The 128,124-nt window shown below is 37.8% G+C and overlaps 8 protein-coding genes and 2 pseudogenes across 14 annotated transcripts; 5 read left to right on the forward strand and 5 right to left on the reverse strand.

Moving 5' to 3' along the window:
• The first annotated feature begins 25,031 nt into the window (after nt 1-25,031).
• Nucleotides 25,032-28,533, forward strand: LOC143529854 (protein GIGAS CELL1-like). 3 transcript variants are annotated; one of them, XR_013134733.1, is made up of 5 exons: nt 25,032-25,186; nt 25,284-25,665; nt 27,029-27,217; nt 27,379-27,530; nt 27,642-28,533. XR_013134733.1 is itself a non-coding variant. In XM_077025558.1 (5 exons), exons 2-4 carry the CDS (start codon nt 25,291-25,293, stop codon nt 27,472-27,474), a joined length of 660 nt encoding a protein of 219 aa, XP_076881673.1. In that variant the 5' UTR covers nt 25,032-25,186; nt 25,284-25,290; the 3' UTR covers nt 27,475-27,517; nt 27,642-28,533. The 3 variants fall into 3 exon arrangements, 1 of the variants encoding a protein (XP_076881673.1); XR_013134732.1 differs by having other exon boundaries at nt 27,379-27,525; nt 27,642-28,532; XM_077025558.1 differs by having other exon boundaries at nt 27,379-27,517.
• Nucleotides 28,534-30,998: 2,465 nt separating this feature from the next.
• LOC143529855 (nucleolar protein 56-like) lies at nt 30,999-34,162 on the reverse strand (annotated as a pseudogene). Its single transcript, XR_013134735.1, has 8 exons — nt 33,918-34,162; nt 32,802-33,016; nt 32,563-32,720; nt 32,299-32,486; nt 31,957-32,211; nt 31,726-31,874; nt 31,506-31,640; nt 30,999-31,411 (listed from the first exon to the last, which is right to left on the reverse strand). The product of XR_013134735.1 is annotated as a nucleolar protein 56-like (transcript).
• A 2,124-nt stretch (nt 34,163-36,286) lies between these two features.
• LOC143529856 (argininosuccinate synthase, chloroplastic-like) lies at nt 36,287-39,995 on the reverse strand. Its single transcript, XM_077025559.1, has 9 exons — nt 39,935-39,995; nt 39,669-39,782; nt 38,759-38,900; nt 38,623-38,671; nt 38,362-38,544; nt 38,212-38,286; nt 37,931-38,116; nt 37,080-37,168; nt 36,287-36,997 (listed from the first exon to the last, which is right to left on the reverse strand). The coding sequence occupies exons 1-9, from the start codon at nt 39,993-39,995 to the stop codon at nt 36,439-36,441; spliced, it is 1,458 nt and encodes a 485-aa protein (XP_076881674.1). The 3' UTR covers nt 36,287-36,438.
• Nucleotides 39,996-43,229: 3,234 nt separating this feature from the next.
• Nucleotides 43,230-58,530, reverse strand: LOC143529857 (uncharacterized; annotated as a pseudogene). Its single transcript, XR_013134736.1, has 25 exons — nt 58,426-58,530; nt 58,125-58,271; nt 57,709-58,041; nt 57,480-57,625; nt 57,275-57,396; nt 57,105-57,196; nt 56,782-57,010; nt 56,645-56,696; nt 56,216-56,364; nt 56,057-56,127; nt 55,815-55,986; nt 55,614-55,685; nt 55,148-55,246; nt 54,970-55,059; nt 54,765-54,840; nt 54,574-54,667; nt 54,428-54,497; nt 54,121-54,300; nt 53,912-54,034; nt 53,725-53,808; nt 53,435-53,619; nt 45,047-45,185; nt 44,903-44,962; nt 43,826-43,930; nt 43,230-43,671 (listed from the first exon to the last, which is right to left on the reverse strand). The product of XR_013134736.1 is annotated as an uncharacterized LOC143529857 (transcript).
• An 18-nt stretch (nt 58,531-58,548) lies between these two features.
• LOC143529858 (uncharacterized) lies at nt 58,549-60,607 on the reverse strand. The gene is made up of 3 exons (XM_077025560.1): nt 60,441-60,607; nt 60,118-60,274; nt 58,549-58,766 (listed from the first exon to the last, which is right to left on the reverse strand). The coding sequence occupies exons 1-3, from the start codon at nt 60,531-60,533 to the stop codon at nt 58,633-58,635; spliced, it is 384 nt and encodes a 127-aa protein (XP_076881675.1). The 5' UTR covers nt 60,534-60,607; the 3' UTR covers nt 58,549-58,632.
• A 20,600-nt stretch (nt 60,608-81,207) lies between these two features.
• Nucleotides 81,208-84,948, forward strand: LOC143529859 (SNF1-related protein kinase regulatory subunit gamma-1-like). The gene is made up of 6 exons (XM_077025561.1): nt 81,208-81,400; nt 82,915-83,087; nt 83,192-83,293; nt 83,381-83,656; nt 84,341-84,501; nt 84,604-84,948. The coding sequence occupies exons 1-6, from the start codon at nt 81,223-81,225 to the stop codon at nt 84,899-84,901; spliced, it is 1,188 nt and encodes a 395-aa protein (XP_076881676.1). The 5' UTR covers nt 81,208-81,222; the 3' UTR covers nt 84,902-84,948.
• Nucleotides 84,949-85,250: 302 nt separating this feature from the next.
• On the reverse strand, nt 85,251-87,589 carry LOC143529860 (exocyst complex component EXO70A1-like). The gene is made up of 2 exons (XM_077025562.1): nt 85,634-87,589; nt 85,251-85,564 (listed from the first exon to the last, which is right to left on the reverse strand). The coding sequence occupies exon 1, from the start codon at nt 87,569-87,571 to the stop codon at nt 85,658-85,660; it is 1,914 nt and encodes a 637-aa protein (XP_076881677.1). The 5' UTR covers nt 87,572-87,589; the 3' UTR covers nt 85,251-85,564; nt 85,634-85,657.
• A 5,022-nt stretch (nt 87,590-92,611) lies between these two features.
• On the forward strand, nt 92,612-97,972 carry LOC143529838 (ubiquitin-like modifier-activating enzyme 5). 3 transcript variants are annotated; one of them, XM_077025542.1, is made up of 14 exons: nt 92,612-92,754; nt 93,812-93,880; nt 93,980-94,093; nt 94,194-94,322; nt 94,530-94,598; nt 96,013-96,165; nt 96,254-96,290; nt 96,353-96,435; nt 96,537-96,611; nt 96,707-96,781; nt 97,256-97,342; nt 97,428-97,540; nt 97,621-97,667; nt 97,793-97,972. In XM_077025542.1, exons 1-14 carry the CDS (start codon nt 92,665-92,667, stop codon nt 97,930-97,932), a joined length of 1,281 nt encoding a protein of 426 aa, XP_076881657.1. In that variant the 5' UTR covers nt 92,612-92,664; the 3' UTR covers nt 97,933-97,972. The 3 variants fall into 3 exon arrangements, with proteins under 3 accessions (XP_076881657.1, XP_076881656.1, XP_076881655.1); XM_077025541.1 differs by having other exon boundaries at nt 97,790-97,947; XM_077025540.1 differs by having other exon boundaries at nt 97,621-97,666; nt 97,780-97,947.
• Nucleotides 97,973-105,685: 7,713 nt separating this feature from the next.
• Nucleotides 105,686-106,135, forward strand: LOC143529826 (uncharacterized). The gene has a single exon (XM_077025528.1). The coding sequence runs from the start codon at nt 105,686-105,688 to the stop codon at nt 106,133-106,135; it is 450 nt and encodes a 149-aa protein (XP_076881643.1).
• Nucleotides 106,136-119,246: 13,111 nt separating this feature from the next.
• LOC143529827 (zinc finger BED domain-containing protein DAYSLEEPER-like) lies at nt 119,247-120,012 on the forward strand. Its single transcript, XM_077025530.1, has 2 exons — nt 119,247-119,820; nt 119,888-120,012. Exons 1-2 carry the CDS (start codon nt 119,247-119,249, stop codon nt 120,010-120,012), a joined length of 699 nt encoding a protein of 232 aa, XP_076881645.1.
• The last annotated feature ends 8,112 nt before the right edge of the window (nt 120,013-128,124 follow it).

The raw sequence follows: 128,124 nt of genomic DNA on the forward strand, positions 1-128,124 counted from the left end.
TTTTAACCATTTAAAACATCTCCATTCATTTTATAAAACTCATTTTTATAAAATGTACATACATTTATATAATTATTTAACTAATTAAATAATTAATTTATATAAACAAATTATCCAGATAATTTATTTAAATCCTCAAGTGTGTTTGTTTAGAAAACCAATTTCCAAACACGTAGTGTTCGGTATTCGTTTAAATGATCAAATCATTAAAAGAATACGTTTGGTGTTGTCTTGCTTATTATTGGGTATGACCCGACTTGGATCAAACACAGTTAGCCACATTAGTATAATTATGTGTCTCGGGCATACGTAATTCCAACATGTAGAGCCGGCAACGTTGGTGGCTCAACCTCAGGCGCAGCAAGGTGCCGAGGCTACGCCGAAGGTTGTTTTGAAGTCCCCTGTTTTACCCTCGAAAGGGGGAAAATGGACTTCATGGCGAAGTTTAACTCGCGGACTGCGGTGCGCCAAGGTATTTATTGTGCTTTGATTGTCTGATTTTTTCCTTTAGTTCAAGTCATCAATCATTTCTCCTTGTTGGTTTTTTAATAGGAATTATAGCTGGCACACAAGCTGCTGGTGGCACTGCTAGCGCTGGCGCCGTTAGTTCTGCTCCTGCTCCAACAAGTACTGAATCTCCTCTCATTGGGATCACTAAGGAGCAGGAGACTATTTTACGCGCTGATCTAACAGCGTCAAGACCTCCCTCACCTCCTCCTGCGCGCAGCCCTCGTGAGACTATTTTTGATTTTTCAAAGTCGCGGGAGAAGAGACCTGTTATAGAGGATGATGAGGAGGTTAATTTTGAAGATTCTGATGGTGGCCGCGTAAGCCCTATAGCGCCACGAGATTTCGTGGCGCAGCCTTTTTCTCATGGGGCGGGCAGGAGCTCGCCAGCTGGCGCTAACCTTTCTGCCGGTTCTCCGCATGTATAAGTTTATTTTGTTCCGCTGTGCAGACTTCCAAATTAGTGTTTAGATAACCAAAACCTTTCTTTGCGTTGCTTTGTGTTTGTAGGGAGCCGATCACATATACCGCCCGAGCTGAAATATCACTGAAGAGAGCTCATTCCAATCCATGGGCGTATGTGAAGACTTTTGGGCTCACTCTGTTCCTCCAGCTGAAAGGAGGTTTCAAGAGGACCGCGCTCGCGTGGACTTGCTTAATGACCACCTTTTTGCTGGGTCTGCGTTCTTTGCTGCCTCCCAAGAGCTTCGCAATGATTATATAAAGGTACGTGATGCCCTTGCGGAGGCCAAGCAAAAGGCTAAGATTTCTGCTTGGAATCTTTCTGATGCCCGAGAGAGGGCTGAGAAACTCCAAGCAGAACTTAGCGAGAACCGGGCAAGTGCCAACGCTGCTTTTGTGAAGCGCGGGCTTGAGCTGCAAGCTGCGCGGGAGAAGCTGCAAGCGGCAGAGGCAGACGCGGCCAAGTACGCGCGTCGAGCGCGTGACCTGGAGTTGGAAGCAGAGGCGCGTGACCAAACTATTGCGCAGGTTAATACTGACAAATCTTTATTGGAGAGTGAGGTTGCGCGCCTGAAGAAAGAGCTCGATGCTGCGCGAGCGGAAAAGAATGAAGCCTTGGCGGCAGCGGCGTCTGACAAAGAAGAGCTAAAACAAGCCAAGGAAACTGTTGAGTTGTTAAACTCTCAGATCCCTGCTCTTGAGACGTCTGTTTCTTCCCTCGCGCAGGACCGTCAATGGATGATTTCACAGGGTGTGACTCGTCGCGCTTATGCGATGAAATACTCAGACTAGTTTCAGACCCTTGTGATGGATTGTAATGCGGCGTCGCGCTTGGTGGGTCGAGCTGAAGGGTTTAAGGATGGTTATGAATATGGCATGCTAAAGAAGAATCCATCCGACTACCCTTAACAGCTCGACGTTGTCTGCGCTGACATGGCTGAGGTGGGGGAGAAGTACCTGAATACTCCAATTCCCATCCTTGAGCAGGTATTTTAACCTTAATGAGTTTACTTGACTTATTTTCATAATCTTTTGTACTCATACTGTTCCTTGTGACTTGCAGATAGCCGCGCTTGCTGACCAGCCCGATCTTGACGCTTTAAAGAAATTACTTGATGAATGTGAAGGGACTGGTGGCAATGATGATGGCGCGGGCAACGCTACCTCTGCCAGCGGCTCTGGCGTGGCCAAAGGACCTACTCCTGACGCTACCATAATAGAAGACGATTATATTCAAGACGAACAGCTTGATTATGGTAAGTTTGGAGATGACGAGGAGCGGGCTGCGCCAGATACTGAGGGAGGAAGTAATGATGAGGACGATGAAGAGGCTGATATTGATATAGAGACTTGAAAAGCCCTTCTTGTTTTTTTTTTTTTTGTATTTGTAGTTTTTACCTCATCATTTGTAAATTTGTAAACTTCTATGTTTGTGGATTGAAATTTTGTTTTTCCCTTATTCGCATCTTGCGCATTCCCAATTCGTCTCTTTATATTGCATGTTTGTGCTCGTTGGATATAAGGTATGCTTACATATTGAAACTTGGACAAGGCTGTAAAGAAATTATTTTATTTAATCCTTAACAGTTGTCATATTTCAAGTTATTTTGCAATATTCTTAATATGCTGACACGTGCCTTAGCATTTCATTGTTCCTCTTTTGCGCGGCGTTATCGTGCATTTATTATAGGGAATTATGAATGAGTTTTTTAGTCTTTACGTGTCAGTATGTGTTACGCTGCTTATATCCATTATAATCCCATGCGCTGTGACAACTGCCCAAATCCGACCCGACCCAGGTACCCGTTTTCGGATCCGATTTTAAGATTTAAAATTTGATTATAATCTTTATAAATTTATATATATATATATATATATATATATATATATATATATATTACTAATAATAATAATTCCTTTCCGCCGTCCCGCCCCTTTTTCTCTCTTGTCGCCGTCCCGCCCCTCTGCTTAACCCTTAAGCCTTGAACCCTTTTTTTTTCTCTTAACCCTTTTGCTTGTCCTTTGGTTCTTCCCGCCTAAGGATGCCTGCGCAGCTCCACGCGCCAGACTCCTTACAGGGAAGCCTGCGTGAAGACCAGCTGTTCCTGCGATACGCGAGACGAACTCTTCCCACGGCGCGCAAAGGATTGTAGTTCTTCCCGCGGCGCGCAAAGGATTGTAGTTCTTCCCGCGGCGCGCTAAGGATTGTAGCTCTTCCCGCGGCGCGCAAAGGATTGAAGTTCTTCCCGCGGCGCGCTAAGGATTTAAGTTCTTCCCGCGGCGCGATAAGGATTTAAGTTCTTCCCGCAGCGCGCTAAGGATTGTTCTGTCTGCCTTCGCCCTCGCGCACTCAAGCCTTCTCGCGCTAGACACTTAAGTCTTTTCTCCAGTTTAAGCCAGCCTGTATGCTTTTGAAATATCTTATCTTCTGTGCTATACCTGCCAAGGTATGGGCACAGTAGGCCAGATCTGACATCTGTCCGAAAGGTCACTTTCGGCGCAGCTTGCTTACCAACCCTCTTGGTTGTCAGAAAAAGTAACTGGCATAATCTTTTAAAATCTTCTTTTGCATGTCTTGTACAGTACTTTGTCTGACCCCTCCCATGCTATAAACAGTAACCTGTCAGCCTTTCCCATCCCCTGCAGCTGCCACCATATCTTTTGCTTGTGATATCTTTTGCTTTTAATATCTTTTGCTTTGATTTGATAAGATCTTTTTTTCCCATTTCAAGGGATGTATTCCCTAGGGTTTTCCTATAAATAAAACTGATTTCTTGGATAATTAACACTACACTCAAACACTTAAACTCTCCCCTCTTTGCAATCCGTCTTCTCTTCTTTTTGCCCAGAAATCTCGGTAAATATATATTTTGTTTAAGTAACTTGCATATATTCAAGACATAAAAACCAATCGTTAAACCAATAACCTCTTATTTATAGGTTAACTTTCGCTTGTTTCAAAGTTGGTTCTTACGTTATCTTTCAACACACCTTTTACAAGTGAGTAATCTCTTACCTAATCCCCTTTTATCTTTAACATTTTGGGATGTTCATGTGCTCGTACAACTTGAGTCTTAAACTTGTTTATGAAATTATGTGCGCAAAACCCATGTGTTATGGACGTTTACTAGTGTTGTATATTTGTATGTGTGGATCATTAACCGCTTTGATCGGCCTATTCCGAAGTTTTCATGGATCCATTAGATGAACACGGGAGACCTATTGTTACGATTTTCTTGGTTTGTTTGCACATACACGAATGATTATTTGTTTTTGCTCGATTTGGAGCACGCTATGAACTATGAGCTATGATCTATTTAGGCTTGATCACAATCTGTTTACACACTATGTTGAACACCAGTTATACACATGTTGCGCGCAGTGCTTTGTTATTATCTATTTATATCTATTAATCTTGATTTCTCACCGACACGCAAGTGTTGACGTTTTATTTTAACACATGTTCAGGTTTGCTGTAGCTGCTTTTGGAAACTCGAGGACACGTAGGATGTTTTCTTTTACTTTGGACCTAGTTTAAAATATAACAAGACAAATTTATGTATTTGAATATTACGAGTTATGATATGTGATATATGTTACTCTAAGGTATGGTGTGTTCTGCGCGTGCGCAATGAAATGTATTTATTAAATATTGACACCCAAATAGTGTCACGAGTAATGAAACAATTGGTAGCGCCCCGATGTATAATCCGCCATCGGTCGGGGTGTTACAGATTGGTATCAGAGCTCCGTGACTCTAGGATTAGGTGGTTAGACGTAACGACCTAGAATACTTAAGAGTCCCTTCTCGCGCATGAGAAAGATCTCATGATCGCGCGCTAATTGTTAATTACTCGATATTTATAAAATATGCTTGCGCATACGCAGCACATGATTTCATGTTTTATCCGCGATCTTTCGATTGTTATTGTTAAAATTTTAATTCGTTTCTTTACTTACATATTCGTTTGTTGTTGGGACTTAACATTGAAAATCCGAAAAGTCATGGTGATACATGAATAGTTGATTTTCAATCCCCATTAACTTTATGTTCTAAAATGGAAGATTTGAAAAGTCATGGTGATACATGAATTGTCAACCTCCAATACTTAGTTACTCGTATATTTTAAATTGAAGATTTGAAAAGTCATGGTGATACATGAATTGTCAACCTCCAATACTCATTTACTCGTATATTTTAAATTGAAGATTTGAAAAGTCATGGTGATGCATGAATTGTCGATTTTCAATTCGAATTCATTACCTGTATTAAGGTTGCATTTAGATTCATATTTTACTTCAAAATTTGATAGCATTTAACTCCGCGAAACAAGCTTTACAATGATATACTTTGCGCTAAAACGATTTCCCATACCAAGATATTAACAAAAAACTAAAACTTTTATAGAATGCCTCCGATATCAGCTCGCCGTCATCAAAGGAGAGAAGCCTCGCGCAGACGTATGCAGCGTCGTTCCCAGGAAATGGCCGCCGCAATAGCCCAAGCCTTAAATCAAAACAATACCAACCCCTCCGGATATAATATTAAGTCCTTTAATGCGGGTAACCTTCCGAAATTCACAGGGCTCGAAGGAGCCACCGTAATGCTCCAATGGCTCGAGAAAATTGAGAACACCTTCCTTCATACCCATTGCCCTCCAGACCGACGAACCTTATACGCCTCAAGTGTCCTGGAATCAAGGGCGCTTACATGGTGGAACGGAGTAGCTCACGCGCGTGGCGCAGAGGCTGCTTCTAGCATTCTCTGGGAGGAATTCAAGGATCTTTTGACTCGAGAATTCTGCCCTCCCAACGAAGTAAAGCGCCTTGAGGAGGAATTTTGGAACTTGAAACAGTACAGTGGCGAAGCGCGCGAGTACGCTACGCGCTTTCACGAACTAAGTTTGCTTGTCCCGCACCTAGTTACCCCTTCCCGCCGCGCCATCGAAAAGTTTCTTGGGGGCCTCCCCATGGAAATTCAAGATTCCGTATGGGCCAGGAACCCAGTAACCCTCTCTGACGCCATCGAGTTGGCCGCTGTGCTCAGCGACAACCATGTCAGGGCAGGAACCCTGTTCCTGCGGGGAGCCGAGAAGACCAAACTCACCAAGACTGTCCCAGAACCAACAGAAACCAAGCCAGAACCCTCAAACCGTAACAACCTCAAACGCAGGCGCAAACCCAATCATCAAGCCTACGCGCTTACCAACCCGCTCATTGTCCAGCAACCCGCCTACCAACCTCCAGTATACGCTCCTAACCCACTGTCAACCTACCCAACACCCCCTGTAGTCCATAACTATGCCTTAACCAATTCCGCACTCCCTGCCCCGTCAACTAAGAAACCTTACACAGGAAACCAACCCTTTTGCCCAACCTGTAAACTTCATCACCCAACTCAAACCTCGTGTCGACAATGCAACCAATGTGGCCGTATTGGTCACACTGCTGAGTACTGTAGAGTCCTTCCCGCCAACCCAATCGCGCAAACACCACCAACCTACCCGCAAAACCCACAATCAACATACCATAATCCACGACCCAGATCGTGCTATAACTGCGGTGACCCCAGTCATTTCCGGAACGCGTGCCCGAGACTGCAAGTACAAATTACGCAAGCTAATCCGGTTAACCAAATTTCAAACCAAGTGGCGCGAGGACGAGCTTTTAATATAACCGCGCACCAAGCGCAAGCGAATAATGACGTGGTTAATGGTACATTTTTACTTAACGGACAATATGCATCTATACTTTTTGATACTGGCGCCGATAGGAGTTTTATTTCTCGCGCATTTGAACAAAAACTTGCGCGACCGCGAATAAACTTAAACGAAAACTTTACAGTGGAAATGGCTAACGGTGAAACAATTATAATAAACTCCGTGATCAAAGATTGCACGCTTAACCTTAATGAACACGATTTTCTAATCAACCTCATTCCCATGCCTCTTGGAAGTTTTGATGTTATTATTGGTATGGACTGGCTCTCGCAAAATCGCGCCGAAGTAATCTGCGCCAAGAAATTGATTCGCATTCCTCGGGTAAATGGTCAAGATCTTCATATCTACGGCTAGAAACCATCTAACGGCCTTAAACTTATGTCATGCACTGAAGCCCGAAGACTTTTACGAAAGAAATGTGTCGCGTTCTTAGCTCATGTGGTCAAACCCGATGAAGGAAAGAAGAAACTTCATGAAATCCCCATCGTGCGTGACTTTCCTGAAGTCTTTCCCGAAGATCTTTCTGGTTTACCTCCCGCTCGGGAAGTCGAGTTTCGTGTTGATCTTGTTCCTGGTGCATCCCCCGTAGCCAAATCTCCTTATCGACTTGCACCCTCTGAAATGCAAGAATTAGCAAGTCAACTTCAAGAGTTGACCGATAAAGGATTCATTCGCCCTAGCTCTTCGCCGTGGGGCGCTCCGGTTTTGTTCGTCAAAAAGAAAGACGGTTCGTTTCGCATGTGTATCGATTACCGCGAGCTGAACAAGCTCACCATTAAGAACCGGTATCCCTTACCGCGTATTGACGACCTCTTTGACCAACTCCAATGTGCCTCTTATTTCTCCAAAATCGATCTCCGTTCTGGCTATCACCAGTTGCGTATCCGCGAAGAAGATATTCCCAAAACTGCCTTTCGAACCCGCTACGGTCATTTTGAATTCTTGGTCATGCCCTTCGGTTTAACCAACGCACCCGCTGTCTTCATGGATCTAATGAACCGGGTGTGTAGGCCTTTCTTGGACCAATTCGTGATCGTGTTTATCGATGACGTTCTGATATATTCCAAAACCAAGGCCGAGCATGAACAACATCTTCTGTTGGTGTTGCAAAAGCTTCGAACCGAACAACTCTATGCCAAACTCTCCAAGTGTGAGTTTTGGTCTGACGAAGTACAGTTTCTTGGTCATGTTGTAAACAAGATGGGTATTCATGTCGACCCATCCAAGATTGAAGCAATCAAGCACTGGATTTCACCGACCACTCCTACCGAAATCCGTTCCTTTTTGGGCTTAGCTGGTTACTACCGGCGATTCATTTCGAACTTCTCAAAAATCGCCTTGCCTTTAACAGCATTAACGCGCAAAGGCAAACCGTATATTTGGGGCTCGAAGCAAGAAGAAGCCTTTCAAACGCTCAAGCGAAAGTTGTGCGAAGCTCCTGTTCTAACGTTACCAGAGGGTACTGACGACCTTGTCGTTTATTGTGATGCCTCCAACCAAGGTCTCGGTTGTGTACTTATGCAACGAGGCAAGGTTATCGCTTACGCGTCAAGGCAACTCAAAATTCATGAAAAGAATTATACGACTCACGACCTCGAACTTGGCGCAGTTGTATTTGCCTTAAAAATCTGGAGACACTACCTCTATGGTACTAAGTGCATCATTTACGCCGACCATAAAAGCCTTCAGCACATTTTTGATCAAAAGGAACTTAACATGAGACAACGCCGATGGAACGAACTCATCAGCGATTACGATTGTGAGATCCGGTATCACCCTGGAAAGGCTAATGTGGTAGCCGATGCGCTCAGCCGTAAACCCAGTCAACTCAACTGTATTTTGCCGCACACGCAGCTTCACTTCGCGCCGATCCAAAGCAATCTTGAATCGCGCTTTCGCGACGCGCAGCGCGCATCAATCAGCCAAGGCAACCTACGCGCCAAGTTAGCGTGTGGTGCGGAAGCGCATCTAGTCCCTAACCTGAATGGAACTCTCTGTTATCTCAATCGCATCTGGATTCCCAATGATGAGATTCTTCGCACTGACATACTGTGTGAAGCGCACAAAACTCGGTATTCCATTCATCCTGGCGCTGACAAAATGTACAAAGATTTGCGCCTTACTTATTGGTGGCCCGGTATGAAAAAGGATATTGCTGTGTTCGTAGCTAAATGCCTAACTTGTTCTAAGGTAAAAGCTGAACATCAACGCCCATCTGGTTTGCTCGAAAAACCAGAAATTCCTACGTGGAAATGGGAAAGTATAGCAATGGACTTTATCACCAAGTTACCCTCGACCGCAAGCAAACATGATAGCTTTTGGGTAATAGTGGATCGATTGACCAAGTCTGCCCACTTTCTGCCCATTCGTGAAACCTACCGTGTTGAACAACTTGCGCATCTATATGTCAAAGAAATTGTCTGCCGTCATGGTACTCCCTTGAGCATAATATCCGATCGCGATGGCCGTTTTAAATCTCGCTTTTGGAAATCTCTCCAATCTGCGTTAGGAACTCGTTTGGACATGAGTACTGCATATCATCCTCAGACTGACGGACAGTCTGAGCGAACCATCCAAACCCTTGAGGATATGCTTCGATCTTGTGTTCTTGATTTTGGAGGTAATTGGGATTCACACCTACCTCTGATCGAGTTCTCTTATAATAACAGCTATCATTCCAGCATCGGTATGGCCCCATTTGAAGCACTTTACGGTCGAAAGTGCCGCTCACCGATTTGTTGGAACGAAGTGGGTGAAGTTCAAATCACAGGACCCGAACTAGTTCAAGAGACAACCGATAAAATCGCCAAGGTCCGTGATCATCTGCTGACTGCCAGAAGCCGGCAGAAGAGTTACGCAGATCGCAGGCGGAAGCCTCTCGAATTTCTAGTTGGTGATCTTGTTCTCCTCAAAGTGTCGCCCTGGAAGGGTGTTGTCCGCTTTGGGAAGAAAGGTAAGCTTGCACCTCGTTATGTTGGTCCGTTCAAGATTCTTGCGAGAGTGGGAAAAGTTGCCTACAAACTGGACCTGCCGCCCGCGCTCAGCAATGTGCATCCAACGTTCCATGTATCCAATCTCAAGAAATGTTTAGCTGACGAGAACCTCCACATACCACTTGATGAAGTTCAAGTTGATGAGTCTATGCATTTCGTTGAGAAGCCTGTTGAGATTATGGATCGCGAGGTGAAGAAAACCAAGCGCAGTCGCATCCCTATTGTTAAAGTTCGCTGGGAGTCCAAGCGCGGAGCCGAGTTCACTTGGGAAAGGGAAGAACAAATGAAGATCAAGTACCCGCACCTTTTCTCTGCGCATCCTACTTCGAGATAAATTTCGGGACGAAATTTCTTAAAGTAGGGGAGACTGTGACAACTGCCCAAATCCGACCCGACCCAGGTACCCGTTTTCCGATCCGATTTTAAGTTTTAAAATTTGATTATAATCTTTATAAATTTATATATATATATATATTACTAATAATCATAATTCCTTTCCGCCGTCCCGCCCCTTTTTCTCTCTTGTCGCCGTCCCGCCCCTCTGCTTAACCCTTAAGCCTTGAACCCTTTTTTTTTCTCTTAACCCTTTTGCTTGTCATTTGGTTCTTCCCGCCTAAGGATGCCTGCGCAGCTCCACGCGCCAGACTCCTTACAGGGAAGCCTGCGTGAAGACCAGCTGTTCCTGCAATACGCGAGACGAACTCTTCCCACGGCGCGCAAAGGATTGTAGTTCTTCCCGCGGCGCGCTAAGGATTGTAGCTCTTCCCGCGGCGCGCAAAGGATTGAAGTTCTTCCCGCGGCGCGCTAAGGATTTAAGTTCTTCCCGCGGCGCGATAAGGATTTAAGTTCTTCCCGCAGCGCGCTAAGGATTGTTCTGTATGCCTTCGCCCTCGCGCACTCAAGCCTTCTCGCGCTAGACACTTAAGTCTTTTCTCCAGTTTAAGCCAGCCTGTATGCTTTTGAAATATCTTATCTTCTGTGCTATACCTGCCAAGGTATGGGCACAGTAGGCCAGATCTGACATCTGTCCGAAAGGTCACTTTCGGCGCAGCTTGCTTACCAACCCTCTTGGTTGTCAGAAAAAGTAACTGGCATAATCTTTTAAAATCTTCTTTTGCATGTCTTGTACAGTACTTTGTCTGACCCCTCCCATGCTATAAACAGTAACCTGTCAGCCTTTCCCATCCCCTGCAGCTGCCACCATATCTTTTGCTTGTGATATCTTTTGCTTTTAATATCTTTTGCTTTGATTTGATAAGATCTTTTTTTCCCATTTCAAGGGATGTATTCCCTAGGGTTTTCCTATAAATAAAACTGATTTCTTGGATAATTAACACTACACTCAAACACTTAAACTCTCCCCTCTTTGCAATCCGTCTTCTCTTCTTTTTGCCCAGAAATCTCGGTAAATATATATTTTGTTTAAGTAACTTGCATATATTCAAGACATAAAAACCAATCGTTAAACCAATAACCTCTTATTTATAGGTTAACTTTCGCTTGTTTCAAAGTTGGTTCTTACGTTATCTTTCAACACACCTTTTACAAGTGAGTAATCTCTTACCTAATCCCCTTTTATCTTTAACATTTTGGGATGTTCATGTGTTCGTACAACTTGAGTCTTAAACTTGTTTATGAAATTATGTGCGCAAAACCCATGTGTTATGGACGTTTACTAGTGTTGTATATTTGTATGTGTGGATCATTAACCGCTTTGATCGGCCTATTCCGAAGTTTTCATGGATCCATTAGATGAACACGGGAGACCTATTGTTACGATTTTCTTGGTTTGTTTGCACATACACGAATGATTATTTGTTTTTGCTCGATTTGGAGCACGCTATGAACTATGAGCTATGATCTATTTAGGCTTGATCACAATCTGTTTACACACTATGTTGAACACCAGTTATACACATGTTGCGCGCAGTGCTTTGTTATTATCTATTTATATCTATTAATCTTGATTTCTCACCGACACGCAAGTGTTGACGTTTTATTTTAACACATGTTCAGGTTTGCTGTAGCTGCTTTTGGAAACTCGAGGACACGTAGGATGTTTTCTTTTACTTTGGACCTAGTTTAAAATATAACAAGACAAATTTATGTATTTGAATATTACGAGTTATGATATGTGATATATGTTACTCTAAGGTATGGTGTGTTCTGCGCGTGCGCAATGAAATGTATTTATTAAATATTGACACCCAAATAGTGTCACGAGTAATGAAACAATTGGTAGCGCCCCGATGTATAATCCGCCATCGGTCGGGGTGTTACATGCGCGGCCCCGACCTGAGACCTTAACAACTATGCTTTGGCATGTGCTTTGCCTTAGTTGTGCTTAGGTATTTTTATGGTCCAGCTGCGCAATACGTAGGATGGATGCTATGAGTAATTTGAGCTAAGGCTCATATTATTGGGCTAAGGCCCTGAGCTAAGGCTCATATTATTGGGCTAAGGCCCTGACGTTTTAGAGTTAAAACTCGTTAACGCGTTTGAGCTTGAAGCTCGCGCATGTATGTTTTACTTCGTTTTATTTTTAGTTTGATGTCAATACAATGTTGTCATATTGCTCAAAATTAATAAAGGGAAGTGTGAAACATGTATGCAAAAGGTAATAAAATGCATATTAAGATAAAATAGCGCGTATCATTATTCATAATGGCTTAAAAAGCCTTGATTACAAACTTGACAACTTTTACATGAAACATTTTCTAAGTTGTGCTGCGTTCCATGTGCGCGGGATCTTCTTTCCATTTAAATCTTTTAAAGCGTATGCGCCTTTTCCCAATTCTTCCGAGACTTGATAAGTTCCCTCCCAGTTGGGAGACATCTTTCCCGGGAGTATTGCGCGACTAGCTTCATTGTTTCGAAGGACAAAATCATTCTTGAAGTGGCATTCTTTCACGCGCTGATTGTAATATTTTTCTAGTTTTTTCTTGTATTTGGCTTCACTGATGATAGCCGCCTCTCTGCGTCCCTCAAGCAAATTGAGATCCGACCTCCTTTCTTGCTCGTTATCCGTCTTACTCATCATGAGCACTCTATAGGATGGGCATCCAATCTCTGCTGGAATCATAGCCTCCGTTCCATAGGTTAGGCTGAACGGGGACTCGCCATTGCTGGTTTTGCTTAATGTCCTGTGTGCCCACAGGACATTAGGTAACTCCTCGACCCATGCATGGGACTCTCCCTCCAACCTTTTCTTCAGCCCATTCAGCAAGCTTTGGTTCGCGCGTTCCACTTGACCATTCTTTTGAGAGTGGTATACTGAAGTGAAGACCTGATTGATGTGCAATTCCTTGAACCAACTGGATATCTTCCTGTCAGTGAACTGTTTGCCATTGTCGCTCACGATTTCCATGGGCAGGCCAAAACGGCATACGATGTGGCTCCAAATAAATTGCTTCATTGCCTCGGCTGTAATTTTTGCCAGTGGCTTGGCTTCAACCCATTTTGTGAAATAGTCTACTGCCACTACCAAAAACTTTACTCGCCCTGGCGCTTGTGGTAAGGGACCCACAATATCGATTGCCCACTTGTGGAAAGGCCATGCAGAGGTCACCGGAATCAAGTTGTTCTTTGGCCGCATGGTATTTGGCGCATAGCTCTGACACGCTTTGCATTTTTGGATCTCTTTTAAAGCGTCCAAGTACATGCCTGGCCAATAGTAACCTGCGTTCATTGCCTTGGCGACCACCATGCGCGAGACAGCATGTATTCCACAGATTCCTTCGTGTATCTCTCTGATCACATAGCTTGCTTCCTCAGCGTCTAGGCATTTCATGAGTGGTCCAAGATAAGAGCGTCGATATAACGTACCATCGAGCATTTCGTAGTTCTGCGACTTGTGTCTTATCTTCCTCGCCTGTGCGCAATCGTCTGGTACCTTTCCCTCCTTCAAGAATTCCATTATTGGAGTTATCCATGATGAAGGTGTTGTATGAATTACAAGAACAGACTTCGCTCCCACTGACGGGTTGCTCATTACTTCCACCCTGACATCTTTGCCAAAATGATCGAAGCTGGTTGATGCCATTTTGCTTAGCGCGTCGGCGGACTTATTTTCACTGCGCGGAATGTGTATGATTCTGAAAAAGTCAAATTGTTCGGTGAGTTTCTTCGCCTGCTCTAGATACAGAGGCATGGTGTTCTCCTTGGCATCATAAAGGCCATTGACTTGTGCTGCTACCAGGTATGAATCTACACGAGCCTCTAGCTTTTTAACTCCGAACTTGTGCGCGATGCGCAAACCAGCCAGCAGGGCTTCATACTCAGCTTCATTGTTGGTACTCTTGAAATCCAACCTGATTGCGTAGGTATACTCATGATTTTCTGGATCCACCGGTTTGAGGCCTGCGACGGACCCTTCGTTGTTTGAAGCTCCATCAGTGAATAATCTCCAAACGTTTTCTTCATTATTGGCTTGCGGAGGGTCTACTTCGCGTTGAGCCTCTTCGACTTTTCCTTCAGGGATTTCTGCGATGAAATCAGCTAAGACTTGTCCCTTGATTGCTGGACGAGGCCTATAGGTGATCGTGTGCTCCCCTAATTCCAGCGCCCATTTTGTCAGCCTTCCTGAGAGCGCGGGACGCCGCAAGACTTGTTGGATGTTGTAACCAGTCAGGACTTCAATAGGATGACCATTGAAATATCTGTGAAGCTTGCGCGACGCATGCGTTAGTGATAAAACTAACTTTTCTATGATGGTGTAGCGCATCTCAGGATCTGTCAGCACCCGACTTACATAATAAATTGGTGTTTGGATTCCCTTGCGATCCACCAACAATACTGCGCCAATGGCGCGTTCTCCTGCTGACAGGTATAACGTTAAAGTTTCACCAGGTAGTGGAGCTGTGAGCGCAGGCAAATTTATCAGACATTCTTTTATCTCACTGAAAGCTTGCTCGGCCTCAGGCGTCTACTTGAATTGGCTTTTCTTTAAGCAATTTCTCAATGTGTTAATGAATGGGGTAGATTTGCTTGCATGGTTTGCTAGGAACCTGTTAATTGATACCAATCTACCATTCAACTTTTGAACTTCCTTCATGGTGGATGGTGAGGGTATGCTGAGGATAGCCTCCACCTTCTCTGGTTTCACCTTGAAACCATCCTTGGTGACCATTACGCCGAGAAATTTCCCTTCTTCCACGCCGAATGTGCATTTGCTCGGGTTGAGCTTCATGTTTACTTCCTTTAGGCGCCGAAGGGTTTCTTCGATGTCTTTGAGCATTTGTTTTTCCTCCCTGCTTTTAATCACCAAATCATCCACGTAGACTTCTAAGTTTTTTCCAATCTGCTCGTTGAAAATTGCATCCATGAGTCTTTGGTAAGTGGCTCCTGCATTCTTCAAACCAAAGGGCATTTTTGTGTAACAGAAAACACCCTTGTCAGTTCTGAAAGCAGTCTTGTCTTCATCCTGCGGTGCCATTTGAATTTGGTGATAGCCCTTATAGGCATCCAGGAAACATTTGAGCTTAAATGGCGCCACAGAGTCCACCTTCGCGTCAATGTTTGGGAGGGGGTAACAATCTTTTGGACACGCTTTGTTGAGGTCTTTGAAATCAATGCACATTCTCCATGACCCATTGCTCTTCTTTACCATCACAGGATTGGCTACCCATGTTTGGTATCGTATTGGGCGAATGATATTCGCGCGCAGTAGATCTTCTACTTGCTCATTCATGGCCTTTTCCTTCTCGTCTCCCATGACTCTTTTCTTTTAAGCAATTGGCTCTACAGACTTGAATGTGTTGAGAGTGCTGCGCCAGGTCTCGCGGAACCCCAGTCATATCAGAATGTTGCCACGCGAAGACTGACGTATACGTTGTGAGCAATCTTTTCAGTCTCACCCTTGTGTCATCTGATATCGTAGCTCCGATTGTGATTGTTTGTTCTGGGAATTTTGGGTTGAGAATCCATTCCTCTGGCGCGTTGTTTGCCACTGGAAGCTTCATTCTCCCTTCTCGAGGTATACTTGTTACTGCGCATAAATGATCTCGATACACAAATGTTACTCCTGTTGGTGTTGGGAACCCCAACGCGCCATGCGCTGGTGACGGTATGGCGTTGAATTGGGCAATCGTTTCTCTACCCAAGATCATACTATGGCATGAAGTGGTGGGCAAGACCAGGAAGTTGACAATTTCAGCTCGCTTGTGCTTCTCATCCCCCATAGTTAGTTCGAATTGTATCTGACCTAGGGGGTGAATAATTTCGTTTGAGACACCCGAGATTGGTGCACTCACAACTTCGAGCCTTGCTTGGTCTTCTGGATCCAACTTCCTGAAACATTGCTCATACATGATGTCTGACTCACTACCGGTGTCCACCAGAACTCTTGACACCTCATAATGAGCGATGTGTGCAGTGATGACTAGAGGACTGCTGATAGACGGGCCTCCTCTGATTCTTGGAAAGATTACTTGTTGCTCGCGCCAATCCCCTTGGATTTGCGCGCTTCTCTTCCTCGATCTTTGCCCTTGCTTTCTTCCTTCAGCTACACAGATTCTTTTGAATTTTTTACTGGCTGAGGCTCCGTCTGGTTGTTCATTCTCTGGTCTTGGATTTTTTACCAGGTGAGCCAACTTGCCTGATTTCACATCCTTTTCGATTGCATCCTTCAAATGATGGCATGCATCGGTGTTGTGCCCTGTGGATTTGTGAAATTCACAATATTTGCCACTGTTCGGTGGTCCCTTATGGAGTAATGGCCTGGGGCTTTTAAACTGGACATTCTCTGTGCTTAATACTTGCGAAGGCGTTTTGGTGAGGGGAGTCCATATTCTTGGTAGAGGTCTGTTAGGCTCTATGCCACCTTCCTTCTAGTCCATATTCTTGTACTGATGAGTACAATCATGGTTGTCCTTATCCTGATTCGGATTAGACTATTCTCATTTGTTGTGGTCCTTTATGCGCCTATCCCAGGGATGCGCAAGGTCTTCTCTTTATTCTCACGCGCAGATGTTTCATGCGCAGATGTGATATGCGTGAGCATGCGATATGCGTAAGCATATGTAATATGCGTGAGCATATGTGATATGCGCCACGCGCAGATGTGATATGCGTGAGCATATGTGATGCGTGAGCATATGTGATGCGTGGGCATATGTGATATGCGCCACGCGCATAGGTTTGGCTTTGTGTCTTCATGACATCCTGATTTCAAGCCTCTTGTCTATATCTTGTGGGTTGACCTGCCCCGCTCGATGTTAAGGCGGGTGCATACCCCTTCAAGCCCCCCCCCAGTCTAATGTGTGTCTTGTCTCGCGCGAGCGAGGTAAGATAGATATTAGACTTAATAGTTTGCTCTTTTAACAGCGTTTGTCTTTTCTTTTTCATTTCTCATATGCGCGTTGCGCGAAATTCTATCCCTTTGGTTAAAACGAATCGTCAATGCACGTGGTTGGTTGATGCTGACATGCCTCAGAGATGGAGACGTTATGTGTCAGAACTTTCGCGTGCTCGAGGTGCTACAGTTGCCTTTCACGTCTCCTCATACAGTGTTAGGAACACGTGTCGCGCTTATGTTGGCCTACGCCTGCGCGTGGGGGCGCGTGAGCGTAGATCTGATTATTACTTGTTTCTCTTTCTCTCCCCTGGGCCTATAAAACCAAACATTTTGAACGGTTTTTTCTTCATCTCCATTGTCCCACGGATGGCGCCAATGAAGAAGCGTGGATCGACTTACTTGTATTCGATCTACGTTCCTCGGGTATGAGTGTGCTATATCACCGATGGTTTTCCGAGATACGAGTTCTTCCACCTACAAAACGAAACAGCACCGTGAGCTTACCCCTCAGAAAGGGACAGAGGGGTCCTCTTTGGGGTAACCCTCCGGTGTGAGAATAAGATATTGCAGGAGAAGATAAGAATGTGAAAATGAGTAAAGGATTCAGAATATATTTCTTTCTTGACCCCAACTGTGGAGGTGGTGTGGTATTTATAGTATTAGGGTTTCCAATGATTGGGCTCAGACCCAATTAGGGCCTTTTTGGCCTCCTCCTATTGCTTCGCGCCACGTGTACTTAGGACACCTGGTGCTTTTTCATTGATTATTCTCTGACCAAGGTATTTTACCTGACCCATGTGCCATCACGTGGTGGCACATGGGTTTTGCTGAGTTGTCCACCCTTCATTGGCAGCTGTCAACATCAGCACATTCTTTATTCCTTAAAAGATACCTTCTGGAAGGTTGTCTGATAAGTACAATCATGGTTGTCCTTATCCTGATTTGGATTAGACTATTGTCTCATTTGTTTTGTCCTTTATGCGCCTATCCCGGGGATGCGCAAGGTCCTCTTTATTCTCACGCGCAGATGTTTCATGCGCAGATGTGATATGCGTGAGCATGTGATATGCGTGAGCATGTGATATGCGTAAGCATATGTAATATGCGCCATGCGCAGATGTGTGATGCGTGAGCATGTGTGATGTGTGAGCATGTGATATGCGTGAGCATATGTGATATGCGCCACGCGCAGATGTGATATGCGTGAGCATATGTGATGCGTGAGCATATGTGATATACGTGAGCATATGTGATGCGTGAGCATATGTGATGCGTGGGCATATGTGATATGCGTGAGCATATGTGATATGCGCCACGCGCATAGGTTTTGGCTTTGTGTCTTCATGACATCCTGATTTCAAGCCTCTTGTCTATATCTTGTGGGTTGACCCGCCCCGCTCGATGTTAAGGCGGGTGCATACCCCTTCAAAGAGGAGTGTATTCTGGCTTTTGTCTTTATACCGATACTTGCGAATGTATTTGGGGGTGTTGAGACCCATGAATTTTAATAAAAATACATATATATGTATATATATTGGTTATCGTCTTTAATTTAAAAGTCTGGCATATGAAATCATTATCTTCTAGTAACCATATAAAGAAAAATTAATTTTATACATAAAGATATGAATGTTTGTGGAAAGTGATTTTTGAAAATTTAGTTGAAAAAGATAAGTTATTTTTGGATGTACGAGCTAAAAAATTATTTTACAAAATACTCGCACTTTTCATTTTTATATAAAATAATTGCCTAACATGGTTTTTATGAATTGGCCCTTATTTTCTTTTCACTGCATAAAACATATAGATCCATTATTACTTTTAATAATCACACATTTGACGTCGAAGGGGTAATTATTGTTTCTAATAGTAAATTCATCTGCGAATATAAAGTCCATAGCCATACGTGGGTGTTAGCTCAATGTTGAATAAACCTTATATGGATGTAATGCCCAACCATTATAAAATAATAAATAAAGGAATTTTATTATTTAATTATCTCTTATTATTTATTTATGTTAAATAATAATAATAATAATAATAAGTTAGGTGGTAGGCTTAGACATAAAACATGGATTTAAGAATGTAATTTGCCTGAGGTCTATGGACTAAGCATATATAAGATCATTTATTGATACATTCGTTCTAACATTTTATCAAATTGGAATCAATGATAAAAAAATAAAATAACATGGTGTATCTCTCACTTATGGCATGTGATCACCAATATTTTAGTTGGTATTATGAATACACCACTATTGTAGCTAAATAACTTGTTAAAATGAGCTTGTTTTTCTTCTTTATATTGTTTGTTCTATTACCTACTGCAGTTTCAGCTAATAATGGTATATTATTTCGAGGTGGACCCTAAAAAATAGGAAGGTAAACCAACTTAACAAGATTAATGAACATGGTTTGTCCATGGAAGGAACTTAGACCATGTGTGAGGCTAAGCATAATATATAGTTAACTAGGTTAGTTACCCATGTAGCACACAATAAATAAATTTTTTTAAATAATAACATAATGTGTATAAAAAAATGTATCACATATATAAAAATATATTATACGGTAAAAAATACACATTAGGCAATTTGGAAATAAAAAGTTGTTAGAAAATTCATAAATCATAAACTATTTCTTTGTTATTTCTATATTAAAACTTAGTTGTAAATTACTCCTTTTTTAAACCAACTCGTGGACCAAAACTTATTCTAATATTAAACTGTTTTGACATGAACAATATTTGATACTTTAACCAGTTAAAGAAACCCACCCGTTTCATATTGGTTACTTATAAAAATCTAATATTAATAATTAATACAATATATTTTATATTAAACAAATTAACATATTTATGACGGTATTAATTCTTTTAAATTATAATGGAATTATTAAAAATTGTAATTGAAATATTAAAAATAGAAATATATTTAATACGAGAGAGATGAGGAAAAATTTTGTAAGGATCAACATAGTATGACATATGGCATTTAAAAAGCTTTATTTATTAAATAGTATAGATTGTTTATTCTATTACCTACTGCAGTTTCAGCTAATAATGGTTTATTGTTTCGAGTTGGACCCTAAAAAATAGGAAGGTAAACCAACTTAACAAGATTAATGAACATGGTTTGTCCATGGAAGGAACTTAGACCATGCGTGAGGCTAAGCATAATATATAGTTAAAAGACATTTATATATTGCTTAACGGTTTGTCCATGGTTTGTCCATGGAAGGAACTTAGACCATGCGTGAGGCTAAGCATAAAATATAGTTAACTAGGTTAGTTACTCGTGTAGCACACAATAAATAAATTTTTTTAAATAATAACATAATGTGTATAAAAAAATGTATCACATATGTAAAGATATATTACACGGTAAAAAAATTACACATTAGGCAATTTGAAAATAAAAAGTTAGAAAATTCATAAATTATAAACCATTTCTTTGTTATTTTCTATATTAAAACTTAGTTGTAAATTACTACTTTTTTAAACCAACTCGTGGATCAAAACTTATTCTAATATTAAACTGTTTTGACATGAACAATATTTGATACTTTAACCGGTTAAAGAAACCCACCCGTTTCATATTGGTTACTTATAAAAATCTAATATTAATAACTAATACAATATATTTTATATTAAACAAATTAACATATTTATGACGGTATTAATTCTTTTAAATTATAATGGAATTATTAAAAACTGAAAATGAAATATTAAAAATAGAATTATATTTAATATGAGAGAGAGAAGGGAAAATTTTGTAAGGATCAATATAGTAATGACATATGGCATTTAAAAAGTTGTATTTATTAAATAGTATAGATTAGGTTGATAAATAGTTCTTATGGTTTGATAAATATAATTATTCCAAAAATAAACAAGTTTGGTACTTGTGGTTTGCAATTTGTAACATTTTGGGGTCTAACATTAACTTTTGTTAAATCTCCTGTTAAATATAAAATCCAACTCTTTTACCCTTTAATAGCTAAACAAATAGTCCTTACTCCTTAGGTTGTACTTTTTTACAAAATATGAGGTTCACACTATTTGCATGACTCTTCTTGTTAATATATTTTTGCAACCGTTGTGTGTAGAATTAATCAAGTGATGATGAACGATGATAACATAATAACTAAGGTTGTCCATCGATGAAGTCTTATGTAACATTAATTGCTAGGTGATCAACGATTATTTCTATAAGCTACTATCAGTGGCGAAGCCTGGACGATAATGTCAGGGGGTGGAGGAGGCTCAAATTGTTTGAAAATTTTCATAAACTAGGGGTGTCGGGCTCAAATTTTCGATCAGAAACAGGTTATTTTACACTATTGCGTAAAAAAAACAAGAGGGGGAGGGGGGTAAGGGCCACCACCCCTGGCTACTATTTTGCTTGCTTGTAACCTAGGTGAGTCTTTCACAATCGATGGATCCGTTTCATATGTTTTACATATGGAAATACATGTGAATGCCTTGTTAAAATACAAGGTTACTTTGTAAGGATTATGTCATTATGTTGTCTTATTTGTGCAAATAGTTAAGTCACGATGATTACTCAGGTAAAAAAATATATACTCTGTTACCGTAATGTATGACATCTAAGTTTCGTATGTGGCTGATGTCATAAGGGAGCATGTTGTGTGTGTATATGTAAACTAACATTCAAGTGGGTTAGTGATCAATGAATGAGGTTTGATTTAAAGTGTTTTTATGAAGTACAATACACTAAAACTCGTTTAACTGTTTTGATGAGTCGATCTATCACGAACTCATCGGCTTAAAGTTTACATATGTGTTTGAGCATATATTTTCAGAAAAAGTAATAAGTGGAAAGTGGAGTCTAAAGGTATCACTAGAAGGTGAGTATAGATTTGACTAATGTTGTGGGATTTGGGATCCCATAACTTGTTAAATCCCATTTTAAGACATTATAAATATCATTCTAGGATATGTGAATCCTATGTTAAGACTATGTTATGATGATTATTGAATGATGTTATTAGACTTAAGTTTAAATGTTGTTGCCTTTTGTTTGTTGGACTTTAAATATTGTTACATAATTCTTCGGACCCGCTCAAGGTGAGGTGTGACATCGGTCAACATTGGACCACACACACACCTGCACCTTCTTTTGTGCGTCTAGCAAGCATGAGACTAATTTGGGTTGTGCACACATTTGAGCGATGGCCAACACTCGTATAAGGAAATTTGGTTCTTTAAAGGGATTTCCAAGGGACTTTTGTTTTTTCCATGAGGATGAGACTCATGTTGTCAAATGGAGGTTTGGAGAGCATGTAATGAAGCTTGGATATCAAATTACTCATGATGTTCAATTGATTATCGTTAATGAGGTTTGTGACAAAGAAATTAGTGTTTTCAAGTCATTCAATCATGCTCGGCTAATCATTCGGTAGTTTAAGTGATAGCGAAGTAGTTATAAGAATTAAATGTAAAGTAAATGATAAGTGACATTATGAATGTGTAAGGATGTTCGTGAAATTGAATGGGTTGTTCAAAAAAAAGTTTATAAGAACGTTTTTGAGTGTTGCTTATACATAAGATGACTAGACAAGCTTTTAGTTACGAAAGCTCTAATGTGACCAACAAAGAGTGTTGAAATATATACATAGTTTAATTCAAAGTCAAACATGTGATTCATATAATTGTTCTCTTATTATTTGCATTTTTTGTTTTCATGATGATGGAATGCTTTTGAGATCGTGAAAGGAGTTAGTGAAAGGAGTTATGTTGTTAGGCATAAGTCGTAAGTAGCAAAGACCAAGGAGTTAATGTTTGACTAGATTTACAAGTCTTAGAAAGTTGAAGGATTGTTTATGCTAACACTTAAACCATTATTATTTCATTATATTAGAGTGAGTAAAGGTAAGTTTAAAATTTTAAATATAAGCTATGTTGGAAATATGCCATTTAATGTAGTGTTACACTTAGGCCTACAATAGAAATAACTACTGGGTTGATTCTCACAATGGTGGTTTAGCATGAAATTTGGTCTAAATTCCAAACCATCAAGAACGTTGAATTAAACAAAATTAGACTGGTAGCTTATTCCTGTGAACTTTGCGTGATGTTGTGATTTGATTACTGACGGCAATTTTGTTTCGATTATGATTGTCGTCATTGACTACATTGTTACAAACCAGTTATCATGAGTAATACATCCAAGGAAGTAAGACTATACTTCTTGAGTTTATTGTCACCCGACTTCTAAAGCATTTTCTTGGCTCTTTTTAGAAAGCTTGACTCGTTAGGTGGGGGGGGGGGCACCATGATTTTGAAAAAGAGCCAGAAACGAGCCAAACTCGAGATCTCATAAGTCAAACGAGCCGAGCTCAGGATCGGATCGGCTCGTTTACATCCTCCAGCATGTTTAAAATCCTAAAATAATAATTTATTTTGGATATTTGTTCACGTATTCTACTTCAAATGCACTATGTTCCATTATCGAGACTTGGTTTGTTGGGCAACAATTCGTTGCCTATTCATGATTAGTTGTTTGTATCTAAGAGTTGACCAACTCTGATTTGGTTATTCTTGAGATGGTTGGGGGTACATTATCGCTTTGCCTTTTTTACTTATAACGTATGTTTTGTTATTTAATGCTTCTTTGAGATGTTCATACACACTTTTATTTAGAAGTAAACGCGAATAACTAAGGTACCTCTCCAAGGCATAATTATTGAAACAATTGTGACATTGAACACATGAGTGATTCAAGAACATTTGATTTTAAATGTAGCAAAAGAAGTTGTGACAACTACTCTAAGACTATGTGGGTGTGGATGCCGTTTTACTAGGGTCGTTCACGAGCTGAGTTGAACGACTCATTTACAAATCAAGCAAAAATCAAACCAAACCAAACCAAAATCAAACCAAACATTTTTCAATCGAAGATCAAACGATTTCCAAGCGTTACTTATTTCTTTTTCACTAAAAATTTTCAAAATGAAACAAGTTTAAAGTTGCAAATAATATATCCATAAACAAATTAGTAGTTTTTAGATAAACGTGTAATAAATTGTAAATTTGTATAAGAAAAAAATTTGAAGTGAGATATAATGAATATGTATACAAACTTCTAGTAACCTGATAACCTAGGTTGCACGGAAACGCGACCCACCTGCCATACCCCGTCCCGGAAACTCGCCGGAGACGGAAACGCCGACGGGGATGGCAGAAAACGTTTCTTGACCGTTTCCCAATATTTGGGGACGGTCGTTGACCGTTTCGAAAAGCCGGGGACGGTCAACAAACGATTCCGGGACGTATCCGATGAATTCCGGCGCCACATATGGTATTCCGGCGCCGGAAACCGATGGAAGAAGATGAAGAAGAAGAATGAAGAAGAAGAGGCGGCCGGATTATTTTAAAGTATTTTAGGTTAAGTAATAGGTTTAGGTTTTAACATTAAATCCCTTGATCTTTCAATTATTTGCATCCAGTCCCTAAACTTTGTTAACATCTACATAAATAGTATTAAATTAGGTTGTACATTTTAACATTTAACCCTCACTATCTAGACTAGTTTATATTTGGTTCTTAACTTGTAATTTTATACATAAAATGTTTAAATGACATTATATATAAATAAAAATAATATATTTATTTATTTGTTATTAATAATTAATTACCTATGTAATATATATTTTTATTTTTTTTATAATTTTTTTGTCGTACCCGCGCCGTACTCGTTTCTTGATTTTTTGAGTTTTGTCGTTTCCCGTTCCCGTACCCGTGCCCGTTTCCCGTTCCCGTACCAGTTCCCGTGCAACATAGCTGGTAACTTAAAGCGAACAAATAAAACTATGAAAATGACAAAATGAGAAAAAATACGAAAGTTTAAAAAATAGTATATTCATATTTACGTGTGTCCATATACACAAAATTAGTTAATTAACTATTTCGAGCCCATCGAACCGAACCAAGCACAACTTTTCTCGTTTATAAACTGAACCGAACATATCAACTCGTCTACAAATCGGGCATAAATCAAATGAACATTTTTCAAACGAGCATCGAGAACACCTGCCACCTGTTTGTAACAGAAGTTGGATGACTAACATACGCAGCTTACTATAATATAAATACTCACTCACCCCCAAATTCAATTCATTTCATTTCATTTTGAAATCATTCATTCAAATCAGCCATTATCGTGTCTCCAAAAGCTTCAATTACACAGGTAAAACACACAGCTTATTATTAACCACTCCATTTCAACATATACATTTCATTTCATCGTTCAATTGCTAATTATTAATTTCAATTATTCATTTCAGATTGAAAATGACGGAGTCAAGGTACAGACGACATTCGAATAACTACAACAACGACGACGAAGTTGCCGAGGCGTACGCTCGTACTCTGACGTCAGCACGCACCATAAGAATTCTACCGGATGAAATGAGTGTTCCGTTTCGGTGGGGGTCAACGCCGTTGACCGGTGACGTCACTCTTTCTCCTACTGCTGCTTTTACAAGAGGTGGTGGTTATGGTTATGGAAGAAGAAGAGGACTCGTTAGTACACCGACCGGTAGTCGAGGAGGACGAACCGCCTCACGCACTCCTCTTGCCGACATATCTCATGTGATGACCGGTAGCCGAGGAGGACGGACCGCCTCACGCACTCCTTTTCGTGACATACCCCGTGTGGCGGTTAGGGTATGAGATCATATATTTTTATTAACTAACTAACTGTATCACAACTGATTAATTGTTATTAATTGTGTTTATCGTTTAATTATTAGCTCGTGTCCTAGATCGAATTAGTTATAATGTTTAGGTAGGATATCTTTCCATTAACTGACTGTATCACAACTGAATAATAGTTATTAAATGTGTTTATCATTTAGTTATAGTTATTAGCTCATGTCCTAGATCAAATTAGTTATAGTTATCTAGCATCCTATACGATGGTGATGTTTACGTAGGATATCTTTCTATTAACTGTATGAAAACTGAGTTTCGCATCTTGTGTGTGTATATGTGAAACAAACATTCAAGTGAGTGGGTTAATGATCAGTGAATGAGATTTGATTTTTCAAGTGCATTTTATTATCAAGTACAATACACTGAGACTTGTTTAACTGTTTTCATGAGTCGGTCCATCTGTCTGTCATGAACTCATCAGCTTTAAGTTGACATATGTGTTTGTTTGAGCATGTATGACTTACAAGTGTTATGGGATCCCAGGAACATTTTAAGACATTATAAATCTAATTTTAGGATGTATATGTTAAGACTTAAGACTATGTTATGATGATTATTGAATAATGTTTTTAGACTTAATCACTTAAGTTTAAATGTTGCTGCCTTTTGTTTGTCGGCATTGACAAATTCAGGTTATGCACACATTTGGGCGATGGTCAACGCTCGTATCAGGAAATTCGGTTTTATTTTGGTTTAAAGTGTTTTCCAAAGAACTTTTGTTTTTGCATGAGAATAAGTTTCATGTTTTTAGAGGTCCAAGGTGTAGAATTAGGTATCAAGAAAAATGAATTTACAGAAAGGAAAACGAATTCTTATTATGAATGAATTGTAAATCTGATACGAGCCCTAGTTAACTGTCAACAAACTAGTTACATATTATGCCCTCTAGTTTGGAATTAGTACAAAACAGTCCAACTTCTAACACAAGAGGTTTGGAGAGAATGGAATGAAACTTGGAGATCAAATAGTCATGATGTTAATGAGTTATTCTTAACAAGTTTGTGACAAAGGAGTTACTGTATTCAAGTCATTCCATCATGCTCGGCTAGTAGTGAGTCTAGTGACACTGGTATGGTGGATTGTTTATTCAGTGGTTTAAATGATAGTGAAGTAGTTACAAAAAAATAAGTGTAAAGTAGTTATAAGAAATGAATGTAAAGCAAATGAAAGTGATAATATGAATCTGTAAGGATGTTAATGAAATTAAATAGATTGTTCAGAGGATGTTTATGAGTGTCGCTGATATATCTAATAAGTTTGTAGTTATGGAAGCTCTAATCATTATTCAAGTTACTTACAATGCCTTGCAACATAGGGGGGCGGTGCACAGCTTGAGGACGAGGATTCTTTTGTCACTCCAAAGCCAAAGTCAAAGACTGTTGTTAAACCGACAACTCTGGGAAAAGTTCCAAATATCTTAAACGCCATTGCTAATGATGTTGAAGGAGGATCAGACTTGACGCCTCAGAAGAAGCTCCTTGACTCCATTCACATTGTTGAGAAGGTAGTAACAGCCGCTAAAAACAGTTATTCAAAATTCAAACATAACTGAATAGTCAAGTTATTGTTGTAAAGGAGAAATTATCTCCTAATTTAGTGCTTCATATCTCCGTATATAATTAGAGTTATTGTCATTAATAAAATCATTCCTTTGCACTCTCTCAGGTAGTGATGGAGGAATTGGATAGACTGAGGAGGACGCCAGCTGCTAGAAGGGCTGAAAGGGAGAAGAAAGTGAAGACTCTCATGTCAATGAGGTAAAGACAGCAGGATTGATCATCTACTGATGATTGGGCTCCTAGAAGTTACAAAGTATGGTATAAAGTTGTTGATTCATTTGGCTAATTTTGGTTTTATAAAATTAAATGATGAACACTGCGGGTCAGGGTCTGTATTGATTTAGCTAATTTTGCTAGTTGTTGTTTCAGGTTTACTTGGTGGCTTCACAGCTATCTCGTTGTGGTTACTTGGTGGCTTCACAACTATCTCGTTGTGGTGTTTCCGCGGTAAGAGTTCATCGGTTCATTATCACTGTAAGTATTTCTTATACCCCCTGCTGCTGGAGCAAAGGTTCGTCTTCTTTCCTTTACTTTTTAATCCTTGTTTTAGGGTTAGGGTTCTTGTTTCTCGTTCCCAGATTCCCAGAGATAAAACTTGGACTGATTGCTGGTATTAAAATTTGTTGTTGGCAAATTCCCAAGTTTATTCCCTGGACGGATTAGCCCGAGTATTTGGTTTGTGTAAATCTGTTCTTGATTGCTATTTGCTGATTTGGTTGAGTTTTCTTTACTTGATTCATCACGGGTGATAAAATTGAGTCCTGTTCTTGCATGCTAGTGATACTAGTTAAACTCATAGGTATAGAAAATTATCAGGTGTGGGCTAGTTCTATGATTCTAAATCTAGAGATTAAAAACAAATTAGAGATTGTTTTCCTGTTAGTGATCATAAGTCTTAAGTGTAAAACTGAAGTTTTAGAAAATGTTGAATATTTTACAAAGTTTCTGAAAACACAATTTAATAAAAACATAAAGGTCATAAGATCTGACAATAGTTCTGAATTTTTAAAAAACAATTTGAAAACTTTGTAACAAATAACGGGATTAGTCATCAAACCTCTTGTGTGCGTGCATACCCCTCATCAAAATGGTATTGTTGAGAGGAAACATCGTGATTCGTGATTTGTTAAATGTGGCTAGGACTCTATGGTTTTAAGGGAGTGTTTTCTTTTATATGTGGTCTGAATGTGTGATAACTAGTTTCTATTTGATTACAATGTTACCCTTTTCTGTGTTAAGTGGTAGGCCACCACAAGAATGTGTTTTTGCTTTATGTTTGTTTTTATGAAAAATATCTTTCCTTTAAAACAAAATATAAGTGAACAAAGTGGTTTTGAGTATTCTAAAGATTTAATCATATAATTTTTTTTTAAAACTGGGACATGACACTTCCCGATGATGAGGAGAGTAGATCTCAGGATGATGGCATTCATTCTCAACCATTGGATGGCATAAATCGGTTCAAGAACAGTGGTGAATCAGTTTCAGAGCATTCACATCCCTTCCTTCATCTCCAAACCTAAAACTACACTAAAAATCACTACATTTTCTCTATCCTTTTCAATTAAGTAATACTATCTCCGTCTCATTAAAAGTGTCATGGTTTGAAAAACACCGAGTTCAAGGTAGATTAAATGATAACTTTTTTTGCTTACCAAATGACAATAATGCCCTTGAAAATTGGTTCTATAAATATTGTTTATTAATGCTAGTCGTGTGTGTTTAAGGGTAAACTTGGAAATTGGCTAATAAATTTTGAAAATGGACATCTGTAATGGGACAAATAAAAAAAGAAATATGGACACTTTTAACGGGACGGATGGAGTACTTTTTTATACCTTTATCATTACCTTTTCTCTCCTCCGCTCACAACCACTTTCAAAAAATTATTAAAAAATTAACGGGGGTGAACAATGTCTTCGCAAAGTTTAGTGAATGGGTTGTGAATGCTCTCACAGTCTCACCTGCTGATGAAGGAACTGATAATGCAACCGGTTGAAAATGATGCAACTTCCAATGACGAGACATTGAGAGATGAGAGAATCCGTCTCTCCTGAGGGAAATGGTCTCCAGTAAACAAGGTCTTCTAGTCAAGTTTCCTTTCCTGATAAGTTAAAAGATTATGTTGTAGAGGTAAAGTCGAATGCGGTCTAGAAAAAGTAGCTAGTTGCTTAAAACTTTCTGGTGATAACGTAGGCTTTCGTCTTTGTATCTGTGTTAACTGTTGCATAAGATTCTAGAACTTAAAATCTATGAAGAAGCAGTGTTGGATGAGAACTGGAGAGCTGCTATGGATAGCGAAATGGAAGCATTGTATAGAAATGGTACTCGGATTTATATTTTCAGGTTCGCCCTTTTCCATCCTATCAATAAAAACAGTTATTTTATTGCATAATGTGTTTATTCCCTCTCAGGCTTTATCATGTTTTAAACAAGTTTCTAATTATGAACTTGTAGATTGTGTGCCTAATGGATTTGGAGGCTGACTACATGAAGTTGTATGTTTCAGATGCTCGAAAAGAAGACATGATCAGGTCAGCTGCTTACATTTGAAAATAGAGAGATATTTTTGACTTTTGTAGTTAAGCAACTCATTTAGAAAACGCGTGCATGATATTGTCTGATTTGTTGTAGATGATGATCTTGTAATTTGGTGATAGCGATGAAAGTATAATCACATGTTTCGGATATCTGTTCATCAGGTTTTGTAAAGTTTTACTCTTTTATATTTGGGGATTTTGCATTCTTGCTGCTTAAGACGATATAAATTCAGATTAGCTAGCATTAGATGTGTTATGGGTCGATTTTTATTTGTTTTCACAGATGAACGTTGTGGACTAATTCAATGCTCAAGAGTCGATGGAAAGCTGAAGAAAAGCACGTGCATAACAGCCTCAACAGTTATGAATGCCGACCAAGTTGAAGACCGGATTGTTCGGGACATTAGTTGTTTAGTTTTATTATATATTAGGCAAGGCTGATCATAAGACACAACGCGCACACACACTTGATAAACACTCTTTGTAAACCTTAGTTGCGATCAACACTTGCTTTCAAGTTGTACTTGACATTTATGATTAATAAAATTCTCTAAGGCAGGCGACATTTAGTCGCCTCCTGAAGTTTTATGTTGGAGATCCTTACCGGTCAAGAGCTTTCCTCGTAATCACTCGTGTCACTTTGATTATCACATTTGTTACAAGCACACTACCTCACATAACTAATTTGATTACATAATTAAATTTGCCAGTCAAGAGCTTTCCTCGTAATCACTCGTGTCACTTTGATTATCACATTTGTTACAAGCACACTACCTCACATAACTAATTTGATTACATAATTAAATTTGTTAATTTTTGGATAAAACAAGATGTATAGAAACTTCATATAATCAAAACCAGTTCTTTATATGTATATACTCTCGGTTCTTGGCTTAAATTTAATGAACTGATTTTGATAACCTATGAGCGCTTATGAGCTAATAAGTCAGTTACGGGTTGTTACAATCGTTAAACCATGAACACTTAACCTTGTAGCTATAGCCCAACATAAAAACTTACTTGGTCAATGTTTTACCCGGTCCGAACGATTTAACCTTACAGAACACAAGCAAAGACCAACATAAAATCTTACTTGGTCAATGTTTTACCCGGTCCGAACGATTTAACCTTACAGAGCACAAGCAAGAACCGACCGACACTATATAAGAACTATAACTAGTTATAGATAAATCCCTTGAGTGGTTTTCTAAGGCAACACCAAAGTACCAAAATACATGCCCATATTCACCACAATTTAAAGGTTTAGCAACAAACACAAAACTACCATACTCACTCACTCCGCAACTTTCTTCTTCTTTTTCTTCTTTTTACCTTCACTTACATCCTCCATTTCAACATCTTTGCTCTTTTTCTTCTTCTTTTTCTTCTTTTCAGTGTTATCATCATCATCTCCGTTGCCTTTGCCATTTACATCGGTTTGTACTGTCTCTTCTTCAAGTGCCCGCTTCTTTTTCTTCTTTTTCTCAGCTTTTGAGTCATCTGCAACCACTTCATCTTCTTCAGACTTGCCTTTTGATTTCTTTTTCTTGCTTTTCTTTGACTCGGGTTCTGAAGATTTCTCCACATCCATTTCTGTATCTATTAATAATAAGTAAATGAGTTTAAACAAATTCACATATAGATGATCAAACAAGTTATTAAAACGTGTAAAAAGATTGTTGACCATACTAACCTTGATTTGAAGCATCTTCCATAGCAGATTTCATCACATCAATGTTTTTACGAGGCGCAACGCCCTTGTCATAAAAGTCAAGGCGCTCCTCAACTTGTTCACGAAGTTTATCTCCAAAAGAAGTTGTACTTTTCTCTGTTAAAATAAATATATTTAACATTAAAGAACATGTCACAACAATATTATTACAATAATAATATAGAAGAAAACATAGACTTGCCTGAGAAGCAATCGATTCGGGATGCAATGGAGCACTTGTTTGCTAGATAACGAGCCATCCGACCTTTATTTTTCGCAGATGCGCGCCCAATAAAGGATGAATGGAAAATAAGACCATATTTTGGTGTGTTTCCCTTGGTTTTCAAATCCCTGAAAACAAAACAATCAACATATAAAATAAAATAATATAAGAAACTATAGACCAAAATGATCAAGAAAGTAATAAACAGACCTAAAAAGAGCCTTTTCAGCACCAAGGATTTGAAGAGTAGAAAAGAAGGGCACTTGGCAAGATTTGTAAGGCTACCAGCATGAGAGATTAACCGAGCACCGACAACTTCACCGATTAATGCAGCCAAATTAGGTGCAATGTCACTCATTTTCGAAACAAGATAATCATAAAGCTTCTTTCTGTACTCAGCAAGATCCATCACTTTCTGTGCAAACATCTTCACATTGATCAAGTCGATTGGTGACAAATCTTGACCTGCAAAAAAGTAAAACATTATGCGTTATGACCAATTGATGACATGTTTAATGGCCAAACGAATCAGTTTGGAAACCATAAACATACCCATGGAGGCTTTTGCAGCTTCTATTACTTCCTTTGCTTTATCTTCATCACCAAGTATATCTATTAAACCTGATAGTTTATCTTCAGATAACTCTGATTTGTCCTCAATGTATTTTGCAAGTTTAGCATACAAATAGTTGTCATTGACAATCTTTACAAGATCGGGAAAATGCCAAGAGTACCACTCCCTGCTCATACAATCACACTCCAAATTAACAGATAAGATTAAAGAATAATGACAAGTGTATAATAGAGCATACAAACCTGACTCGCATGGAGAAAGAATTGACATCTTTATCAAGAGTATCAAGAAGAAAGATTGCTTGAATGACCATATTATCAACACGGTTGACATTGAACTTGACCTTTGCCCTACTGTAACTGTGGCCCAGACCAAGTTGTGCTTTCTCCAAATCACCGAGCTATAAAAAGATAAAAACACCTTCAGCAAAACTTTATAAACTTTATAATAAACTTGTACAAATACATGAATAAAATGGCACCTTTAGATTTTCAATGAACTTCTCAAAATGCAGGCGAACACCGCGAATGAGCTCAAGAACAAACTCGTTGCTTTGACATGGGATCTTTGTTTCCTCCTGTATGTGAGATCCAATTTTGGGATCGGCAACACCTAAGCTGAACTTAGGCTTCTTACCTTCCTTGACTTTAGGAAGACTGAGCTCCAAAAAGTTCCTCAATTCATCAGTCATTTGTCCTGAACAAAGTTCAAGATATCAACATATACACAAATATCATGTACTTCCACAACGGGCATGCATAGGTTATTTTTAGGCACAAACCAAACCAAAAACCTAAAAATTCAAAATTTTGGATTTTCTAAAACCGTTTGGTTTTGGTGCTTTCGGATTTACCCTGTGAGCTTGTAACATTTGAAACAAAAATATAGTCCAAAAAGATGAACTTGGGCCTAAATTTTTAAGTAATTATTTTACATTAAGATTAAAAATATCTAAATTACACTATTTAAAAAAAATTAAACTACTTAACATTCAAACCTGAAAAACAAAATCCATACATACCGTTCAGTTCGATTTTTTCGGTTTTAATCATACAAAAAACCAAAACCAACACAAACTAAAGGTTCGGTTTTTAAGCCTATTATTTAACACACACTCACACACACTCACAACCACGCATAAAGTTATAAGAAAAATAATAAATAATATGTATTATGTTATTTATAACATTATAATTGACACACACACACACACACATATAATTATTCATATACAAAAATTAATTAATAAAAAGTAAACATGCCGAGCTAGAGCTTGAAAAACTACTCATGAGCAGAGCTCAAGTTTTAAAAATAGAGTTTGAAACGAGGCGAGCTCAATCTCTGTGTAAATTAAACGAGCTGAGCTCAACTTTTAAAAAATTGAGCTCGAGACGAGTAGATCTCAAGCTCTGTGTAAATTAAACGATCCGAGCTGGAGCTTTAATAGTTACGGAAAACTTATTTACACATCTCAACTCCTAATCAAGCAACATTAAAAAAAACTCACTCCTAATTAAAACCAGATAACCAAAACCTACATATATACAATATAATAACAATATAACAAAGTTAGGTGTGCATATATAGATATAGATACCTTCAGACACAGCATTGCACTGATTAAGAGCATCAAGAGCAGACTCAAACGGATTAAACGCAGCAAGCTTCACTACTTTACCGAACCGATTGAGATCCACCACCGAGTTACGGACGGCCTCCGTGTTCTGACCGATTTCATCGATGCCGTGAGCCACAAACAGTCCGTAGCCTGACGCTGACTCGTACAGAAGATATAACGCCATTGATGATGATACAACAACGGCACCTGTCAAGTGAAAATGGAGTTTAGGGCTTTCAGTGTCTTCAGCTACCTTTTATTTTATTATTTTATTATTAAGAGACATGAGAAGGTGTATATTACAGTCACAGTCCTTGTATTATGTTCTCTTTTTTTTTTCTTTTTCTTTTTTTATAAACGACGACTTTCTTGTTGGTAGAGGTGCACAAACCGGGTATTTTCATGAATTGACGGTAGGAACCGGTTCGGGTGTGGTCAATAAAAGTCAAAATTGGGTCCAAACGTTTCTCAAAAAACCCTCACTCTCTCCCACAACAACACACTTCCACAAACCGTCACATCAGCGCTAAATCAGATTTCAAACTCTTGTCAAAAACCATCATTTATTTATTATTCTTTTTAATAAAATAATCGTGTATGTGTTTGACATGGTGTGTTATAAAATGTTGGAACTTTTATTTATTTCTTTTATTATTATTTATTTAATTGATATTTAGTGAAGGGTCTCATTTTCTTGATATGTTGAAGGGTTGTAGTGAAGGAGTTGTTTTTATTTCAATTGCCTCCACGTCAATGGAGTATGTGGAATCATTTGTCTGACACATGTATTTGGACATTGGGCTTTGAAGCCCAATGTAGATGTTGTAAGTAAGTGTTCAAATAGAAAGTATTTTGTAAGAAAAAAGAGTAAAGTTTTTTCTTAGAATCAAACATATTTGTATTGGATGTCGTATGATCCGGCCCATATAGTATCAAATTTACATGTACATACTTTTAACTATCATGCGGTTCGCATAAGGATAGAAACATAAAAGTTAAATGTTCAAGTTAAACAGTATTAAACCTATAATCAAATTCGTGTTTTATACGAGGTTTATATCCATATAACTAGAATATGTTAAGGTTTAGAAACATATAACTAGATCATATAAATATCTACATGATTATTACAGAACCTATGGTTATAAGTCAAAATTATAAAGATTGATACGGAGGAAATTCTTGAGAATCAATCATTAGATGAAATATTAATTTTACCAAGACCAATATTTATGTAAAAAAATCAATACCAAAGACCATGGCGAGTTCACTAAGATCGAGAACCTAACCCGCGGATATGCTTAATCATCCGGTCCCAAATCAGTATGGGGTCAGGTAATCGACACACACCTTAACCACAAGAATGTCCCTATATGTAGTATGTTTATCCACTTATTTAGAGTTTTAATTACTTTCAAACACATCAATTTACTACCATTTAACCAATCTCACAAACTTTCAAATGACAATTCTAAGAATTCCGTCCGTGTTTTTGGATGACCAATATTAAAAAATTAAAATAAAAAAAAATTACGTTTTTAAGGCTATGACTATTATATACTTAAATACAAGCATGTCCAGACACTACTCACGGACCGTGTTTGTTTTTTCTCCTCCCCGCGGACTACGACCTCTTTCTCTCCACCCTTCCAACAGTTGCTGCACTAGCTTCCTACGGGTTGCAACGTCTCTCTATTTCTCATCATCAAATGAACGATCCAAACGCACAACACATTTTTCTTCTCCTCAAATGTCGCATACCAAAGGGCCTTTAGACTAGTAGTATCAACATGTGTACATAGTGATGTTTCTTATCAAATGATTGAGTGTTCAAGTCTTATAAGTTATAATGAACAGAAATGTTGATATAAGACTAAAATCAGTATATGTCTGAGTTAGTCGTGTCAAAAAAGACAAACTTTCCAACATGGCAACATCTAAACACCCGCAACTCTTTATTTGATCAGAATCAAATGTCCTCTTAACCCCTAATAGCCGGGTCTCTTATATACTCATTTAAACTTTTATATACTTATTCAGTTACCTGGTTTAATTACTTTCAAACACAGTATTTTACTACTATTGTACATATTGTGATGACTTGTATAAAAACATCATTACAAGTTTTAAGTCTATAACTATTATATATACAAGTAGAGTAATTATGTAGTTATATCATAGAGTAATTACATAATTACTCTATAATAATTACTCTACTTGTATATAAAATTACTCTATTTGATTCTCACGTTTAACACGTTAATTTCATTCGTACATTAACCTTCCCCTATATACTTATATCCAATATTTTCATCTAATTTTAATCAATTAGTTAAACATTAAATCAACTTTAACACAAAAATATTGAACCTCATCCAAAATCACTTGTTCCAAATTAACATCTCATATCACCAAAGAAAAACCCATAAATACATATTCATACTTATTCAAATCTAATAACAAACAAAAACACAACCCCTAATCAATAACATTTCACTTATTAATTACCCTTCTCCTTTTCAAGCATGGCTCGAACCCTCATCGGCAACCCGTACAACTTAATGAACCCAGCCGCATCCGCTTGATCATATATCTGCCCGCTCTCAAACGACGAAATATCCTCCCTATACAAACTATACGGGCTCTTTCGGCTAGCCACGATAACCGAACCCTTGAACAGCTTCAGCATAACCGAACCAGTGGTGGTTTTTGTAATATTCTCCATGAACGCATCCATGGACTCACGAAGTGGGTCGAACCACCGGCCCGCATACACTAGTTCAGCGTACTTTAGAGCCATTATGTCTTTGAACTGGATGGCTTCTCGGTCCAGGGTCAGTGACTCGAGCTCACGACAGGCGGCGGCTAAGATGGTCCCACCAGGGGTCTCGTAGACCCCACGGCTTTTCATCCCGACTAGACGGTTTTCCACCATGTCGATTCGGCCGATACCGTGGCGGCCCCCGATGTCGTTGAGCTCGGTTAGTAGAGATGCGGGAGAGAGTTCTTTCCCGTTTATGGAAACCGAGATACCCGAAACAATACCGATTTCAATGTACCTGATTGAAACGTGTTATGTTTAATAATTTGCAGATACTTAACATTCATCGACAAAAGCAGAAAAATGTAAATACGACTTACTCAGGCTTGTCGGGTGCATCTTCTGGGTCAACGGACATCATGTACATATCCTTCTTGGGCTCATTTGCAGGGTCTTCCAAGATATCTCCCTTCAAGAAACACACCAAAAAATATTTTAAAAAAAGTTATAATAATAATAATAATAATAATAATAATAATAATAAACACCTCTGTAGGTTGGGCAACGGGCCAAACAGCTTCAGTCAGAAATGGGCCATTTTTATAGTACATGGCAACATAGGCCAGACCGGGTTGGTCCCAAAAACACCATTGTCCAACTCTCAAGTTATTTTAATACAAATAACTAATGCATTAAAAGGGGTATGTATGAAACCAAAAACCCCAATCCGTAGCCGAAAAAATCAAAATAACTTAATTCAAACAAAAACCGATGGTTTGGATTTATATTTACGTAAAAATCAAATTTTGGGTTTGGCTTCGGTTTTTCATGTAATTAAAACTGAACCTAATTCATGAATTTGACTCTTTAATTTTGAATGCTAAGCAATTAATCATTAAGTGACAAAGATTCAGGCCTAAATTCATTATTTTGGGCTAGGCTATTTTTCGCCCAACAAATTTCAGTCCAAATGATTAAACCGAAAAAACCAAAACCAAATTTTTGTTTCCAAAAAAAAAGAAGAAAGAAAACAAAAAACACTTATCAAAAACTCAAACTGAATTTTCGGTTTTTGGTTTGGTTTGAAAACAAAAACCTACCCAAACCAACCAATGCACACCACTTTGTTTTATATGATTACAAAACCATTATTATTACAATAACAGCCTTCAGTTACTTTCAACCCGTTCGACTCATTTTCCAAATAATTACTGATCTATTTAAAACATACCTCGTGACTAAGGTGCCACAAATTCCTGTCTCTGCTATAAATAGATTTTTTTGTCACTGGAACGGGAACGTTGTGTTTCTTGGCATATTCAATAGCATCTTCCCTTCCTGTTATATCCCATTCCCTCCAAGGAGCCACAACTTGAAGATCAGGATTAAGTGAAAAAAACGTGAGCTCAAATCGAACCTGTATTAACAAGATAAAATAAACTTAATTACATTATATTGTATAAATGATAAATCCGGCTGAAAAATAGTGGAAAACAGAATAATAAAGCATGCCTGGTCATTTCCCTTTCCTGTGCATCCATGAGCAACGGCATCTGCTCCAACTTCTTTTGCCACATCCACCATTGCCTGTTAGTATTATAAATGATAAGATTAGTGGGCTGGTTAAAGGGCCGGTTATTCTAATATGCATATTGGCTTCACCTTTGCAATAACAGGTCGAGCCATTGAGGTACCCAACAAGTACTTTCTTTCATATACAGCCCCTGCTCTCAAACAAGGATAGACATAATCCTTCACGAATTCTTCGGTCAGATCTTTAACCACCAATTGGCAGGCGCCACTCGCCTTAGCCTTCACTTCTAAACCTTCCAATTCCGTGACCCCCTAACAATAAAAAAAAGGTTAATATTTAAATCATTCATACAAAAGATCAAAGAATCGCAAAAACATGAAGGAACTTACTTGACCAACATCTGCAGTAAAGCAAACAACCTCGCAACCATAATTCTCCCTGCAACATAAAAGGTAAAGTAAAAGCGTTAACGTATAAGATAATAATTAATTGAACATTTGGTATTTTCTTCAGCAAGTATTGTACCTTAACCAAGGAACAATAACTGAAGTATCCAATCCACCACTATAAGCTAAAACAACTTTGTTCAATTTGCCCCGAAGACCACTTCCATTGGTACCAATTGATGCATTTGTTTCCTTATCACTGGCCAACACTGCTTGAATCGCTGCCAATCGACCACATTCCTTATATTAGATACCACAAATATAACTTAAGGTTTTCCTATGACCACAAGCTAATGTACACATTAACACGCATTCAAAAGCCCTAAGTTAACACTATCACATGTAATTTTTATAAAATACAATTAATATAAAAAAAGTAAAGCAAGCAATAACAGAAACCAAACCAAAATTAACCAAAAACCGAATTAACCTAAAATCAGTTATATGTTTTTTCGTACCCTCACATAACCGAAATGAACACCTTTTATACCTCTGTCATGGCCCAATTACCCCAGTAGGGCCGGATTGTTTTTTTTTAATTATATAATTTTTTTTAAATATGTATTCTTAATGTTTAGACAATTAGACCCAATTAACCAATTCATTTGAGCCCATTTTAATAAAAAAAAATTTGCACGATCCAAATCATAACCAATAAGCCCATTTAAAAATTTAACTGTTTAAGCCAAATAAAAAAACTCTTTTTACAAAAGGCCCAAATTTTTTCTCACCTCATGTGTTTATACCTCCATTTCATGTATATCTAAGCAAAAAATTTAGCCCAAGTTTGGTTTAGGTTATTAACTGAACCAAAACCAACAAACTAACCGAACAAACCTACCCGATTAACCAAAAATTATTTCGTGAATATAATAGATTAACCAGTGACTTAAGTTTCGATTTTGGTTAAGGCTAATAACCGAAAAGTACTTTCATATCCAAATCAAACTAGGCATTGCTCAACCTCAAATTAATTAACCTAAATGTACCGTGCGATTTACACGCCTGCGAAAGCCGCTTCCTGCCGCTACGATCACCAAACACAACTCCACCAAACTCACTTGATTTAGCTCCTCCTAATTTACATTCTACCATAAACCGAGCTACACAATCACAATATATATAATATAACCGTTAATCAGAATAATAATAATAATAACAATTAGGAATAATTAAAACGCAGTGGTGAAGATGAATTGTGCGTGTACATGCAGAAGATGAAATGATAATAATACATTATTATTATTATTGTTACCTGGATTTTGAGCATGAAATAGAGGCTTCGGTGAAGACGAAGCGAGATGTAAATGAGCCATTGTTTGAGCGTTAATGGCGGCTGTGTTCGGTTTATGTAACTGTACTATTGTTCACAGAGTGTGTGTTATCGTGCAGTGTTTGGTTTTGAGAGTGACGACTAGGGTTTAATATTATTATTATTATTATTATTATTGTTATATTATTGCTTTATTAAGAGGATGGTCCGAACGGATATCAAATATTTTATTTATTTTAACCGCTAACACGATTATTGACGGATTACTAACTTATTTGATATCAACTTAGAACTTTTTTTTATCATAACTGAGACTTAAACCCGCTTTTAAATTTGAAGTCTTTTTAAATACAAGAAGGATTTTGATAATACAAATTATCATTCATATTTATATTTTGATCAATGATAATCCTGATTTTCAGTTTTGTTGTCAAGAGGAAACATGGTAGTATTATAATAATAATAATAATATTTTTACACTCGATTTACATCTAATTTGTACTCGATTTCACTAGTACATTTCTCGATTTCGTTCATAAGCATTATTGTGAAGAAATTGAGTGAAAATCAAGTATAAATCTTTGATTATTATGCTACCAGGATCTCTCTTGGCAACATGTTAAGTAATTTATATTTATGTTTTATTATTATTTTAATGTTAGGGAGTGGTATGCTATTTTGGTTTAGTTGGGGTGTCTTTTGTAATTATAATTCTATTTAGTTACGTTTGATTTGGAATAAAGATCAGAATGTTTTGAGATAATATTTCCTCCTCTATTTTGGTTTCTTCTTCTCCAATCTTTGTAACCGTATCATAGGTATCAGAGCTTTTTCCAAGGCGATCTTCATCGGATTCGCAACCGCTGAGATGACTAACACTCGCAATCAAGAGGTTGTAAAGACAATCAAGGATCACGAAAAAGCCATATTCGAACTCCAAGCAACCCTAGCCGCCATGATGAGCCAACAAGAACATATCTTGAAGGCGATTAATGGTTTGGGGTATCGGTGATGTCCGTAACACCGATGCAGATGCACGAGTCAATTATCGACAGATGCGAGTGGGTAAGGGCGATTTTCCCAAGTTTAACGGGGAAAACGTTGAGGGCTGGATTCATCGTTGTGAACACTTCTTCGATATCGATGAGACTCCAGATAATGCGAAACTCAGATTTGCGGTTATACATCTCGAAGGGGATGCTATCGAGTGGCATCAAGCCTTTATGAAAATCCGCAAGGGTTCCGTAGCAGGTCTGCCATGGGCAGACTATGTGAAGGCTATTTCAGGACGCTTCTCTAATACCATGTTTGAAGATGCAATGGAAGAAATAGCATCTCTGGTTCAGATTATTGATGACATCGATGGCCTATCTGACTATAATTCAGGTTTCGATCACGTGCTTAACAAGATTACGATTAGTGAACCATATGTTGTTAGCCTATATGTGAAAGGTTTGAAGCCGGGAATAAAAGGTCCGGTAAAGATGTTCAAGCCCCAAACGTTACATGAGGCGTATGGGTTAGCGAGACTTCAAACTATCAACAACTCGAGCTTGATGAATCGACTTAAAGATGTGGAGGATGGTTCGCAACGCGAAGATACCAAAATTACCCCTCCTATCAATGCTTCAAAACTTCCCCTGTTGCCAAATCCAACAACTGGAGTCAACGAGCCATCGGTTTATAAACCGAAAAATGTCAACTTGAAGCGCTTGGCGAGTGAGGAACTTGACTTAAAAAGGTCAAAGGGGGAATGCTTTTGGTGTTCTGAAAAGTTCGTCCCGGGGCATAACTGTAAGAAGAAACAACTTTTTGTGATTCATGTTGAAGCCGATGAGAACCTCGAACAAGATGATCTAGGTTGATGCTTGAGTTGAAGGGCTTACTTTTTTAGGGCAATATTAGGTTAACGGAGGAGTATTGTTACGTAATTTATATTATTTATAGTTATGTTTTATTATTATTTTAATGTTAGCGAGTGGTATGCTATTTTGTTAGCTGGGGTGTCTTTTGTAATTGAATTCTATTTAGTTACGTTTGATTTGGAATGAAGATCAGAATGTTTTGAGATAATATTTCCTCCTCTATTTTGGTTTCTTCTTCTCCAATCTTTGTAACCGAATCACAACAAAAGTGAAAGTCGAAACTATCATTGCTCAATATGCAAGGATGAATTATTATCGATCGGCCAATAGGTGATAGTTTGATCTTTAAAATCAATTTTTCTAAACTTGTATCACGTATTGATCCTATATTAGTGGATTTATAGCATTTAGATTATTATTATTAATTATTATTGTTACACAAAAAACCGAATTGTTAGGAGACATTATGAACCGAACATTTAGATTTTGGTTTTGGTTTCGGTTTCGGTTAAGGCTCAAAGTTGAATCAAACTGTCCTATGCACATGTAGAGATCATATACCATGAAGGCATGAAATGCTCAAGAATAATTACACAGCCTCTTAATTATTATGCAACAAATGTCACAGATATATGGAATACTCTATACTTCCTAAAATCTATACATTGTTTTAATACTTAATTAGTTAATTCTAACATCTTTATTAGAAAATGATTTATAAAAGAAGATGATATAACTTTCAAAATATTTAGTGCGTTATTTGTGACAACTTGAAAGTGTCACAACTCACAAGGTGGAAGCAGTGTCACCAAGCCATTGCTTAAAGATTTACTAAAGCAGCTACAAATTTTAAAGTGTGTTTCGACATGACTAAAAGTTTTATATTTAGTTTTATAAAACTCATTTTTATAGCATCTTTATAATAAACTTTAGTCAACATTTTTCAAGAAATAACCTATAACAAAGTGTCACATTTTCAGGCCATTTAAACTAAGTAGCACCAATTTCCTGAAAACGTTACACTAAATAACCAAAAGAAATGTCATTCTAGAGCGGTTGTGTTAAACACGCCTCACATTTTCTTTTACTTACACTCCTCAACTTGTCACATCAGTAATATTTATTCTTTCACATTCAGACAACCCCTCGTTAAACATAGATAGATTACCTTAAGATATCCATATCAACATTATTTTAACTCTTTGAAGGCCACAGTAGTACCCGACAAGCGCAAGCTACATTTTACATGTTTCTACGATTAAAAAGAATATATGCAAGGTCACGTTTTTCAGTAACGGAGTGTCACAGACTCGGTCACAAAAAAGAAAAAGATCAAAAGTGTTAGCACAATGACTATAAATAAAGAAAAGAAAAAGCAAGCCAATGTGTTAGAAGTTATGCACAAGTTTGATATAATTTATATAAATGTAACCACATTTATGTTAAAATAATAAACTAACAAATAAAAGGGTGTTCTCAAAATGACCAACAAAAAGAGATGGAGGGATAAACAAAACAAAAGCTGATGCAGTTCTAATTAACATACATCTTGCCTTTATGCCACCTCACAAAGAAGATACTACTACTCTTTTAGAAGATACAAACAAATCACAGAAAAAGTAAAAGTAAAAAAGTTAAGTTGATTAAAAGAAAGAAAGTTCCTATACTTCTTCATTGTACAAACATGATCGCATGTTTTCCATCATTTAGTTATTCTCCTCTGCTTCAAAGCCGTCTTCGTTACATGAAGTAGCTTAAAGATTTCGTTTTTCTCGAACCTCCCTCTCCGTACAGTTCGTTCCATTGCACAAGCTCGTTCATGTTTACAGATTCTGATGACACGCTCGCACAAACCTATAAAATACGAGTCCGTTCAGCTTGTGTTTTATATAACAGTTAAAAAAAATAACAGTTAAAAATAAAACATAAGATTAAGTGTAACTTATTAATGTATTACTATCTTTTTGAAAAATAATAAGATCATGAGCCAAAAGGGTTTGTTGTTTACCTGTTCATGAGCGAATTTAAAGTCATCAAAGTTTAAAGGCCGAATATCGGAACTTTCACTTAACGCTGGAGCGGGTTTGCCTTCTGCAATAGCTGCAGCACTCTCCTGCCACCAAACCACAAAAATATATATGTTAAATATCATTCACGTATTTCATCATAAAACAATCAAAATGCTCAATATTTAATAATCTAATTTTAACTTTGTAAATAAAATGAATTACAAGATTTTATGCTTTAATACACACACACACACATACATATATACTTCAGGCGGTTTTAGTTTCAGCTCGTTTAACCCTAAGTCCTAAAGAAAACTGTCAACCTTTCTATTTTAGTTTGTCCAAAAATACCCTTTTATATTTACCAAGTTTCCCGTAGTACCCTTAATTACACCATCACAAAACTGCATAATTGTACATATTTAAAACCATGTGAATTTAAAACAGGCAAAATTGACGTGTAGCTAAAAGACTTGATTTTCTTGTAATTGCAACTTTGGGGCCAAAATTAGGACTGTAAACGAACCAAACGTTCACCATTGAGAAGAAAGTTCGATTATTAAATAAACACACGAACACGAACACATGTGTCGCTCGTTCATTTATGTTTATGAATGTCTGTTTATGTTCGTTAATTTAAATTTATGTTCGCTCATTTACATTCATTCATGCTTGTTCGTCTAAGTTCATTAATATATCTATTTAACTTCTTAGGCCCATTACATATTAGTCCAGTTTTAATAACTCTTTAGGATCAACACATTGTTGTTCATATTTACTTTTAGTTGTTTTAGCTTGGTTATGTTCGTTCGTTTACATTAGCTAACAAACGAACATAACAAACACGAACACGACCATTTTCTTAAAAAACGAGCATAAAGAAGAGAAACCCTGTTCGTTTAATTTTTCGTGTTCGATTGAAGTTAAAATGAACAAACACGAACTGTTCGTTCGGTTCATTTGCATGCCTAACCGAGTAACTGGAATGACTTTTAAGCCTTTACCCAGTTGACCCATTAGACATAAACCAAGACCCGAATCAACACAAACTTGCCACTTCTATATAATATGAATACCTTTTTTTCCTTTTCTATAATCTCTCTAATTGGGCGATGAGCTGCTGTTACACATAGATTCTGCATTTAAAAGAGAAAACATAAGATTGCTTCCAGCATTTTTCAACATTCAAAAAGATAAAAACGAAAAGTTAAAAACCAAACCTTAAGATCGCTTCCGGAATATCCCTCGGTCATATTTGCTACTGCGTCCAGATCTATATCTGGAGACAAATCCTCTTTTGCTAGTATAACCTTTAAGATCTTTGCTCTATTAGGAGCATCTGGTAAATTCACCATCAATCTGCAAACAAAAAAGAATCATTAGCTTACGAAACGTTCATTCGAGGAAATGCATTTTTTTTTCTAAGTTTGGAGCACATTTTACTGTTAGGTTCGGAGTCACACACAAACACGAATACAATAGTAAAACCGAAAGAATAAACGAAAGAGACACAAGGATTTAAGTGGTTCGGTCACGGTGTATGACCTACGTCCACTGTCGATAACTAGGGTTTTCTTATTATTGAGTGATACCAACTTACAAGTACAGGAGAGAATATATAGACTAGACAATTAGGGTTTAACCCTTTAACTAAACTGGGCCTGATTAGAGCTTTTGGGCTTGGCCAAAACTCAAACAGCTTAATCTCCTAATTCTGTCTATTCGTCTAAACCGGACCCGACCCATGATGGATCGGAGACCACAACATAACAATCTCCCACTTGGGCTTCGAGACATCTTCTCTAAACCACCACTTGGATGCGTCAAACATTTCAACCTGCTCCTATTTGGAGACGTAAAATGTCTTCACCTGCATTGCCTTGTACATGTAAAATAAAACCCATCTGGTTTTGCACCTCCTAGTTACCCTTCGCCTTCTCAACATTATTCCTGAAGGCCTGCTGAAGCTCTGCACAGCTTCAGCTTATCCAGCATCACCGGCTTGGTGAACATATCTGCTGGATTCTTAGCACCTGAGATATTTTTCAAACTGAAAACACCATCACTGATCAAATCTCTGACAAAGTGATATCTCCTCCCGATGTGCTTAGTCTTCGAATGATAGACTGGATTCTTCGCAAGTTTCACTGCACTCTCATTGTCACAATATAAGAAGAACTTTGCCTGTTTCTTTCCCAACTCTTCAAGAAAAGTTCTCAACCATACTAATTCTTTACTTGCTTCGGCTGCTGCCATATATTCTGCCTCAGTGGTTGATAAAGCAACACTTTTCTGAAGTCTGGACATCCAACATACTGCTGTTCCCCCAACTGTGAAAACATAACCAGTAGTGCTTTTAAACGTCTTCTTACATCCACCCAGATCAGCATCTGAATAACCCCTGAGAATTGTATCCTTCTCCTTAAAACATAACCCCAAACTGGAAGTACCCTTTAAGTATCTGAGTAACCATTTCACCGCTTCCCAATGTTCCTTTCCCGGATCCGACATAAAACGACTAACTACCCCGACAGCATGAGCAATGTCTGGCCGTGTACAAACCATGGCGTACATGAGACTGCCAACAGCAGATGCATACGGAACTTTAGCCATCTCTGTTCTTTCTTCCTCTGTTCTGAGAGACTGGTCTTTGGTAAGTTTGAAATGACTTCCCAGAGGTGTGTTTCTCGGTTTAGTCTTCTCATCATTCATCCTGAATCTTTTTAACACTTTCCCTATGTATTTCTCTTGGGATAGTGTTATGGAGCCATCTTTCTTTCTGGATATACTCATCCCCAAAATCTGTTTGGCTGAACCAAGATCTTTCATCTCAAATTCATCAGACAACTGTTTCTTCAACTTGCGAATCTCCTTCATATCAGATCCTGCAATTAACATATCATCTACATAAAGAAGTAGAATGATATATGAGCCTTTAAACTTCTTTAAGTAGCAGCAATGGTCGGCCTCGCATTTCTTGTACCCAGTTCTCACCATAAAATCATCAAACTTTAGGTACCATTGCCTAGGTGCCTGCTTCAGACCATACAAGCTTTTCTTCAATTTGCAGACCCATTTTTCTTTCCCGGCAACCTGAAATCCCTCAGGTTGTGCCATATAGATCTCCTCGTCAAGATCACCATGTAAAAATGCTGTCTTAACATCTAATTGCTCTAGATGAAAATTTTCTGCAGCAACAATACTTAAGATCAATCTGATGGTGGTCATCTTCACAACTGGAGAGAATATTTCATTATAATCAATTCCCTTCTTTTGCTGGAAACCCTTGACCACTAAACGAGCTTTGTATCGTTTAGACCCATCATGTTCTTCCTTGACTCTATAGACCCATTTATTCTGTAGAACTCTTTTATCTGGTGGAAACTTGGTTAAAACCCATGTCTGGTTTTTACTCAAAGAGTTCATCTCCTCCTTCATAGCATGCTCCCACTGGAGCGAATCTTTCAACTTAAGTGCTTCATAATAACTCTCTGGCTCACCATTTTCAGTTAAAAGGAGATAATTAACTGAAGGTTTGTAACGTACCGGCTGTTTAGAAACTCTGGTGGACCTCCTAACCCAGTGCTGAGGCGGGTCAGGTTCTTGTGGAGACTGTTCATCCTCAGACTCTGAACTCCCACTGTCAGAGACTCCCTCTGACTCTTCATTTCCACCAATATCATCATCTTCAAATTCAGGAACTGTGGTTTCTTCAGTTTCTGTCTCGGGTTCGGTAGCTGACTCAACTGTCTTTTTCTGAGCATCAATTTCATATTCAACCTGCTCTTTCTGAACCCTTGATTTTGAAGTGTTTCTATCTTTGTATAACTCAGCCTCATTAAAAGTTGCATGCTTGCTTCTGACTACTTTTCTGCTTTCTAAATCTCAAAGCCTGTAGCCCATTTCGTTTGACCCATATCCAATGAAAACATATTTTTTAGCTTTAGCATCAAGCTTGTCATTTTTCACTAGGTCATAAGCGCTACACCCAAAGACTTTCAAATGCTTATAATCTGCAGCTTTACCTTTCCACTCTTCTTCTGGTGTCTTGAAACCCAACGGTACTGACAATCCCCGGTTAATTAAATAAGATGCAGTGTTAACTGCATCTGCCCAGAACGTCTTTGGAAGCCCGGCATTAAGTCTCATACTTCTTGCCCTTGTTGGGTTCGTAGGCCTTGTTGGCCCGGTTTATTATATGAAGTCAAAAGAGGAGACGGGTGTGGGCAGTCGGGCCCAAGCCCGGCCCGGTTTAGATTTCTTGCATAATAATTTACTAACCCTAGTTCAGTCTCTATATAAACAACATTATGTACTTGTAATATTTGTCACTCAATAAAGATATACCTAGTTGCCACCCGTGGACGTAGGTCAGTTTAGACCGAACCACGTTAAATCCTCGTGTTCGTTTACTGCTTTCGTGTCGTGTTCAGTTTCGTGTGTGCGTTTAATCCTAACAAGTGGTATCTAGAGCTTAGGTTCGGATCACGCGAAGAACACGTTGAACCTGTTGCGCTCGCCGTCGCCACCAGTAGCTGCCGTTCAAGTTTTGTTGACCGTCGGTAGGTTCCGATTGCCGCGTATTAGGAAAGGGTGATCGTCAGATAGGGTTCCGCCATACCCAGTCGTCGACGATCCGTGGCTTATTTCAGGTTCTGTCCTTTTTATTTTGTTGAAAGCTATTAAATAATTGCATCACCACTGGTTTATCACTGCCGCAAGAGAAGACCTCGACAAGGGAATTGATTTCCCATTTTGTTGGAAACCTAGAGTTTGTTCTCTTTTGGACCACGTAAATAAATTGGGCAGGAGCTCATTTGTTTTATATTGTGGGCCTATAAACTCTTCTTCAACCAAATTGTTATTTCCTTTGGGCCATAAATTAAGGTGGTAGGCCCAACTAATTTGCTTAATTTGTGTGGGCCAAATTCTTGAGCAGTTTGACCGGATATATTTGGGTTTGAGTCGAGATCATAATTTGCAAAGTACGAGCCAAGAACAATTGAATCGAGATTCTATTTTTCGTTGAAGAACAGTTTCAAATCAGAATAAATTTAAAGAAACCGGGAACCAGTGCTAACCGCGTTTGTCAGGTTTTATCGTTTCAGTTTAAAATTTCAGTTTCTGATTTACAGTTCGTATTTCCGCTGCGGTTTAAATAGGTTGATTTTTAACAGAGTTCAGTAGAACAGTCGTTAAGTTCAGGCTCGTGTTGCTGTGTCTGTCTCTGTTTTTTTTTATCCAGTTTTTCGTTTTAGTCATTGTTATGGCAGAAGACGGAAAGGTTTCGATACAGAAGTTTGACGGACAAAAGTTCGGTTGGTGGAAGATGCAGATTGAGGCACTACTTTGTCAGAAAGACTTGGATGTAGTGCTTGAGGATGAAAAACCAGAAAAGCTGTCAGAAGCAGATTGGAAGAAGTTAGACAAGAAAGCTAGGGCTTGTATTACTCTGTCGTTGTCGGAAGATGTGGCGTTTAACATCATGAAAGAAACCACAGCACGTGGTATGATGGAGGCGCTATCCAACATGCATGAGAAGCCTTCGGCAGCGAATAAAGTCTATCTTATCCGAGAGCTAGTGACAACAATAATGAAAGAGGGTGGGTCAGTTACAACTCATATCAATAATCTTAATTCGATCTTGTCCTGCTTAGTGTCAGTTGACATTAAGTTTGATGATGAAGTTCAAGGCCTCTTGTTATTATCCTCTTTGCCCGACAGTTGGTCGCAAACAGTGACTGCAGTTTGTAGTTCGTCTACAAATATTACTTTCGATGGGATTCGAGATCTGATTATGGGAGAAGATTCAAGACGCAGAAGTTCAGGTGAATCATCAGGCAATATGCTAGTCACAGAAGGTAGAGGTAGGGGAAAACAGCGAGGCAGTGGGAGCAGGAAGAGGAGTCAGTCTAAGACTCGTAAGGATATTGAATGTTGGGGTTGTAAAGAGAAAGGACACTTCAGGAATCAGTGTCCGAATGGTAAGAAAGAGGTGAACGTTACAGAAGACGACACAGATGACGGGGTCAGTAGTGATGAGGCTTTAGTTTGTAGTGTTGAGAGCAGCGTTGATGCTTGGGTGATGGATTCTGGTGCATCGTTTCATGCCACTCACTGTAGTGAAACGATGAAGAATCTTAAATTTGGGGATTTTGGAAAGGTTCGACTAGCGAATGATGATATTTTAGAGGTTACGAGTATGGGAGACATTGATTTGATAACTTCAGCCGGTACTTCTTGGACTTTGAAAGACGTGAGGGTTATTCCAAGTTTGAAGAAACGTTTGATATCAGTTGGGCAGTTGGATGACCAAGGGCACGATGTTAAGTTCGGGAATGGGCAGTGGAAAGTAGTCAAAGGGAATCTCGTTGTTGCTCGTGGCAAGAAAATGGGTTCGTTGTATATGGTCGATACGTCATCGAAAGGAGTGGATCCAGTTTTGGTGAAAGACAAAATCCGGTTCACAGAATCTCGTGGGCAGAAGAAGGTTCGTTTTGCAAGTAACAAACTCAGAGCCAAAGTGAAGATTCAGGATGAACGAGCTAGGAAGGTTAAATCAGTTGGGGGACATCGTGACAGTGGGAGCACAGGTCGTGTTTCAGTTACAGTTCCAGGTCGACAGTGGATTAAGAAAACCATTATTCCAGCTGTAAAAGTCTCTCCAATGAATTACTTGCTGAATATGGAGAGTGTTTGTTCTCAGGTTATCTCAGGATCCGGTAGTTCGTTACAGTGGGAGCCGGTAGGGACAGAGAATGGGTCAGGGGCAGTTTCAGCCGTGACTGACGTGTTGGAGCTCCGGGGAGCTTCAACGGGCCTTCAGGTTAATTGATGAGAAGGCGGTGGCAACTAGAAGAAGTTTAATGTTCAGATTACAGAAGTACAATCAGGAGTGCAGACGAGAGTACTCAAGGCCTCCGAGTGGGAGATTGTTGGGTTCGTAGGCCTTGTTGGCCCGGTTTATTATATGAAGTCAAAAGAGGAGACGGATGTGGGCGGTCGGGCCCAAGCCCGGCCCGGTTTAGATTTCTTGCATAATAATTTACTAACCCTAGTTCAGTCTCTATATAAACAACATTATGTACTTGTAATATTTGTCACTCAATAAAGATATACCTAGTTGCCACTCGTGGACGTAGGTCAGTTTAGACCGAACCACGTTAAATCCTCGTGTTCGTTTACTGCTTTCGTGTCGTGTTCAGTTTCGTGTGTGCGTTTAATCCTAACAGCCCTTTCATTTAACGTCCTGTTCATTCGTTCTGCCACTCCATTTTGTTGAGGAGTGCCAGGGACTGTAAAGATCATCCGAATACCGTACTCTTCACAATAATCACGGAATTCTTTGCTAACGTATTCACCACCGTTATCCGGCTTCAAGCATTTCACCTTCAAATCAGTTTCCAATTCAACAGCAGTTTTCCATTTCTTAAAAGTATCAAAAACATCAGATTTATTTTTAAGAAAGTAAACCCATACCTTGCGTGTCGAATCATCAATGAAGGTGACATAATAGTGCGATCCTCCCAAAGAAGAGACTGAAGTTGGTCCATAGACATCAGAGTGAATAAGCTCCAATTTCTGAGTTTTCGGTTGTTTTCCGGTCTTCACAAAAGATACTTTCTTCTTTTTACCGAAAACACATGGTTCACAAAATTCAGATTCAACCTTCTTCAGTTCTGGAATTTTTCCTCTAGCAACGAGCATTGTCATCCCTTTTTCACTCATGTGGCCGAGTCGTTGGTGCCACAAACTAGACTGACTCGGTCCACTGGTCACTGCATTTACCCCATCAGCTGGAATTTCAACCATGTATAAAGTGCCCTTCTTTTTACCTCTGGCGATCACAAGATTCCCTTTCACAACTTTCCATTTACCCCCACCAAACATAACATCATATCCTTGGTCATCTAACTGCCCAACAGAAATTAGCTTTCTTCTAAGGCTAGAAACGACCCGAACATCCTTTAGAGTCCATGAGGTGCCCAATGAAGTTTTTAGTTAAATATCCCCCATCCCCGTGATATCAACAGCATGATTATTAGCCAAACGAACTTTACCAAAATTACCTGTTCGGAGATTCTTCATCTTCTTCGTGCTATAAGTGGCATGAAAAGATGCACCAGAATCCATAATCCATGAATCTGTTGATTCTTCAACACAGCAGATAAGAGTCTCTTCTGAACCTTCTGAATCATCTGAACCGGTGGCCAGATTAACTTCCTTCTTAGATTCTTTCTTTTCTTTTGAAATTGAGGGGTTAGGGCATTGGTTTCTGAAATGCCCCATTTCTTTGCAATTCCAACACTCAATGTCTTTTCTGGGCTTTGACTGACTTCTTCTTCTAGACTTTGACCTACCCCTGCCATTACCTTTCTCTCTTCTCCTACCTCTCCCTTCGGTGCTCAATATAGAACTAGATGTCTCACCAGAATTCCTTCTTCTTATGTCCTCCCCTAAAATCAAATCCCGGACTCCTTCAAAAGTAAGCTTAGTATTCCCAGAAGAACTACTAACTGCAGTAACAGTCCCTGACCAACTTTCGGGTAACGAGGATAACAAGAGTAACGCTTGAACTTCATCATCAAACTTGATATCAACAGAAGACAAACGAGAAATAATAGTGTTGAAGTCATTAACATGAGAGGTAACAGATGCCCCTTCCTTCATTCTGGTGTTAACTAGCTGTCTAATCAGAAATACCTTGTTTGATGCAGAAGGCTTTTCATACATATTTGACAAGGCTTTCATAAGACCATACGTGGTAGTTTCATTTACAATATTAAATGCCACATTCTTAGCTAGTGAGAGTCTAATAACAGCTATGGCTTTTCTGTCAAGTACCTTCCACTCATCATCTTTCATACTTTCCGGTTTCCTCTCTTCTAGTGCTTCCATTAAGTCTTTCTGACATAGCAAATCCTCAATTTGCATTTTCCACCATCCAAAATCCTGACCATCAAACTTCTCAATCTTGATCTTTCCGTCCTCAGCCATTATCCAAACTGAGTTTTGATTACAGCAAACAACCAAACTACCCAAGGAATAAAAGGACTGGAAACTGATCAGAAAAAACGAACCAGCAGCTGCGGAACCCTAATCAGCGGCGGCGGAACTGTAGCAGCGGCGGCGGTACTGTAGCGGCGGCGCGGTACTGTAGCGGCGGCGGTACTGTAGCAGCGGCAGCGGTACTGTAGCAGCGGCGGTGGAACTGTAGCAGCGGAGCAGCGGCGGCGGAACTGTGTATAATCGAGAACCAGGCTCTGATGCCAATTGTTAGGTTCGGAGTCACACACAAACACGAATACAATAGTAAAACCGAAAGAATAAACGAAAGAGACACAAGGATTTAAGTGGTTCGGTCACGGTGTATGACCTACGTCCACTGTCGATAACTAGGGTTTTCTTATTATTGAGTGATACCAACTTACAAGTACAGGAGAGAATATATAGACTAGACAATTAGGGTTTAACCCTTTAACTAAACTGGGCCTGATTAGAGCTTTTGGGCTTGGCCAAAACTCAAACAGCTTAATCTCCTAATTCTGTCTATTCGTCTAAACCGGACCCGACCCATGATGGATCGGAGACCACGACATAACATTTACCTACGTGGAAGCCTTCTAATAACTGCCTCGTCGAGATCAAAAGGTCGGTTCGTTGCTGCAAGTACAAGAACTCGCTCTGTATCTTTTGTACGCAGACCGTCCCAATTCACCATCAACTCGTTTTTCATCTTACGCATGGCTTCATGTTCCCCCGGATTCTCTCTGCGCCCCAACATGCTATCCACCTTGGCACATAAATTGAAGTATGATTTATCAATTAAATCATTAAAACACAATAATAACAATAATAATAATAATAATAATAATAATGAAACATTTCATAACCATACTTCGTCGACAAAAACAACACTTGGAGATATTTTGCTAGCCAGTGTAAACACAGCCTTGACATACTTCTCGCCCTCACCAAACCACTGAGAACAAACAATGAAAAAATGGGTTCAATATTTCACGGTTCATATTGGTCAAAATTGCCACCTCAGCAGTTATTATCTGCAGACAGCTGTTAAAACTGACCTTTGATGTAATGCTTGACATGGATATATTAATGAAGTTAGCACCAGCTTCAGTAGCCACAGCCTTAGCCAACATAGTCTTCCCAGTTCCAGGTGGCCCAAACAGAAGAATACCCTTGCATGGCTGTTATGGTAGGCACGCTAGATCAGTATACATGAGGGCAAACATGTAATTTGACAAAGGGAATATAAGGAAAAAAAAGGTGAAACCTTGGTTAATTGGCCTTTGCAAAAAAGCTCGGGCCTTTGTAGAGGAAGCATAACCAACTCCTTTAATGTATCCTTGACTTTTTCTAGTGCTCCAATATCGTCAAATGTTACTCCAATGTCACTAGGGAATATGACATCAGCAAGAAGTCTTTTCTCGAATTCATTTTCAGTTACAACATCCTGTAGCAATATATATGTTATAATCACAGCAAATGTTAGAATGACTCTATGTAAAGCATTTCCGTATGCAACACGCATTTCAGTAATCAATAATCAATCATCAACAAACACAAATCACTAAAATCACCTTGAGAGACTTCTTCAAGCTCTTGGATTCGTTAAGAACTGATTGGAGAATTTCAACACCATATTGTATGCTGCCAAGTGGCAATGTTAAGTGTTAACATATCAATAAATTAATTAATACAGTTGAGTTTCAATTATTTCAAATACCTCTCGGTTGACAGAACAAGTCTAGCATCTGGATCGGCTTCAGTGTGTTGCATTAAATGATGGCTTAAAGCCCATCCCACGACTTTCTCTGAACCTTCAATTAAGTATTTAATTTAAATATTAATTTCTGCTACAATTAACTACTTAAAAGATTCAGAAAAATATTTTACATGTATGCAAACTGAGCATACCTTCGTTTGTAAGCAACTGATCCTTGATGCACAATGTCTCCAGCCCATCACATTCTAATCCAGTACGGTTTAGGACCTGCATAGTAATTTTATATCATTGTGTGCACATAAAACTCACTATTCTGTTAATCAATTGCCTTTAGGTGGTCCCACAAAACTGAAACAATTAACATTAGTAATTGATTAAAAAATAAAAGTTGCTTACGTTACGTAGATTATTAAGATTTCCCTTCATTTTTAAAGTTTCAGCATCCTGATCCAATTGCTGCTTCCAACTAGTAAGGAGATTCTCATCCTGTATAAGTTCAAAAATTTTAACAAAAATTAAAAAAATAGAAAAGGTAACGAGACAAGAAAGACCAACTAGGAATTAGGACTCAAACCTGAGGTATGTGAATGGCCACTTTATTTGGGAAAAGTTTTGTTAAAAGCTTAGTTGATTTGGGAACCTCTTTCCCTCTTTCATGCAATCTTCCAATATCCTGAAATTTGTACAATTCTCTTTCAATAACTTCAAACATAAAAATTAAAAAAAAAAAAAGCGTTGTAAATGTGATATGGTTCACTTTAATGCAGCTTTCCTAGTTAACCCTATGTAGATGCGCACCAATACTGTTACTTCAATATGACAGATTAGTTAAGTGTTATTAATTATCTTACCAGAAATACTCTCCAAACATTTGAAAAAAACAATAGTTTCCATGAAGTATGATTAAAATAACATAGCATTAATGAAAATACTAGGTTTCCATTATGATACAACCAAATGCTAGTAATATTTCCAATTTATTCTATCAAAAAGCATTAGCCATTTGAACCAAACAAGAATTAAAATGACAAAATCATTACCGGAAGATTAAAGTCAAGCAAAGCAGTTTGGTTGCTGCCAAATTTTGTGAAAAGTAAACCACCAGGATGTGACTGCAATGAAAGCAAATCAAATGCAATAATTAAAAAGTTATACTTCAATACGCCTTCAAATTAACTCTGGAAACCTAAAAAACAAGTTTTAAGGCATAACATGACTTGACATTGAGGAATAAATATTACCTTTTCTTTGCGATTGTCGGTGAGTTTGTGAACCAATGACAACAACATTATCCGGAAGCTTTTCAAGCCACTCTCTAAACGTTGAGTAAGAATCTGAGCTCCCAACTATGGACTTCTCTGCATCTTTCATGAATAATATGAAAGGACTCTTCCTACTCTCACCGGATACAACCTGCCAGACATAAAATAGTATTATTTTTTGAAGCAATAACGAATAAAACTGACTTAAAAGAAAAACCTACCTCAAACAAGGTGCTTAGCAGTGACTTATCAAGATCTTGTGCACCCGTAGAATCCAAACGGATTTCATTGGCTGGTAGAAATAAAGAGCATTAAAACACCATATCAGATGAAGTAAGAGATGTAACTGAAAACAAGAAATTAGAAAACTACTAAATTACCAGCACAGAAGTATCCACAACCACCATCACAGAGTCCACCTAAGTCAACCCCATCAAAAATTGGTTTGTCAAACTTTACACCAATTTTTGAAAGAGAATTGTCTTCAAAAGGTAATAATACCCTCCCACGAGCCCCAGAAGTAGGACCCCTAAGCTCAACAAAACATAGCAAAAATAAATGAGAAAGGCAGTCAAGTAAAAGACGTGTTGGGAAACACCGCAACGGGTTAAAATATGTAATTATTTTACTGGTTGGAACAAAAAGTATGTGTTATGATGAGTACAAAAGCTATATTATTACAATTATAGTCTAAATCTTTAAATGTAATGCTTTATGAGTATGGATGCCATAAGAATACAAAAAAAGTTTAAACTATACTTGCACACAGACAAACAAAAGACTTGCAGCAAACAAAAACAGAAATGTACCTTGAATTTGATGAAGGGTAAATACCACCACCTATAAACTTTACTCTATCACCTACACGATTGTACATTTTGTTATTAAGAGAAATAATTGAAACAAATAAAGATCAAGTGAACTCGCTTTGTTAATAGTAGCATACCTAATTTAAATGTGGGGCTTTTAGATGGTCCTACAGCTAGGGAAGCATAGTCAACCTCCATTTTCTGTTGCGAGTCAACAGGAGATGAAGAAGGATTATTTTCATTTCCCGTAGCATCTGATTCACTAGGGTTACTTGCAATGCGTGTTAACATAGTGGGCCCAGAACTTTGCTTAAAAACATGACCTGTGCTTCCTTCTTTCAATACCTCAGCTTTCGATGATGAACCCTAAAACATTTTAATTAGATGAATCTTTTTTTTCAAATTTAATAACAAAACCATTAACTGCAGTGATGCAAATTGATAGCAGATTAAATCTTACACCGAGAAACATATGGCTATCGAATATAAGCAATTTGGCCCCATAATAATGAGCAAGTGCCTTTGCTAGCATCTCCTGATAAATTTCCGAGTCTGAAAAGGGTTTACCATGAATAAAGATTCAGACTTCAACTCGACTAAATGACAAAGACGTAAATTTGAAATACATACTTGCGGGACCAGAAAGCAAGATTCTAGGATTCACTGTAGGGAGGTCAGAAGCATATTTAACTTGATCTTTATGCTTTAAGTGTATATAAGAAGCTGCAATAAGCACGTTTTTTGTGTTGTCACTGCATAAAAATGGCAGATTGTCAAAAACACTTGACTAAATGAGTTTTTAATATAGTTTTAAAAAAAAACAAGTCAAGAAAACCTCAAATAATATGGGAATTTGTCAAAAGAAACTCCCACGTCATGCCCATTGATAATTCCAGCAAGAATCTCTTCCTTTAATATTGCAGATCTTCCTGGTGCTGATGCAGGCGGTGAATCCCTATCCCAATCCCTTGTTTCCATTGGCTGTAGTAAAATATATTTTATTCATACACCGAATCATAAATGCTAAGAAAACCTTTAATTAAGTAACTGAAAAATATACTTACATTTCCTGTTCCGATAATACTAGGGTCTAGATGGCTGCCAAGAGGTGTGGTTTTGCCTATAGCTTCGATTTCAGATGCACTATCAGTACCAGTATTTGTAGCTGAGTTTAGCTCTAAACCATCAGTCTCATCATCAAGATTAGGTGTTTCCGGATTAGCTTTAGATACAGATTGAACAGAAGACTTTAAACGGGATACATCTGATCTCAGATTTGATAAAGACGCCAAAATAGATGCACCTGCAACTGCTGAGCTGTCCCCTGTACGTCTATCAATATGCAGCGATTTTTTATGTGTTTTTAACAAGACATTGTTTGGCAGTTGCTGGAAAATCTATGGAAAATATTAAGGAAAATTTTGAGAAAAAGAATAGCAAATAACGCATTCAACAAAAGACTTTGCTAACAGAAGGATACATAAGCATGACACCCGGGAGAGCCGAAAACCACTTCATCTCCTGAATTCAAAACACAAAGTGTGCCCTTTTTAATAACTTTCCCATTAACATGAACAGATCCCTTGCTTCCTTTGCTTTCAAGCATAGCTGACGAAAAGCCTCCACCCTGATCATGTCGACATATAGTAAGTAGATAAGTACTCATACCGCAAGTATAAAATATGAAGTTCATCTCCAAAAATCCTAAATTTCATGTGAATCGTTTGTGATTTATGTAATGTGAATCCCTAGCATTGATAGCATGATATATTACTCAATACCTCATTGAGCTTGATAGTGCAAAGAATCGCACTTATATCCTTAATTAAAAGACTTGCATTCTTGTTTGATCCAACTGAAAAGCTTGTTGTATAAACAGAAATTGTCTTGATCTGCAAGAAACAATGTATGCGAGTTCTATAACCACCCATTATATACAATCTAGCCATTTGATAAAAATACAAAAAAAAAAAAAAACATATGCATTTTCAACGGTGAGTAAGTTCTAACCAGTGAAGTCCGAGGAAGAAGCCTGCACCAAGGTGTGGCGGTTCACATCTTTGATATGGTAACTTCCATGAAGAAGGTGCAAGTAGTTTCTCTGCTATAACTGGCACTGACTCTTCAGAACAAAACAATACAAATACTTAGATAAGCAATTGATAAAAAAAAAAAAGCAAACAATCAGGCATACACAAATGCACTGTCAAAATTTGTCTTATCCTGACCTACATTCATTCTAAACCCTAATTATCCTGCAACAAAGCTCATGTACAGCTGATCACAAATTCTTAACAGCTATAAACACAAGACAGATCACAGATTCACGTCCATCTTACATTCTTAATAGTTATAAGCACAGGATATCAGACTCAGTCATTCAACAATGCAAAACGAGAAACATTTACAGTAGCATAAATGCAATAGTGTTACAACACATCAATTTACCTTTTAATATATAGATTACCTAAATGTACAACCTAAAAAGCCTTATTTACAACATACAAAACTATATGTACAACCTACAGAAGCATATTTTTTAAAAAAAGTAAACCAATTGACAAAAGGATAAAAGGTATATAAGTTTAGGGTTAAACTTAATAAAAATTAAAACAATAAAAATGTTTACTTAAATGAAAAATAAAATAAAATAAATAGCATTTAAAGTTACAAATAAGATAACCTAAACCTAGCCGCAATTGTCTTATTCGTTTCATATCCATCATCATTTTGGTTTACACTTTTAACCTAAAAACTCATCCAGCCGCCATCTTACTTTCTTCTCCATCTCAGCTTCATATCTAACTCCTCTCCTCCCCACCTCCATCATCATGAGTACATCATCATTTTAAATCTAAATCAAGAAGCCCCAAGCAAACACCTCTCGCATATCCGGAAAGTGTGCGATTTCTATACAACACTCGCCTTATGTGGTCCACCTCCATCATCGTGATTACATCGTCATTTTAAATCTAAAATCTAAAAAAATCGCCTTTACAAAAAGCCCCAAGAGAACACCTCTCGCATCACCGGAAAAGCGTACTAGGCGCAAGATTTCTATGCATCACTCGCCGTGGTTCACCCTAGGTCGCCTCATTTTTAAGCCAAGCTTATACACTATCAAAATGTGTGCCATCCAGACCTAAATTCATTCTAAACCCTAATTATCCTGCTAATCTCATATACACATCTATCGTACATACGTAACAGCTGCACACACATTACATCAAATTCACACTAACAGTCCCAAGCGAACACCTCTCGGATCGCCGTAAAGGCATCCTAGGCGAGAGATTTCTATACATCACTTGTTGTGGTTCACCCGAGGTCGCCGTTCTTTTTAAACCAACCTTATACACTAATCACTATCAAAATGTGTGCTATCCAGACCTAAATTCATTCTAAACCCTAACTATCTTACATACTTAACAGCTACAATCACATTACATCAAATTCAGTAATTCAAAACTGACCTTGAGCAACCGGAGTAACAACCGAAGCAGCCGGAGCCACCGCCTCGCTCACCTCAGCAACATTCTCCTTCGGATTCGAATTCTCCACAACGAGTGGTTGTGGCGGATCCTCCGGTGCCGTTGATTTCTCCGATGCACCTCCATTATTATCATCACCCTACCAATTCAACAACAATAACAAAATCAAAACGAATACAATAAATAAATAATAATAATAATAATACGAAACGACGTCGTAACGGCGTGAAACGATAATAATAATAATAATAATAATAATAATAATAATAATAATAATAAGAAGAAGAAGAAGAAGAAATTGTGACCTTTTGGCGTTTGGGAGATGGAGGTTTGTTGTTGTGGTCAGGTGATGATGATGAACGTTTGGGTACGGATCCGCTGCGACGCGTGGACACCATAGCTATTGTGTTCTTCTTCTTCTCTTCGTCCTCTCCTGGAGAAAGAGAGAGAGAGAAAGAAACGCAGAGAGAGAATGAGAAGAGAATAATAATAAGAGAGCAAATAATATTTGTTATTGTTATTGTTATTGTTATTGTTATTGTTATTGTTATTGTTTACTTGAAATCGGAAAAATAAAAGAAATTTTATTATTATTAATATTTTAGCTAGTTTTTAGTAGGAGACGTTAGATTTACTAGTTGTGGTGTTCGTGCAGTTTGTGTACCTTTAAAAACTCTTAACACACTTGTGTCAAGTTTGATCATCTTCAAAAAGGTTTTAACCTTTAATTATTTTAAAGAAGCGAACGGTGGTTTTCTAACTTTCTTACCTGTTTTTTCTTCCCTGCTGGTTAACCAAATCGGCATATTATATATATATATATATAATAAAAACCAAATTTTAACTCACTCGCAAAAACTACTATTCATCAAATTTACATATTTCTATACACAGTGTACTTACTTCTAATGCATGATCAAGCCTATAAAAGCAGTGACTTATTTACCAACTTCCTACGATTTAATACGTTTGAGCTGCTCTCCTTTATTGGTTCGATATTTTTTTTGTTTCGTTTGGTTCCAGTATAGTAACGAGCATAATGAAAATTAAATGATTGCCAATTTTGTTTTTGTTCCGATACCGTAACTAACGTGATAAAAACCAATCGGATTCGCGTAGACTCACAGTGTTTTGTTTTAGTTTCAGTATCGTAATGAATGAAACGAGCACTGACCGAGTGTCAATTTTATTTTAGTTTCGATACCTTAGCGAACGTGAGGGAAACTGACCGATTTTGCGTAAACCCACCGCCTCAACGCTAACCGAAACGACCGAATTCGCGTCGACTTACCATTTCAACGCCCAAGACCGACAACGCATGAGTTTTACCATTGCTGAGTTTTACAGACCTGCTCCAGCGCAACGCATACCCCTCACGGCAAGGGCATTCTTGTCCTTTTTCTCCATAGTATGATCATGTTTGAAAAGACAAGATTTCCCCTCGCTTAAAGTCAAAAACTAGCGGAGTTAATCATTTGAATAAAACTGGGAACAGATGGGAAACCTTAATGGTCCGGTTGTAAACATTCAAAAACTAAATTTTTAGACTAAAGTCGTAAAACTAACCAAGCCTCATAGACGATTTTAGCACTTTACTCTTTTAGAAAAATATATTAATTTTGATTGTTAATTATTTAAAAGTTGGTAAATAATTACATGTTGCAAATTTAATAATCTAAAAGCAAATTCAATAGGGCATTCTTGAGTGCTTTTTAGGGGAGTGGGTGAGATGCAGAAGAGCATAAGACGGGGTGGATAAGACGGGGTGGAGTTACGGGCTTACAACCTTACTAGAGTCGGGGTATTTTTTTTATTGATTTTAGGAGTCTCTGCTAAAAAGAGACATGTTTGTTTTTAAGTGAGTTTGACTAAAGTGGTCGATTTGGATTTCCGACGTGAAAATCGGGACGGGTAAAAGGAGTATCGTGTGAAGCTTAATAGGTTTACGGGTGATATGATCTTAAATGGTTCGGCATTAAGGTGGAAAATGCTACATTTTGGTGAACCCAAAATAACCCGAATTTGAATGTTATTTGGCCATTCGAAATTCTAGGGTGGTATAAATCTACGTCTCAATCATCATCTGAACCAATCATTCATCATTATCCACAAATCTAGTTTCAATCGATTATCATGCAGCTAAGTCACAATCCAACATCTAATTTCACTACAATTGTTATTTTGTTGTCATAGTTATATAATTCAATTTCATATATTATTTATCTCAATACCAATCGTATTTGAAGAGGTAGGTTCCCGCAAAGCCCAGTTGGACCCACAAGACTCACCTTGAAGAGGTACGTCTACGCAAAGACCAACTGGATCCGCAGGACCCACCATGCTCAGAGAGATGAAGACCTTACACGTAGTAAGCCAGCTGTTCCTGCAGGAAAGCCTCCCTTGGTACAGTACCCTGCCTGTCCTCGCAGCTGTGGGTACAAGCCAAGAAGGAAGGCTACCCGCACTAACAGTAAGGCCACACATATAAGGCACTAACTCTTATACTTCAGTAATGTCACCTGAAGAAGGAATGAGCAGGGCGGGAATATTCCCGCCCAAAAGAGCCAGTCCGTACGCTTCTAGAAGATCTTTTGTACTATACCTACCAAGGTATGGACAAATAGACAAGATCTGACAGAAGCAACCCATGAACCAATCACAGGGTGACAACTCACTGACAATAGTACGAGGAGGAACACGCTCCAGTACAAAATGTCACTATCAGCCGCTGCCTACCCACCAACTCCCATCATGGCACGAACGTAGCCCATAGTTGGTGGAAAAGGAATATTATATACAGCTAGCCGTACCTGCTTGGAAACCTACCTTCGGCTATAAATACTCCAACACCCTGGAACGGTATCATTATTTTCTCTTTAGCTATTTCTCTCTATATACACTTATATTCAGAGCAACCTAGTCTGATTCTCACGCCGGAGGGTGGTCACAAGGAGGAACCCCCCCCCCCTTCTCAATGACGAGCTTACGATGTATGTTTTGCAGGTTGAGAAGAATAGCCATCTTTGCCGGACCTAACCCTCGTGGGAAACATCTACTTAACCCTAAGATTATCCTTAATCTGTCCGGGTCACTTAGTGTTTCTTCATTGGCGCCATCCGTGCATTAAGCTATAACTTACTCTTCTTTTTCTCAGTTTTTTCAAACTTCTGGAAAGATGGTTAAGGTTACTCCGATGCCAAAGCCACCAGGTAACCAAGAAACTCCGGTAACCACAACCCCATCTACTGGGGGAACACCAGTGAATACACGATTGTTACGAACACTACCCCGGTTACCCAAGCCGGGGCAAGTGTAGTAAACAATCCTCTCCTGGGATTCATTGATACCTAGTTGGGGAAACAACAGACGAGACTTCCCCGACAAACACCAGAACAAGTTAAAGCTTGGGCGGAAGCACGTCAGAAAGAATTCCAAGCCGAGTTGGACGAAAGTTTACGTTCACTCCAACAAGCCAATGACAAATTCGGAAGCACTCGACAACAGCTCAACATGAGCAGTGATTGCGAGTATGTGGATGATGAAGATTGGGAAGAATCTGACAGTGACGCAAACCCACGTCATAAGGCGAAAAGGAAGCGTAAAGAAGCAGACTTCCACTCGAGAAGAAATTTCGAAGAAACTTTCAAACCAAAGAACACGGGGGGAAACCCACGTGACTTCTCCAAAACTTTCAAACCAACTGTTGCGAATGCGGGAACGTCCAAATTTGCAAGGGACATTACGGAAGCAATCGCTCCAAAGAGTGCCAAACAGATGTCCAACATAGGCACTTACGATGGCATATCTGACCCGAACGATCACATGAACAGATTTATAGCGGGGGCAACCGTCAGTAATTGGACAGAACCCACATGGTGTTACATGTTCCAAATGACGCTCGTCGGGGCAGCCAGAGCGTGGTTTGATCGTCTACCGGTCCACCACATCTACGATTGGGCAGACTTCCAGCACAAATTCAGCCAGCACTTCAGTCAACAAAGAAAATATACTGAAGAGCAATGGACGATCCTCAACTGCATCCGAGAAGAAGACGAATCTTTGCTAGACTTCATCACTCGCTTCAACTCAAAGAAGCTAAGTCTGGGCACTATTAGAGAAGATCTTGTTCGCGCCGCTTTCATCCAGGGCGCTGAGTACCCAGAGCTCATCCGCACGTTGACAGGTAAAGACGGCATGCCACCCACGTGGGATGCCATCATGACGGCAGCTAAACGCTTTGCCGAAACGGAGAAGCAACTGGGTAGAAATCTTCCCTAGAGCACAAACCTCTACACCCAGAGAACAAGAAAAAATAACATCCGTACCGCCCGACAAAACAAAAAGAGGAAACTTGGTATTTGGCAGTCAAGGGTAAACTTTGACACCTCATCCAGCTCTCGCCCTCTCTTAGGCGGAAGGGACAACATGCAGTCGTCGAACCGGAATCCCAGATGGACGCCACTCACCAAAAGCGTCACCGAGATATTTGCCACCGAGAAGCTCCCATGGCCAAAGGCTCCAATAATCCGACAGCGTCAAAACGCCGATCAGAGCAAATCCTGTGACTTCCACGGGACAAAAGGCCACACCACGGAGGAATGCACATCCTTGAAGGATGTCGTCGAAACATTCATCAAAGATGGAAAACTCACACACCTCGTGGAGTCAATCAAGAATGGAGGGAGGAAAGACAATCGGTACAAGGGCAATGGACGGAAGCCCATCGACATCAGCATTCACATGGTTCACGGCAACATCAGAGAAAGAAAACGACGAACAACAGAGCCAAGTGCGTGGAAGGAAGCAGAAGTGCGCTTCCCGCGTGTGCCAGGGGGGCCCAACAAAGAAGGCCCCATAGTCATCAAAAGCCAGCTGGGGCACTACATCACCTCCCGCACCCTTGCTGATAATGGTGCTTCATCAACGGTCATGTATAGGCAGTTCTTCGACAAGCTGGACGACGAAGACAAAGAACGCCTAGAAACAGTTTACGCCACGATGGAAGGGTTCGACGGCAGCACAAACACCCCCTTGGGAATCCTATCTTTCCCCGTCACTCTCACGGACGGAAAGTACTCTCGCACAGAAGACGTGGACTTCGTTGTAATGAGGAAGCCACACCAAACATACGACATTCTCTTCGGGAGAGATGGGATGGCAAGATTTAATGCTGTGGTGTCTTTGGTCCATGGTATGATGGGATGGCCAACAGCTGAGTGCGTCGCTATGATCCCGGGCATTCCCCAGGTATGCATCGCATCTGTCTCATCTAAACCCAAACCAAAAATGGCTAAACCAACCACCTCTGAGCCAGAAGAATGGGCCTTCAATGGCAAATACCCTGACCAGGCCGTTACCATTGGCCCAACGATCACTAATCCCACACGCACCTTACTCAAACGCTTGTTGCAATAAAATGCCAACATCTTCGCGTGGACACCAGCTGACATGACTGGTGTACCTCGAAGTAAGGCTGAACATAAGCTCAAGTGTGACCCAGCGTTTGCGCCCGTCATACAAAAGCGTCGCGTAATGGGTGCTGAGCAGGCTAACGCATGTAGAACCCAAGTCAAGGAACTCCTTGACGCAGGCATCGTACGCGTTAGTAAATATCAAACATGGGTTGCAAATCCCGTCATGGTACCAAAATCCAACAAACAATGGCGCATGTGCATAGATTTTAAAGACCTAAACAAAGCATGCCCCAAGGACTGTTACCCGTTACCCGAAATTGACCTTAAGGTAGATTCATTAGCACCGTTTCGCCTTAAATGCTTCCTTGATGCGTATAAAGGGTACCATCAAATCCACATGGCTGTTGACGATCAGGATAAAACCGCATTTCGGACGCCCGATGGCACATTTTGTTACCAAATGATGCCATTCGGACTAAAGAATGCCGGATCCACATACCAACCCCTGATGGACAAAGAGTTTCATGCCCAAATCGGGAGGAACTTGGAGGTTTACATGGATGACTTGGTCATCAAAAGCCTCGAGCCAGAGGCGATGTTGAAAGACATCGAAGAAACTTTCAACACGCTCAGAAAGATAAACATGAATCTCAACCCGAGCAAGTGTTCCTTTGGGATGGAAGATGGGAAGTTCTTAGGAGTCATCGTTACCAAAGATGGCTTCAGAGCGAACCCCGAAAAGGTTGAAGCCATTATGAAAATGGAATCACCTACTACCATGAAACAGGCTCAGACACTGAATGGACGACTAGTCGCACTTAACCGCTTTTTGGCAAACCATGCGGAAAGGTCGTTCCCATTCGTGTCAACATTGAGAAATTGTTTGAAGAAAACGCACTTCCGCTGGACACCAGAAGCGGAAGCAGCCTTTCAAGAGATTCGGTCACGCTTGATCGAACTCCCAACACTCACAGCACCAGAAGTGGTGGAGGAATTAATTCTCTACCTCTCCACCACAGACAGAGCAACTGGGGTAGTCTTACTAGTAGAACGAAAGGGCATCCAGATGCCCATCTACTATGTAAGCCGCGTCTTAACAGACGTGGAAACCCGGTACTCCACCCTGGAAAAATTAGTCTTAGCGCTTGTACAGGTTTCACGCAGGCTAAGACGATATTTCCAAGGCCACCCAATCACCATTCTCACCAACTTTAAACTTGCAAACGTTCTAGGCAAACCCGAGTTGTCAGGGCGCCTAGCCAAATGGGCAATTGAGTTGGGAGAATACGCGATAAAGTACAAGCCAAGACCAGCCATAAAAGGCCAGGTCTTGGCCGACTTTATTGCAGAATTCCCCGCTTCGCGGGAAAAAGAGTGCCAGGAAAAGGCTCAACCCTCTCCAGCACAAGACATTAACGATGTCTGGCGACTCTATACTGATGGAGCAGCCAACAACGAAGGTTCAGGCGCATGGTTGAAACTAACTAACCCAGCAGGCCAAGAATACACTCACGCTATTCGGCTGGATTTCCCAAGTACGAATAACGAAGCGGAGTACGAATCATTCTTGGCCGGATTAAGAATTGCGCGTAAGATGGGGGTAAAAAACTTGGAAGCCCACGTGGATTCCATGCTAGTAGCCAACCAGATAAACGGGACGTACACGGCCGTGAACGACACAATGGCCCTCTACCTCGCACAAGAAAAAACCCTTATGCGCGATTTCAACGATTGCAAAGTTGTGCACATCAAGCGAAGCGAAAACAAATATGCGGATGCGCTAAGCAAGCTTGCATCGTTAGCCTTCACCCACTTGGGAAAGGACATCCGCGTTGAACTTCTTGGAGCACCATCAGACCCGCACAAGGAAATTTGTGTCATCCAAACCGGCACGGAAACATGGATGACGCCAATCATAAATTACCTTGCGACGGGTGTACTACCAGAGTCAAAGACACGGGCAAGAAAGATACGCTGTAAATCACTGAACTATCAACTTGTTGATGACATACTTTACAGGCGTAATTTTCTTGGCCCACTCCTCAGATGCGTTGACGACCAAGATGCCGACTACCTTCTAAGGGAAGTACACGAAGGCACCTGTGAAGTACACGTAGGTCCACGCACAGTTGTAGCTAAGCTAAACAATGCGGGATACTTTTGGCCGGGGATGCACACGGATGCGCTGGCCTACATCAGAAAATGTAGGTCCTGCCAGCTCTACGCACCCAACACGCATCGCCCGAAGAACGAACTTGTTCCGGTCACTTCTTCATGCCCATTCCAGAAGTGGGCCATCGATGTTACAGGCTCATTTCCCACAGCAGCAGGGAACGTTCAGTTCCTAGTGGTAGCCATCGACTACTTCACCAAGTGGATAGAAGCAAAACCCCTAGCCCAAACAACCGCAAAACATATCAAAAAATTTATTTGGGAATTTATTATTTGTCGATTTGGACTTCCACAGAATTTGGTGAGCGATAACGGCACCAACTTTGCTGACCAGAAGCTACAAAAGTGGCTGAAAGAGTTTCAAATCACCCACACCTTTACCTCAGTGGCACACCCGCAGGGTAATGGTGAGGTGGAAAGAGCAAACAAGAGCATCGTCGACGGCATAAAGAAAAGACTCTTGGAGCATAGATCCGGCTGGGTGGACGAAGTTCCACATGTCATTTGGGCAAACAGAACGCTGAAAAAAGCAAGCACGGGCGAAACCCCATTCAGCCTCACCTATGGCACTGAAGCCATGGTTCCAATCGAGATTGGTCTACCCTCACCAAGAGTCATAACTCAACCAGAAAACAATGACGCGGAAAGACAGTTAGACCTTATGCTGACCGAAGAGCGCAGAGACTTAGCCGCAGCGCGTGAAGAGAACTACAAGCGACAAATGCAAAATCACTACAACACGCGGGTGAAACTCTGTAACTTCAATGTTGGAGACTACATATTGCGGAACAACGAGGCTTCGAACCAGGAGCGCCCAGGAAAGCTGGCCTCGGTCTGGGAAGGGCCATACATTATTAAAGAAGTTCTGGGAAAGGGCGCATACCGGCTCGAAAGGCTCGATGGCACCCCCATCCCAAGAACATGGAATGGAGCTCAATTACGCAGATGCTATATGTAGATCAATTCCAAACTTGTAACGAACAGGCCTAGAGCCACTTCTAATGGAAATGATTCTCCTTATCACATTGATGCTGATAGCCTTACCTTTATACTTATGATCTGACCACACTGATATGCCGGTATTCACCGCATAAATAAGTGAGGGAGGAAGTAAGTTGTTGCGTGTGGAAAGCGGCACAACCCGCATAAACACAAATAAACAGTAAAAATTTCTAAGGAAAATATGAGGAAAACATTCACGCAGGTCAGATATAGATGAAGTTTGGTCATCCTACTAAGTGAAAGTGACGGTCCTACCCGCACAATCATGATAGAGGAAACAGAACATTAACCTATTATCTGACACGCGTCGAAAGGTTAACGTATTCAAAACACTTAGAAAATTGCTAAGATAAACTAAAATATGCATGAGCAAATCATATAATGTTTATAAGGCAAGGCATTAACAAAACATTTATATTCACGATAAAAGCTGTTCAAACATTACAAAATGGCTAGGTATCTACCCGCCTACAAAAAGTGCAAATCTATCCTAACGTGTGACAATCGTCAATTTCATGTTAACTCCGTTAACTCAACTCCGTCAATTCAAACTTAAGATCACTGAATACATAACGCACACCTCATTACATTTAAACTAGGGTTTAAATGACGCTTGACACTTACTACATGTGTAGTCTTTCGGGATTTGCACCGAAACGCAAACGAGTTGACGCAAACGATTGGTGAATAAACGAAAAACGCCAAAACAATAATTATGTGATAATTATGTGTTAGACTTATGTGTTATGTGATAACATTGTTATAAACGTTAACTCAATGTGCTAGAACTAGTTAATTAAGCTAGAAAGATAACATTTGAAAGTGGAGGGACCTAGATGTAACATGATTATTATTAATAGTATTATAAAACCCTAACTCCCCTCCCTCTTTCCCTCACATAAGTCGACGGCCAGCCCCCCCCCCCCTTGCTCTCCTTGCGATCGGCACACACACACACATATCACTTGGTTTTGATCTTGGTCTTTCACAATTGAAGCATCCTACATCCGTTTCTAGCCATCTTCTACCTTCCTCTTGCTTGTATTGGTGTTTTTGAAGGTATAATTACAAACCCTAGGTCCGATTTTCATATGTATATGTGTTCATATGTTTTATCTTGATTTGATGATGGATTAATTGTGATATGATAACTAGAATTGGTATTATTACATGTTAGTCGTTGTGTTCTTGATTTTGAATTCAAATAAAACCCTAACCATGGATGTAATGTGTAATTGATGTGCATGGATAGTGATTATGGTGTCTAGGATGTTATATGAAGGAATTATGGTTTATAAATGGCTAATATGTTGAGTTTTGTTGCAAACAGTTTCTGGACAGATTGTGTTGTTGATGTTCAATTGACTGTATCGGGGTGTAAATGTGAAAATTGGTTGAGATTATTGATACTACAGTAAACTAGATTGAGTCTAGTTTCTAAAGAATATAAATTTGCAATTTTTGGACGTGTAAAAGTTAACCTTTATGATTTTACAAAAACGTTGTGCAAAGCTGAGTTGTTAGACCTGCTGTTAGGTTGTTTTGTAAATGTTATATCTCATGAACTACGAGACCAATTGGGTTGGTTCCACTTCTGGAAGTTAACTTGTTGAGTGGAGAACCTAACCCAATTGGTCTTGCATTTTTTGGATTTTTCGTTTAACGGAAATTTCAAATAACATTCTGTTGCGCATAAATTTGACTGTTATGAGTTTGCTGTGGTAAATTGGTCATTGTGAGAAATATATATGGAATAAAAATACAAAAAAATATGTTATGAAAACCTAACACATATATGCTTTTGTGATGATTTTTGGTAAATTAATTGAGATGCTATGATCGGTGGAATAGACTAGTTTTTCAAGTAGAATTCTGTCAATAAGAAAATTAGTTGCTGAATTTTGTAAAAGTTGCATGAAACATGGTAATTGCTAATTGATTGTCGTGTTTTGACCAAATTGCCCTTGCGGGGAATAATTGCTAGTTAATTGTTATAATCTGACCAAATTGCCCCTGCAGGGAATAGTTGCTAGTGATGTACATTATTAATACATGACACGTAAACGATTGTTCACACACGTAGCGTATCACAAATGTGCTTATTAAGTCACACACGATTCACAAACAAACACGAAACGTGATATTTGCATAGGTACTACGTTCCGGGTCTAGAGACTCGTTAATAGTTCCGACACTTAGAAAATCTCTTTGTTGTTTTAGAACGCTAGAGAGAGTTTTCTGTGACGCGCATCACTTGGTGATTTATTTTTGGGAATTCTTCGCAAACAGTGAGTTTCACTTACCCCTTTAAACTGTTTTAAACGCTTTCCACTTGGGGGAGATAACATACTCCGATAAACGCATTTAAGATTTTTTTTGTAAATTATATATCACTTGTAAAGGCTAAGTGGCAAACGAAACATTTGAAGTCCTACACATCGAACCGGTTAATATTTGGAATAGCGAGTCACTGTTGAGTAGTACTACTGGGTTTGTCAAACCCCACCCAACGCTAAACTCGACTGGAGGTCGAGCGGGTGTAATTTTGGCTAACACGTACCATGGTCTGGATGACCTGGTGACAAGGCACTTGATAAACAGTCAGCTTCGGTGTCGAACACTTAGTAATACTTGTTGTATAGGCTAGCTACCTATCGATATATAATTGATTTAACACTATCTGGTAACGCAAAACGCTGAACGCAAAACGTTGAACGCAAACGCTAAACGCTTTATTTTATATAAACTTGTGAACTCACCAACCTCGTGTTGACACTTTTAGTATGTTATTCTCAGGTAGCCGAGGCGGGCGCGCGGTATAGGATCATGCATGGTTTTTGAACATTCTGATATGCAAACATGTTTTTTAACTATTATTACTTGGGTTTTAAGTCGTACTGCGTGACGCAACTTTTGTCTTTTGGTTTTTACGCTTCCGCACTTAATTTCATTTAAACGTTTTTATGGTTTGATTATAACTAATGATTCCGATCCTGTTAGTTCACACCCTCTAACGGTAAAACTCCGTTAGTGGATTTTGAGGGTGTGACATAACGGCTTGGAGGAATCTAAAGATTCAGGCTTCGGGACCACTCCCTCCAAATCCACTTGAACCCGCACCATCAGTTGGCTGCGGCTGTTCAAGAAAAGCTTTGAGAACAGCTAGCCCGTCATCAGAAGCAGCAATTTCACTCACCTTTTCCACGACCGGATGAGAGAAAGCAGCATACTGGTTCACAGCTTGGTCATAGACAGCCTCAGTATCAACATCGTGTAGAGGAAATCTGGAAGGCGAGATGCCTTTCTCTGCAAATCCTAGGCCAAGTAAGAAACAAACTTTCTCTCCATCCTCATGAGAAGCGTTGAGGGCTGTGCTCATGGCATCATCATAGGATGTGTTCGCGAAAATCCGATGCACAACCTACAAAAAAAAAAAAAAAAAATTTCTAAGTATAAAAAGCTAAAAGCAAAGAATAATTGAGCTATGCGTACCTGCGGCATTGCTTCTCGTAGAAGCCAATCCTTATTGGACAGAGCCACTTGAAGGGTAGCTTGAGCTTGATCGCGTGCGCGTACGGCCTCATTCTTATTTAGGTTGGCAAGCAACACTTCCTTGGCAGCAGCCTCCTCAACGCCTTTAAGCTTGCCCTCAGTGCGATCAAGCACACCCCTCTGATCCAAGAGCTCCTGTAGCTTCTTGGCGTCCTCCAAAGCCAAAGCCTCATGAGCCTGCTGAAGCTTCTCCAGTTTAGCTTTCAGTTCTTCATTCTCAGTGCGTAGAGGCTCAGCAACAGCTTCAGCTTTTGTGGCCCTTTCAGTCGCATTACGCGCACTTTCCTTGGCCAACCTAAGTTGTTCATTAACAACTTGAGAAGCCTTGGAACGGGCCTCATGCCTAGCTTGCATTTCAGCCTCAAGATCCTTGAAGGCCTTTTCTCTCTCAGCAGCGGTGGCGGCAAGTTTCTTGTTTTCTTCCCTCAGCGATCGCACCTGAGACCCCTCCAAGCTACGCGCAGTCCTTAACTTACCGTTTTCACGACAAAGTAATTCGACACGCGGCTGCATCCGGGCGAGTAGAATTTGGAGCTCGGTGGACAACCTGCCTTCCTGGTAACTAACCATTGCCTCCCCCAATGCACCACTTGGAGCGGCATGGCGCGTCCAATCGACGCAGTCTGCAGCTCCTGAGAGTTGTTCCTCGGCGGATATTCCACCTTGGGGCATAAACCTCATTGGAATCCGAAACTGCAACAACAAAAAACAGTCAAGAAAAAATGACTAAGGATGGATAACAGGCCAAAGTAACCCCACGCACCTGTAGGGTCGATAACAGGCCGATAGCCGCTAAACCCATCACCCGAACCTAAAGGATATCCATCCAAGAGGTCAAGGAGATGAGAAGGAGGCAAAGATCGGACCCCCTCATCAACAGAGGTAAGTCTAGAGGTCCCAACTCTAAACATACCTGAAGAACTGGCCAAGGACGAAGTAGTCGTTGACGCCGAATGTGACACTGTAGAAGTCACAGAGGTAGAGACCATTGGAGATGAACTCATTTGAGATGAACTCATAACCGGTGCAGTCGCTGCAGATGAGCTCATCGCATATGAGCTCATGGAAAAAGTCACCGCCGGTCCGGTGAATGACGTGGTAAATATGGCACTGACGGCTGGCGAAGAAGTTGAACTGCTCAACGCAGCAACGAAAGTGGACGCCATCGTCGGCACAGCAGCCATGACAGACGACGTCATAACCGGAACAGTTGCTTCAACAGTAAAAGCAACAGAACCAGTACCAGAAACAGACGCAGCCGCCTGGGTCATCGCCTCGGATAGGTTGACCAAACCTATCGTCGTGGGTCCTGAACCAACTCCTCCCGCACCACTCTCCTCAAAAACAGACAAGTCTACTTCTGCATAAAGAAAAACCTTAAGATATCAAAAACGAAGGCGGAAGGAGATGCGGAAAAGGTACACAAAAAGTACACTACTGGTTTTCTTGATCTTGAAAGCCCTGATAGGCGGAGATGGACCCGATGAAAATGGCCTCTTCACGCCAGTTACCTTCGCAATGCTTAACGGCCCAGAAGTGACAGTCGTCTCAACCTCTGAGACAATGGTCTCGTCACCACCACCAAGGTTCCTCGCCGCCTCCTCACTCTCAATCTCGGAATCAGACTGATCCCCCAAGTCAACGAAGGTAGCAACCTTCGTTTTGCCCTTCACGCTAGCTGCCTTCTTTTTCCTTACAACAAAAGGCCCATCTGCGGATCCCTCATCAGAAGATGACAAGATCAGAAGAATTCCAGCAGAAGTGTGAGCGTGAAGAGGACGAGGATTAAATAACTCATTACCTGGCCGAGTGGCGCTTAAAATCTCATGGCCTGGCGGGTAGACCTCTACGAACCTATCCGCAGTTTTCTCCAAAACGGGCAACTCGTTCTCATCAAGATCACGAGTACCCAACCGCGTTGGACCACCAGTCTCCCGCGGGTGCAAAAGCGACTGTAAGTCGTTCCCTTCTGAAATAAAAATGATAACAATGTTGGAAAACCCTAAACCAACACAAAAGACGGGGCGTACCACAAGGAATATAGTTCAAACCGTATTCAAGAACGATGGGTATTTGCGGCGTCCCAGACCCGGCATCCTTCCACACGCGACTCATCCCAAGCATGACCATCCCAGATTCCGAGAAGCGATAAACAGGAGTCTGAATCTGGGAAATCTTGGTGAACCACTCCGTCTCCTGGTAATTGGAAGCCGGAAGATTAGGAAGTACCCTCCCATTCTTGAACATCATCGCAATGGGAACGACACGAGCGGAAATATAGAAAAATTCACGCTTCCAAGAACGAAGACTACGCTCAGTAGTACAGATCTTCAAACCCTTGATCCGAGTGACAAGGGTATACCAACCCTGGACGCACCTCCAAGTATAGAAGGTCATCAGGCGGTCGACTCGAGGCTCGATATCCAAAATACGGCACATCCATTCGAAATGGTGAACTTTAGCAATTGCCATTGGGTGCACCTCTGTCAAATGAACACCGTGTTTCTCCAAAACACGGTATACGAACTTCGTTAATGGGAATCTTAGATTCCCATATATGAAGAACGAAGCGTAAACCCCTATCTTGCCCTAAGGGGCGTCGTATACTGTCTGGTTGGTCTCCGGCAACTCCGGCTCATAGGGCTCCAGCATGAATTTCTTGACGATGTAATTGTATACATCGAGAGAAAGAGTACACTAACACTCTCCAGCAGTACTCTTATCGTCCTTATCGGACGTTGACGTCGGGTTCTCGGGGAAAACGTCGGACTCTTCGACGTTAACCTCTGGGTCATGAGAAGAAGAAGACATTTTTTAATGTTAAGGATGAAAGAAAGCGGTTTCAGGAGAATGCTCGCCGGAAAAGATGAGAATTCGCCGGAAATCGCTTAAAAGAAAAAGAAGAGTGAAGGGAAGATAATGGACGAAATACACCCTCTCCACCTTATATACTCATCGCAATGAATGCGATGAATTTATTGCGAATGAGAGAGAAAGCGTAGGAGCAATGACACGGCGACACGTGTGGATAAAGCAAGCTGGCGACAGATGTCAGAATGGCGCGTGCCATGAAACTCGCGCCTACGCGCCTGAAAAAGCGTTCAGATTGACCACATGCTGTCACGTCGTCATAACTTCCTGCACATCCTGAAACCGTCAGAAGACGCCAACGTCCTTTCAACCGTTTGGACTGTCCTTATCCTTTCACCAACCCTCCGAATTTCAAAAAGATTCAAAAATAAGAGGGAATATACCCCCTTACCTTGGAAAGCAAGAAACCATAAGACAAGTGCGAGTACAGTGTCAAGGCGAAACCCTTCACATACTTAGCACTTGCAGAGAATTGAAGCCAAGAAGATCGATCTTATGGGCCATGCTTGCGGAAAGAGAAATAACACCCCCGCATGGGGGGAACGTTGAGAACTAGATTGTTTGAAGCTTCAAGGTGGAATTGGTTGTTTAACATAACTAATCACTATGTCTAAAACTACCAAAACCTCATGGAGAATCTACACAAGTGAAACTCAACGCTCCCGACTTGCGAAGAGGTTACACACCTACCCGCATCATACCCAAAGGTCAGGCAGAAAAGTCAGGAATTTTCTGCAGGTGACATTAGGAAAACTGCGGGAAGAATCCCCACAGAGAACCTTAAAAAACGAAAACCCCTTGTTAAAGCCCCTTGCTTAAAGTCCAAAAGTTCCCCTCACTTATTAACAATTCATGAGAAGAACAATGGACTGGGGGGACTTGAAGAGGTAGGTTCCCGCAAAGCCCAGTTGGACCCACAAGACTCACCTTGAAGAGGTACGTCTACGCAAAGACCAACTGGATCCGCAGGACCCACCATGCTCAGAGAGATGAAGACCTTACACGCAGTAATGCCAGCTGTTCCCGCAGGAAAGCCTCCCTTGGTACAGTACCCTGCCTGTCCCCTGAAGGAAGCCAAGAAGGAAGGCTACCCGCACTAACAGTAAGGCCACACGTATAAGGCACTAACTCTTATACTTCAGTAATGTCACCTGAAGAAGGAATGAGCAGGGCGGGAATATTCCCGCCCAAAAGAGCCAGTCCGTACGCTTCTAGAAGATCTTTTGTACTATACCTACCAAGGTATGGACAAATAGACAAGATCTGACAGAAGCAACCCATGAACCAATCACAGGGTGACAGCTCACTGACAATAGTACGAGGAGGAGCACGCTCCAGTACAAAATGTCACTATCAGCCGCTGCCTACCCACCAACTCCCATCATGGCACGAACGTAGCCCATAGTTGGTGGAAAAGGAATATTATATACAGCTGGCCGTACCTGCTTGGAAACCTACTTCGGCTATAAATACTCCAACACCCTGGAACGGTATCATTATCTTCTCTTTAGCTATTTCTCTCTATATACACTTATATTCAGAGCAACCTATTCTGATTCTCACGCCGGAGGGTGGTCACAAGGAGGAACCCCCCCCCCCCCTTCTCAGTGACGAGCTTACGGTGTCTGTTTTGCAGGTTGAGAAGAATAGCCATCTTTACCGGACCTAACCCTCGTGGGAAACATCTACTTAACCCTAAGATTATCCTTAATCTGTCCGGGTCACTTAGTGTTTCTTCAGTATTATTGACCTTAAAGGAAACTTAAAAAAACAACCAAGATAAAGAGTTTGAAGCTAGTTTTTTTTTTCTAATGACGATATAATCTACTTCTGATAATACTACATAAATGTCCATAACATGACTTAAACCCTTAAGCTCAAAAGCAGAGAGCATCTTATAACACACCAAAAAGCTATATGGCAAATACCATATGTTTTTTAGAACTAGATAGTTTTAAAACTTGATAGTTGATACGTTTAATAAAAATGAACAAAATTGGGTTCTATTTAAAAATGCATATAGTTGATAGTTGACACGTGTTTAAAAGATTGCCACAAAGAAATTTTTAACAAATTTCTCTACAATGGTTTGATTTTCTTCGATTTGGAGTTTATACAAGGATTGAAGGCTTGAAAGCATCAAGCCATCAACTAATCAAATGGGCTAGTATAATTGGGCTGAAAATCAAATGGGTTAGTCATGAAGAAAAAAAAAAGGATTAGACAACCGATATCCAAATAACCAATTTTAATATGGATTATTTAGGAAAATTGGATTTTAATAATCCCAACTTAATGCAGTTGGCCGATAATAATCCCAACTTTGAAAATAGCTGTCACTGATCCCAACTTTCACACTATTTGTTTTCATTGGACCTTCGTTAAAAAAACTTAACGACGTTAAGTTTTTTTCCAAATTTCAAACTGATATTTCAGGGCTTTTGTTCGGAATGAGGATACGAGTCGATGATGTAAAACTTACCATCAAACGGTGGGTCCAAATGACTAAATGATGCTTCAATTTCGATGTTTAAACTTTTAATTAACAAAAATTAAACTGTTTAAAGCGCCATTTCGAGTTAAGTTTTACATAAGTCGATTCATATTCTCATTCTGATCAAAAGCCCTAAAATATCAATCTAAAATTTGAAAAAAACTTAACGTCGTTAAATTTTTTTAACGGAGGTCTAATGAAAACAAATAGTGTGAAAGTTGGGACCAGTGACAGCTATTTTTAAAGTTTGGATTATTATCGGCCAACTGTACTAAGTTGGGATTATTAAAATCCAATTTTCCAATTATTTATAGGATGAAATCTCATTCATAAAAAATCAGAGTTGGTAAAAGTGGAATGTTGTGTTAAACAAGTCGAACAAAACATGAAACATTTAACATGACTAGTGAACCCGACATGAAAACTTTAACTACACGTGTCGGTTTCTTAAACACTAACATGAGCGTGAACGTGCCATTAAAATGTTATGTATCATAACACTAACACAAACGTGTCATGTTATTGAAATGCTTATATGTAATTGCGGTAAACATGTTTAACAAGTGTGTTACATGACTCACGACCAAAGGTAACTAACTCAATAACACAACTCATTTCACAAGATCACATAAAAACATTTCAATAACACGATACATGGAACACAATTATTGACATGATTCACTGAATATTGTTGAAAAGTAATAAGATACGGTTAACACGTAAATAAAAGTTACCTAAAACTTAAATTAATATTTGTTTTGGTTTAACATGCCATATACGTATCGTCTTAGCCTGTAAAATATTTAACACGGGAAGTTAGACGTGTTATACGTGTCATAAACATGATTAAGCGGGTTAAACCCGTTTAAACACACTTTTATCATGTCAATATTGTCTTAATTTGTTATGATCCGAACTCGTTTGCCCCAAACACTAACTTGTTTAACTTCGTTCCATGTCATGTATAACATCACGTATCATAAACTGTATTTATATGCAAATGTTTTAAACCTTTAACGGTTGAACCTCTAATGTAGACGGATAGGATGAAATCAGTTGCTTGTTAGGCTAGCAAGTAGCTATGTTAAGCCAGTCGTTAGTAACCAGTCAACCAATTGTCAATTCCTTCATTGTTAAAAAAGGTGTAAGAATTTATAAGGGTATTAGGGGCACCATTTGAGCACGCCTCTCCATGAATAGGGTTCGACTTCATCATTCTTTTCAGTTTGGTGAACCTGAGTCTCAATAATGGAGAGAAATGAAAAGAATTGAATGGAAAGTAAAGAATTGGCGTGTTCTTTAGTTTTTTTTAGAAGAGAGAGGTAAAAAAAGATTAAAATGGTGTGTTTCCAAGTTTCATTAATGGAAATAAATAAAAGGAAAATGGTGAAATAAAGAAGAAAAGTGGATGCGAAACTTTCTTTCCAAAATGGAAAGAACTGAAAAGAAAGAAAAAGAAAACGAGAAAGGAGATGAAAGGGAAAAGAAAGAAAGAAAAAACTTTATTTTCCTTTCCTTTATCTCGTTAAGTAAACTCAGGAACACAGCGTTAATGCTTTACATCAAGTAATAAAAAAAAGTCTTTACACCTTCATAAATCTCCATACATCTTTTAATAACTGACTTAACATTCCCTCATTTGTCGATCTCTCTTCGTAATTCTCCATAAACCTCTAACACTCCAAGTAGAGTTAGATTTATCATTCCACACGGCCTTAAAGGTGAGGGCAACGCTCACGCTTTTCCATCTTGCACCATTATTTTCTTCTTTGTCGCAACTCCGATTCAAAAAGCTATCTACCGACCATTTCATCGTAGTTTTTAGTATATCTAGAGGCGGGGATGGTACACTCATACCACCTTGTCAAGTGTCGCCTCAATAATATTGAGCTCCATTTCGTCTCCAATATTGTTATATTCCCACAGTCCCACACACGTAATAAAGAGTGACTAAAATAGTAAAACATATAGGAAGAAATCATTATGTCGATGCTTTTGTCTTTAAATATCTGCCCAAAGGATAAACAAGACTGCGTGGGAACTTCGGATAGGCACACTACAGCTCTTTCCACGTCACTATCAAAATACATATATTAAATTTAGCACCCAGCTCATGGTAGAAGAAATTGATTAACTTAGTCATATGAGTGTTCACTTTTTTAATATATATATATATATGAATTATTAGGTGAGGATTAAGAGACCTAAAATAAGTATTATTTAAAATCATAAGTAAATACAAATTTTAACTATTTAAAATTAGACGCCAATGAAATCCGGTCCGACTAGTTGGAGGTGGGATATTTCACCCATTCATTTCGGGTTTTTGTTCGAAAGGTCTTAAGTTTGATTCTTAGTTAATGTGTAGGCTCTGAAATATGGTCAGCACCATAGTAAGAGGATTTGAACTCGGACAAGATATGTTGTATCCAGTGGCGAAGCTTGAACGATAACGTCGAGGGACTCAAAATGTATAAAGAAATCATAAACCATGGGGGCTCAGATTTCCGGCCAAAAATGGGTAACTTACACCACGTATAAAAATTTCCGAACGAAAACCAGGTAAATTTACACTATTAAGCAAATAAACAGAGAGGGAAGAACCTTTAATCAAGTGGTTGTATCCTAGTAGAGTCTCCGACAACCACTTACACTTGGTCGTTAAAAAAACTATTTAAAAAAACCTTTGAATTATTAACATCTCTTTCTTCAATGACTTCCTCCTTTATTTTTACTAATAAGGTTCTCCTATTCTTCTAACTAGTCATTAATGGTCGGCTTCATCGGTACCCTTTCTGTGTGCGTTACGAACTCTCCTCACACAGCCAGCCCTCACCAGGCTGTTAACATTGCTAAATGCTCTGTCACAAAGCAAGATCTCCTGAATACGACAGACGCACTCTCCGTTATACTGTTAGCTAGAGCATCCACAACAACAAACCTATACAAACCGCCACATCATATTCCAAACTTTTCTTAAAAACCTCAATTTTTTCCACAACAACAAACCTCTATAAACCTCATTAAAAAAATTATTAACACTATATATACATAATGTATATATATGTGAATGTGAGACAGGGAAAGAGAAATATGCCACCTCAAATTTCATTTCATGTTTGTAACGAAGGACTTTCAATTCAAAAACTTTACCTTATAATGGTGAACTTTGTTTTTCTTGAGTTTGTAACCCGTCACGTAGATTCAAACTTTAAGAACTGATGCTTGTTGTGGATGCTGTAACAAGTAAGAGATTATAATTTATAAACATATTTCAATCTTCCCGGTAAAACTATCCTTTTTTTTTAATAAATCTAGATAAATAATTTTGGAATCATGGTCCAACTCAAACTGGATAAACAACAGATCGTCAACAACTTTGACTCGCATCCACACTCTCCACGTGTCACGAACCACCAATCAAAAACCCAAACCAACGGCTGAGATCACCACATAAATAACATCCGCCGTACACGATCACTCCCCATTTGTCTTGTTCACCAATAATAATACAAAACAGTCTGCCATGGTCACTTCATTGATCATCATAACAGAATTCTAGAGTTTTAGTGATCAGAGAAAATGGTGACGGAAGAAGTAATCACTGTTACTACTCCTCGGAGTCCAGAAGCTAAGCTAGGGATGGAAGTAGAAGAGCTGTGGGACGTACAGGAAGCACAGCTTACCCCTACCGAGAAGCTCAACGCCTGCTTTGAAAGTATTCCGGTGTCTGAGTTTCCTCGTGCTTCGCCTTCGCAAGGTAGTTACTAGTTAGTATATATGTTGTTATTATTATTATTGATTAATTTTACTTGATTTAATTAACATATTAGGATGATCTGCATCGTTTTTTGTTAATAGACGGATCACGAGCGTGTGATCGACTGATCTGTCTCGTGTTTCGGTATTAGTTTCATGATCAGAATATTAAACAGTGTTAGTTGAGTGTAGTTACGTGCAGAGGTGGACAAAAATAAACCGGTTAACTGAACCAACCAGAAATGATTTGAATCTGATCATGTGGAAACCGGTTTGGGAACCTACTGAAACTGTAGGTTCGGAATCGGTTTGTAAGTTTCTCCACCAAAACCGCTTCCAAACCAGTTGACCGAACCGAAACCAAACAAAACCCGTACCGAAACCGATCGTCAGGGCCTCCCCTTGGGAGTGGCAGGGTGGTCGACGGCTACATGCCCTATTTTTTTTTTTTTTTAATTTATATGCATTTTTATTAAATACAATATGTATATTAAATGTTTAAACTCAATTTTATAACCACTAGCTTGTTCTAGTGGCAAATGAGTATTACTTTAGATTACTTAAAGGTTAAGTGTTCCATTCTCATTTTATACATGTCTAATTCTATTTTTATACCAAAGTTTTTTACACAATCCAAATTATAACCAAGTAAACCCATTTATAAATTATATTGTTTAAAGCTAACAAAATACTCATTTCACTTAAGACCCAAAAGAATTTTCGCCTTCGGCACAATTTTTTTTTTTTTGCTTTCTCGGAGTTGGCCCTGCCGATCGTAACCTGGTCAAGAAACTGGTTTCAACCCGAACCGAAACCGATCATAGACAGGTGTTGACTTTTGTTGACCAAACCGAACTGGTTTGGGCACTTCTAGTTGGTGTTCTGATTGTTTGTAATATTAGAAAACTGGCTAATAGTATTTGATGTTAATTAATCGATAGTTATTGTGGTAGTAAGTAGTTCATGCTGTCATTCTCGTGGGATCTACGAAATTAATTTGTCGATTGTATTTGGGTAATTGTGTGTTTATGTGAAAGTTTGACATCAAATGATCAAATTGACTACCGATTGTATCAGATATTTATCGTCACAGTTCCTATCAGTGTTGTAGAGCTCGCTAGGCGCTAGGCAGCCAATGGTGGCCTGGCCCCGAATTGAAATTTTTATCTATATGTAATTTAGATAAAAATTGAAAGTGGTCGGCGATTTGGTTCGACTAGGGCCAATTTGGGTTGCCTAGGACCAATTTAGTCCGACCAAACCCGACTTGGACCGACTAGCAACGAATATTACTGGTTAGCTAAAAATTAATCAGTAAACCTCCGGCTAGTCTAGTCAGCGATTTTTTCTGATCTTTCTCAACACCGGTCCCTTAGATTGCATGATCGGTGTCATAATTACATGCTTTAATCAGTTCTGAAAATCGATTACAGATGTATATTAATCTCTGTCAAACAGATGTTTAGTACCTTATCAGTCATATTTTCTAGTTTTTAAATGCAATTTTTTGTGCAGTAATTGAGATAAAATCAGATGCGAGTCTTGGTGAAGCGGTCCGGTTGCTATCGCAGCACAAAATTCTCAGTGCTCCTGTTGTAGATGTGGACGCACCAGAAGATGCTAGTTGGATCGACAGATATCTTGGGATGGTTGAATTTGCAGGCATTGTTGTGTGGATTCTGCATCAGGTTCACACACTCGTTTTCATAACTTAAAAAAAGCCGAAAAATGCTGCTTCTTAATTAGTTACTAAATTAATATGTTAACTGTTGTTCTAACATTGCATGTACAGTCAGAAAAGAATGATTTGTTAGATGCACAGCCTGTATCTCCCAAGACCGCTGGAAACTTTTTCGAGTTATTAACGTCCTCCGATTTTTATAAACACACAAAGGTTTTACTTCTAACTTTTTATTTTTAAATTTTAAATAATTGTTGTCTACCAATTCCTTTATTTGTTTCTCAACTTATGGAAATGCAGGTTAAGGACATCTCGGGATCATTTCGGTGGGCCCCATTTCTCGCACTGCAGACATCAAACTCGTTTTTGACCATGCTTTTACTACTCTCGAAGTACAGAATGAAGAGCGTACCGGTAGTTGATGCAGGGGATCAAAAGATAGATAACATCATTACACAATCTGCTGTGATTCATATGTTGGAAGAATGTGCTGATCTCCAATGGTTTAAAAGCTTGGGTTCCAAGAAATTATGTGACCTTGGTCTTCCCTTGATGAGTGCCAATCAAGTTATCAAGGTAGTTGAACATTAACAGAGAATACACTACATTTAGTCATGTTTATTTAGTTCTGGTTTAAGGTGGTTAAATGTGTAAACGAGCCGAGCCCACAAGTCATATTGACTTTTCTAAAGCTCAACCCGTGAGTCGTTTTTTCAAGCTCGAACCTGGCTCGTTTATTTTTTTATAAATTAATATCTATACACTTTTAATTATGTTTTTAAATATTTCAAGAAAAACCTTGACGATCCTAAACTCGGCTCGAGCTCTTGTGTCGTAGCCTCAACGATCCAAATCTCGGCTGTATGATGTGAAACTAATACATAAAAGTCCAAAAGAGAGAACTTAAAAATACACTATGCTTGTTAAGGCTCAACGAGCACACACTTCTCATACAAAGCTCGAGTCCGGGCTCGATAAATAAACGAGCTTTATTTCAGGTCTGACAAGGATCAGCTCATTTTGAACTTTTTATAAATTCGATCACGAGTAGCTCATGAGCGGCTCGATTTCACCCCTATGTTAATTCAGGCGGGTCAATGATTTAAAAACAAAAAAAGTTTGTTAAAAAGATGACTAAAGTGTTTTTTTACTGAGCAAAACCTCCTTAGATTCTTCTTTTTTCAGAAACAAATGTAACTTTGTAATCATATATCTATAAAGGTTTATAAAAAAATTATTGCTATAATATGAATTTTGCAGGTAGACGAAGATGAACCCGTGCTGCAAGCGTTTAAACTCATGAGGCAGAAGGGAGTTGGCGGGTTACCGGTCATTAATAGTGAAAATAAGCCGGTTGCTAATATAAGCATCAGAGACGTTCAGTTCCTACTGATCGCCCCAGAAATTTACAAAGATTACAGGTTCAAAAAAATTATAAAAATATTAATCCATTTGACAGGATTAAAAGATATAGTATGATTATTAATCTAATTTTCTTCATGGTATTACTATTTGGACTGCAGGTCAATCACAGCTAAGAACTTTGTGACATCTGTCAAAAGGTACCTAGAGGATAACCAGAAGGCTTCACCTTTGGTAAGTGGCATGATTACTTGTAAAAAAGAAGACACGCTTAAAGACGTGATCACGAAGCTTGATTCCAAAGAGATTCATAGAATATATGTAGTGGATGAAGATGGGAATCTTGAAGGGGTCATAACACTTCGAGATATAATATCAAGGATCGTACACGAGCCTCATGGATACTTTGGTGACTTCTTTGATGGCGTGTTGCCATTACCCGCCAACAGCCGTGTGTAACAACAAGTATGTGTTAAAACTTCTAAGAAGACTGTTTTAAACTTGTATTGTATATCACTCACTATATTTGAATAAATCGGTTTGGTCAAAGTCAAACAAGAGGTTTCACACCTAAGACCCCACCTCATGGGACCCCACGTATATCGTGCTAAGCGATGAGATCAGATAAAACACAACTTAAGGGGCTAAAGACAAAAATACCCCTTATCTAGTTCATATGTGGGCCACCACTTTGGTCAAACAAGAGGTTTCGCACCTGAGACCACCTTATGGGACCCCATGTATATTGTGCTAACCAATGAGATCAATAAAACACAGTTTAAGGGGATAAAGAAAAATACCCCTTATCTAGTTCATATGTGGGCCACCACTTATAGCATATATTAGATAGATATTTTCACAAGAATATTAGGTCTAACAACCACAAGGGAAGATAAAAAGGTAGCAAAACAAACTTCCTCTACAATGTCAATCTAACACTTTTCAAAGACAATGACAGCAGTCTAGGCAGATAATGTACTTAACTTTAATAATAATCTTACCTCAGTATTATAGATACCATTATAATAACCTTAACTTTAACCTTAATCTTAGCATATGCCCATCTTATCAACATAATTCTAGTCTTTTCTTGATTAGCATAAAGTTTGACAAGCCTCGAACCTGAAAAAGACGCAAAGTATTCATTATATAGCTACTCGGTTTTAGAACATACACAAAGAGAAGACATACCTGCAAAGACTCACGTATTGCATACTATATACTTTTCCTTTTCATGAGGTTCATAACAACAAACTTTCCTTCGAATAAATCCGACAATAAGTTCTCTAAATCATCAGGATAATACTTTATGTACCTCCCACCATGCCTTCCGCCCTCTAACCGACTTCCAAACCGCCCTAAAAAGGCACGGTACGCTGGAAGAACCTTTTCAGATATAGATATTCTAAGCTCTTCCTTAAGTTGTTCATCTGGAACCTTCCATAGTGTCTGTACCCTGTAAATATCTTCAAAACAAGCATTAAAGTTCTTAAATCTTTCTTTCAGAATCACCTTTGACGCACCGGTTGAACTCCCACCAACCCCTTCGTCTTTCAAACACTGCAACGCTTTCCCCCACGCGGCTCTCAGATAGCTCGTGTGCCATTGTCGGATCTTCCCACGATGCTTCCGAATCCACTGATCACCCAACAGATTCCTAACCTCGGATCCTTTCACCTTTTGTACTATGTAAAGCACATTGTTCATCATGAATATATACCTCAACGCACCATCTTCTAACAACCTCGATTTCTCATCAAGATTTGTTTGCAAAGACGCGATAAGTTCCTGCACACGATAAGCCATAGGGGATAACCTAGCTTCATCATCATCGTTCTCCACTGATACCAGATCATGGTCGTTTTTAGGCAACAACGCGTTCATCGTATCACTATACGCCACCAACAACTTCAAGTAATTCATAACATATCGTGTTATCGGATGAATCCCACCACTCTGCACCGCTCCCGAATTCTCACCCTTCACCGCATTCTCAAACTCCACAAACGTCCCCAAACCCGCCATCCCCAAACCACTCAAAACCCCCTTCGCCTCACTGCAAACCATCTCACCAGACTCATAACCGAACAACGCTTCTAAATCATGCAAAGCATCACCAACCACTTTATACATATCCAAAATCCGAAACAGCTTCTCCGAAGACCGTTGACTAATCGCAACCGCCTCACCGAAATTCAACAACTGCATCACGCACGCTTTCGTCGTTTCGACAAAACATACCTCCTGTATCAGTTCCGACTGGTCAAATATCGCTTCACAAAGCCGTTTCTCACCAAACAACAAAACCCTAACCACTACCTTCACCGCGAGAATCCACTTCTTCAACTTCTCATCCAACACCGCCCACTCGATCCTCAGCACCTCCTCGATACTCAACCTCTCCACACCCAAAATCATCAAACACTCATCCAACACATCTCGTCGAACATTACAATACACCTGGCAACACTCCTTCTCATAACCAGACCTAATCATCAACCCAGCAATATCCTTAACCTCATCCACAGCCTCCGGCCGAATCAAATCCACACAAAAATCACCGCCTAAACTCGCACCACGCTCGTGATGCAGGCCACTACTCTGACTCCCATCCAATTCATCATCATCAACTTCGCCTTCATCAACTTCTCCTTCACCATCACCATCATTCAACACAAAACTCCTCGAAACCGAAACCGAATCAGACCTAACCGAACCGTACAACCGATCGGCATCCAACGGCACCGTGTTATGAATCAACAAATGCCGAAAATCATCCTCTAGCTTCACCATAGCTAGCTGTAACGCGTTCTCAGCTCGATCCAAAACATCAGATTCCACGGTTAGGTTTTCGGTTAACCGAACGATTAAATCCACAGCGGTTAAATACTCCGACTCCGTTGTATCATCATCAGGCTCCATAATAATCCTCTCAGCGTCTTCAAACCTGTCATTGAATTGACCGCCACCGTTGGATATTAAATCGGTGATATTGGATAAGCGATTATCGAAGCGTGAGAGGATCATGAGCATGTCTTCGGTGGCTTCGGTGTTCATGTTTAAGCTCTTGACGATTTGCTGAGCTGTGGCCAGGACTCTGTCGTGGCCGTTTGTGGTGGTGGTGGTCATTTTTGTTGTGTGTTTGTTTGTTGGATTTTAATAAATAGGAATAGTAATTGGAATGGGGGAATACATATTATTATTCCTGTTCCGGGTGGTGTATTATGTGGTTGAGTTCAGGATTGATTGATTGATTGATTCCTTGCCTTTTTGGCCGGCATCAACGGGGTATGTCGTCAGTCTCGTTTGACAAGTTATATTATTATTAATATTTTAATTTAACATATACATTAAATAATAATATAAGAATAAAATAAAATAATATGCAATAGTAATATACTAATATGTATCGGAGACTTAACATACAAATTAAATTAACTTGTTATCTGTAAGAATCATGTAGTGTAATTATGTATTTATATCGTAGTGTTACACTACGATATAAATACATAATTACACTAATTACATTATGTTGTAATTACACTATAATGTAATTACATTACTATGTATGTATAATTACACTATCTAATTCTTACAGTTAACACGTTAATTTAATTTATATTTATTCCAAACCCATAATATAATATGTAATAGTTTGAAGGCTTGACTATTTAAGTGGAGACAAAAGTTTTATCTGTGTTATTTTTAATGGATTTTGATAATGAATTATTTGAGTTGGGTCTTGAGAGGCTGTCAGTTCAAAGCTTGAGCTCACTTAGGTTTCATTTCACTATGTGTTACAATAGAGAGTTCTGCTCTTTTGGTGCGGGCCAGCGGTATGGTTTTCCGGGGGAACACCCAAACCAAACTCTAAAGTCAGTGTGAGCCCGATTAAGACATCATAGTCTGGCCAGATTGTGCAATGAGACTCTCCAAATTTGGGAATGCAGTAACTTAAACATAAGAAAGCCGTTCTAAAAAAACATTTATAGCATAGTGGGGTTCTCTGGTGGAGACCAAAGTTTGATCCCCACTTGTGTCAATGTTAATGGATTATGATAATGAATTATATGAGTTAAGTCATGTGAGGTTGTCAATTCGAATATCTGGCTCATTCAGATTTCATTCCGATATGTGTTATGTAAGAGAATTATGCTCTTTTGGTGGCAGTCAGTCACCCAAACCAAACTCTGAAGCCAGCGTGGGCTTAGTTAAGACAACGTAGTCTGGCCAACGACGCTCTCCAAAATTCAAGAGTGCAGTGGCCTAACACACAAGAAAGTCGTCTTAAAAAAAGGTAAAATGATAAGTTTTTTTATATGAACGTCTTTGGAACTACCCCAATACTTGAGTGCTATCTTCTGAGACTTGACGTCAACGGTCCATGTTGAGATTGATGCTCCAGTGTTAACTCATTCAAGAACGCCATCAAAATGGAAATTAAAGACTGGTATACCATAGGTTGAGGGGTAGCGTAGCACTTAATTTTCTTATCAAAGTATAATTTTTTAGAAAAAAGATTTTTTTGTATTATTATATGTATAGGCTAAACTTGAACAAAATTTTTTAGCTCATATTACTCAACTTCTTTTTTTAATCTGCCACAGGAGAAAAGCTACTATTAGCCTCAAGTCAGGTTTTGAATATACTAAACGAATATGCATCAAATTTAGCTTTTAAAATTGGGTGAGGAAAGTCATGATTATCAAGAATATTATAATTAGCTGGCGGTTATCACGAGTTGGATAAAATTAGTTAGACGATGCTTTAAGAAAAAAGGACTACATCCCAAAGTATAATTTGTTTTATGTCCGGTTCATTTTGGTATTGAGTTGTGTTAAAGTAAACCAATTGCATGCAACTATGTATGTTGAAATTACCTTAAAAGTTGATATTAATAACTAACTAGTTAACAAAACCCGCGTGTTGTGGCGATAATTCGATATTAGTTAAGTTTGTTATGGTATCGCAATAAAGAAATAAAGAAAAAACAAAGAACGTCTAAAATAGAATTAACATTCGTATAGCTTATAACACAAAAACTAAACTTTCAAAATAGTATCGACACTCGTATAAGGATTGACATGGATCCTTAAAATGTTTTGTAAAAGGATTGACATGGATCCTTAAAGACATTTTGATACATAAGGTCGTAATTAAACACTCAGACAAAAATACATATATGATCTGATCCTTTCATATATGGGCTGTAGTAGGCGTATTACAACCATGCGTGTACCAAGATGACCGTACCGTTAGGCACGTAACTGACTTGATATGGTAGTGTGTGTATGAGTAGTTGATATTTCATAGGGCTGCGTAGTTCTACACTTCTACCAAGTCATTGAACACTATTAGTGATTATGTGTCTTGATAATTTGTTAAATTCTTGTGTGTGTTTACGTTATTCACCAACGATGTGCTTATGTATATCCAAAAATATTTTTAGGTAATCATGAACATGGACTATGGCAAATGCAAGAATTGCTGTCGAAGGAGTTTGAGAAATTCCTAGGCGTAGATGTCGGATGGCTCATATATATTTTGAAATCCTTGTAATGTGTTTAAACAAGATTTTCGTAAACCGATAAAAAATTAATTTCTTTTTGTATAAAATAAATCTTGAAGTAATGTATTATTCCGTTGCGTTATATCTCAATAAAAGAAAACGGATACCTACGTTCAGGCTCCTGAGGCGAGTGCGTGTGACACCTATACACATTATGAATCATCTTAACTCTAATGTATTGTTGAACAAAAGCAAGTATGTTAAAACATTATCATCGAGTTCTACAAAGAAGCAAAACTACATTGACAAACTCGGTCAAGGTTAAAACATAAGACGAATATGTTGTGAAACTATGAGAGAAGGATAAATCCTTAACATAATAACAAGAATTATAAAAGTAGGGTTGCTATTAAATCATGATATTTTTAATGCTATCGGGTGTTTGGAAGAGCTTTTATTTTTTGTTTTTTGAAGGGGTAAAATGTCCAAAATACCCCTTCAAAAACAACTAAAAGCACCAAATTAAAGTTTTATATACTTTTGGAATGACATTTTGGATATTTTGCTCTTCAAAAAACAAAAAGCAAAAAAGTAAAAGCTCTCCCAAACATGCCCTAAAAAGGAATAAATCCTATGAAAAGTCTTATTAAAGATTTAAATTTTGAATATGAGGTAGGTGAACCTACCTTATGAGGAAGCTTTTTAAAATGGATTTATCATGGAAGAGCAAAATTGCACAAAAGAGAGAAACTTAAGATCAAAATGGAAAAAGTATCAACCACACTTTTAACTTTAAAAATACAAAACCAAACTATTAAAAATTCACATGATATTCTACAAGGATCAAGTGTGTTTTATAAAGTTTATGATTTGGTCTAAACACCCGGAAATGAGTTTTTTAAAAATACGATGAAAAAAATACACAACTGTTTAAAATACCAAAACCAAGTTTATGTGGACTGGTAGTTCACGGTCGGTTAACCCGATTGTGGAAGTGATCGTCAATTAAGCAAATTCCACTTTCATATTTTTATGTTTAGTCTATAAATTGAAGCCTTATCAAAACTCATTTCCTTGCCTCTTTTGCTTTAAACACTTTCATATATACATCTAAATATACCTATATAAGTCTCTTCATATTCAAACATCATATTAAAGAAGATAGATCAAGAGCAAATAGAAGACTTGTGCTACAACTACTATCATATTCATTCTTGTGTTCTATTTGTTCGGTGATCACTGTCATTGCATTACTGAGAAGTGTGTGATGGGCACCATACTTGTTCGGTGATTTGTAAGAGGTGATCGTTACATTTAAACTGTTGAAATACTTGGTGTTTTGATGATCTCTTTCGTTCAAAAGAAACAACAATGGAGCAACTTGATTAGAAAATTGGTGAGAAGACGTAAAGTGAGTTTGCTGAAATCCGCTTAAACTTATATTATGACTCATTATATTCTTGTATATACAACTCCTTGAGTGCTATTAATTTTGAGTGCTATTAATTGAAGAATTTTTTAAGAAAGCATATTCACCACATTTAGTTCTCTACAAACATTTTTAATAAATCATAGAATTAAAATTTAAATAAATCATAGAATTAAAATTTAAAGTAAAACTTATAAATTAAAAAAAAAAAAAAACTATGAAAAAAAACGTAACTAGTCTTCAAACTTTAATGTCATTCCAGGCACTTTCTGTATGCAAAGTCAAAGTAAATTTACGTCACCATCAAGTTTAGTAAATGGTAGTATGATATTTCTACAAAGCATTATAGATATTGAGGACTTTGAAGCGGAGATAAAGATATCATATGTATGATCCCCAAAGTCATAATTCAGAAAATAGATCTATTTATAAACTAAATCGAACATAATTCATAAACGATTCCGCTTTTGCACTCTGTAGTTGAGCAACGAAAGTTCATTGTTAGAAGTACTAAGTCCTAGTACATGATTATTTGGTTGCGATTTGTAACCTTTCATTGTTCTAAGGACTAGCATACTACTTTGATTCATATAAGACGCTACACGACGCTTCATTTTTCAAGCATCTTAACGATTATTGATATTCGATTCCCATACCTAGTTTTATCCTCATTAACAAGTTTATAAGCGATCTCGCCGCTGAATATCACCCGAAATGTGCACAAATCGAGTTTCAGGACTAGACTGATTTAGGCTGGGTCAAAGACCCTCAATTCAAGATTTTGTTCAAACCAGTTCATACTGAGACTGGTTTTGGAGGGGGGAGGGGGATTACAGAGGTAAGCCAAATTGAATTTAGTTTTAAACGATTCAACCTGCTTTTAATCGATTTCAAAGTATAAAGTTACAAAGGTTCAATTCGGGTCTAAACCCGGTTCAACCAAATGTATTTCAGCTTGGGTCCATAACCGAGTTTGGTTACCACTTTATTTTGAGTTAATTGCTTGGTTGGTCCCTATACTTTACAGATATTGTCCTTAACATTTGATAATCACACACTTATTCTAATAGTCACAAACTTATTATTGTATTAAGGTGGTGAAAAAACGTATAAATGTTGTAACTATGATGTAGTTACCAGTTAACCCAGTTAAATATTAGTCAGATATATATATACATGTATTACAACAGGCTCCTTATGTAACGGAGGATCTATCTAACAACCACAATTACACACACACACACACACACACACAGACGACAGTAGTTAAACATAACGCCGGCAATGGAAGCTGAACTGAAACGGATGTTATCGGATCTCCAACATCTCAAATCTTCATTGTCGGATCCATCTCACCAAGCCTCCATCGATCAAGTAACTTCTTTTCTTCAATCGCAAGCAATTGATCTTATATCCGATCAAGCCTTACTGCTAGCTAATTAACAGATTATTACTATCGATGCTTACGAAACCCTAATTTGTTAATTCTATCACCGATCGGAATAAATGCAATTGGAATTGTTATAATTTTGTTTACATGTAATTTTTTTTTATTATCTTTTTGTTAAAACAAGTAACTTTTACACCGGGACAATTACAGACTAACGGCAGATAGACGGACAATTTTGTTTTGATTATTTCAATTGTATCCGATCTAATTGTGCTTTAGTTTAGGTCACTACGTGTTGCTGATTCATTTGATTATATGTGACATGCATATGAAGTTATTGGTAGCTTTGATTCAGTTAATTAATTAGTAGTTATGCTGACTTTTATCAGATATTCATCACTAGATTTTGAATCCGTCCCGCTAGAATTACATACGTGCTAGTCGGGCGAAGGGGTACGGTAACCGGATTATAAGTTTTGTGTGTAATTTTGAGTTCTACACACACACAAACATGCACACACATTTTTATATGTAATTTTTGTTTTATATGCATACACACAATTTTATATGTAATGTTTTGAAGTAGACAGGTTTTAATCCCTCCTTGAACTATTTAGGACCGGAATCGCCGGAATTTACAGGTTTTTGCTGGAATTAGGGCCGATTACTCAATTAGGTTCGGTTTTGACTGATTAGGACTGACTGTAATTATAGTCGCTAATTACCTAAAATTTAATCAGCAGTTCACCAGTTAGCAACTAGTCGCTGGTTAAATCTGATTTTCACAACACTGTTTGTTTACACCAGTTGACATTAGCAGGACAGATCCCTCTTAGCCCTTACGTAAATCAAAACTCAACTGAAGTTCACTCTGGCGAAATTTAACTGAATTTAAACGCAATTTTTTTGTCATATATTTATGTAATTTTGTTATGAAGGAAAATATCTTTGTTTTTTGTACATGACTACATGCTGCTACCTTGGTGGTGGTGGTGGTTGTTGTTATTATTTTTATTAACTTTATAATTTATGTGTTGGCAGATTCGGTTGCGTGTAGAGAATCTCACCAGTCTTGCAATGGCTGAACCAGCTCGTCGTTCAAAAGTCAAGGTATTGCCTATATCAACATTCAACACCGCTTCAATTGATTTCTAATAAAGTGATTATTTTATTTAACACTAATAAATAATACTGCTGATTTAATTTCAGGATATGAGTGCCGAGGTTGTAGACAGCAACCCTTACAGTAGGCTTATGGCTCTGCAGAGGATGGGCATTGTGGAGAATTATGAAAGAATAAGAGAATTTTCTGTTGCCATAGTTGTCTGTACTGAACCCATCTTTTCAACTATTATTTTTGAGGCTTAATTGCTTAACTAGATGATGATCACCTAATTGAGTAACTCTTGTGGTTTTTTGACAGGGTATTGGTGGGGTGGGGAGTGTTGCTGCTGAAATGCTTACAAGATGTGGTATAGGTCGTCTTTTGTTGTATGATTATGATACAGTGGAGTTAGCCAACATGAATAGGCTATTTTTCCGTCCTGAACAGGTGTGATTAATATTATGGTCACTTTTAATTGTTTATTTAAGCCGACTTGTGACAAACTAAATTACTGAAATGGTTACTTTGTAAATATATAACGTGTTATCACTTGTTAGCGTTGTCTGCCTGTTTCATTCACTGACTATTCTCTTATTAAGTTTAGGAAGCACAAGTTGTTGTTAGGCATGTTAACATTGATTTTTTATTTCTCAGGTTGGTATGACCAAGACTGATGCTGCGGTTCAGACTTTATCAGAAATAAATCCTGATGTTGTTCTCGAGGTAATAATTTTATAAGAAGTTACAAAAATGATGTTGCATATTGAGCTATTGACCATTGCTATTGTAAATATGTTTTAGTGGTTGTATACTACTCATATATCCACTTTACCATGGTATTGGTCTTCACTCTTCATGGTTTATAACTTTATATAGGCAGGCTTATTGACTGTATAGATTTAAAGTTCTAAATAGAAATATATAGAAAATTGGCCTTCTTTCTGATAATGGTGATAAAAGGAACATTTTCTTTTTCATTTTTAGCTATAAGGAAATGCAACAATGTGCGTGTGTGTCTATACACACTCGCATACACATAGATAGATAGAGAGAAGGTGTGTGTGTGTGACTGCGTGTGTGTGTGTGGGGTGGGGGTGGGGTGGGGGGGGGGGGGGGTTATCAACTAATTTAATCCGATATCCGGATCAATATATGTGCTCATTGTTCTGTTGTTCTAATATGCATTTATTTGAGTCAAGACAGTCTAGCTACTTCTGGTGCTCATTGCTCAACTACCTTAATGAGGATTAACTGACACATAAGTGGTGCATTTTGATGTATAAAGTATAACTGTATCTCTATTGTATAGGTATACGGTGATTCCAATATGCATTAACGGCTGATTTACTTCTGGTGCTCATTGCTTAATTACCTTATTGAGGATATTAACTAACACATAAGTGGTGCATTATGATGTATAAAGTATAACTATATCTCTATTGTATAGACATATGATGATTACAATCCAATTCTGTATTATTTGATACAACTGCTTTTTCAAATGATGTATATATGTGTGAACCCTCGGGTGGGCAAAAGTGAAATTGCACTAATTTTGACGTTATTTTACTAATCTCGTGAAAATAACGTTAAAAGTGACGGACGGTTAATCAGCATCATGTAGTGGCGTTGATAGCTGAAAGATAAGGGTACATGCACCGATCAGCCGGTGTCCCGATGATTGAGTGCTATGTGCCTTATGTCCAAGGCTTGATGCAAAACTACTATCGAGCCGGGGGTCTCACCGGAAGCAGCCTCTCTATCCCTATGGGGTAGAGGTAAGGCTGCCTACATCTTACCCTCCTCAGACCCTACCATAGCTTTGCTATTGGTGGGATATACTGAGTACGATGATGATGATGATGATGATACAGTTATTCAGAAATGACTGGACGGTTACATTCAAGCTAAGAGAAATGATTAATAAAGTTGAAATTTGAAAATATTTGACAACATTCTCTTTACGAACTTATTAGCTAAGTGTATTGTGGCACGTGGGGACACTTAACTCCAATGTAGCTGATTAAGTGATCCTAACTAGAAGCATACGATGATGTCTTACAGATTTAAGATTGCCATCTTATTTTGTTTTGATATCTTTTGACTTCTTACTATAATATTTATTTACTACTTTCAGAGCTTTACCCTGAACATAACAACAGTGCAAGGCTTTGAAACTTTCATTTCAAGCCTCACAAACAAATCTCATAATCCAAAGAAAGAAGGAACCGGCGTGGATCTTGTTTTGAGCTGTGTAGATAATTATGAAGCAAGGATGGTTGTAAATCAGGTTGATTCAACTTTTACCCGAAAACGTGCCTGTTTTTTAATAATTATTTCATTTATTTCTTCATAATATTTTTTTTTGGTCCATACAGGCTTGTAATGAACTGAATCAAACTTGGATGGAATCTGGTAAATAAATGCATTTTGGTGCTGTTTGTTTTACATTCTTAATATGTTTATTATTTGGGCAGGTGTGTCCGAGGATGCTGTTTCGGGTCATATACAGTTATTGATTCCTGGAGAAACCGCTTGTTTTGCTTGTGCGCCTCCTTTGGTGAGTGTGCTGTGTTATTAAATTAATCAACTTTATATGCTCGCTTTTTTTGTTTTTAATATATAATTTATAAACTATTTTTGTTGTCTTTGTTCATGTAGGTTGTTGCATCTGGTGTGGATGAACGCACACTTAAACGTGAAGGAGTTTGTGCTGCATCTTTGCCAACTACCATGGTTAGCTATACCTGGGCTCGATATTTTTATAATTGATATTATCACTATCATTATTATTATTCTTACTATTACTAACATTTTACATTATTTGAAAGGGGGTTGTTGCTGGGCTTTTGGTCCAAAACACACTTAAGTTTTTGCTGAAGTTCGGGGAAGTCTCACCATACTTGGTAAGGACTCAACTCACATGTTCATAATGCTTGTAAACATCTGAACAAACAAGAATGGGACATGCTCGTGTTCGTTTCTTTATCTTTAACTGAACATTAAATGAATCATGAACATAAATAAACAAAAGAGACATGTTCATGTTCGTTCATTTTACTAAATGGGCAATTTTTTATTTTTTTTTTGTAATTATTCAATCGTTCATTAAAAAACGAGCATAACCAACTTCTCGCCGAATTGATCACCAAACATTCTGTTCCTTTACAAGTCTAAATTAATCTAAAAATATGGTTAACAATTAACAAAAGTAATCTATTTTCGTTAATAAAGATAAGAGTTTGCATTTATTAAAATAAAACAGAACCCTTATCGATCAAATTGCCACTAGTTCTGGCCACAGACATATATTCAAATTCACATGTGTGTATAATTTTGGACTTCTTGATGTATAATTATATTGTTATTATTAATATTAGGGATATAATGCTCTTAAAGATTTCTTCCCAACCATAGCAATGAAACCAAACCCTCAATGTTCAAACGGGCCTTGTGTACAACGCCAGGTAAATTGATATCATGGATGTTGTGTTTCAAACATTTCATCTGCTTACGATTGTTGGTTTCTATAATAATTTCTTAATTATGCAGAAAGAATACATGCTCGTTAAACCTGCAAGAGATGCAGCTCTCAAAGCAAAGATGGAGGAAGAATTATCAACTATAGAAATTCCAGTTCATGCTGATAATGAATGGAATATTAGGTAAATATTTGGCACTTCAGCATATTTATATTTTGATTTAAAATCATGTAATCACTGTAATTATATTGGTTCTTTTTCAGTGGTGTTGATGATTGTGAGGTTGAGGTTATTAATGGCCAAAGTTCAGGTTAGTTCATTCTACTATCAATTTTTATGACCATTTATTTGTTATTATTTGCCACATGTAATATTTAGTTATTTACATATTTACCCTTTTATCGAATGTTGATGTAATTTTTGGTTTGATAGCAGATGCACTGCCAGAAGGTCTTGTTCGTGAGCTTCCAAACGCTGACGTCTACAACAATCCAACGGTCTCAAATGAAACTGTGGACGCTGTAGATGATCTTGAAGATCTCAAAAGGCAACTTGAGGCCCTTAATGCAGTTTAGTGCTTTTTTTATCTTTCAAATTTTAATTTAAAGACTAACAAACTAAGAATTTTGGCCTATTTCCAGTTTTGGTCTAGGAGCGCCTTTTACATCGAATAATTTATATGAACTTCTGTAACTTTTTTTGTTCGTTTTCTTTGTTTTTCGACTTACATTGGTTGGAAACCGTAACCTTTAATGAGTCAATTTAGGTTATGTTATATTTTTAACTGGTCAAATTGGTCCGATGAACATGTTGAAAGTCGATTAGAATATGTTTTTGAAGAATGAACTCGTACTTTTAGGGAGAAAATCATAAATTAGTAACGAAACTTTAATCATAACTTTTTTGCAGACTATAAAAAAATTTAAATCACTTAGTTTTACTGTATTGATAATGACTTAAATGAAACAATAATAAGACTTTATTGGTATATAATAACTTGAATTTTAAGTTTCATGTTAAGTTAAAAATAATTTATGTTATTAAATAATTAAATGATTAGGTTATGTATTCTCTTTAAAGTTAAGAGTTATTTCCCAAAATGGGTGCATGGGAAAATTATACTAAAATAGGTGATTTGAAAAATATTTATCAAGTTTTTTTATTTTTATAGTTACCATATCTCACTCCTAATCTTATTGGTTTATAATGATTTCTATTCAAGTTTCTACTTAAAAAACATCAACAAAGAATTTTAAAAAAATAATTATTGTTAATTGGATTAGCTAGCATAATGAAAGGACGAAAGCCTAGGGGTATGTTTGATAATTTGTATGATGTAATGAAACAGATGAGAGTGAAAAATGTAGAAATGAAATGATTCATCACTTTATTATTATAATAATATTTTTATGAGTAATAATATGAATATTCATAATCAATAATTTTTAGACCCTCACTCTGCAATGAGATCGTTAAACCGAATAAAAATGATCGTAACGACGTTGAATCACGTATGTGCGTTATGAAATGTTAACTCGTTTAATTTTAAACAATAATATTGATATGTAGTAATGGTTCTAATATAATTATAGTTATATTATAATATACAAAATAATAATGATAATTATATAATAATATAATAAGACAAAATATAATAATTATAATCGTAATAATAATAAATGTTGACTCTTTTGATCTTTTCATTCCTTGAAGTAATAGAAAAAAAATACACATACCTAAAAGCATGAAAATCTAAAAAATGAAAGGGATTTTATTTCTTATGAAATGATCAATTACATTCTTGTATGCTAACTAAACAAGTTTTTTTTTATTCTTTTGGAACAACCCATTACAATCTGTATTTCATTACTACATACCAAACGCTCTACATAAGATCTGCTTGTGCATGGAGAGGAAGAATAAACTTTGGAAATCTTTAGAAGATTCCATGACCTACCGTTACTTTAGTAAAATAGGTTGGTTAAGTAAAAGTTGTTTATCTGATATACCTCATAGAACAAAAATAGTGTTTGAACAAAAAATAATAAAACTTACAGATTTTTTTTCATCTCGTTTTCTTTATATGTATTCTTAAAATAGTGTTTTGAGAACTTTTTTTTATGTTTTTTAAATAGAGAATTTGAATATAAGTTATTTTTAACCAATAAGATTATGAGTGATAAATGATAGCTTTAAAAAAAAAACCTATTTTGATATATATTTTTCAAATCGCCCCTATTTTGATAAAAAAAAACAAAAAAAAAAACTCAAAGTATTGTTTTTATCATACTTTGTTGATTACATCTGAAAATTGAAAACTAAAAAGACAACATGTTAGCTAAAAAATAACATTAACTATTACATTATAATAAAAATTCTAGTAAATATATTTTGTTATCAGAAAACAAAACCATAAGAGTTGAATAATATATTTTCTTTCAAACTTGATACGAATCTCCTTGGCTGCTCACAAATTCTGTCACAAAATACTTACAATCATGTTGTCCATGACAATTTACCACTTGGTAGTCTGTGAAATAAATTGGTTTAGTAAAACTATTGTGTCATAAAATGTTACTGTTTAAATCATTAGGTTTGACATTAAATTACAAAAAAACATCCAACATTTATATTTTCTTGGATTATTATTGTATGGACAAATTTTTGGGACAGTTAAACTGACATTTGAGGCCCATACAACATCATAACTCTAATTTATATAATTGGTTTTAGTAATTGTTTGAAAAAGTAAGATATATAATTTGGCATGCAAACAATTGAGTTAGTTGAATTATAATTGTAACATCCCAAAATTTCGATTCAAATTTGATAACTTAGGAAAGTTGAAGGATCAAAAATAATTTCAAGACAAGACATGAGAAAATATTAAATAAGGAAATATAGGAAAAATAAGGAAATAAAAATATTTCCTAAGTTAAGTATTCTTACATAAAGGAAACTACATCCCACATGGAAGGATGTAAGAAAAAGGAAGCACTTTACCAAGGTATAAATAAGGAAGATGGAATCAATCCCACATGGAAAGTAGTAAAGAAATGGAAACTCTTTATAAGGAAGAAATTTTCCATAGTAATATTCTTTTAGGAATATCATGCATCAAGTGGTCCTAGCGGAGGGAGCGTAGCACGCGACGCGCACGCGCTTGGGCTCGAGCGAAGGCGACGGCGAAGGGCGTTGGGCGCAAGCTATCAAAGACGAGGGGCTAAAACTGAAAAATAATATCCAGGGACCCATCGCGCTACGCGATGAGTCCAAGGGGACGGCCATCGCGATACGCGATGGGCCGTGATGACACATCAACACGTGTCACACTCTGGTGACACGTGGCAACACACCAGGACACGTGGCAGATCGTGTCAGGCCACGTGGCGACACGTGGCGTGACCTCAGGAAAGGGGCCATCGCGATACGCGATGGCGAGAGAAGTAGGACCCACCCATCACGTACCGCGATAGGATCCAAAATCAGCTATAAATAGGGGGTGGATCAGCTCATTCCCACACACCTCTTAAACTCTCTCTCTAACTACTTTCTCTCTCTACCTTGGTTTGCGTGCCACCGACCCAACAAATAACACATCGTAATCCGTGCCATAAACCCGGTGTTTTCGTCTCGAAGTACGTGCACGACCCGGCGACACCCGAACGTTGTCTCGTTATGCGTGCCAAGAAAAGTTGATCAAGAACGCCTCGATAGACGTGCGTATAGAGTAGAAGTGCTACCCATATAAACTTAGGAATATCTAACTCCGAATACCGTGCAAGGTAAGGGGTTCTGCCTAAGTTATTATTATATTATTATTTGGCTTATACCATAGTCAAAGATATAGCTGAACCTTGATTACGATTAAGAATCATATAACTTTTCTTAAGTGAAGGTTATAGTTTAAATAGTATTTCTTTATGACTAAGAAATATAATATTCAAAAGAATATAGTAAAAGAAATTATGTTTCTTCTTGAAGAAGAAACTCAGTATAGACGTTTCTTCTCGAAGAAACGTAGCATATGATTGATAAATAAAGAAAGGGACTAAAGGTCCAAGTGTTTTATAAACAAATGCTTTTTATCAAGGTTAAAGCTATATGAAACGGACTAAAGGTCTGAAGCTAGATCGTTGATCTAGTTATTTATACAAATGTTATTCTCGTACTATAGGTCCGAGGTAACAAAACAAGAAGAAGGAAACAGAAAACAGGAATCAGTAACAGAAACTGATTATAAACAGAAAAGGTGAATACGCCCCAAACCTTTTATAATGAGTCTGAGTGTTTAAAACTTTGTGTACAATAATAAGAAACGGACACTCTGATTAAGAGTATACATGTGTCTGGATCCAAACATACATGGTGACTCGGCATTTCCCCGAGGCCATGCATATCATCAACATGCCTCTGAAGGTCTACGGGACTGTTCAGAGAAATGATATTGTGTATATAATTAATTGTACATGGTACTTAGGGTAATTTTATCCCAATTTAGTTGGGTGCCTAATGAGTAGTCACAAAGGTATTATTGTTGGTTTCACAAAGGTATTGACAAGAGATTTTAGAGTCAGTGTTATTCACCAGCTTTGTTCTGACGTATTTTCCCCCCATGTTACAGGGAAACAAGAAAGGTTAGACAAACAAGATGAAATAGAAGATTGAAGTTATAGTCATTAGATGTTATCTGATGGCCCAGATATTTTATTTGAAAATATTATAAAAGAGTTAAGTTTTACAAAGAAATGTATTTGAAATATCAAATGGGTATTTGAACCCGAGAGTTTAATAAGTTTTCAATATAATAATATTTTATTAAAGACTTCCGCTGAAATAAAACCCGCAACTCTGATGTATTTACAAAAGTGGTACCAACTTGTGGTCACACGCCTAGGCCCTAAAGTGGGGTGTGACAATAATCATTAAAAAAAAAATTAAAATGTGACATAAAATAAGTCAAAATGTTTGGTTGATACCGTTTGTGTTTATCTTGCTTCTACTTCTCTACTCTCGTTTATTATTCGGTTTGACACTTTGATGGTTCAAATTGATTTTCACTCACCCGAGCTATTTGGACCCAAGAACACTTGTTAGGTCTGGTTACACAGGGAGTTAAAAGTAGTTGCGAGTTAAAAATTTATAAATGTTGAGTTAGAAGTTGACATCGTAGCTTTTCTCGATTCTAGTCTTACCCACTTATTAGAGCATTTGTAATCGGGTGTGTCGCCCCTTACAAACTATGATGTGAAGAGATAAGGATGAGGTGGAGGAGAGATACGATATGCAAAACTCACATAGGTGGACTTAGGACTCACGTCCCTTGTAAATGCAAATTCTTATCCAACAACTTCTTGATATTGCTAGGCCAATGACCTTTTGGTTAAGTCATTTTTACTAGACTAAGAAACTTACATGATGGTTGGTAGTTCTAACTTCTAAAGCTTACAAGTTACACTCTTTGCATATCGTTAGGTAATAAACAAGTCAGTGCGAATCAAACAAACCTAACTAGTAATTGATCAACATTGGGATTTTTTAGATCTAACGTTGATCACTTTGATAGTATAATTGGCGTGCTTAAATATTTTGTAAGTTTTATACGTATCATGATTTTTTTGCAACATCAAACATATAATTCTACAGGACAATATTTACTTTAACTTGGATCTTGATGGGTTGTCGGTTAATGTGCTGAAGTTAATCTACTCGTATACGATTTAATCATGCATGCGTGTAAACTACATTAACCTAACTAGCACATACTTAAAAAATCATATAACATTGTCACGATTCATATAAGCCGTTAATCTAAACATGTCAAAACGAGTTGACGGACGAGTAGAGTAATAGACCAACATATATAGAATTCAACCTGTCTTAAAGTAAAGGCAAAAATGTTTCAAATTTAGAAATCAAAATAGCATAGTAAGTAATTAATGTGTAACCAAACAGAATTGACATATACATAAATCAATAACATAACCAAATCATGAACTCAAATACATATTTAAACCAATATATCTCATCTAGCTATACTAATAAAAAAAAATAACTCTGACACATGTCATTCTAAGGTTGATTCTCACTATTAAATTCCCTCCAAAATCATTTTCTGTTGATGGAAAAGAAAAACAATCTTGATTCTAAATATAGTATTAATCTTCATTGATTAAATTATTAACGCAATAAATTATATTCTAAACATACTTATATAAAAAAAATATTAATATAGTAATTATGTGCCATAAATTTATTTTCTTTAAGATTGAAATGCATATATAAAAGAGTTTATGTTTAAAAAGTACATTAACATTTAATTTTTAAGACATCTTCATATTGAAGAAAGCTATAATAAACTTTTTTTTTATTTTTAAATAAATATTTAGTTTTAAAAATTGTAGACAAATCTTTCATTTTTTATATTCATTATAAGACTATTGTGATAGTTGAACAACAGTGTATTTATAAGGACAACATGAAAGTTGTTTAAAAAGGAAAATCTGGTGTCTTTTTTGTTTATGGCCGGGTATGAAACGTATAACATTTTTGTAAAAGACTTTTGCTACATCTCTCAAATCGAAAGACCTCATTGTTTTAAATGTTGCTTCCAGTGGCATTGCTTCATTATTGTATACCGATAGTAAAATAACTCATTCTTGATTTAAAATTCAAATCTTTTTGATGATATAAAACGACTATTTGTAATACATTTTTTTACATAATATAAAGAGACTTAATTATACTTTTTTTATTTGTATTAAATTATTTATTGTAATTTATACATTATTTTATCCCATATAATACACGGGTTTCTAAAGCTAAAGCTAGTTATAAGATGTAAGATTGATTGTTTTCACCCAAATTTAACAAGTTTGATGTGATACTTAAATATTGAAATATATTCGCATAGAAACTAAAAATAATATTATTTAGGGGCCTACAAACATTGTTGCTAGATTTTTGTACCATTGTCAATATACCAAGTTTGTGTAGGGTCATTTTGCACTAGAATAAAGGGTATTTTCGGGATAGCCCTTTTCAAATAAATGGTTTATATATTCTAAAAGGTTGATGTTATATACTCTTCAACTTTTTCTTAATTTTCTATTATATAAAAAATCAAGACAATGATAAAATTAAGAGAACATGTAAAAACCGATGAAGATAACGCTTTCAAAACGATAAACATGGAGAATTTAATAGAATGCTATATCGTACTCCTTTCTAAAATCAGCATGCATCGTTTGTATATTACTAGACGATTAAGTCATGCGAATCAACTATGATAAATGTTGTCACTCACACACACACGTAGATGCAAGATTGAATGCATATAATAGTATCGATCAATCGCAAAAATCGTGTCAACCGATCAAGCTATTGTAGTTATATATACATGTTTTAAGTGAATACATGAATAACAATAGAAGTAATAGCTAACAATAATAGATATTGAAAAAAAAATCTAGTGGGTCTATCTTTTTTCTTAACATTCTGAATTATGTAGTTATGGAAAGGAAAAAGGACAAATACATATGTTATTTGTTTGTTTGCAATGAAAGGTGTAGATAAGTTTTGTATTTTTTTCTTCATATATCTATAATTCTTTTTTGCTTTTAGGTTTACAAAAAGTACATATACATGCTGTAATTCTAATATAACGCAAGGTTTAATTAATAATGGTTTAAATCGAATACAAATTAAATTAGCATGCTAACCGTATGAATTAAATAGCGTAATTATATATACAACATAGTGTAATTATATTGTAGTGTAATTACACTATGATGTAACTACATAATTACATTATTTGTATATATATAATTACATTATTTGATTTGCGTAGTTAGTACGTTTTTTTGGTCAGTATGTTAACTTTTCCCTAATTAATAATATTATCATTTAGGTTTTGGAGTTTTTAATTGCCTTATGATATCTTATTCATTATATGTACACATACACACATATGCATACATATGTAATATACTATATAACCTATTATACTTGACTACAAAGATTGCATGTTTGCTTCCCACCGTTTTAAAGTAAAAGTATAATCCAAATAGTTTGTTATAGGTAAGACTGGTCATTGTACACACTTATATTTACCTACAATTATTCTTATTAGGTAGTTTTTGTAATTACATAAAAATTAAAAACCATGATTAATAATAACAAATATAAGCTAAAAAGTGTCTTTGTTTCTTACAAGACGTTAATCATCCAAAATAAATATATTATTATAGTATATATATCCTAAAAGGTGTATATATAGTCACACTAAAGCTCCCCATTAGCCAACTTCTTTCCATTCTCTCAAAAACAATGGAAAATGATCATAAGGAACTACAACTCCTCCCTATACCATTCACCACACCCTCCTATTCACAATGGTCATCTAATCTTATAACCTTCCGATCTGACGACCTCCAACATCCCTTAAATGGCGGTGTAGGTCCTTCCTTGGACCTCGAGCTCTCCAGCAGTCTCCGTCCCATTAAACCATTTGTGGGGACAGAGATGCGAAAATGGAGAGCCACGGACCAAATTCGGATAGCTGCGATGGAGAGTGCGTATGCCAAGCGTGTCATGGAGATGACACGACGGGAAATGGAAATGGCGCAGTCGGACTTTGCACGCGCTAGACATATGTGGGAGATGGCACATGAGGAAGTAGAGAGGGCGGAGAAAATGAAGGAAAGAGCGACACGTCGTGTTGATTCGTGTATGGAAATAACTTGTCAAGCATGTAGACGAAAATTTCGACCTTATTAATGATAATGATAATTAGCTAATTTTATATTTATGTTACATTTATTCTATATTTTGCTAAATCTTATTATATCAACTTTAAGAAATTGATAAGTATGTAAATATAATTATTAGAAGATAATTCATAATAATTACTTTTTAAAACACATTCAAATAATCATATGATGTTTTATTATGACCCGATGTTTCTTTGCTCAGTAGTGTAAGTTTATGTGTTTTAGTCCGAAATACTCAATATTTTTAATTAATACATCAAAACATTAGAATTTATATGCAAAATATAATTCTACTTAACTTTTTTTTTCCTTTTCTTGGAACTACTCATGTTCAAAATGATTATCGGTTCTCATATTTCTTAAGAAATGATGACTTGTTTGAACTAAAGCAGGATGTTTAGAAGAGCATTGTATATATAGTTGTGAGTTTAATCATCTTTAGAACAACTTTCAACTAATGCTTATTATACTACATAACCTCTTTTTAACTACTTTATCAGTAATAATCATTAGAGATAATTATATGAAATTGACAACATTGGATACACTATAATCATTAGAGATAATTATATATCTAATAATCATTAGAGATAATTATATGAAATTGACACTATAAATTTTGGCCGACAAGAGGTTTAATAATCTCCAGGTTCTCTCTAGTTACAACAATTAATCTAAATTGAAAAATAATAATATATAAAACGTGAAAATAAGAAAAATAAAAAATAGATGTGATGCAGATAATGGCAACGTGGTCTATCTGTAACCCTATCATATACGAGTAGGGTTGTTCATGAGTTGAGCCAGGGTGGGTTGGAGCTCGAGCTTGAAATTAAACGAGTCATGAGTTTTTTGAACAACCCTGCATACGAGTTGAATATCGATGGAATGGAATATGCGTCATGGTGATCTATATAGTAGGGCTTAGGGGTGTTCTTCGGGTTCATTTTTCGGGTTTCGGGTTTTTCGGGTCGGGTTCTTCGGGTTTCAAAGTTTTAAATCTTGACCCAAAACCCAACCCGAATCTCTCACGGGTTTTTCGGGTTCGGGTAATTCGGGTTTTTTCGGATGGGTTAATCGGGTTTCGGGTATCCTAGAAAACAAAATAAAAAACAAAAAATTTTAAGAACTACAATGATAAAATTAAAATAACATATTATTATTTGCTCTTAAGCAAATAATCAAATAATAAATCAACATAACTTGATAAAACAATCCAAAAGAAGAATAAAACTAACTCGAACCATAATCGCTTTCAATCGGGCGTGATTTGGTTGTTCGATTACGGTTGCTATTAGTAATAAACGGAACACATAAAATAACAATAAACAATCGATCTATAATAGTTGTAATGACAACAATCGATTATGACTAAATTTGATAACTTTAGTGTCAAAGATTAAACCTATTATACATATACATATATATATATATATATATATATTTAATTTCAAAACTAAAAGTTTATTCGGGTGGACCCGAAACTTATAAATCAAATCCGATAACCAACCCGAATTACTTCTGTTCGGGTTCGGGTTAGTCTTTTCTCGGGTTCGGGTTTTTCGGGTCGGGTTAGTTCGGGTTCGGGTACGTGTTTTATCGGGGTGACAACCCTAGTAGGGCGTATATTTGAATATGAATAAGGATTAAAATCTTGTTGGATACATTTTTATTATTTTCTTCAAGTAAATTATACTAACATCGTATGGTTTGTAATTTTTATGTTAATATAAATTCGATAACAAATAATTATGTAGAAACATAACATCAATAGAGAGATATCTTGGGAGATAAAGATTTTGGACTACTTTTGGGTTAAGAATATATGCAAAAATATAGAGATATCTTAGGAGGATGGCGTGCTTTTTGATTGTAATTGTTTTTGTTTGTTTGTTACGTCTATCGGCGGTGTTATTGTACTTGTGAGCTAGCTACCTACTAGTGTTTTAATAAAGTTTTTTTAGTTGATCGTTAAAAAAACATAACATCAATATGAATTGTTCTCTATTAGTGGCGAGTGTTTGAATCCTTTAAACAAAGATCTTTGTTTTGACTTCAGTTAATTGGTTTAAAAAATAAATGAAGGGTTTTTTCTAAATAGAACATATTTTTTTGGCATGTTTTATACAAGCTTGTTAAAAGTTCAGAAATTTTATTGTTTTAATTGAATACTGAAGAGTAATTAACAAAATATATAGATTTTTAATTTGTTTACTAAATTCAATTTATATATATGAAGCACATGGAAGATAAATATGAAGCACATAATGATTGACCATTTGACTGACTTATATCTTGTCTCTGCCTTCCAAAACCTTAAGTTCCACTATATTCATTATTGTACTTCCTACAACCATTGAATAACACCAATTATGGTGCCTTTTTCTCAAATTGCTTTTTCATATTTCAGGGCTACACAAACTTCTTTTTATCTTTAAAAGTTATATTTACAAGACAGTGAGATTGCTTTTTTCAAAACACATTTATAGACAAAAATACACATCTACACATTTTCACTACAAAAAAGAGACCATTTAAGATCAAACTATCATAGTATATCACTCTTGAATACATTATATATGGGACTTAATTAATTATCAGTTGTTGATCACATTAGGTATTAATTAGGGAGTATTAGATACTGATTTTTCAGTCCCATATATAAATCGTTTTTGTATTGTATTTCTTAATGATTTGTGATATTTTCTTTGACATTAGACTAACTGAGTTGCTTTTTATTTTTGTTTTTCAAGTACATGACATTTTTGAGAATATAAAGTTTTTAAAAGTACAAAGTAAATCATGTTCGTATATTTCAAAAACATTTTTGATGATCCTTAAATATGAAGTACATTTATAGAAGCTTTCACGTATTCATGAATATATTTGTATAATTTTTGCCTATTATGTATCATATATGCATATATAATATAAATACACCAAAAATAGAAATATATGTGATTTTTCTAAAAACATTTAAAATATGAATAGGATGACTTGATATGTGTTAAAGTCTTAAAGATGTACTACCCTAATGTGTGATGCACGTACAAAAAGCATATGATGTACTCTTTCTTATATTAAACAACACATATTGTCTTCATTAACCAAGCATCCTATTAGAAGGATGACAAACAAACACATGAGCAAGAAGTTCATATGATGGATGCAATGCATTTGTACGAATTCAAGAGGAAACACTTATCCACATTTTTACAACATAAGTGTATTGTATTTCAGTACGTTTTAATGTTTAATACTTAGACCACTCCCATTGCTCTATTTTTAAACCATTCGTGGTTGAGGTATCACACTATCACCTGCATGTGGGGCATGCGGCTTTGATGCCTCCTGCACTTGAGGCTCCATCAGCTTAGTCACATGCATCGATTTCCTTTTTTTTCTTTTTCGTTCTATCTTTTTTTTTCTTTCTTTCTAGCATTTGAGTTAAATACACATTAAAAGGTATGTTATATATGTGAATAATAAATATTGTAGTTCTGGGAGTAAAAATACGTTTGAATTAAAAAAACTGATGTGCCATGCTGACTAGATATGTATATGAGAAAAAACGTGTGTTAACGTTGAAGACACTGTTAAAAGTAATGGATTCTATAGTTGAAAAGGGATATGATTAGTCACTAAAGGAAACACCATCCTCCTACTATCTCTTTCATACACAATACACTTTTTGTTTACACCTTCTTACCTTTTAGCACCATATATATCATTTCAACCAAACACCCACTACCCTTGTCTGGGTTCAAATCCATATACTAAAAGCTACACCATCATTCAAAGATTCTTTTTCATTATCTTTTTCTATATACATAAGTTTACCTTCTCATTTAAGTTATTCTAAAAGGCTAAAACACTACATATGTAAAAAGTTAAAACAATTTCACCATTTAGTCCATCTTCAACAATGGAATAGTGTCACAGCCCCTGACCCCTATATCCCGAGAGGGAAGCCGTAAACATTGATTGATAATATCGGTGTTTATTAAATTATTTTGCAGTGGAATGTGTCATCAGAACCGTAGTTAGGAAAAATGACCAGAGTTATAAAAACACCATTATTGTTATTATAATTAACCAGGAATTTAATCTATTTTGATACAAACATAATTTTTATAGGGATAAACCCTAATTTACAAAACACGTTTCTTTATTCTGGTAACAAGCCACTTATTTAAGCTGAAGCCCTTAGGCATCATTTCTTTGTTTCTAACAAGTCATCTGAAACATGTTTAAAATATTTGATCAGCAAGAAATACTAGTGAGTACATTCATTTGTAAATGACACATTTTACAGTTACAACATTAAGATATTTTTACATCTGCCTGCTTACAAATTGTCGAAAGGTACTTGTCACTCGACCGTATCTATGAATGTGGTCATATTACTTCTTGGCTAACACTTGTCCAATACGTAACGTGTAATAGCCCAATAGACAAGCCTTGTATACAAAACCCCACAATACCAGTAGTAACCATCCCGTAAGTCTTCAGAGACTTAATCACTGTAATGTATTTTAAATACTTTGTAAATACATTTAAAAATATTTAGACAATCTATCATGGGTTTTGTAGGTTTTGAAATCACCATGACAGTGTCGGAAAAATAGTTGTCTCACGCAAATGTGAGTTGTATAAAAACTCGAATGTCTTACCTTGCAAGTTTACAATTTAAAGAAAACGCCTCTTGGTATTAAGCACCTAGGATAAGCACAATGTAGTATACCTATATTAGTATAAAACCAATAATCATAACGATAATCACGAGATTAGAAACTTTACACGATGGCACAATGTCTTACCTTAATAGGCAGAGCTTTTGGATTCGCGTATGTAAGTTTCTTTCGATCGGATAGGATATCGTTACAATACTCGGGTATTATACTATACTCTTAATATATATGTGTGAAAAATTCAGAGAGAAAAGAAGTTTTTGAGCAAGGAAGAATGTCCCGTTTGCTTCCTATTTATAGTTGATTTTGGACCCCGTCGCGCAAAGGCGTCGCGTTCGCGAAGAATCTTATAGCCTTTGTGGCAGGCGACGTGTCCCGTCTGAGTAACCTCCACGTCGCTATACGCGATGGGTCTCGCATCGCGAAGTGCAAAGTACACCATCAAAGCGCCACATTGCGCCCATCGCACTTTGCCCGAGCCCGTGCGCGTGCGCGTTCGGGTGGGTGTGATATGTCTTATAAGAACATTAACATGTGAATTTTCTTTCTTATAAAGAGCTCACTAGTTTTATAATCTAGCGATGTGAGAGAAGGAGTTACAATCCTATTTATACTAAGGTGGAAGCCTCTCATTTCCTTTCCTTTACCAATGTGGGATGGAATTTTTCTTCTTTTGTTCCTTTATTTTTCTTTTATGGTTTGTTATAAATAGCCATCAAGTATAGAAGATAATACATGGTTAGAAAAAAAACAGAAAATGTGTAGGTATGGTGATATCCAATGTGTATCTAAAATAGGGTTGTTCATGAGTCAAGACAGACCAACTGAGCTCGACTTAACTTAAAGCATAATTGAAAGCTTGAGCTCGGACTCGACTCGGTTTTAAAAAATAATTGGTTTGGTTTGCCTTGGCGTGATTAAATTCTTACAACATTGAAAAGAAATGCCTTGATATGAATTGGACCATAAAATGGCTTAGAGTTGGGCATGCCTTTTATTGGGTTATACAATATTAAAAGTTGGGGTTTTTTTAATTGAGCTAAACAAGCGAGCCAACTGTGGCTCGGCCTCAACTCATTTACAAACCGAGCAAGCTAGTCCTCTACAAACGAGCCAACTCAGCTCGGCTTGTTTACAAAGCCAACCAATTTATAGCAAGATTAAAACCACAAGCTATTTGGGCAATTATAATATAAACTTTCTAATAAACTAAATGGTTATGAGTTCAAGTTTTAACCGTGACTAGGGTTTAATGTTTCAAAACCAATAATAATAACTATGATACGCCTCTCAAATTATTAGATTCATGTTAACAACCTCTTTCTAACTTTCTTGAGCCTGTTTTTTTATCAAGGTCTTTGGCATGTGTTTAAAGTTATTCTCATATATTTATATAAACAAATCTTACTTCACTATGATAGTACGTATTGTGTGTTTAGAGTACATCTGACCTAGTAATGAAGAAAAAGAAACTTGTTGTGATGAACGAGATATTGAAAAAGTGGTTCATTCATTGTCATGACTATCATTCTAGAATATGTGAGCCCCTTCATCACATGATCTGGTGGTCAAAATGTAATCCATGATAGCAACTACGTACTAGCTTGTTTGATAATATAAAAGTTTTTTGGTAAATTAGGACCACCCCTCAGAATTGTTTTTTACCGAATGTAAATTAACCTACTCTCCCTGTCACATCATTTGTATCACTTGTATACGGATGTTTAATTCATTGTGATAACGTACGCATGATGATTCTTTATATTTGATGACTCATTGTATATGAGTGTATTGCCATAAAAGTAAATCAAATCAAAACGGGGGGTTGATTAGTATCGTAAGAGGTCCCCTTAGCCCGCCATTAAAAAACAGGTTACTTAAATAGATCGCGTTTAACTAATAATATATATTAATCTTAACAACTATATAATTAGGTCTGAGTTATTGTACAATAATCGCTTAACGTACGTTAGGTACGCGAATATGATCAAGGTTAAAAAAACAAATACGTACAAGTCAAATTCCAAAACCTAAAACGTTAGAGGTTAAAACATGATATTTTCAAGGTTAAAACAACGTTTAGGCTTACAACCTAATACTTTCAGGGTTAAAACGCCATTATGCTCAAGTCAAAAATTGATTTGACTGAATATCCAGATGTGTTTGTTTGGATGAATTAATGATTAATTGGATATACATTGATGATTTTGAGATCTTGTGATGTGATTTAATGTATCAATTTCAAAAAAAAAAGATTAACCTTCTTATGATTGAGGCACGAATCAACCATCGCAGGACCAAGAAATATGGAATGAGCTAGATTACCTGGAGAATTAGTTCAAAGTTTGAACAACGATGATGGATTTTAACCCTAGCTAGGTCAGGAGATGTCGAAGTTTTCTTGAGTTAGGGCTCACGTGTTCTTTGAAATCAAACGACGTAGGAAGTCACACACGTAATGCATGATAATGAATTACTACATTGGATCATTTTCTTATATAACTAACACTTACTCTGAAAAAAGGACATTTAGTTACATAGTAACTATATATTATTACATATAACTATGATTAAAGGCTAACTATCTTAATATATATAAACGAAACCTCCCTAAATTCTCTTAAACCATCATATTGTTTTATTTGTAAATGAATGTTTCTCATGCATTTGAACCAAATTCACGCGTATAGGTCTCACCAATCTCATATAGCTCTTAAACGGGAAATAACATTGCATTATATTAAAAATTAATCTCATCAAATATTTGATATGAAAAACATATCAAATATGAGTATACTACAACTTAATATCTGACTTTTTTTTATAAAAGATGTTATTTATAATTAATAAACAATATTATCATAAATAAAATAAACGGGCCATAGGTCTCACCAAACTCAGATAGATCTTAAACCGGGTTATAACATCTCATTTATTTGTGAAACCCTTCATCATCAAATCCTAAGGATATTATTAACTTCCTTACAATAAATAAAATCTTTCCTACATTCTATCGGACTATCAGATTGCTTTATTTGTAAATTGAGGTTTCTCATGTATTTGACCTGAATTCACGGGTATTGGTCTCACCAAACCTAGATAGCCCTTAAACAGGGTATAACATCTATTAAATTAAAAATTAGATCCACCGAATATTTGATATGAAAATCCTATACAATAGGGGTTTAATAAAAACTAATATCCTTTTTTTAAAGAAAATATTATTTATAATTAAGAAACAATTTTATAGTAAAAAAAAATAAGCGGGTCATGAAACTCACCAAACCCAAATAGCTTTTAAACCGGGTTATAATATCTCACTTATTTATGAAACCCTTTTATCATTAAATCCTAAGTATAGTATTAACTTTCTTACAATAATTAAAATTAAAATCCAAAAAATATATAAATATTATATTATAAACGAATAATGTCAAACACCCATGTATTACGGGGGATAAAAACTAGTTATAATATATATATATTAAAGATAATAACTGTAATTGTATATAATATATAATCAAAATAAAGACATAAAAATAATTAAATAATAGGGAAAATTCCCAAAATAGCTCATTTATGGTGAGAGATTCCAAATTTGTCTCCCAAAAATCGTTTTTTCATATTTGTCACTCTTCTAACGCATCGCCGGCGATGTGTTAGGTAGTCCCGCCGACGAGTTAGCTAACACATAGTCAACGATGTGTTAGGCCTCAAAACACATAGTGAACGATGTGTTAGGCTTCCAAACACATAGTCAAAGATGTGTTAGCTATCCAAATATATGGTTAAAGATGTGTTAAGCTAGTTGTTTATTTTTTTTAAATATTTATCATAACTAGTTTTACTTATATTTGGTTTTCTTTTATAACATTTAATATATAAAGTTTTATATAATTTCGAATGTACCGTTGAGACATGTTTTTTTTTATCTACGGACCTATATAAACCTACTCAAAACCGAGCGGTGTTAAATTAATATCGAAATGTTCAATAAAATTTGACCTGACATGGTTTAAAAAAACGATGTCAATATGTAGATAAAAAAACACGTCTCAATGGTAAATTCTAAATTATATAAAACTTTATATATTAAAAGTTATGAAAGAAAACCAAATATAAGTAAAATTAGTTATGATAATATAGTATTAAATAAAATAAACAACTAGCTTAACACATCTTTGACCCTATGTTTGAATGGTTAACACATCTTTGACTATGTGTATGGAGGCCTAACACATCGTCCACTATGTGTTTGAAAGCCTAACACATTGTTTACTATGTGTTAGCTAATTACTCGTTGGCGAGACTACCTAAAACATCGCCGACGATGCGTTAGAAGAGGGACAAATCTGGAAAAACAATTTTGAGGGGACAAATTTGGAATCCCTCACCATAAATGGGTTCTTTTGGGAATTGTCCCTAAATTATAATATAGTCGCGTCTGAGACGATCAAGCTTGTAAAATTACAATATTTAATTACTTGAGCTTTAGCTATAGAAATAAAGTTCAAAACAAGCCACACTTGCATATAAAGTTATAAACCTAAAAGATTTATAATAAAGTGATCATGTACGTACGTAAAGTATTATACATTTGTGTGCATGATGTATATTCCTGAATCAAGGGAGGGTATATGTTTGTCGATCAAAGGCACAAACTTTGTAGAACAGTATTCTTTTGGGTAAATGTGCACATCGAATATGAAACAAAAAATCAGAGTAGTAGGATCATCATGAGAATTATGAGGGTACATGTCACATGAACTAGCTACTAGTGTTTGTCTTTTACACTCATATGAATGGATCCATGCAACACGATAGCGACCAGGCAATTTACTTTTCTTTATTGGGATCCCCTAATAAATGTAGCATTCTTATTAAAGATATATATGTGTTTTGACTGATTAGGAGCTTAAGAACGATTATGAAGATGACATGTGTCATTTATCTTATTTATGATTATTGGGTATTTTAGGGTTCTCAAAGTTCTCACTACTTATAGTGATTCTCAAAGAAACATGATGGGTAAAGTGTATAAATGCAAATGCCGTTAACCTATAAAGTGTACAAATCCACCAGGATGCGAGATGGGTACATTTATGTACGCGTCATAAGTATGCATAAAGTTATATAATCATGCGACATACGTAGTTAGTTATGTAACATATGATTATAATTATGCATATATGCAATTACGTATTTTACATCAATGTGCTTAGAAAACACTGTTTTTTTTGTAAAGTATAATGATATAGTGTACTCGAATTAAAAGGAATAAAAATACTTGATTTTATGGTGTGATATTTTTAAAAAGCATAGTCATATAAAAGTTTATAATTATTTTTTTAAAAAAACAAGGTTAGTAGGGTTAGGGAGCCGGTTACAATGGGGTAACTAGATTTGAAGGAATGCCTCCCACTTCTTTATCCGGTGAAGTTAAGAACTAAGAAGGAATATATGGTGATAGCTAAGAGATCAAATTGGTATGTTTTCGGTTATGTCTTGCAGATACATAGTTTTGGGTCAAATATAGTCTCGGACTTCATCCTCATCTTACACGGAGACGTTGGGTTCCTTTTAAAGTAAACATTTTTGCTTGGAGGGCGGAAATGGATCGTATAGCAACTATGGATGCATGAACTTCGTTGTAGGAATGTTCAGATTGCTTCCTATAAGTGCTCGTTATGCAACGATGGTATGGAAATGGTTGAACACTTAATCTTGTGATCTATTGACTTTGGTTTGGCAATTCATAAGTCAATGGTGTAACATCCCTTCCCATATGCTTTCTCCGTTCAAGATTTGCTCACTAGTCATCAGAATGCGTGGATTGACTAGGTGAGAAAAGATGAGGTACACTTGGTGGTTAACAGGTTATGATGAACTGATGGCATGTTAGAGTGTATGAAAGATCTTTTTACCATTAACTCAATCTTGTACGTTAAATAACCTAGTCTAATGGTTAAAAACATTTCTTACACTTCTTAAACTGCATAGCTTTTTTATTATAACCATACCGTGTGTGTGTGTATATATATGTTGCTACAACAAAGATAAGACCGATGAAAGTGAATGGAGTGGTTAGGCTAACAAGCTTCAAGGGTTCAGGTTAACCTAACGCAGGTAGGGATGGCAAAAAAAACCAAACCCGATGGGGAAAACCGAAACCCGCCCCGAACGGGGCGGGTTCGGGGACATTTAATCGGGGACGGGTCCGGGTTCGGGGTTTCCCCGTTTAAGTTAATCGGGTTCGGGGCGGGTATGGTATAGCCTGTACCCGCCCCGTATACCCGCCCCGTATACCCGTTTAAAACCCGTTTAATTAAATATAATTTTTATATTTATATATAATATATTATTTATTATTTATTTTCCCAATAAGGCTGCCTAACCCATTTTCCCGTATACCCGTTTAAAACCAGTTTCCTACTTTCCCATTTGGCCATTTACCCTAACCCTAGAACAACCTCCCGCCCGCACGCCGCCGCGCATCTCTGATCTCACAGCCCGACTCGCCATTCTGCAGTCGCCGTTCCCCATTCTGCAGTCGCCGGACTCGCCATTCTGCAGTGAGTAGGCACAGCCCGTTCCCCATTCTGCAGTCGCCGCCGCGCATCTCGCCGGACTCGCCTGACTCGCCACCGCCGCGCATCTCCACAGCCCAGTGAGTAGTGGTTTCAAAATCTATTTTGATATATTTAGTTTCTGTTTTTGATAGATTCAAACTTTGTTTGATAGATTTAGTTTGATAGATTCAATCTATTTTTGATAGATTTAGTTTTGATAGATTCAAACTTTGTTTGATAGATTTAGTTAACAAGATTCTTGAACTGAATACATATATAGTTATTTGTTAACTGAGGTCAACACTCACTAACTCATTGTTCATTCTATTAGATCATTGACGGTTGTAAGTTATGCTTTGTGTATTGTATTAAGTGCATTGACTGTTGTGAAGCATGCTTGTGTATTGTATTAAGTGCATTGACTGTTGTGAAGCATGCTTGTGTATAAGTGTATTGTATTAAGTGCATTGACTGTTGTGAAGCATGCTTTGTGTTTTGATTGCGATGCTAAGAACATTTTCATTTTCATAATTATTCGTAGGATTTATGGAAGGACACACACAACAACCACAAACATCTCCGGGTGATAACTCACAAGCCGATAGCAATAACTGTATGAACCAATCTTCACCAAATACAAGCAATGAAGGTCCATCACACACAACCACAGGAGAGCAAACCCAAACCCCAACCCAAAATGATGATAGCAACATGGGTTCTAGGAAGCGAAAACTTACGTCAATTGTATGGAACCACTTCGAGAAGATGACGATCAATGGTGAAGACAAGGCGGAGTGCCACTATTGCAAGAGAAAATTAGGAGCTAAGAGTGAGAATGGAACACGCCACTTACTTGATCATTATAACAAATTTTGTCCAAAACGAAACCAAAGAGATATACGTCAACAAGTATTGGGGATGGGACAAAAAACAACCGACGGACAAACAAATCTAACTTGTTTAAACTTTGATCCCGACAAGTCAAGGAAAGATCTAGCCGAGATGGTTATTGTTCATGAATATCCTCTTGTGATTGTTGAACATCATAAATTTAGAAAGTTTGTGACCGGACTACAACCTTTATTTAAGGTTCCATCACGAAATACCTTAAAGAGTGATATTTTGAAGATTTATGACTTTCAAAAAGAAAAGACAATGGGGTATGTTTCATTAATTATTTGGTTTTAATATAATTAGTTATTACTTAATTGCCTTTTAATTTATATCTTTGATTTATTAAAGGATCTTGGAGAAAAATCAAAGCCGGATTGCAATTACCACGGATATGTGGACATCAGGTAATCAAAAGAAAGGTTTCATGTCAATTATCGCACATCTAATTGACGAGAAATGGGAAATGCAAAGCCGAATAATGAGGTATACTTCAAAATTTGTTTTATTAATTGCCACTTTAATATGTTGAATGTTTTATCAAATGTACTTTTACTAGGTTTATTTATGTACCTTCTCCACATACTGCTGAAGTTCTTGCTGAGGTGTTATATCAATCAATGTGTGATTGGAATATTGATAGAAAGATATCAACAGTAACAGTTGATAATTGCAGCACTAATGATTTAATGATTCACTATTTATTGGATAAGTTGTCTTTAAGCTCTTTGATTCTAGGTGGGGAGTTGTTTCATATGCGATGTTGTGCGCACATATTGAACTTAATAGTTCAAGATGGTTTATCTGTCATTGGTGAAGGAATCGAAGAATTAGAGAGAGTGTTGTTTTTTGGACGGGAACACAAAAAAGAGTAGAAAAGTTTGAGGAAGCTGCTCGTCATTTAGCAATAGATTGTTCAAAAAAGTTACCTCTTGATTGCAAAACACGTTGGAATTCGACATATCTAATGTTGAAAGTCGCTATTCTTTACAAGGAAGTTTTCAAACGTTTAAAGCAAAGAGAAACCCAATATAAAACTTTGCCAACTGAAAGAGATTGGGAATTAGGTTCAAGCATTTGTGATAAGTTGAGTTTGTTTTATGAGCTGACTTTGATGTTCTCGGGTACTAAATATCCGACAGCGAATGTCTTTTTTCCATCAATATGTGAAATTAAATCTTCTTTGGGTATATGGAAAGAAGATCGAGACCCTATGATCAAGATGATGGCAGAGAAGATGATTGTTAAGTTTGATAAATATTGGTCGGTTATTCATGGGGTAATGGGAGTAGCAGCAGTTTTGGATCCTCGTTACAAATTGAAAGCAATGGAGTTTGCTTTTCCAAAGATATATGGTTCTGAAAAGTCGGAGAGTGCGATAATAAAACTTAAGGAGCTTGTATATAGGTTGTTTCAAGATTATGAAAGTTACAGTCAAGGAACTTCACGGGATGATGGTGTGAGATCAAGTCAAAACAATGCGGGGGGTGGAAGATTTTTCAACGAATACTTCACATTCGTTGAAGAGGATAATCATTCGGGTATGACTTATTATTTACATTAATTTAACTTTATTCATTAATTGTATTAACTTTATTTATATATTAGGTGTCACAACGGAGCTTGATTTGTATCTACAAGAGAAAGTTTGGATAAAAGAAACTGAGATTGACCTTTTAGCTTGGTGGAAAACAAATGGTGTCAAGTACCCAAGGTTGCAAAAGATTGCTTGAGATATATTGGCGATTCCAATATCTACCGTTGCTTCCGAGTCCGCTTTTAGTACAAGTGGTAGATTGGTAAGTCTACATCGTAGCCGTCTTCATCCAAAAACATTGGAAGCGTTAATGTGCGCCCAAAGTTGGTTGTTGAATGAAATCAAAGGTAAACAAACATTTTATTTTTTATTTTTAACTTAGCTACTATATAAACTTTTGACTTTTGTGATATGAATATAGCAACTTGTTCAGAAGAATCCGAGGCATATTGCCAAACTATTGAATATGATTGTGACGATGGTATTGAGGTAATACATATATATATGGTTTATCGTTTACATTTTAATATGGTTTAACATTGATTCTTATATAGTTTCCAATTAATATGTTAATGTTTGATTATCATAGCAATCCGGCGTGACAAGTGTTTGAATGGTTGAATGGGTGCGGTATGGACGTGTAAGAAGGATCAATCATGAAGTTAATTTCCGTTGTGATGGGAGAAATAAACATTTTTATGTATTAATAATGTCTTTTGTATGTGTAATGTGTTTGGATATTGAACTTTTTGTGTATTAATATTGTATTGTAATTTTGTATCATTTTCTTACAATCGGGTTTTAAACGGTGAACCCGACGGTTAAATGGGGATCCCCACGGGGAATTTAGCCCGTTTAAAAACCATTTATGCTAGACGGGTTCCCCGAATACCCGCGGTTTTCCCCGAATCCCCGATGGGGATTCCCCGTTTAGTCCCCGCGGGTTTTTAGACGGTTTTGGTAATGGGTTTTATAAACCGGGGCGGGTATGGGATTGGCATTCCCCGCCCTGAAACCGCCCCGTTGCCATCCCTAAACGCAGGTCGTGGTGTACCTCTACGTTTGCAAAACGTAGAAGGAGGTTCACTAGTTAGTTGTTTGTTGTTATAGATCACCGAAGATCAAGAACCGTGATGTTTGGAATCGGTTTTAGGATGATGTTCTTGGTGAAGCTATGAAGTAATTGAATTAAGAAAGAAATAAGCTAAGAGCATATTTCTCAAGGAAGAAGAGAAGATTAGGGAGATGGTGTTATCTGCCCAAATCTGTTGTTTCTTGTTTGTGACTAAGCATCTCTTATATAGGTGAAGAGATGTAAGCCTTTTAGTCCATTTAACTAAACTAGTTAGCCTCTTGTTTGCATAGAAAGTTGACCTTTATGGGCGGGAAGGTTTGGACCGTTGGTCCATAGTTTAAATAATAATACTTTATCTGAGCATGTCCTTTGGTCAGAGGGGACAAGTATGTGAACAATGATTTGACATCGTATTGTAGCACGTGGGTACTTGTTTACATAAGTTTGGGCGGGAAATGAAGCTTTTAACCTTTTAACCCTTTTAGCGTTAATGTGTTTCAGTCATTTTATTATTTCCTTGGGCTACCTCTGTCATCAGCCCCCCCCCCCCCCAAGTCAAAGGTGTTTGAGGAGTAGGCTCAAGGGCTTCTGACTTTTGCACACATTTTGTTTATTGCTTAAAGGCTTCAAGGCTTGTATGCTATGAAGCTTTGTTCAGTTTTGGTTATTTTTTGAATTATTGATGTGACAGTTGATGTGATTGTAACTGTCAGATTGCGGTTTCCAATAACTGTTTTTTCATTAATAGTTATCAATGGGATAACTATTCACTTTCTACCCGATTTCTTTAACAATTTTCACCATAAACACCTTCAAGTTTCATTCAATCCATTACCAGGTTAGTTTCGATCCTTCACTTTTCTTCAAAATTATGGTTGCCAAAAAGGATCTTTCGATTAGTTTTTCCCGATTAACCCAAGAAGAGGTTGAATCGTTTTGCATTGAGTGGGGGATAGGGTTAAAGTATAAACCGATTGCTCCGCCGATCGATTCTTCAATCGATCGTTGTCCGGCGGGTTTTATTGCTCTATATTGCCTTCATTTCGAGTTTTCTAATCTCCGACACCCTTTTTCGGCTTTTGTTCTTAATGTTTTGGAATATTATCATATATCATTCGGTCAAATCCATCCTCTAGGGCTTGCTAGGGTGTTGCATTTTGAGGTTTTGTGTAGAGCCCTAGGTTATGACCCTTCTTTGTTGAATTTTCGCCGTTTCTTTCGCTTAGCAAAAAATGATGATTGGTACACATTCGAACACACTAAGGTCGATACATGTTTGGTTTCCTTCGCGGTTACAACCTTTGGTTCTTGGAAGGACCGTTTTTTCTTTGTTTCTGATTCTATCCTTCCGTTCAAGCCTGTTTGGAGACAACCCGAGGCTGTTCTCAATGAACCAGAACCAGCCGAGTCGGAGTTGAATGAGGCGTTTTTGAAATCGAATAGGAAATGTCCGTCACGTCTTCGTCCTTTCCCCGAACACCTTCTTGTGTTGTTAGGAATTAGCAAATTTGGGATAAGCCGAATCGGGATCCTGTGCTTATGAGGGATAATAAGGGTATGCATTTATTTGTCCTGTATTTGCTTTGTTTCGTTGGTACGTTTGCTAATTATTTTTCTTTGTGTTTTGTAGTTATGTCTGCCTTAGACTTTTTGAAAAGCGATGACACTTCGGATGTTGGGTTTACTGATGTTGTTGCTGTTGTTGGGGAGGATTCGGTTATTCGAGGGAAAGAGGGTCGATTTGAGGATGCTGAGTATGCTGGGGTTGCAAATGTTAAAGGGTTCACCAAGACCGCTGTTCCAAAATCTTCCACTCGTCGTTCCACACGTCGTTTGTTAAAGTCTGTTGTCACCTCATCCTCTCATGAGCCAGTTGAGGTTAGTGATGACATTCAAGTTTCTGAAGACCAAGGTCCAACTGTGAAGGTTGAGAAGGAACAAGGGTTGGTGGTTTCTAAGAAGGGGAAATATGTTGGGAAGAAAGCTGCTATGTCTGTGGTTCAAGGGTTGGATGGAGATGCTGTTTATGTGCCAGGGTGGAGTGTCAAGGTCGGGGATAGTTTCAAGGATCCAGAAGTTTGTGCTGATGCTTTAGCCCATTTTGCTCCTCCAGGGGTTCATGATACTATCTCCAAGATGGAAGGTGATTTCTTGCTGTCCAGGTTGATCTTGAACTCTTGCAACGTTTCTGCCCTTTTGGCAGAAGGTGTTACTCGGTTTCGAAAAGGGATGGAGGAGTATGAGGAGTTCATGAAGACGAAGGAGAAGATGAAGGCCTCTATGGTGGCCATGAAGAAAGAAGTTGAAGGTTATTCAGAGAAGGAGAAAGTGAATGTGAAAAAGATTGAAGAGTTGTCTCGTGGCCATGCGATTGAGATGGCAGGGTTGAAGAAAGCTATGGAAGCTGACAGGGTTAGGTTGGATGCTGACCGTGAAGCCTTTGAGATGCAGAGGAAAGCCTTCGAGATGGAGAAGGAAGGCTTGAAGGCTTCGGTTACCCAAACTTCTGATGACAACAAGTGGTTGATTGAGAGTGGGTTTTAGCAAGTTGTATCTTACTTGCTTCATTCTAAAGAGTTTAACTCGGTGCTGGGCGATGTTTACACGAAGCTGCTAGGCCATGGGAAGCATTTGGGTTTTATTGCAGGCTTCCATCATCACGAAACCGGTCAGCCTATGGAGCAGTCCCCCTTGTTCAACCCTGAAGCTTACAAGCTTTTCACCGGTTCAGTTCATGCGATGGAAAGGCTCACTTACCCTTATGTGGGTGAAGTTTCGTCATGCTATGGTAAGCCTCTTTCAGTTTTGCACGGCTTGAAACCAGTCGGCCTTGATGAGAAGGTTGCTAAAGAGGTGCTTGAGTCCTGGTCGAAAAAACGTTCCCGTTCCGGTGATAGTGAGGAGACTTTATCTGGGGGAAGCGACGGATCTCATGTGGCAAGCCTCGAAGGCTCGACTGTTGCTGATGTTGTCCCACAAGTCAAGAAGTCCAAGAAGGCTAAGGGTGGTAAGGCTAGTACCTCAAAGCCTGTTTCTGATGTTTAAGTACCTGATTCATAGCTTTCTTAGCACTTTTAAAACAATGTTATGTAATCTTAAACAATGTAGGTTTGGCAGGAACTCTTAAAGTTTCTGCCTTGTGGTTGTGTTTGGCCTTTACGGCCCTTTGAACATTTTCTTGGGAATCCTTGTGATTTCCTCATTTTAGCCTTAATTGGCTTATTATGTATGAATGCTATTTAGCTATGGCCTTGGAATGGCCTTGTTTATGAACTATGATGTTCTATGTATTTGTGTGTTGGTTGCTTGTCTTGTTAGTTTGATGTGATTTTAGCTAACTTTCCTTAAGAAGTTTTAGTGCTGCAGTCACTTTTAGCTTCAAGGCTTCATTAGGTAAAAAGCACATGTTGGCTATTCTTTATATCACTACTTAGTGTATGTTTTTGTTTTCATAAACTGTTTTGAAGTTTAAGGAACGAATTGGTGTAGGCTGTTCAAACCTGTCTATGAGACAAGTTTTGGTTGAAAAAGTTTTCTAAGTCTCATGGAGTCGAATTGATATAGGTACTCACCCCTTATATAGGTCCATTTAACCCCTGAACCTATTGAGCGATGTGGCCTGGGAGCTCATCCCCTTACACGGCCCTTGCCATGGAGTGTCTTGCTAGGTTCTCAACCTGATTATAGGATAGTAAAGACAAGTTATGACAAAAAGTTTATCATTCATTCAAGAGGTTGTTGTTTCACAAAAAGGAGAATTGTACATCTCTTGAAATACATTTTTACATTTTGACTATGCATGGAACCTTTTAAGGGTTTTGCCATTCCAGTGTCTTGGAAGCTTTTTGCCTTCTATGTCGGCCAGTTTGTAGGATCCACACTTGTGAGCTTTGAGGATTGTATATGGTCCTTCCCACTTTGGGCCAAGTTTTCCTTGGTTTTCTTTTCTGCTGGCCTCGTTGTTTCGAAGTACAAGGTCTCCAGGCTTGAAGCGTTCATGCTTCACTCTAGTATTGTAATAAGCTTCCATTTTTTGCTTGTACTTAGCCTCTTGAATTGCGGCTTGATCACGAATTTCTTCAAGGAGTTGCAAATTCAACATGGTCTCATTGTTGTTTGATTCGAGGTCCATGTTGAGTGTTCTTTGAGTCACAACTCCGACTTTGGCTGGGATTACAGCTTCCGATCCGAACACTAGGCTGTAAGGCGTTTGTTTGTGGCTTGTCTTTTCGGTTGTTCTTATTGCCCATAGAACGTTTGGGAGTTCTTCAAGCCAATTGTTGTTGTGCCTTCCCAGCCTTTTTTTGATTCCTTCAACGATGGTTCTGTTTGTTCTTTCAAATTGGCCGTTGGATTGTGGGTATGCGACTGAGTTGAACACTTGAGTGATTCTGAACTCTTTGCACCATGTGCTAAAAGGCTTCTCAGCAAATTCTTTCCCATTATCCGTGACCAACACTCCTGGCAGCCCATAACGGCAAATGATGGTTTCCCATACGAAGTCGATGACTTGTTTGCCCGTTATTTTTGCAAGTGGTTTGACTTCATGCCACTTGGTAAAGTAGTCGACGGCTACTAGCAAAAATTTTACCCCACCTTTGGCCGGTGGGAAAGGACCAACAATATCCATTCCCCATTTATGAAATGGCCAAGCCGAGGATATGGGGACTAGATCGTGTTTAGGGCTTTTGGGAACCGGTGCATGAATTTGACAAGCTTCACACTTTTTGAGTTGTTCCGTTGCATCTCGGTGCATGGTAGGCCAGAAGTATCCAAGTTTCATCAATTTTGCAACCACCGTTCTTGGCCCGAAATGAGCTCCACATATCCCCTCATGAACCTCTTTGATCAGATATTGACTTTGTTCGGGGCCCACACATCTTAGTAGTGGTGCAAGGTAGGCCTTTTTATAAAGGATCTCACCTTGCAATACATACTGTCTGGATTTGATTCGAACCCTTTCAGCCTCTGTCTGGTCCAAAGGTAACTCACCATTTTTGAGGAACTTTTCTATGGGAGTCATCCAATTGGGACCTTCTTCGGTGATTACGTCTTGAACCTCCAATTCTTGAATTGAAGGAGTATTAAACACTTCCACCAATACTTTCTTGGTGAGGTGTGAAAATGTGAGAGATGCTAGTTTGCTTAGGGCATCGGCTCTTTTGTTTTGTGATCTTGGGACTTGTTTGATGGTACATTCTTGAAATGTGGTCATCAACCCCTTTTGCCTTTTCACGGTATTTCTTCATGTTGGGTCTTTGGCTACATAGCTGTCATTGACCTGACTTGAAACAAGTAACGAGTCTGTGAATCCTTGTAGCTTGTGGATTTTCATCTCTTTGGCAATCTTCAGACCAACGATCAATGCTTCGTATTCAGCCTCGTTGTTGGTGGTCTGAAATTCAAGTCGAAGAGCATATGTAAATTCTAACCCTTAGGGGTTGATTTAGACGAGCCCAGCTCCTGACCCTTCGATGCTGGAAGCTCCGTCGGTAAAAAGCTTCCATGCTTCGGGGTCGGAAGGTTCAGTGGCAGTTGTATGTATTTCAGGAATGACTTGCTTTGAAATTTCTACAATAAAGTCCGCCAAGACTTGGGCTTTGATAGCTTTTCTTGGGACATAGGTGATGTCATGATCACCTAGTTCCACAGCCCATTTGGCCAATCGGCCTGAGTTCTCTGGTTTTTCAAGCACACTTTTGATGGGTTGGTCAGTGACCACTTGTATAGGGTGTGCTTGAAAGTACATCGAAGCCTTCTGGCCGTTTGAATTAAGGCCAGGGCAAGTTTTTCCAAAGGAGGGTATTTGACCTCTGCCAGTTTTAGTGTTTTACTAAAGAAATAAACGGGTACTTGAACTTTGTTTCGTTCGATGGTTAGAACCGCGCTTAATGCTTCTTCAGCAACTGAGAGATAGACAGAGATCAATTCTCCCGTTTTAGGGGCTGCAATAGCTGGAAGTGAAGCCAAGTGTTGCTTCATCTGGTTGAAGGCTTCTTCCGCTTCTTCTGTCCACCTGAAATCTTTCTTATTAGTGCAACCCTTTAGTGTTTTGAAGAAGGGTAGGGACTTCTCAGCAAGCTTGGAGGTAAAACGCTTCAAGGCTGCAAGCCTTCCATTCAGGCTTTCCACTTCTTTTTTGCTTTGTGGGGATTTGGTCTCGAGAACAGCCCTGACCTTGTTGGGATTAGCTTTTATGCTTTGTTTCCCCACGATGTGTCCCAAAAACTTGCCTTCTTCGAACCCGAATGAGCATTTTCCTGGGTTAAGCTTCATGTTGATCTTTCTCAAGTTTTGGAAGGTTTCTTGTATGTCTTCAAGCATTTGATGCTCGGTTTTGCTCTTGATTACCAGATCATCGACATAAGCTTCCAAGTTTCTGCTAATTTGGCTAGCAAATGCTTTGTCGATCAAACGTTGGTAGGTTGCACCGGCGTTTCGTAGGCCAAAGGGCATCTTTTGGTAACAGAAAATACCCTTGTCCTTGTGGAAAGCGGTTTTTTCTTCATCTTCCACTTTCATGAGAATCTGATGGTAACCCTTGTAAGCGTTGAGAAAACACTTAAAGGGATGGCCGGTTAAAGAGTCAACCTTGAGGTCCATCTCGGGTAAGGGATAGCAATCCTTCGGACATGCTTTGTTCAAGTCTTTGAAGTCGATGCACATCCTCCAAGACTTGTCAGGTTTTCGAACCATGACTGGATTAGCCACCCAAGATTGATACTTGACCTCACGTAGGATCCCGGCTTGTACAAGCTTTTCAACCTCTTGGCATGCCACCAAGCTTCTTTTAGGAGCCAGGCTCCATTTCTTTTGGACAACAGCTTAACATCGGGGGGGGGGGGGGGGCATTTTTAGCTCATGTTCTGCAATGCTTCGAGGGATATCTGTCATGTCTTCCGGGCACCAAGCAAAAACATCATTGTAGTTCATTAACAGCTTTTCAAGGTGTGAAAGTGTTTCTTTGGAGAGGCTTGTGTTTACTCGTACCTTTTGTTTAGGGTACTTGGGGTTTATGATTAAGCCTTGTTCTTCGTCTTTGCTTTTTGAGCTTTCCCCTTCAACCGTGTAAACCTCTTGAGTAGGTTGAAGGGTTGCAATTCCCATGTCGGTGGGAAACTTCACAACACCTTGACTAACCGAGACAGCCATGTTGAACACATATTGCCCTGGCCTTCCTATGATCACATCATAGTTGGAAGGTGTGTTGATAACCACAAAAGTGAATGGCTT

The sequence above is a fragment of the Bidens hawaiensis genome, unplaced genomic scaffold (genome assembly GCF_021521415.1).
Source record: "Bidens hawaiensis isolate Kalapana, Puna unplaced genomic scaffold, B.hawaiensis_p1.1 tig00008759_1, whole genome shotgun sequence".
Lineage (NCBI taxonomy): Eukaryota > Viridiplantae > Streptophyta > Magnoliopsida > Asterales > Asteraceae > Bidens > Bidens hawaiensis.

Bases quoted from the DNA above. Each gene is read 5' to 3' on its own strand.
- LOC143529827 (XM_077025530.1), top strand. From the start codon at position 119,247: ATGTTGAAAGTCGCTATTCTTTACAAGGAAGTTTTCAAACGTTTAAAG. The intron at 119,821-119,887 runs GTATGACTTATT...TTTATATATTAG, and splicing joins TGAAGAGGATAATCATTCGG to GTGTCACAACGGAGCTTGAT.
- LOC143529859 (XM_077025561.1), top strand. From the start codon at position 81,223: ATGGTGACGGAAGAAGTAATCACTGTTACTACTCCTCGGAGTCCAGAA. The intron at 81,401-82,914 runs GTAGTTACTAGT...TTTTTTGTGCAG, and splicing joins TCGTGCTTCGCCTTCGCAAG to TAATTGAGATAAAATCAGAT. The intron at 83,294-83,380 runs GTTTTACTTCTA...ATGGAAATGCAG, and splicing joins ATTTTTATAAACACACAAAG to GTTAAGGACATCTCGGGATC.
- LOC143529826 (XM_077025528.1), top strand. From the start codon at position 105,686: ATGGAAAATGATCATAAGGAACTACAACTCCTCCCTATACCATTCACC.
- LOC143529860 (XM_077025562.1), bottom strand. From the start codon at position 87,571: ATGACCACCACCACCACAAACGGCCACGACAGAGTCCTGGCCACAGCT.
- LOC143529856 (XM_077025559.1), bottom strand. From the start codon at position 39,995: ATGGCTCATTTACATCTCGCTTCGTCTTCACCGAAGCCTCTATTTCAT. The intron at 39,783-39,934 runs GTAACAATAATA...GTGATTGTGTAG, and splicing joins ATTTCATGCTCAAAATCCAG to CTCGGTTTATGGTAGAATGT. The intron at 38,901-39,668 runs GTACATTTAGGT...GTCGATTGGCAG, and splicing joins GCAGGCGTGTAAATCGCACG to CGATTCAAGCAGTGTTGGCC.
- LOC143529858 (XM_077025560.1), bottom strand. From the start codon at position 60,533: ATGGTGTCCACGCGTCGCAGCGGATCCGTACCCAAACGTTCATCATCA. The intron at 60,275-60,440 runs GTCACAATTTCT...TTGAATTGGTAG, and splicing joins CATCTCCCAAACGCCAAAAG to GGTGATGATAATAATGGAGG. The intron at 58,767-60,117 runs GTCAGTTTTGAA...TTTGTTCTGAAG, and splicing joins TGTTACTCCGGTTGCTCAAG to AGTCAGTGCCAGTTATAGCA.
- LOC143529838 (XM_077025540.1), top strand. From the start codon at position 92,665: ATGGAAGCTGAACTGAAACGGATGTTATCGGATCTCCAACATCTCAAA. The intron at 96,782-97,255 runs GTAAGGACTCAA...TATTAATATTAG, and splicing joins GGGAAGTCTCACCATACTTG to GGATATAATGCTCTTAAAGA. The intron at 97,343-97,427 runs GTAAATTGATAT...TTAATTATGCAG, and splicing joins GGCCTTGTGTACAACGCCAG to AAAGAATACATGCTCGTTAA.
- LOC143529854 (XM_077025558.1), top strand. From the start codon at position 25,291: ATGACGGAGTCAAGGTACAGACGACATTCGAATAACTACAACAACGAC. The intron at 25,666-27,028 runs GTATGAGATCAT...CTTGCAACATAG, and splicing joins TACCCCGTGTGGCGGTTAGG to GGGGGCGGTGCACAGCTTGA. The intron at 27,218-27,378 runs GTAGTAACAGCC...GCACTCTCTCAG, and splicing joins CCATTCACATTGTTGAGAAG to GTAGTGATGGAGGAATTGGA.